General features: G+C 40.5%; 10 protein-coding genes across 26 annotated transcripts; 5 read left to right on the top strand and 5 right to left on the bottom strand.

The window, feature by feature from the left end:
• Positions 1-20,048: 20,048 nt before the first annotated feature.
• On the bottom strand, positions 20,049-34,415 carry ttc14 (tetratricopeptide repeat domain 14). 2 transcript variants are annotated; one of them, XM_071486380.1, is made up of 12 exons: positions 33,812-34,415; positions 32,265-32,395; positions 30,981-31,180; positions 29,784-29,868; positions 28,653-28,782; positions 28,055-28,210; positions 27,337-27,408; positions 27,022-27,141; positions 26,122-26,244; positions 25,042-25,159; positions 22,373-22,479; positions 20,049-22,261 (listed from the first exon to the last, which is right to left on the bottom strand). In XM_071486380.1, exons 1-12 carry the CDS (start codon positions 33,943-33,945, stop codon positions 21,244-21,246), a joined length of 2,394 nt encoding a protein of 797 aa, XP_071342481.1. In that variant the 5' UTR covers positions 33,946-34,415; the 3' UTR covers positions 20,049-21,243. The 2 variants fall into 2 exon arrangements, with proteins under 2 accessions (XP_071342481.1, XP_071342482.1); XM_071486381.1 differs by lacking the exons at positions 20,049-22,261; positions 22,373-22,479 and adding an exon at positions 24,732-24,991 and having other exon boundaries at positions 25,028-25,159; positions 33,812-34,079.
• A 2,112-nt stretch (positions 34,416-36,527) lies between these two features.
• LOC139626142 (homeobox protein 2-like) lies at positions 36,528-44,008 on the top strand. Its single transcript, XM_071486378.1, has 4 exons — positions 36,528-36,846; positions 37,877-42,139; positions 42,362-42,447; positions 42,563-44,008. Exons 1-3 carry the CDS (start codon positions 36,800-36,802, stop codon positions 42,432-42,434), a joined length of 4,383 nt encoding a protein of 1,460 aa, XP_071342479.1. The 5' UTR covers positions 36,528-36,799; the 3' UTR covers positions 42,435-42,447; positions 42,563-44,008.
• Positions 44,009-44,159: 151 nt separating this feature from the next.
• Positions 44,160-53,489, bottom strand: LOC139626143 (uncharacterized). Its single transcript, XM_071486379.1, has 15 exons — positions 53,025-53,489; positions 51,826-51,996; positions 51,621-51,695; positions 51,090-51,208; positions 50,682-50,856; positions 49,787-49,912; positions 49,402-49,448; positions 49,200-49,299; positions 48,887-49,101; positions 48,216-48,396; positions 46,992-47,075; positions 46,615-46,760; positions 46,103-46,344; positions 45,831-45,940; positions 44,160-44,955 (listed from the first exon to the last, which is right to left on the bottom strand). Exons 1-15 carry the CDS (start codon positions 53,154-53,156, stop codon positions 44,740-44,742), a joined length of 2,139 nt encoding a protein of 712 aa, XP_071342480.1. The 5' UTR covers positions 53,157-53,489; the 3' UTR covers positions 44,160-44,739.
• A 1,158-nt stretch (positions 53,490-54,647) lies between these two features.
• hps3 (HPS3 biogenesis of lysosomal organelles complex 2 subunit 1) lies at positions 54,648-71,974 on the bottom strand. Of its 3 annotated transcripts, none has more exons than XM_071486377.1 (24): positions 71,865-71,974; positions 70,662-70,875; positions 70,499-70,570; positions 69,792-69,885; positions 69,586-69,659; positions 68,725-68,937; positions 68,308-68,374; positions 67,783-67,871; positions 67,231-67,348; positions 66,725-66,878; positions 66,562-66,644; positions 65,926-66,100; positions 65,469-65,550; positions 64,970-65,127; positions 62,448-62,556; positions 61,973-62,235; positions 61,281-61,458; positions 60,710-60,943; positions 59,896-60,090; positions 59,509-59,712; positions 59,096-59,200; positions 57,680-57,886; positions 57,438-57,525; positions 54,648-55,951 (listed from the first exon to the last, which is right to left on the bottom strand). In XM_071486377.1, the coding sequence occupies exons 2-24, from the start codon at positions 70,710-70,712 to the stop codon at positions 55,824-55,826; spliced, it is 3,141 nt and encodes a 1,046-aa protein (XP_071342478.1). In that variant the 5' UTR covers positions 70,713-70,875; positions 71,865-71,974; the 3' UTR covers positions 54,648-55,823. The 3 variants fall into 3 exon arrangements, with proteins under 3 accessions (XP_071342478.1, XP_071342476.1, XP_071342477.1); XM_071486375.1 differs by lacking the exon at positions 71,865-71,974 and adding an exon at positions 64,627-64,728 and having other exon boundaries at positions 55,681-55,951; positions 70,662-70,849; XM_071486376.1 differs by lacking the exon at positions 71,865-71,974 and adding an exon at positions 64,627-64,728 and having other exon boundaries at positions 55,681-55,951; positions 66,725-66,875; positions 70,662-70,849.
• Positions 71,975-75,705: 3,731 nt separating this feature from the next.
• LOC139626139 (leukocyte elastase inhibitor-like) lies at positions 75,706-81,034 on the top strand. 2 transcript variants are annotated; one of them, XM_071486373.1, is made up of 7 exons: positions 75,706-75,925; positions 76,723-76,910; positions 78,830-78,967; positions 79,058-79,175; positions 79,298-79,440; positions 79,573-79,740; positions 80,328-81,034. In XM_071486373.1, the coding sequence occupies exons 2-7, from the start codon at positions 76,743-76,745 to the stop codon at positions 80,733-80,735; spliced, it is 1,143 nt and encodes a 380-aa protein (XP_071342474.1). In that variant the 5' UTR covers positions 75,706-75,925; positions 76,723-76,742; the 3' UTR covers positions 80,736-81,034. The 2 variants fall into 2 exon arrangements, with proteins under 2 accessions (XP_071342474.1, XP_071342475.1); XM_071486374.1 differs by lacking the exon at positions 75,706-75,925 and adding an exon at positions 76,091-76,197.
• A 3,298-nt stretch (positions 81,035-84,332) lies between these two features.
• LOC139626138 (GDP-L-fucose synthase-like) lies at positions 84,333-88,614 on the top strand. 2 transcript variants are annotated; one of them, XM_071486371.1, is made up of 10 exons: positions 84,333-84,491; positions 85,558-85,715; positions 85,829-85,943; positions 86,066-86,194; positions 86,282-86,355; positions 86,468-86,601; positions 87,046-87,177; positions 87,268-87,347; positions 87,818-87,917; positions 88,029-88,614. In XM_071486371.1, exons 2-10 carry the CDS (start codon positions 85,558-85,560, stop codon positions 88,082-88,084), a joined length of 978 nt encoding a protein of 325 aa, XP_071342472.1. In that variant the 5' UTR covers positions 84,333-84,491; the 3' UTR covers positions 88,085-88,614. The 2 variants fall into 2 exon arrangements, with proteins under 2 accessions (XP_071342472.1, XP_071342473.1); XM_071486372.1 differs by lacking the exon at positions 84,333-84,491 and adding an exon at positions 84,676-84,774.
• Positions 88,615-88,721: 107 nt separating this feature from the next.
• Positions 88,722-93,745, bottom strand: bmb (brambleberry). 5 transcript variants are annotated; one of them, XM_071486362.1, is made up of 13 exons: positions 93,585-93,745; positions 92,327-92,589; positions 91,981-92,109; positions 91,693-91,878; positions 91,366-91,588; positions 91,148-91,264; positions 90,870-91,049; positions 90,440-90,646; positions 90,202-90,352; positions 89,613-89,674; positions 89,377-89,507; positions 89,156-89,277; positions 88,722-89,076 (listed from the first exon to the last, which is right to left on the bottom strand). In XM_071486362.1, exons 2-13 carry the CDS (start codon positions 92,585-92,587, stop codon positions 88,947-88,949), a joined length of 1,899 nt encoding a protein of 632 aa, XP_071342463.1. In that variant the 5' UTR covers positions 92,588-92,589; positions 93,585-93,745; the 3' UTR covers positions 88,722-88,946. The 5 variants fall into 5 exon arrangements, with proteins under 5 accessions (XP_071342463.1, XP_071342465.1, XP_071342461.1 ...); XM_071486364.1 differs by having other exon boundaries at positions 89,377-89,504; XM_071486360.1 differs by having other exon boundaries at positions 93,508-93,667.
• A 97-nt stretch (positions 93,746-93,842) lies between these two features.
• On the top strand, positions 93,843-103,483 carry pycr3 (pyrroline-5-carboxylate reductase 3). 2 transcript variants are annotated; one of them, XM_071486370.1, is made up of 7 exons: positions 93,843-93,976; positions 97,785-97,878; positions 97,961-98,025; positions 100,467-100,646; positions 100,747-100,959; positions 101,957-102,049; positions 102,409-103,483. In XM_071486370.1, the coding sequence occupies exons 2-7, from the start codon at positions 97,791-97,793 to the stop codon at positions 102,610-102,612; spliced, it is 843 nt and encodes a 280-aa protein (XP_071342471.1). In that variant the 5' UTR covers positions 93,843-93,976; positions 97,785-97,790; the 3' UTR covers positions 102,613-103,483. The 2 variants fall into 2 exon arrangements, with proteins under 2 accessions (XP_071342471.1, XP_071342470.1); XM_071486369.1 differs by having other exon boundaries at positions 93,861-94,810.
• Positions 103,484-104,185: 702 nt separating this feature from the next.
• Positions 104,186-114,310, top strand: eef1db (eukaryotic translation elongation factor 1 delta b (guanine nucleotide exchange protein)). 4 transcript variants are annotated; one of them, XM_071486358.1, is made up of 9 exons: positions 106,303-106,355; positions 107,699-108,987; positions 109,494-109,611; positions 110,062-110,133; positions 111,442-111,529; positions 112,168-112,280; positions 112,377-112,589; positions 112,725-112,919; positions 114,171-114,310. In XM_071486358.1, exons 2-9 carry the CDS (start codon positions 107,699-107,701, stop codon positions 114,207-114,209), a joined length of 2,127 nt encoding a protein of 708 aa, XP_071342459.1. In that variant the 5' UTR covers positions 106,303-106,355; the 3' UTR covers positions 114,210-114,310. The 4 variants fall into 4 exon arrangements, with proteins under 4 accessions (XP_071342460.1, XP_071342459.1, XP_071342457.1 ...); XM_071486357.1 differs by lacking the exon at positions 106,303-106,355 and adding an exon at positions 111,031-111,093; XM_071486359.1 differs by lacking the exons at positions 106,303-106,355; positions 107,699-108,987 and adding an exon at positions 104,186-104,370.
• On the bottom strand, positions 113,258-121,579 carry LOC139626135 (tripartite motif-containing protein 16-like protein). Of its 4 annotated transcripts, none has more exons than XM_071486368.1 (9): positions 120,755-121,579; positions 119,733-120,110; positions 119,509-119,604; positions 118,241-118,474; positions 117,966-118,125; positions 117,811-117,852; positions 117,169-117,231; positions 116,843-117,081; positions 113,258-115,830 (listed from the first exon to the last, which is right to left on the bottom strand). In XM_071486368.1, the coding sequence occupies exons 2-9, from the start codon at positions 120,093-120,095 to the stop codon at positions 115,531-115,533; spliced, it is 1,497 nt and encodes a 498-aa protein (XP_071342469.1). In that variant the 5' UTR covers positions 120,096-120,110; positions 120,755-121,579; the 3' UTR covers positions 113,258-115,530. The 4 variants fall into 4 exon arrangements, with proteins under 4 accessions (XP_071342469.1, XP_071342467.1, XP_071342468.1 ...); XM_071486366.1 differs by lacking the exon at positions 120,755-121,579 and adding an exon at positions 120,461-120,748; XM_071486367.1 differs by lacking the exon at positions 120,755-121,579 and adding an exon at positions 120,613-120,736.
• Positions 121,580-122,655: the final 1,076 nt, after the last annotated feature.

Genomic DNA, 122,655 nt, shown 5'->3' with positions numbered 1-122,655 from the left:
ATCAAATGGAAACACTTAAGTACAAGTCCATCAAATTCATGCTTGAGTAAAGTACTTGAGTAAAAGTACTGAGTTACTTTTAACCACTACTTTGCAGCACACATTCTGCACCCGATTCAGACCCTTGTAGCATTTAGACTGGGACTCAGTGGAGTTGTGGAAAAACCCTTAGTGAGGCCCTTAATTTTGATATTTCTCTTATTATGTGGCTGACATGGGCTGTGGATCTGGATGCACTAAAGCAATATAAAGAAGATCACCATCTTTGTTAGCTGGTGCCCTGAAACCAGTAAAATCTGGTTTCAAAATCAGAGAGAGGTAAAAAAAGGTCTTCTGAAGTTCACAGTTGCTGTGTTTTTATAGTTTTTTGATGTGGAAGAGTAACAAACAAACATTTCAGCTAATGCTCTGGATAAGACATTTAGATTTCTAAAATCAGACTTTTCATAACTGACTTATTTCACATAATTTCAGCAAACCGTCACTCACCCTGCAGGAGGAATGGAAGAAATAATGTGATGCAGTGTTATAGCTATAAAATACGAGACAGCCATTTTAAAATCTCAAATTTGACACAATGCGACATTTTCAATCCCAAAAGTACTTGACTGAAAATTCCCTTATGTCTCATGTGCAGGTGATGCTGATGGCCTGTGGTTCCAACATTACTTCCTTCATCCTGTGATACAGCTCGTGCACAGTTGGAGATTGGTGTTTGTTTGTTTGGCCTGGTATGCTGTTCATACACATTCACAAATTCTTGGACAAAGCTGCTTTTTAACTGTTAAGCCTTTGTAGACAAATACTGATTAGACTCTACACTGAGTGTCACAGTCAGTCAAACAGAGAGCAGCCTCTGGCTTGTCTTTTAGAAACAGCCACTGTGACACCTAGTGGCCAACAGTCACACTCCTGGGGACTGTTCTCTGCTTTACTCAAGATATTCGTTCTGATCTGGCACCACCACGAGACAGCACCAGAGACACACTACAACAAAGCCTCATGTTAAAATAAACCTCAGTAGGATATCTCTCTGTAAAGTCAAGCTGGATATAAGACTTGTGTCTGAGGTTCCAGATTTGGAAGTAAAGACAATATAACGTTATTAACAATTTATCACAAATAATAACTGAAGCAATTTTGGATTTGGTCAATGTTGGGCTCAAAAAATGCTACATGTCAAGCTGGGATAGGTCAGGTTGAGCTGAAATCACACATCAGTTTATTGTCAGTAAAGAAAAAGTTTCTTTTCGTCCTTCACAGTCAGGACATCAAAAATAATAAGCAGCAACTAAAATAAATAAATTCTGAGGATGCTTCCCATGGTAAATAAAGAATAGCCCCAACTCCAAAACTCAGAACAAATGAGCATAAACAGTTACATATCACTCTAAAATGAATTTGATTTGTCCCTAGATACACAGATTATTACATGACAATTACTAAATCTATTATGTATAATTCATATTATCGTTATTATAATGCTTTCAGCAGTAACTCATCTAAAACCATACAACTTATTTTCCATTTGTAAGTCAAACTCTATTTAATTATGTGTGTGAATATACCTGGAATTTATAGGAAGAAAAATTACTTCCTGGACCTTTAAGGTAGTTTACTCAGTAGCTTGTAGGTGTTCTTTAACAGATCAACAGGTAAAGAGCAAATATTTTGTCTTACTTTTACATTTTTTTTTACATTAATAGGAGGGTGGCAATAATAATGTAGTATAGAAAATATGAGCGATATATGACATCCACTTCAGAGGTCAATATTTACCATGATATCATTTACTAAAAAAATCCATTATCATATCAATGAGGAAATAAAGACAACATGGACACAGTTACACATGTAAGAAAATAAAAGCGACTGAAATAAAGTAAGCTGACAGTGACACCTATTGCCTCTCAGATGAAATCTAACTGTGGGTAAATATAATTAATTCAAGAGAAAAAGATAAGTAAATAAATGAATGTGCAAATAAGCAAACAAGCACACTAAGAAGAAGCTATTCTACTTTAATGCATAATGCAAAATAAATAAATTGTTAATATATAAGGGCATGTGAAACAATTTCAGGTTTTGCCACTTTTTTGATCCATCAGATTTACTGCAGTGGCTACAAGTCATAAAAGCATTGAAAAAAATTAAGCAAGTATACAGTTCAGTATCCAAGACAATGCTTGTAAAAAAGCTTAAAAAACAGGCTTAGAAAACATCTGCACAATTAAATAAAGATGGATTTTTGTACAACAAAAAATACTTAAAATGTATCTCAGAGGATGTTTTGCGGCGTCTTTTGATGTATTCTGACACTGTGATGAGGCAGAGATGCAGACAGCGTGTTCCTGCAGTGTATGTGTGTGTGTGTGTGTGTGTGTGTGTGTGTGTGTGTGTGTGTGTGTCGCTCTGTGGTGAAAATATTCCGCTTGGTCTGAAGACATTACCACAGACCCTCACAGTCTGCCTGATAGTCTGTCCTCACGTTCTGATTTAAACCAGTTTACCAATTCCATTATGCTAAGCCCGAACACTGGTTGGGAAATGATGAACGATTATGTGAAACACATAATCTCCCTGCTGCACCATCATTGCAATATGACAGCCAAATTTCATTCATCCTATCCAATTTCTTCCTTATTTAAGGAAAGAAAATTACTGGTCCCAGTAATCAGATATGTAGCGAGGCTGTGTGCAGGAGTTAAGCCCACTCCCATTAGGCTTTCTGCCTTGCTCCTGCTGTAGTCAAATACATGCACCCACACAGGAAGACAGATACACATGTTCCACATGTCTGACCCTCCTCAGTTCTCACATCCCCTTTCACCCGTTTCAAGGACTATTATTTGGCCTTGATATATTCTCTACAACATCATGCGTTAGCGATGCCAGTTTGAAACACAGTGTCCCTTAAGTGGTTTAGAGAGCTGCAGACAGGCAGTTCTCTCTCTCTCTCTCCCTCTCCCTCTCTCTCTCTCTCACACACATACACACTTCAGACTCTCCCCTCCTCTTCTCTCTCTTCTGAAAAAGGCCTGCACAAATGTTCTTTCTGCAAACAACAACATCATTTTTAAAATTAGGCTAAATTAGATAAGAATGCAATTTTGTCTTTCTGCCCGTGATTATCCTCTAACAAAAATCAAACCCTAATGACGAGACATTATTTGGCACCAATATTCTCTCTGTATCTCTGTGGAGCAAAATCACCAGCGAGCTGCTATATTAAACACCATGTAATTTATTGCTAATACACTCTGGATATCATAGGCTCTCAGAGGCTCTGGTGTCACAAACAGAGAGAGGTGTATTGAGCCTATGAATGTTTGTTCTCCTCCACACATGTCCCATTTCTCTCTCCAATCGGGAATGCATTATAGGTGTAATTGAAAATTAGTAGTGCATCTTTCTTTTTTTTTTTTTTTTTTTTTTTAGGGGGTAATTTATGAGGCCTCATTGTTCCTGTGTGACACCTCCAGGGCCTGTTTCTAACAAGGAGCCTGGAGCACCGAGAGGCTTTCTGCTTGTCCAGGCCCTGCAGCACTCTTTCTGCTTTGTCACTAATTGTGGCCTCCTCTCCACTGAATTGTGATTTGGGTAAAAGAGCTTGTTGGCTCGATGCAATGAAGCTGCCGGTGACGCTCTTGCCATTATCAAAGATACTCTTGATCTTTTCAAAAGCAGGAAATAGATTTTTTTTCCCAAGCCCCTGTTCAATCACACGGGGGGTTGGTGGGTGGGGGTGTGGGTTGGGGGGGAGAGTAATTTGCAATGCGTCCATTAGTTCTTCATTAAAGCAAGATTAAATTGCACCTCAAATCACATCTGCCTTTTCTAGAGTAAAGGGTGACAGTTTTAGGGCCAAAACTAATTACTAGTGCCAATGAATGAGAGAGGAAAACAGGGCTGTTTTTACATGAGATAGTGTGGCCTGTCATTATATTCAGACTAATTCCACTCTGCCTGCTCTCTTAATGAGACCAGAACGTCCTCACATCTCTCTCTCTCTCTCTTTCTCTGTATCTGCGTGTGCTCCAAATGTATAATTTTGATAGCACTTGGAGTTTGCATTAATGAATTTTTCTGCGAAACCTGCTACAAGTGCCAAATCTGTGATGTTCTGCATTATCATTTAGAGAGAAAGAAAAGACAGACAGACAGGGAGCAGACAGACCGTGAGGGGCAAAGAGAGAGACAGTTAGGAGAATAAAAGTGAGACAGGCTGCAAATACCAACTTTATATATGATCCAAGTCTGTATCTTCTTTTACTATAAGACCTCATGTTAAGTTACTGTAAATCCTCATATGTAAAAGTGAGTTCAATATTAATATAATGTGTCTTGAATAAAAACAATCTTTGTGGCAGAGGCAGAGAATAAAAAGTAAACTGATGCAGGAAACAAACACAATCATCATTTTGCCTTAATTCAACATAAGATTTAAACTGTGGTAAACTGTAAATGTAGGTTTTAATATATTCAACAAAATTTTTAGATTCAACTGATTTTTAGATACATTCTGTGTTTAAGTGATAATTAGTGACTGTTTGATAATGGTTGTTCTATAATGTTATGACTTGAGTTGTGATGCTTTGATAAACTTGGAGATTGTCACAGCAAATTAGGGCTGTATCATTCTGTGCTGAGCATTTTGCACATTGAATCTGTCTGTTGAAAACTGAGCAGCGGCAATCATAAAATACTATAAGTCAAACAGAACTTGACACAGAAAATTAATTGGCAACAAATTTAATAATCAATGTTTTGGATTCTCAGATGTGAGGAAATATTCTTTGTTTTATAATATTGTGAATTAAATAATTTGGGTTTTGAACTGTTGTTTAGTCCTAACAAGACATTTGCAGATGTTACCTTGAGCTTTAGGAAACTGTAATTTTTCACATTTTTAATTTTTTCTTTCATTTTATAGATAAAATGATTGATTGCTTATTTGTTTAAATGAAAAATAATCTGAATATCAAGTAATAATGAAAATAATCACTGATTGAAAAGTTGACATAAGGTTGTCATACAATGGTAATGATATATGTTACACCAAGTCATTTGAGCCTCAAACATCAACAGCTACATTCATGTCATGTGATGTGAGCAGGATACAGAAAATGTGGTTTTGACAGAGCAGCAAAGACGTTAATCCACCACAGTCTCAGATGTGTGGCAACAACAACCCTCCCAACTCTATTTACACAACATGTCAAGACTTCGCAGCATCTTGGCTGCAGGACTTTCTCACTTCAAAGCAACTCTTGTGTGTCGGTGACACATTAATAGTGGAAAGGACCTGAGGATTCTTACACTTGGATGATCTGAACTGGAGAATTTGAAAACAGTGTTGCTGTCCTCGTGCAGCTAACACCGATGCCACCAGTAATGTTTTGTTTTGCTACAGAATCAGTCACGTCATTGGTTATCTTTTCATGTGGAGTAAATTCACTCTCTACTTTTAGTTGATATTCTGCAGGACACACCTGAGGTAACATCTACAGTGGTGTAGATCTGTTGTAAACGTCCTGCAGCTCCATAAGAACTTGAAAGTTTCCATTCATAGTTGCAGTTTGTGTCGTAAAGCAGCTGTATTTCAACTTTTGCTGCAGCCTCAGTTATTCGTCCATCAGATGCTTGCTGAGAAGCCAGTGCACCTTTCATTTGCAAACCATCCCGTTTTCCTCAACGGATGGCTAAAGTTTGAATGTCAATGGCTCCTTTTCCTTTCCTCTCCACCCTCTTCTTCCCCCTCTCTTCCCCACTTTCCTCCTCTCCTCTCTAACTTCTTCTTCCTCCTCCTCCCTTCTCCTCTCCGGTCGACAGGCGCTCTTCTCCTGCGCTCAGAGGTTGAGGGTGGTTAGATTAGTCTAAGAGCTGAGAGCAGCCGAGTCTCACAAACAGGATTTAGCATGTTGTCTCACAGTGGCAGCACTGCCTGGGATCACATGGTACTGATGAGCCCTGGGGCATAACATGCTTATGGCAGATACACTGTGATTTGGAGAGACTGGAGAAGTGCAGAGTACACCAACTTAACATGTGTGCATTTGTTAACAGTGCACAAAGTTGAGATGTTGGCATCTTTAAATGAGTCAACAATGTTGCGAGGCTTTACCTCTGCGCTGTGTATAAATCTCTTAATGCACATTACAGGCTTTTCAGAGTTGCCAGCTGATTAGCCCTCTCAAGACGATTTTTGCCATCCTTAAAATATTTTTTTTCTTACATACAGTGCATTTTTTTCCCCCTCACAAGGTACCAAACCTCCTTTCCTTGCAAAAAAATATATATGCACTAGCACTAATTTTTTAAGCAGAGGAATCACCCCACTGGTTTCTGCTGAAGTGAGATTTGGCAGCAGAGACCGCGTTGGTTCCAGAAATTCAAACCTCATACCATTCCAGGCTGGGCTTATCCTAAGCTTGTTAGTATGTGTGATGCCGGGACCGATAGGGACCTCTACATTACCATAACGCTGCTGAATTAACTATGATCTTCCACTGCACCGGGAGAAAAACTGGCCCACAGAAGTTTTGCAATATGCTGTGCAGGATATTATGATAACATGCTATAATAAATGTTTATAATCTACTTAGTGGAGGACCAGGGTTCAAATATGTTTCTATATTAGGCTTATTAATGCTCCCACAGATTTTCTGTTCCACCGTCAGAATGGGCGAAGTGAAATATGCACACTTAACCAGAAATGGAGAAATAAAAGGTCTCAGAGTGATGATTAATTAAAGTGGAGATTGTGCAGCGAAGCATCACACAACAGGGGAGAAATGCTGCAGTTTTAAAGCGTAGTCAGTGGGACACCGGGAACATTTGTGTTGCTGTGAGGAGTTTACATTTGCAATTTTACATGAATTACACTTGCTTTACTGCGAATTTCAGTATTTAAAATCAATATCCCTATTTGTGGCTTTGTTTCAGTTTGTTTTTCTTTCAGAGTTATTATTTGCAGACCAGAATTATATCCAGTCAGTGAAGACAGTATTTTAACCGTCACGCAGGGGAAGAAACCATAAGAAAAACAGATGTGTGTAAAGTAACTAAACAAACAGGATGGAGTTGCACTGGATTATTCAGGACATCAGTATTTCTCATGGCTTCAGGAAACGAGTAAGTTCTTCTGTTCTTGTTTTAGTATTATTTCATGGTTTATTCTTTAACATAAAGTCATTTCCCTTTCAAGCAGCATTAAGGTTTGAAAAAAAAAAGATCTTATTCCACATTTGTAGTATCATCAACTCTGATGTTTACACAAAGCGAAATTCTCTTATGGTTGTGCCATTACATCCAGTGGAAATATTCTCAATGTCTTAGGCATCACTTCTTTTGTAAATTTCCCCAAATTTCAGCCGGTCACTCTTGATGTTTTTGGAAAGTCTTGGATCTCAAGAATTTCAAATAAAGTTCTGTGCAGTGTCGACAATGTTCAGCTGCACAGTATGAGTTTGTGACATCTGATCCATTAGTGGGTCAGTGATTTTTAAATGAATAGGTTCCGTTTTGGGGAATTTATTATATGAGATGATTGATGCCACTCTCATGTCTGTGTGCTAAACATGAAGACACACTGTGCCACCTTTGGACAGAACCAGCTAGCTGTTTCCCTGTATTTCCATTCTTTGTGCTAAGCTAACTGACTGCTGGGGATATTCACTGTACAGACATGAGAGTGGTCACAATCTTCTCATCTGAAGAAGGATTTTTTCCCGAAATCTCAAACTATGGCCCTGTTCTGTTGCCTTATTTAAACATACTGTACATATCACTCTGCAGAGAGTGTCACTTCACCTTGTGATGATTATTTTGGCTGTAAATAAATTATTAATCAATCACCGCAGCAGTCCTCCTCTGACCTGCTTTGTTAATCTGACTGCTGTGTGAATGTTTCTGTGGAAATACCAAACGGCTTCAACCTCATTCGAGACACATTAGACGATACACTCCTAAAGTATCCTTATTATACTGCTCGTCTTATTTTGATAAACAGTAATTTGGTGTCATGGAGGACAGGAAGGAGTGAATGGGACTTGTCTGTCTATCTGCCTCTCTGCCAGTCACGCCATTTCTCTGTTGGGTTAAGACTCTCCCCTCTCTCTCACTCTCCCTCTCTCTTTCTCTGTGTTGACACATATACATATCACACACCAGGATTAGCATGACGGTGACTGTAACAAACCTCTTTTTTGAGGAAAAAAAAAAAAAAGAAAGAAAGAAAGGGGGAAAAAAGCACCCTATTCTATAGTGGAGGTGCCCAGCCAGAAAATAGCATACTTAGACAACAATGGCGTGGTAAGTACCTTAGCAAGGATCAGCGCTGGCAGAGTGAAACACATTACAAAACAATGGCTGACTGCCTGCCTGCTTGGCTGCTTGGCTGGCTGTCAGGAGCCGTGGAGCTGCCATGAGCTGCCATGCTGTTATTTGTCAGGGGAGAGAAAAGGAGACAGAGACACACATCATCATCTTGCTCCGCATCGCCGTAAACACTGGTGTGAATGACTGGTCACAGCGAGTCTAATCCCGCCTGCAGACATATCTCCCATGATCCCCTTCTGCAAAGTGTGGCGTGTGATGTTGTTCCACTACATGACAACAACATGGATGTGGATGTAGAGGTAACAAGAAGGGATATCAATGTGTGGCTCACTTGGATGTGGTTTGATCTTGAGCTCAATGTCCTGTTTGGGTTTTTTTTTTTTTTTGTATATATGTTAATGATGATTACCTTGACGCCAGAATTGCACTTTAAGCTTAAAAAGGGCTTTATAGGTATGAGAATATTCACACAATTATATAACAAAGACTAAAATAGATTATAAATATTAAAGTTGCAGATATTAGTCAATTAATTAGCAACTATTTTGATAACTAAACAGTCATTTTCTAAGCAAAAATGCCAAAATGTCACTTGTTTTATATCATTTTAAACTTAATATTTTTGGGTTCTGGACTGTTGGTTGGAGAAAACAACACATCTAAGGACATCAGCTGAGACATTTTTCTCAGTTTTCTTTCATTTTATTGATCAAAAACTCAAATAATTGAGAATTGAATCAGAAAATCATGAGAATAATTATTGACTGCTGCCCTTATAAATATATAAAACAAGAATAATGGATATGTATTTCACAAAATGACAGAAACTGCTCAACTAATAGCACATTTTAGAGGGTTTGAGGCCAAAATTGGAAGTAGAAACAGCTCTGAAAATGCTGTGACAATAAAAGATTAATAATCCAAAACAAATTAAAAGCACAGTCCTGATTTTTTTTAAATGACAAATAATCCTGCTGTTGAATTATGCTAAAATAACACAAAGAATATCCTGCAATTATTAACCTCCATATCATGCGTTCAGAATGACACATTTACATTCCAATATTTTGATAGGATCTAAATCAGGAAGTCAAATATATTCCAGTTTTATTATTGGGCCAGTAATGAGTAGAGATTGTTTAATGCCAGTTAAAAGAGGAAAAGGGCTTCTGTAAGTAGAGGAGGGGGGAGGGGCGTTACTAATGATATAAGAGCGAATGTTGGAGCATCTCCTGGAAATCTGGCAGAAATCCTAATGTCGCTCCTGTCCCCCTTTTAATGCAAACCAAATGAGCCTGCACTGTAATAAGAAGCTTCCCAGAATTAGTTTCCGTTTGCAGAAAATTGCGAGAAAAAAAAACCCTAGTACTTTTATCTATGAATTTCACTCCAGCATAAGCAAAAAAAAAAAAAAAGCAGACCCTCCTCCGACATTATTTGGATGACGTTCCATCAGTAGCAGCAGCAAGAAATAACATTGTGCAAATTCTATGCATGTTAATGATAAATAGGAATCCACCTGCTCACAGATAAAATGAGTTTAATTTCCCCCCCACACACACACACCCGTGCCCATGTGCCTGCCTGGCCTTTTAGAAATTACTTATGCACAGCTATTATTAAAATAGGGCCAGAGCAAATGAGAAAGAAGTGCTATCTCTGGAGAGAGTGGCTGGGTTTAGACTGCTGCTGCTGCCGCTGCTGCCAGGACTCTCAGCTTCACACAGTCAGCATTTCCTCCTCTCTCTCAACACACACACACACACACACACACACACACACAACCATGCACGTGCACATATGCAAACACACACCCAGGCTGAAGCTTGTGCACACACACCTCACCTCCTCGCAGTTCTTGTGGCAGCTCTGACCTTGTGTTTACTAAATTAATCCAAATCCTTTTTTGGTGGGAGTTTTACAGTGTAATGGAATTTGCAAGCTTTGTGAGAACATCTATTTGCATGAGTGTGTATCTGCGTGCATGCGTATGCTAATATGCAAGTGTGCGTGTGTTCCTGCATGCGTTTGCACACTTCAGTGTGTAATTTTGTTGTTGGAAGGAAATTTCCTTTGGGTGTACAATGTGCTTGTCCCTGCATCTTCAGAGTCGCTGAGGATGTAACAATTGAATACTGAAGGCTCGGAAAGTATCAGTCATAAGTGGTGACTAGAATATTTAAATATGCATGGACAAAAATGAAAACTGGGAAAGGAGCGAGAGAGTGTAGGCCCGGTGTTTAAAAAAAAAAAAAAAAAAAGAGGTCAGAGCAGGAGTGTTTTTGTACACAGGACACTGTGTACTGCCACCTCTGCTCCATTAGCAAATCAACAGATTCCCTCTCATCTCTCACTTTGGCCATGAACACTTCCAGAACATTCATCCTTTTCATCCACACAAGCTGAAGGATGTTCTGATGTGCTGGCTGTGCAGCCTCTCTCCAAACCTGAACTCCTGCCTCTCCACTGCTCCAATTCAATAATGAGTATAGGAAAAAAATAAATAAATAAAAATACAACATCCAAAACTAGAACTCATCCAGTGGAAAAAAAAAATCTGAATTAGAACTGAATTGAACACTCAAAGGTGGCATCCTGACATTGTGCGAAATTAAAAGCCGCCGAGCTGCTCGGGAAAGACAGAAGACAGGGTTCACACACTGATAATAGAGCTGTCAAAACCATATGGTGAAAACAATGTTTTAAGCTTTGTGCATTTTAGATTTAAAAAAAAAAAAAAAACATCAGTGCAGTACATAAAAAGTAAGGAATGCTGAACACTCAGTGCCCCTTGTGAAATGAATAGAATTACAAGAAACATGATGCCATTAGGCGGCGAGGAATAACTCAGAGGACACGCAGAACAATGATGTGCAGACTTGTTTGCATTTTGTCTTGGGGCGCCCTGCTGTGTGTGTGCTTTCTAATGACTGCTCGCTGGGAGGAAAAAGGCCCCTGGGGGATGTTAAGACTCTAATAAATGAGGTTCGCTCTCCACTTCACACACTCTAAGAGCAGCAATTATGTCAAAACAGTGTTTATAGTTGTAACTGTAAAGAATATTTCTGTCCTGTGAAAACGGGCCCTCCTGTGCTTGACAGGTTCTCTGAGGTTAAAATTGCTATGGCGCTTTGTGATGATGTCACTACATTACTTTTCTAAATGATATACTCTAGTTTACAAATACTGTGCTTATTATTATTATTACAGAGTGTGAAGACCGAACAAAAACCCTGGGGACATACTAATGTGTTGACACACTTCATTTGATGTCTGCAGCAGATAGTTTAAGAGTGAATAATGTGTATATACAATGTAGTGATATACAATGATCTGCAACATGCCACAGTAAACTTTAGCCCTGAAACTGTTTAATCCATTAGTCAATCAACAAAAAATTAATTAGCAACTATTTTGGTAATAAATTAATAATCTCAGTAAAATCTCGAGCAAAAATATGAAACATTCTCTGGTTCCAGCTTCTCAAATGTGGTGATTTTCTCTTGTTTGACAGACTTCTGATTATTGGTCAGACAGAACAAGTAATATAATACGTCACAAATGGACCTGGGAAGTTGTGATGAGCATGTTTCATCATTACTATACTGACAAAACCAGATTACTCTGGAAAATAACTGGCACATTAATAATCATTAGTTAGGTGCAGCCCCACTGGCTTCACTGCATAAAGGTTGGAGGAATTTAATTCAAATTCAGAGGGGATATATGAAACAAACAAAAGTCTATGAAATCAGTTGGATTATGTCTTTTATAGCTCTGGAGGTGCTTTCCAAATTTTGAAAAAATGACCCTGATTTGCACGGCGGTTTCATCTGCAGGAGGAAAAAAAATCACATTTATGAATCTGCTTCATGAGCACACAGAGATGAGAAGGGAAAGCAGAGAGACTGGAGGGAAATAGTTTCAGCTGCGTTCAGTCAGAGGCTGAGCTGAATTGTGTGGACTGATTCAGGTTGTCAACTCACACACAGAGTAACATGAATGAAGACAGTTCACATTAAAAGTCGCTGGTAGTTGCTGTTAACATGATCTGATCTGAGACACCACAGCTGTATTTGTGAACTGTTTGCTCAATGCTGCAAATTTACTGGAAACTTTAGTTTGGGAAGTGTTGATAGTCACTGCATACATATTTATAGATAAAGGTGTTATGGTACTACTTTTTTTAAATAGCTTTTTTTTGTACTTTCCCCAGCGGTGATACACCCAAGTACACCAGTCACCATGTGCCGAGCCTTTGGTTTCGTCTGTGTTCCCGCTCTTTCGCACTCTTTGTTCCTGCTCTTCGTTCTCACTCCAGATGACTGCATCTATATGGATTTAAATCAGAATCAAAATGATTTTGACCTTGTAAACTGATGTTCACAAATAATTCGAATGCACGCAGCTGTAAATGAACCTTTGTAAACCTGTAAAATAAATCTGCATGAGGAATTCAAGTCTGTGTATTTGCATTTGTTAAAAAACAGAGACTGTCTGGATAGAAACTGAACAAATTATATTGTTGGTGAAGTTACACAAAGACCCAGGGCTACCTGAGACTTCGATGAAAAACATCAACATCACCAGTTAATATAAAATGCAAATCGCTGTCAACATCACCTACAGACAATAACAGAAAACATGCTAGCTCATATACAGCACAGTGGGACGCTCCCCTCAACTACACAAATCTATAACATCTCAACAGTATGTTCAGAATACACATCCATACGTTACACATTTGGATACTGCTGTGTATGTGTGTTTACTACATGTATGACAAAACTTTATTGCAAACTGCTCTGAAAAAGCCACAAGTGTTTTACATTTACAAATATCAGTGCGTGGTTGGTGCCTCGTGTGCTTATTCACGTCACTGTTTGTGTGTACTGTATTGAAAACACATTTTTTCATAAGAGTTTGACGTTTTACAAGAATTGCTTGCTTCTGCAAGAGCTGTAAAACTGTTATGCTGATTTTGATGTAAGGTTTTGGAGTTAGTGTGTTTTCCAAAAATACAGTTTCAAGGATCAGGAAAAACTGTAATACAGACAGATGCTGCATACTTACAGTTTCTTTTTCATTGCCAATGAAACATTTCTTGATATTTTTTCTTTATTTCCCAAACCTCTAAGCACAAACTCAAAACTAAACTCTCCACTCAAAACCGTGCAACCTTACATCTAAACCAAACTTTGCCTTTAGACATCACACAAAAGCCATCAAATACACATTCACCCAAAAATAGCCATAACACGCTGATGTGATCAAATCAAAACTCTACCAACACTCTCTATTGTATGATGGTGTTTATGGGTTTCCCCCAGAACAACATCATGTATACATTTTCTAAATGTTTCATCCCTCCACACTTTAAGACCTTAATGACTGTCTTTACTGTGTGTGCCTTCACACTTTCTACCATGTACATTGTGATGCTGGCGTCACAGTAATGACAAAATATCATGCTCTTAATCCACTTTGGTCTACATACAATTGTCATGACAACAAGACTGTTAAATGTTCAACACCAGGAATATCAGTGGCAAAATAATGTTCATTGTAATTCCCATCAGTTAACCAGTACTCATAGCTCAACATGTAGGGGTTCAAATCCCATGTCTGTCCCACAATCCCATTACTGTATTATTTTTAATTCATGCAAATGGTTTCATTGTCTATAATGTTCTCTTTGTAAGTAAATGAGTTGTAACATGATGACTGTATGAAATGTATGAAAATATAAGCATCACAGGTTCATACTTAAACAAATAGCACTATACCCCTGACGGTGTGGTATCAATACTATCCTCTGCCACTGGTGGTAAGTGCTAGCCAGGTTACAGCTAACACCTGTGCAGTTGGTACATTGGCTGCTCAGTGTAAATGTGAATAAAACACACAGTCCAGCACAAATTCCCTTCACTTTCTGTCTGAAAAGTCAGGATATCTCAGCCTCTTCTGCCTCTGTTCTGAAGAATCTTTTTTAAAATCTGCCCACGAGGTGCAATGCTAAATGCTCAAGTTCCCCTTTAGACTAAACCCGTGGTCATATAATAAAATAAAACGCGGCCTTGATGGTTTGAGGCCCCCGGGGGACTGGCCCACTCGGCCTGGTTGGTAATCAAGTCCTGGCTACCGCAGTGTACAAGTCAAAACCACCTAAATAAAGACTTTAAGTTAGCAGGAGAGAAACATGGAGCATTGTGCTGGATTAGCTGATACCCAAAAGTGCTCAAGACCAGTTTTGGATGACTACAGAAATTATTCTAGGAAGTTTGAGTCTCTGTGGAGTATTGTGACGGCGCTGAGACGAGGGCCGGTGACAGCGGCAGAGTGAGGGTCTGATTGAATGGCAGCAGAGGACCGTACATCTTTAAATTCCTCATTATCCACTAACACACAGACACCACGTCTGCTCCTATTCCATTACTTACTCCTCCGTATTGTCATGCTCCGAGAATTCAATGTAGTACCTTTTATTGTAGAAAATGAAAAATGTCATTTTCCCCTTCTCTCTCTCTCTCTCCCCCTCTCCTAACACTAATTTAAAATGTCTCATCTCCCTCCGCGTGTTCAACAGTCTGATTGCCTCAGTGCTGAAGAAAGAGGCCTAAGAGGAGGAATCCCCTCTCTTTGTGAAAAGGAGTCCAGGTGGGAGCAGAGGAGGAGGAGGAGGAAAATGGAGTGGGATGATTCATGAAGGCGAGAATCTGCAGCTTCATCAGAGTCGGTCAAGCAGGACAGCTGCTGCCGCTGACCTCCCGAACTAGCGGAGAGACCCACACCTTCAAGGACTGAAGGTCTTCTTATTCTTTTCCCTCCAGCAGTCACACCTCTCACCTTCCTTCTGTCATTCTTTCTTTTCTCTCTCTGCCACTTTTTCACTCTCAGCTTATTGCAACAGTGCAGGGTCAGGACTTCAACTCCCAGAGAAATGAAGTCCTTCAGGTCTGCAGAAAAAAAGGACTGTGATGAGGTGTCTCTGTGGCTCGGATACAGCCTACACGAGCCTGTGTTTATGCGCGTCCTTGAGTGAGTTGTGAATGCATTATTTGTATGATGGTGTGGTAAACAGAAAGATAACTGTGGCGTCCTTCGTGAGGAAAAAAGCAGCAAAAGAAACTAAATATAGCTTTGTCTCTTTTCAGAAAAGCCTTTTTAAGAGGCCATAGCCTCATAGACTACACTGATAACTCTTTACTATGATCTATAGGAGACACATTTTTCATTTACTCATGTCTAAAAAGTGGATAGATTGAATTTATGCTGGTTTACTCACCATTATATTCATATATAAGATGCTTTCTAAAGCCACATCTGTTTTAATTGTTTAAAATCTTCCTATAAATATGTATAAATGTCCTGTTAAAGCAAATATAACAAACAGCCCTCTGGTTCCAGCTTCTGAAATGTGAAGATTTTCTGCTTTTTTATATTTATATAGACAGTGTATCTTATGTGATAGTTAACATTGCATCGTTTGGACAAAGGAATTGAATGTCACCTTTGGCCACTTTGACAAACTTTGATATTTTTACTGACAATACAATAACTTCACTAATCAAGGATTTAATTATTGGTTGCAAGACTTTCTGTCTTTGCCTATCATTATGTTTGTACCTGATGTTGTTTGGCACATTGTTTGCCACAGACGTTGGTTTTTTTTTGTACATATTTGTTATTTCATGTTTAATTCTGGTTATCATTTTTAATTTTTTAAAACTAAATAAATAATTAAATGCATTTTCAGATTTTTACTGTGATGTTTGTATAGTGCCTTTCAAGATGTACTTCAAGACCATGACAGTTCTTGTGTTATAGTTTTCACAATAAGATCAAATCAACGATCAGCACAATTCCCTTCAATTTTCCCATTTTGTTGCACCCACAAGTTTCCAAAACAACCCTCATGAAGCAGGGTGTTGAATGGAGAGAAAACCTTTAAATGAATCAGGAGGCCAAACCTGGAGAGGGGTCTGGAGTTATAGGTATTATATTGTCATTAGATAATATATTCAGTTGGCAGTTTATTAGGTACTCCTCGCTAAAAGTAATGCAATAATGCATATTATTGCATTCACTCCATTTATATCAAAGAGAGTAGATTTAATAACAGGAATAACCCTGTAACGCTAACACTAACCCACCCTCCAAAAAAGTTTATCCAAAACCTCTCTAAACATTTTCAATAAACACTGAACATTAAAACCACCATGAATGTACGATATATTGCAGGACTGCTGTATTAGACTGCAGTAGTTTTATCAAGGTACGCCTAGTAAACTCCCAACTGAGTGTATATTGTATTAATGATTCAGGGTCCCAAGTGAGATATGTTTCAGGGACCCAGGATTTCTAGCAGCGGCCCTGCTTATGAGACCACAAAGAACAATGTTGTTGTTGAAGTGCATCAGTCTGTTTCAGGGTCACTCACTATATAAATCCTATATAAATGCAATTCCCTTGCTCCAACAAAGGCAGACAGCTGCAGCAGGACAAGGCTGTTCTTACCCTAAAACCTGCTACTAGTGTCCACAGACAGTGTTCCACTGCCCTCCAGTGGAGAGCTGCAGAACTGCAGCTCCGAGACCACTGGATGAAGTCTTGTCCTATCCAAAGTTTTGCCTTTGTCCTCTGCTGTAATGTGTAGAGTGAGTGCCAGGTTTTGTAGGTTCACTTAAGTCACTTCACTCCAATACAAAAGTGACATTCATGATTCTTGATGACGAGAAAAATTTGGGGACTCTTTTTCCAGGTGTGCACTACAAATGATTAAAACCAGACTTTCTCTTCCAGTGGTTACTAAACCAGTTATTTTATGCAGGGTCAAATGTAAATTTCTTGGTTTTTGTATCGACATATTCAATATTTTATTGGACCTGGTTTACAGGCTAAAAATATTTGAATTAATGGATAAAAAAATCTGACAACTCTAATTGAAAGTGTGGCGCCGAACCACACTGCAATCCTTATACCAGTAATTTGTAGGATGCACAGCTGTGGCAGAATAATCCATGTGCTCAGTGATGCGTCTTGCTGAGGACCAAAAACTCCTCCAGTGCTTCTTTATAGGCCTAATGACGACCCACAGAGCGAGCACTCAGTGACACCAGCTGAACGACTGCAGCCTCTCCTGGAGTCAGAATTTATAAAGATTAAGATGTCAGGCGCCTGAGACAGAAAGGACAGGATCAGAGTCTGTGTGTACAGTATTAGATGAAGAGGCTTCTTTGCTGCCTCTATATTAGTGGTTAATCTGCCCTAACAAGATAGACTGCGACATGTAGCCTCTCTGCTGCATCACTGATGATGGGACCAGTAATGATTGAGGAGGAAGGCGAGTGGTTGTCAGCTAAGCCGAAAGTAAGCTACTTTGGCACGGGGAGACGTACGGCTGGCCGCACTGCTGCGGGTGTATGTGTGTGTGTCCAGTTATTAAATCAAATATGTGACACCAAGTAGCTTAAAGCACCAATAAGCCACAAGGCCACTTTTGGTTTCATTTGCTAAGTTGAAGGATGAGAGACAACCAGATGTGTTAGACCGCTGCATTTTTAGAGCAATATTGCCTTTGTTTGAACATCAAAAATTTTAATATACACCTGGGACCAAAACTTTACAATTTACATTTAGCAAAAAAAAGATATATTAAGTCAGAAAGGTCTTATTAACAAAACATCGAAATTTCCTCATATTTGGGTCTACAGTTTGCCTTCTTCATAGCTTTTATAGCATAGCAACAACATTTTCCCAGCCCTTCAATACTCACTTGGGTCTCCTCACCCAAATCAGATATAAAGATATTGTCTCACTTAAAACTATCTCCTTTCAGGGACCACTTACTACATTTTTTCCACAGCTCTCCTAAAAGACATTTTTTGACCATCTTCACTTTTCAGGCAACAGAGCAAAGTTCATCTGCTGATAGAGATCATGTGTTGTTACCAAGGTCAAGAATGAATTTCATGACAATATATCCATGACCTGTCAAGATGTTTCGGTCTGGACCAAAGAGGTGGACTGACAAACTGACAGACCGACACTGCATTCCCTAGAGCTACCAGCAAGACTAAAAACTGAACAGTGATTTATCTTTTCAGAGAAGCTATTCTCAATAATACACACAACACACTGTCTTTTTTTTCCAGTGGAAATACTTCCTACCAAAGAAATACTGCTCCACAAACAAAATCCCATTCCCCACTATTGTATTTGGTAGAGTGACAAATCAGAGATGATCATCTTCAACAACAGAAAATGAAAAACGACTACCTGCATGGCTGGATAACACAAGAGACACTACGTGACAATATGTTGAATTGTCATTTGTGCAAACTAGTACTTTCATGATCCAAGATTAGTGCTCTGATGTTTCTGTGTTTCCCCTTTTCACTTTTGGGCTTTTCCTAATTTTGTTTCAGTAAAGTTTAGGCCAAGTAAGTGTGGAGGGAGAACGGCACCGGCCAGCAGTGCTTGCTCTTCCTTAGACTTCAAACAGGCTGGTTACAGTAGCTTCCATGCATGTTCAGGGTCAATATCCTGCTGGAAAACGAATCCTCTCCCATACATATTACTGAGCCAGAAGGGATGGCGCCTCTCTAAAATTTAGTAGTATTTCTATCTGGCTGGTGTGTAGCTGATCCTGTGCAAGTCAGTTGAAACAGCCCCACAGCTGAATATTTCTACCACCACATTTGACTGAAGGTTTTCTGCACTGTTGCATTTACAATATCATGGGCTGTCTCCTCACATATGTAAGCTCTTTGCAAATGTTAACTTTGACTCTTTCAATGGTATGGTGTTTATTTGACCTTGGATGCCGATGCTATCATGAAGATGTTAGTTTGACATACAAGTCTTTACAGCAGGCGTCATTTTGGTTTAGATTTGGATATAAAATGTGTGCACTGTGCATTTACCTCTAAATGCACTTTGTATTTTAACTCAAATTTAGTGGCGTCATGCTGAGAGTACTTTTTCATCACGAAAAACAACTCTGAAGCAGCCTCCTGCACTGTTATGTTCAGCTGGAAGATGTACATTTACAAAACAGTGCAACTGCTGCACAAAAGCCACAACTTCTCAAAATTTGAATTTTACATTTAGGCTGTGAAACATTTTCCAACTTTTTTAATGACATAAACCATTTTAAAACCCATAGGTCTATATAAAACCTGAATTGTCACAAGCTTGAAAGCAAGATGTTTTCTCTTAGCGCACATGGATAACAAGAGAGAACTATTAACTCATTGATTGAATCAACTATGTGAATTTACTTAACTTCTGGTATTAGTCATTGAAAGAACAAAACAGTCCAGACCAGAAAGTGAGTGAGCTTCATTCACTTCATCAAAAAAAAAAAAAAAGGGAGGGGGGGCTTCTATGTTGCTTTAAAGCTTTGGGATTACTGCTAATTATATTTTATGTAATATAAATATTGCTAGAGCCTAGTAAAGGATGCTGTATTCCTGCTAAATTAATTAGTAAAATATTAATAGGCTATTATTAGTATAGGGGAAACAGTTTATAGTCGATTTCTGTTCCAATAGTTATAATATATTATTGTATTAAACCCCTCAAACTTTTTACCAATCGCATCTTTTCACAAAACCAAAAGTAGAAGGTTGGAAAAACAAAAGGCAACAAGGGAAAAAAACTGATGCTGTGTTAAAAAAAGAATTGCCTTAAAAACTTGACACAACTTGACATTTTAAATGCTTTATTGATTCAACGGAGGTTATTTTACAACAAGAGAAAATGATCTTGAATACAGCTGGAACATCTGTTTTTTATAAAGCTGGAAAAAGTACCAAGGGACTAACAGTCAGGTTGTCCGGGAAGACACTAAACAAGCCACAAAAAGAAACTGGCACAAACTGGCACAAGGCAGTAAACATAAGGCATTTTCTTAAAGGGGCTATATGCAAGTTTTCTCTGTGGCAGAACATGGTTTCTGTCTGGGAGCAGGTGGTGGTGATGATGATGGGTCTGAGCAGCGCTACTTTTTGCAGGCAGACTGGACGCTACAGTGACTGGTTATTAGAAAGTGCCAACATGGTCAGACCAGGGTTGGCTGCTCAACATGCTAACATCAGCAGAAGAAAACAAGTGATAGAGACAGAGGCAAACCAAGAGTCAACACTGGTGTGACTTTCCTCTGCTGGAGACAGCTCCTGACAAATAAAGGAGTCAAGTTTGATACTGAACTCCTGATGTTTCTTCTAGACTGGTAAGTATACAGCTGTTAATGCTAACGTTGACTATATAGATATAGCTAAAACTTACATATAGCTCCTTCAACAGAAAAAGGTCTCAACTTAAAATGAACAAAAAACAAGATATTAAAGCCTGTAGCAACTGATGTGACACCAAAGAGCCAAATAATGTAATGACAAAAAAGTCAAAGTATGTATATAATAATTACACAGCTAATTTAATAATATTGACTAAAGATGTTTTATTTATTGTCAATGATGCTCTTATGTTTAAATATTATTTTGTAATAAGCAGAAATGAATTACACTAATGATCACTAGTAACAACAGTAACATGTTATCACATTTTGGGAAAGTATTTTCATAATATTATTTATAGTTTCAATCCATTCAGTTGAAAATGTTTATTACATTTTGACCAGCTCTTATACAGTGATCATTGCAGCTGATTACAGGCCTTAAACCTACCAAAAAGAGTTAGACATTTCAAAGTAAAATGACTCATTTACTGCAACACTCACGGTAACGGAAAAGATTCAGCCAGCAACACATTTGGCCGTGTCTCAGGTGGTAATATCTTGATGCACGGTCCAAAGAAATGAATCAATGGTACAATCATCCACTTAAAGATCTCTTTTCTTCAACACTTGTATTTGGCATATTCTGGGCTTTTATTTTGGAGTTATTTTTTTGGCCTGACTCCTTTCTCCTTCTCAAACTGGGCAATCTGATTGAAAATGTCCAGCAGGTTAGCAGGAAGGTCTTTTTTACCTCTTTCCCCTGCCACTGAGATCGCACCACTTTGCTCGTTATGATTTCCAGCACTATCTGATCTTCTACTGCTTTTACTCCTCTCTTCCTCCTCTCTGCCCTTTCTAGTTTCCTTCTCGCTTATCACATTTTCTATCTTACTTATTTCCTCCCTCCCCCTGTTCTCATACCTACCGCCATCGAAGGAGTTCCTCTTTGATAAGTCATGTCTCACCCTGTTCTCCAAGTGTTTAGAAGCAGAACCAGAGTTTCCTGAATATTCAGATCGAACACTAGATTTCCGTGAGTACTCGGAGTCAGCTGACGAGCAGGATACTTTTCGCTTTCTGTACTCGTCTAAGCTCCTTCTCCTCTTAGAGTCACTGTTTCTCCTGTTATCCTCATTCCCTCTTTCCCTGTTTTTATCCTTCCTTTCTCTGCTCCTCCTCTCCTCTCTTTCTGGGCTTCTGCTCCGACTGCTTTTCCTTCTCCTCGCCTTGCTCTCCTCTCTGTCCCCACTCTTTCTTTCTTTACGCGAGGAGTCAGACTCCTCGTTCTCTGAGGCCGCCGACAAAGAATAAAGCTGACAGATCCTTCTTTCTTCAGCATCCTTCTCCTCTACCTCCTCCTCATCCCTCTCTCCAAACCCTGGACCTCCCTTCTGGTTGAGAAAGGTGGCAGAGGTGTTGGGAGGCGCGGGATACCACTCCACCTCGTCCTCATCCTTCTCCGTCCTGTCTTTCTCGCTCTTACCCTCCTCACTCCTCCTGCTCTCCCTTGAGGAGATCCTGCGATGGCGTTTACTTCCACGCTCAGACCTCCGGCGCTTCTTTTTCTTCTTTTTGGACCTCCTGCGAGAGGAGGAGGACGAGGAAGAAGTAGAAGAACTCCTGGAGGAAGTGGAGGACGATGACAAGGAAGATGTTGATCTCTTCTGTTTTTTCTTCATCCTGAGGGAAAGAGACATCCACTGATAATCTAATTCTGACCACACAGTTGGTTTTTGTTATGAGATGCTTATGTACCTCTGCCATACCTTTAAAAGATCAGAGCCAACTCACCTCTTCTCCTCTTTTAAGATCTTACGCAATTTCTCAGCACTGGTCTGGCCGCTCTTAGTTTTCACCTGCTCCTTAGCCAGCGCTTCTTCTCGCAGGCGAATTGATTTCTTCACGGTCGCCGAGCGAGGCAAGGCAAGGCATGACAATGGCAGGCAAAAGCCCACGGAGACAAATTCAAACAAATACACACCAGGACCCCAAACCATGCAACCAAGACCCCAAAAAATGGCAGTCAGTCATTCATTCATTTATTTATTCAGCCATTCATGTCAGAGTAAGAGGGTATAAGGAGGAATAGGAAAGTAAAGAAGCACAGAGGAAGGTCACAATCAACAACCACAGGTGACAGAGTGGTAGAGGAAAATACAGAGATTCGCATATTTACCATAGAAAAAGTGGTGTGATCCAAGAGCGAGGTAGTTGGGATGGATGAACAGACAGAGGTGTGCGGAGAAAACAAACAGCATTTGTTCCCCATTGAGACAGAGAAGGTGTCAACGTTACCGTATTGGACCAGAGACGCGGCACCACACCCAGTGACCAGAGGAGGAGTCGTTGTCATTGTGCAGTTTGTTTTTGTTTGTTTTTTTCGCCCCCCGAAAGGCAGGTGACAAGGCCGTGGCAGTCAGAGGGTCAAAGGGCAGAGTCCCAGGGTTGGAGACACACACACACACCAAAACACTTCATCAGTATTACAAACCACAGCGTCAGGAGCGTGTTTGTGTTTTTGCACAAAAATCACATTGACAGTGTAAGAGGATGTTGTTCATATTAAAAAATAAAAGCGACTTCTTCTCAGTATGTACAGTATCTGTGCATATGCAAATGTTCTCAGACATGATTCAGCACCATGGACAGCACTTTAAGATGGTTGCCAAGGTGTTTGCACTAATTTGCATAATTAGACCTCTTCATTTATCACCTCTCCCACTCTCCATGTAGTTTTGTTGCAGCTTTTAGGGAAGGACATATTACTGCTTCATCGTTAGATATGTCCCACATGCATACTTCTAAAACAGTCGGAACGCAGACTGAAAATGTTTCGTGTCCTGTTGATGTGGGAAATAGATGAGCTGCTCATAACTGGAAGAATTTAAAATAAAATAAAAAAATTTATTTAAATTTCTCTGCCCTATTTTGCAGTGACATTTTAAATTTGATTGAAATAAACTGCAAGTTTTTTATTTTCATTTGGAAACACAAAACATGTTAGGAAATTAAATATCTTTGATTCTTAATATCCTTTATTTCTTGTACACTTACTGCAAAAACAGTACACTTAAAGGATTAGTATATTCTGTAATAGAATTAGTTTGTTGTACGGAGGTGGGACAAAGCACTTCCTTACAGTGCAGGCAGCTTCGACCTGAGTCACCCTCATGAATCAAAATACCTGTGGCATACTTGGTGAGTGGTTAAGGCTACTACACAGTAAAACATAAAACATTTTATATTTATATATTTATATATTATATTTGTTCTGCATTACATGAAATTCGACTTCTCTTCAGTGAAATGTTGCAAATCAACCATTTTACAGTTGAAACACATTGTATATCCACACAAAATGCTGATGTTAGAATGATTCATGTTTTGATATAAATCTTTAACCAACATCAACTAGTTAACCATTAGCAGACACGCTAAAGTGTCAATGCAAACTGTTTAACTGAAGATTATGGTTGGTTAATGATCAGAGAGTGTAGACTGACAACAGAGAACCAGTTCAAAAGGCTACGTCTATATAAAATTAAAATTAACTTCTAATCTTAGAAAAATGTTAATCTGTCTCATAAAACAAATGACAGCCATTAGAGGAGATTTTTATTGACTAAGCTGCCACCGATGTTACACCCACACTGCCTCTATGGCCTACCTGTAAGACTATTTGAACTCCTTGAGTGAACAGGTTTGGTCACATTTAAAAAGCTTTGATGTGGTGCTTGGTTGGCATAAAAAGTGCACCTTCATTGTTATGTCATTTTATAATCAAAACAGTCTTTAGACTTGTAAGATTCATCCACGTCTCTGTGGTATTTGGATAAAAGTATTTACACTGAGCCAGACTGAACCATGATGATTCTCTTCGGGTTCAACGCTATGAGTGACATCTTTCACGCACAAGTCGTTGCTTGCTCTATCGTTTATGTAAAAATATTGATTATAGCCACTTTAAAGAAAAACTGGACCACACATGCACAGATATTCTCACATCCATCTTAGATACCTGACACAAATACCAATCTGGGTCATCTCAGCTGTTTTTATGACAAATTTATCTGTCATTACAAAAGTCACACACAGTCACACCCTGCCTAGCCTGTTGTTTTTACAGTTCAAACTGGACAATGTGCTCTGCAGCAACAAGCAGCTGCTCTGGTGTTAACCACAGACCAAACTGTGAAACAGACCCAGGCAACAAAAACACTGAGTGATGTTCTTTTGCTGCTTCGCCTGCTTTATTTGTTTTTCTGAAGTCATACGTGACCCTGCATTCAAATATAGGTGTAACAAAGCCTGGATGTGCTCATTATTGTAAGCATGTGATTAATAGTTAAGCCGAAATACAAAGGGTGCATACTGGCCAACTTGTGTGTGTGTGTGTGTGTGTGTGTGTGTGTGTGTGTGTGTGTGTGTGTGTGTGTGTGTGTGTGTTGTGGCCCGCTCACCTGTATAGTTTCCGTGATCTTGTGCAGGGCCTCTTGTGCCTCAGGGTTTGAGTCATCGAGAGATAAAGCCCTCCTGTACAATCCCTCAGCTGTCACTAGTTTCTCTTGCTCTTCAAGCCTACACACACGCACGCACGCACGCACGCACGCACGCACGCACGCACGCACGCACGCACACACACACACACACACACAATAGACTTCTGATTAAATAAGATCAGGAATTTTAATCAGTAACAAAGAACTAATAACAAAATTCCTGTCACCACTCCCATCTCTGCAATCTCTGCCTTTTTCTTCTGTAAACAAACCATCCAAGTTGATGCTCACTCATCTGATCCAAAAAAGCATTTCTGTTTGCTTTGTTTGCTCACTCCTTGTTGTTTTTGTATTGCTCTCACCTGTCTCTCTCTGCCTCAGTATCGCCGGCACCCGCGCTGCTGAAGCTTTGTCTCCGTTCCCCTCTCATGCTCACCTGCCTTCTGCACACTGCTTATCCCCCTGGTCCACTATTACTCCACCTCTGGACACTGTCTAACCATCACTGGATTCATCTCTCCCCAAATCCTCCAAACCCCAGAAGGACTCGCACTCTCTCAGACTCCCTGTGGCGTGCTAATAAATGCATTTTATTGTATACACCATGTGCTTGTGTTTGTGTCTGAATCCAATCTGGGGTCCAAAGCCACTGATCCTCAGATCGTAACACTTCTTCTGTAATATCTATTCAGTGTCGCAGCCACGGAATCTCCAAACTCGACGGTCTCCTAAATATAATTTTAAGTGTAGACTAGTGCGAGACATTTTAAACGGGAAGTACTGACAGGAAAAGAAATGATGCTCAGGTTTAAAAAAAATGTTTTTAGAGGCAGCAGAGGAGGCGTTAACACAGACATAATGATGATTACTTTGGTACATGTGTTCATTTATAGACACACATGTAACAAAGAACATAAATGAGGCTGTGATGCAATCAGAGAAAAATAATCACAGTATTTAAGGAACTGGTTTGACTAAAACAAACAGAACTTTCCTCCTTTGTGCTGTCGTGTACACAGAATAAAGCGCTAAACTGCTTACTGTTTTCCTCTCTCCACCAGTGTCTGGCAGAGGTACTTCTTGGCGTTGCGGTGATCTGGACAGCTCTCCAGAGCCAGCTCAAAGTCTGATATCGCCTTTACCATGCTGCCTTTGTTAGCATACCTGAGCCATGAAGGAAACAACAAGTGAGAACAAAAAACTATACAGAGAGAGAATCCAATCATGTTATTATTTGCAGTCAGTTTGAACTATCACAACTGACAGAAAATTATTAAACCAGCTCGAATGGTATAACTAGATATTTAACATATTATGTTATATATGTCCACAGAAGGAATACAAAGTCTAAACTGCATTAGTAAAACAGGCAATAATGCAAATATTTACAATAAATGTGTGCACTATGATGTGTTACACGTCTACTATGTTATTTATGAGTGAGTTCCCTTTCTGTTCTCTCATAGTAACAGCACCTCACTTGGGTTCAAAGGCATAAAAGATGTGTGATTTGGCTCTCAGACAGATCAGGCAGCGAGCCAAAGAAAAGTTTTTGTTGCAACAACAATGAAAGACAATGAAACACTTTCAGGAACTGATGTGGTATTTGAAATATTGGTCCTCATATTTCTCTCTAAAATACCTGATGCATACTCTATTCTTTGTCATTGCTGCCCAGTTTTTGTTTCAGCTTTACAAATGGTGTAGGAAACATTTTCATCAACCATGTTTAATTAAACAAGACTGCAACATTTTTAACAATTACCAAAATAAAAATACATAAGTCAATGCCTTTTGGGTATGAGTATTCAATGCATGCATGTGTAATAATTCAAATATCTGAAGATGATGCAGAGCTTAGTGAGATAAATATTAACTAATATAAACCCAATCCAGAATTATACCATCAAATGTAGAGACTTAAAGTAAGAATTGACTCACAGAGCTCCCCGTGCCACCAGTGCTTCTACATTATTAGTGTCGATCTCCAAGGCCTTGTTGTACTCATTCATGGCTTCCACATGACGACCATGTTTGAAGTGGTCCACACCTGCTCGGACACTGAGCAGACACACACACAAAAAAAAAAAACAGACATGAAAACTGAAAATGAAGATTACATTCAAATTAATGTCAAGAGACAAGAAGCCAGAGGAAGAAAGATTAGATGCAAAGTTAAAATGTTCATCAGTGGCACAATTAGCGGCACGCCACCATCTATTTGCTGTGGTCAAAATGAAAAAGGTTTAGAATTACCATTTCAAGGCCCAGGAAGCAGACTGCTTCTTCCTGATTGCAGAGGCAAAATCCTCCTCTTGGAAAAGTTTACTGCAGAGAAAAGAGGCGCAGGTTCAAAACAGTCCTCCCTCAACATTACAGGGACTGTATCCCCGTCTACCTGCCTTCCTACAAGACGAAGGCTGCCTAAGCTATTATATGATTTTACAATTCCCTGTAAACTACACGGTGTGAGCATTTTCTCTTAGAGTAAGGAAAATAACATTTGGCAGCTTCCATGTTTCATAGTATTTACTGAAATTATGCAAAGTTACTGGAGATTTTCTGAAGATACGATTATAGTCACATAAATGATTCAAATATGAACCAAGGACTTGTCAATGTCCTTGTTTTTGTTTGCCAGGCCCTGAAACACATCCTTCACTTGCTAATTTCTACCAATTATGAATCTTGCCTTGACATTTGATAAGTAGTGTGAGAGGTAACTCTAATTAGATCACTGATGTTCTTAAGACCTCCTGTGAGCTACCTGAGTTGTTTACACTGCCCTGCCTGGTAAGCCAACTCACTCCTTCTTTGTTCTGGCTTGTCATTTTAACCAGAGAGACTCGTCAATCAATAGTTTGGTTTAAAATGGGAAGCTTGTTACCAAATATACAACAAAACTCTTATACAATGTTGTGACAGATTAATCAATTTGTTGGAAAACAAGATGTCACCCAGTTGCCATGTTTACCTCTGTAGTCCTCTCATCATGGATGGTGGGTGGGCGTCGCTAATTCCCACCTTCTCCAGCAGGTAGTCCACCACAGAGGGGTTGTGGTAGCCGTGGCAGCTCTGCAGTATACACTCATACGTCTCACTGGAGTCGCTGGCTGCACGAACGCTACGACTGAGAGGGGAGAATTTAACAGTGAAATTTGGTTCATATAACTCAGAGGATGTCAATGTGATTGACAGACTGCCACGCTAGAACTGGATCTATGCAAACCTGCAAAGGATCAAAGGTCATAGTGACTGAGAGTGGTCTGTTTATTTTCTGTGGTCACAAAAATCTCATCAAGCTCACAAAGGTAAAGCACAGCAGTGAAAACAACAAGACAGGGTGAAATAGTTGCTATAATCAACAGGCATCATGTAAATTAGATTTCAAATATTTTAATGTGACAATTCTTCCATCTTGATATTAAATGTTAATGTTTCAATTCAGAGTTCTGCAAAACTAGCAAGATGCTTCTTCACTTTGCGCAGTGTGTTTGATTAAGTGTTCGTTTTTCAAATCTTTCACTGTTGTGTATTATCTTTTGTTTTGTCAGATGATGTTGTGATGTTACCTGTAGTGCACGGGCAGCTCTTCCCGGGTAATGACTCCCAGTTTGATGTGCTTCAAGCTGGGAGTAAGAGAGGTCGGCTGGAGGGACACTGTGATCTTCTCCTGGTAGCGGTCGATGTCTTTCACTCCAGCTACAAAACAAGACAGCACAGAGCTTTGTTTGTCAGCCATGTGGAAGAGCAAAAACAGCAACAACTCACAGAGGAAATCACGTTTCGTTGTTCTGCAGTTGATGCTTAAGGAGCTTTAACTGATGGATGGATTTCAAGTGGGAAATCTGATTAGTAAGTGTCTCTGCTTTTCTTACAACACACAGTCATATGTAAAACAGGGTCTGGTAAAAGCCTACTGAGTCAAAAGTGCAACAGAATCTCCAAAACCATTCAAGCATTCATATTACATCTTACACTGGTGCTAATCAAGCGCTCATAGCGAAAACAGCCCGTCATTAAGAACTCAAACACAGCACGAGGTGCCGCGTTGGTGGGGGCGTGTTGTTTCAGGCACTGGTGAGATGATGAAAGGTCGACTTGAGTAACAGATACGAGCTTCAGAGATGATCAGATGCAGAGCGGTTAATATTACTAGGAGGGAGGATTTTACACTGAAAAGATGGTGGTCATCATCCTTCATCATAATGATCATGAGGTAAACAGGAGAATTTGATTAGACAATGCAGGGCTGCGTCAGATTATCTCACACTGCATTGTAGTGAAAGATACAATGCATCCTGACAACAGCATTGTTTTGTTTTTAATTGTTTCCTTTATTGCCGGAGCCCTTTGCAGTGGCATCCTCCACTGTGCCAACACTGTGGTCTAATTGAAATGAATGAGGGAGCTGCACTACCACTGTGCTAATGTTGGTCTGAACAAGGCTTTGGGCACAAACAACTTAATACCTGCTGAAAAGAGCTGTAGTAAATGATCACGATGAAGTTGACTGATGGCAACTACCTGGTTGTCTTGGTGATAAAACCCCGCCTGAAAACTGCATGATACAAAATGGTCAACCTGTATTAATTTGAGTGAGCTCACAAGCCAACCTTATCTTTATGTAGACCACAAGGTCTACATAAAGCTATTGTCTAACCCAGCTGGTTGTTTAAGACAAAGCCAAAGAAGACACTAACCTCTGATGAAGTCCCCGACCTGGTAGTAGGACAGAGGGTCATCGTGGTTTCCAGTGGAGGGAATTTCTCTGATGTGACATAGAGCCTGAAAGCAGAAAGGAAAACACATTACAGATAAATTTTGGTGGGTCTGGAAGAGTCTGGAAAGGTTTGGGGAGCAGAAGGAGGATGTCAGTAGTTGGACTAGTTTGGAAGAAGAAACAGGCTGATTACATAGCATTTTCACCAGTGTGAGAAAGAGTCAGAGGAATTGTTTTTTTCAGGGAAATGTGCTGTGTTTTCTGTTTATCCAAAACGAGACAAACTGGTGGATGTACATTTTTTAAATGTCACATGCAGCCATTTGAGTGTATGATGGATGAGGAGATCTGCATAGTTTAGATGGGCCTCCAGGTGTCTGTCATTCCACCAGATGCATGGTTGGACAGGACAGTGGCTCTGTGAATTCCCGTCACTCACACTCTGAACCTCTGGGTCAGAAGATTCCCAGAAAACAAATGTAGGTCACATTACAGTTACAGCATGGTATTTACAGCTGGGTTACACACACTGTACATCAGTCCACATATAACATCCACATCAGTCATGATGCTTTGCTTACAGATCTCAACCTGTGAAGTACAGACAGGTGACAAATTGAAGGGAAAAACCTGAAAAATGAGGAGAAACAGGGTGACAACGCCCCCATCTCCCATCCACAGGGCACAAAATGTCACTTAAAGGTTTGAGTATGAAAATGATGTGAATCATATGCTATGGTCTTCACAGTCACCAGGTCTCAAACCAACTGAACAGCTATAGGAGATTTTGGACCGGTGTGTCAGACCACCACCATCATCAAAACACCGAATGAGGGAATATCTTTAGGAAGAATATTAATCCATTACTCCAGTAGAGTTCAGAGGCTTGGAGCACTGAAGCTGTTTTGGCAGCTCATGGTGGCCCAACACCTTACTAAAACAATTTATGTTGGTTTTTCCTTTAAATTGTCACCTGTCTGGACATTAAAAGACAAACCCACGGCCAGTGATTCAGGAACTCACAGAACCACACAGTTGGCATTTCCACTGTTTTTGCCAACTGTCAATCCAAGACTTCTTCCTCTCCAAAGATAGACAATTTTTTTTTTTTTTGGATCTGTGACAAGATTCATGACATGGCTCACATGCCTTCACTTATTTTAGCTTGTTAACCTACTGACAACTCCAGGTCTTCTATGTCTCTCCTCAGGCCTCCTGCCATGCACAGCAGAGTGAGAAAGAAGCCATATTCTCTTATGTTGTTGATCCTCCCCACTACGATGTCTCCTCTCTCCAAGTCCCTGTACAGCATGGATTTTCTCTCCTCGTACGACACCTCCATGAACAACTCCGCTGGTGGCATGATGGCGTAGGGCTCTGAGGAGAGCAAAGGCAGAAAACTGAGTCAAACACATCCCGTACATGGACACATTTCTTCACGTCAGACAATCCCTAAACATCCTCAGAGAACATCCACATTAAGCAGCCTAAATTTAAAGGCTCATCTTTTTCTCTTTATTTACACTAAGCTTCCATTTTCCTCACCTGAGAGTGGAGCTTTTCCAAAGCAGTCTCCGGAGTGAATAAATCTTAAAACTGCTGTTATGTGTGAGTGAGGATGAGGAAAACTGAGCTCTGGCTTGTTGGAGACATAAGCCTGCACACCCATGACTGAGGGCTGTGTGACTTAGGAAGGCAACCTCTTCTTGCTTGTAACTTCCTCTGTTATCACTCATTATAGATGTCAGTAAAGCTGATGACAGCTGGTGTCATTAACATGTAATTTAAGGCCCGTGTTTAATCAGAAAAGCCAGCCACCATAAAATAGTGATCTGACAAGTATGGGCTACAATCAAATCACTATTGTACACGTATTCTTTTGTCTGGCACAGGAACAAAAAATATGTAAATAAGCCCGACAGCTGCAGCAGATAGTCAATTAACAAACAGTAAATCGAAAGGAAATTCACTGGCAACTACTTTGATAAGTGAGTAATCATTTTTCTCATTTGTTGAAAAAAATTAGCATATGACGATTTGGCCCTGTTCTTTGTCGTGCACGTTTGGGTGTCTTGAAAACACAGAACATTTGAAGACGTCACCCAGGGCTGAGGAAACTTACAACAGGCATTTTTCATTATTTTCTGACCTATTATAGACAAAACAATTAACAGAGTAATCGATAAGCTGTAGATCTAATGAACACAACTGTTAAATTTGGCTGTATTAAAAACACAGAAGAGGTGAACAAAGAGAGCAGGTGATTGAACTCTGGTTTATTAAGCTAAAGCTTCAGCACTATAGTCAAGCTAGCGTTTCACACTGGACTGAGATCTTTAAAAAAATGACCTGGAAACATTAATGTGGATACACAGTATTATCTTCAAACAAAAATCATATTCAAAAAATGTGACACTTCAGTGTGAATGGAGCCTGAGATATGTGGTCAAACCAACACCACCTGCAGCCTCCTCCCCCTCCTCGTGCTCCTCTTCTTGAAGAGTGGCAGTCTTCCATGCTGGACAGAACAGGATGTCAGCCTTCCTGGCAATGAACTGCTCCACAAGGGGGCTGCCCGGCTCTTCACCCTTGCTGCACAGAAAACATAAACATTCACCAGTGGCTCTTCAAATAACCCTTTGACAGACCAATAGTGGTCTCATTCACACCTGGTAGACAAGTGCATAGGAAAATAAAATAATACAATAGAAAAAGTTGAATGAAGGCAATGACATTCATCAGGCAGCAAAGTTATAACATGAAAGAATCTTTATTTTAGGGCCAAATGCTGCAGCAAGCAGTCGGGATGGGAAGCAAATTGTGAACACATGAGTAATAATTATTACACTATCAGCAATTGAATCAAACATCCTTAAAATGATTCATACAGTAAACAGGGATTCTAAAGGGTTCAAAGTTAAATTTTACACCAATTTAATAGCACACGCAGCCCAACATACGATGGTAAAACCAATCGGAGAATGAATGGACCCTATGACCTAGAATTATCTGTTATTACATTATTTTTTTCAGTTCTTCCTGGAAATATATAACAATAATTGTAATAATAAAAAGAATCAATTCATGCAACCTCCACCCGCATAAACAACATAAGATGAATGGATGCACCAACCAATTAAAAATTATGAATTCATATGACTTGCAAAGTCAAAACCATTACTGATTAAGGCCAGCAAGAAAAAATATTCAAGAACTTCATAAATGAAATCTATGACTTCTATGGCCTTTTTTTTTATTTTATTTTTTTTATATAGTGGTGACTGAATTAAATGCTTTTTAAGACTTTTCAAGAGCCACAGATACTGTCTGAAATATTTGCTAGCTACAGTCCAATATCTAAATGTCAAGAGCCACAGAATATAGACCAAACAAAAGAGCTGATGAGCGAAGCAAGAATAAGAATCAGAACTAAATTTCATTTAGGTGTGTTTGTGCATGCAAGGAATGTGACTCCAGTATCTAGTGGCTCTCTGTGCTGACACGCAGTACCAGTAACAATGTCCAGGTCAACCAGTTGCTGAAGTACTATACAAGGAAACAAGTGGCAAAGGTATGCAAGAGTGCAAGGACTGCTAAAATAAATATGGATAATGAAAAAGGTTACTTTAAATGCATACAGCAGGTGGTTGTATTTAATATGTGCTTGTATACATGTGTAGAGAATACAAAGAATGCTTGTATTTGTGTTTGATGGATGATATGTACATGTTACTGCACAATGTGAGTTTTAAACTAATATAAAGTTGATTTGTAGGTACAGAGGATGTTTTAGTATTGCAGGGCTATTGCACAAGGATTGTTTCTGATGAGTCAAAGCTCATATACTAATTGTAAACATCTTCATCACCTTAAAGTGAAACAAAATCACACATCATCTAAAAAGTATAAGAGTATTTTCTAGATACTTGTGACAAAGGGGGAGCTTTAGAGGATTTCTGTGGAAGCCACATGTGGAGGTGCAGGTACCGGTATAAGCTTCTGCCTTACCTCTCACTCGTAGTCTTGGACAAGTCAGACACCACAGCTTGGAAGTCTGGGTTTTCTGTTTGTTCACATTTCAGTTTATTGAACAAGGATTCTCCATGATACGTGAGACACTGCCTCAGCAGATCTCTGTCCATTCTGTTTTTTTGTTTTTTTTTTTTACACGACTGCAGTCACATTATTGAACAAGCCAAACACACGATTTAGCCGTTAGCAACAATTAGCGAATTTGGTTTTTTATCTTGCGATAGAGACACATTTTTTTAAAGCACTAGGCACAACTGTTCAGATCTGTGTTCAAAGTCGCGAAATGCTCTATTATTAAGTTAGCACTCTGAGAAATGCAGCTTAATGGTTTAATTTAAATGACAACGTTGCTCGGTATCGTTTAGCTAGCTGTCTCGCAAAACAAACGCTAGTTAGCCATGCTAACGCTCCGTTTTTTTTTTGTTTTTTAGTGTGTTATCTTTACAAAATCTCACAATAGTTTCACAAAGTCCCTCCGTTTCTCATAACATAAAACACAACTATATTTTTTACACAGATTAGCTACAGCTGCAGAGTTAACAGCCATGGACGAATGAGCCTGCGTGGAGTGTGTTACACTGAAACTTTCCGGAGAAACAAGCTTCATCTAGGAACCATAGTGACCTTTGATTTGATTGATCAATTTTGTGCTTATTTTTCTAATATATTTTGAATAATTCATTTAGCAATATACTTCAGTCGTAATTCTCATGCAATCCTGTTTATGATGCCAGTTTGTGATAGCAGTCTGGGGAGCTGCTGGAAGAAGTTTCAGGACACCCAGATGTCGTTAGTATTTTTTTGAACATGGAGAATAAGAGAGATAACACCAGCACTGTTCTTCACCCAGAGTGTATTTAAAGTCAAGGCCCTTCCTGTAAATAACCTGTGGAAACATTTTCTTAGACATCCTGATGCCTTCACAGCAATTATATTTAAAGTAAATTATACCATTACAATAAGCCCAAAAACAACCTCAACCAGGGAACTATGCTTTCATGGGCACAATAATTTGATTTCTGATGTCAGTGACTGTCAGTCAACTTAGAAAACCATCAATATTATATTGGTGTATAAATTGCTAAGTTAGGCTTCAGCACAGGTTAGTAAACTGACAAGTGCCAAATGAATGATATGATTTAAGGTTTAAATATATAATTCATGTTTCAGCTATGGTGTTACATGCTGTATGTTGAAACTAATTTGCACAATTTAAAAGAAAAGTCGAGTTCAGAGTTCACTGTGTTCACTGTGTGAACTCTAAACAATAGGAGAGTTTGAACTCATGTGCCAAAAAAGCAATGAGAGCAAAGGAAGAGAGGAGTTGCATTACATAAATAAGAAACCTGTTCGACAACCTTGTTGAGGGTTTCCTGTAATGGTTTTGCTTTGACAAGAGCCCATTAAGTGCGAAGGCATTTGTACAGGGAAAAATTGCCCATGGTGATGTTAGGAAATTCCAGTCATGTGATACCAGCTAATAAAAATGGTTCTAAAACCAACAAGATCCTCTTTGACAGACGTTCCAGCACCATCATTTAGCATTTTTATGCAAAGATGAAATGTTAGAAAATAACTCTGGCAGGCTCAAATTGGACCCCTCGGAGTCAGTGACCTTGTGGATCATTGTGCAGTTTTAGTGTTTAACCTCCAGCCATCAGCCTTTACCTCTTTCCTTTACTTCTTGCCCACTTTCTGATCAATCAGACACAGGAATGGTTAATTCATATCTACATTATTTAATTCTAATCAATTTAAGTTCAAAAGGAAAGGTCATATCAAAGTCTTTCTACAAACATTACAGAGCTAATTGCTGTCATAATTGATTCATCATTTAAATATATTTTTTTTCTATTTTGCAAAAATGCAAAAAAAATGCAAAAAAAAAAAAAAAAGTGAATATTTGCTAATTTCCCAATTTTCTATTATAGCAAATGCAACATTTTGGGGTGAAAAAACTATTATATATATATATATATATATATATATATATAATATGTTAACTTGGGCTTCAGGAAATAATGGCAACAATAAAGGCAAGTTAAACAATACACTCAAATAAAAAATATTTTCTGAATGTTTAGTTGTGTGCACAGAATATTATTTTCATTTGGCAATTCTTGCGGAAAACATTTTAAATAACTTCACCTTCACTGCACAAATCTTTTAATTTGATTCATATTCATTTGCACTATGAGCAGTATATATGTTCAGTTTGATGTAGTCACCCTCTTCAATCAGGCATTAGAGCCTAACATTACTGTCATAATCTCTATTCCCTTCCATGTTGCATCACCATTTAGAAAACCACATCAAGATTGTGACCTGTTTAAAAATTTGAATACAATTTGAATGTAAAATCTTAATAAGGTTGTAGTACCTTATGTGCTCCTAGTGCCACATTGTGCCACTGTTCTAGAAATCTGTGTCATCTGTCTTGAAATCAAACACATCCGGTCCTCAAACACTTGTTAATGAACTCTAAACGATATACTTTAAGTGTTTCCCGTCTTGGCTACAGCTTATACAATATGAAATGTCATCCTCTGAGAATAGAAAAATTTCGCTGATGAAAAACATTCAAACAAAGACCCAAATGTGTTAAGACTATCTGATTTCACCAGTCATGATTCACTATAAGCAATTGTACTAATCGTCAATTATTTTTGAAGAACAGGGTTGTCAACCTATTGCTGAATGGTATAAGGTCACTGCAGATCTTTTCAGCTGTATGATGTGTTCTATGATTTTGTTTGTAGTACCCTATATTTTGTAAACATGTGATCTCACCTGGTTTTTCAGGTTATATGTAAGTAGTCTGTATCACCCGTACCCTGTCACGCCTTCTATAGCTGAGGGAGGAGCAATTCACCAACTAAGCAAAACGTGCAGTCGCAGAAGAAACACCTGCCTGTCCCTGGAGTAGTGAGAAGCAACAGCACTCATCATGGAAAGAAAAATCCTATGTTGGATCTTTTTGCTTGGATATTTTCACACTTCCTCCGGACAAGGTTAAAAATCATTACAAGTTTCTTTACAAATGATAATTTTATGGCTTTGATTGTTTGTATCTTATGATATGTAATACTAACAGTGGCAGTAGCCAGGGGTATTTCCAAAGCTGCTAATATTCAAACCATAACAATATCTGAAAGTATTAAGGTTTTAATTTTAATTATATGTTTTGACTGCTGTAGATGTTTCTTTCAAAAACTATTAATTCTTGTCTAATAGGATAAACTTGAGAAATTTCCACAGTGTATATTGCTGTTAAACAAGATCAGACTACAACATTACACAATTAGAAAATGTGTTTGTCATTAGAAGTTACAATACATTGACTAATTATAAGCAGGAATACATGTACGATGACTGACTAAACCATCTTAAAATTCAAGTTATAGTTAACAAAACTTGAATGATATACAGACATGCAGTACACATAGTACACAAACTCAGCACACACTTGTGTCCAAACATTTGGCTGGTACTGTAAATTACCTGATTAAAATAAGGTAATATAAAGCTGATTCATTATCTTAGTTTCCTTGACTGCTTGACTGTCTCTCTGTCAAGGACGCTGGAGAATCATGAACAAGAGCACAAACATAAATCCTGGCTGGCATACAGCATCAGGTGCCACTCTCTCACCTTGAGCTGAAAAGGTTATCATTTGTACTTTGTAGCAGTGTTGGTTTAAAAGTATTCTTAGACACTGTAAAGTTAATATCACAAAACATTTTATCTGATTATCATTAATACTAAATCCAAAAAATATTCATTCCATATTGAAGATGCACAAAAAACAACAGATCACATGTAAAACAGTGAAACACTCATCAGTCTCAGCCAAGATCAGATTATCAGTAGCCCATTGTATTATGTCAGTCGTTAGTAGTGTACTGTGCAAGTGGGAGAAGATGACAGTATGAGGTGGGAAAAATTAGACCCAATGTCCAGGACTCAAGGTGGCTGGGTCAGCTGAATCACTGAAGTATTACATGTGACTGCTTCTCTGATATTCCAAAAAAATATTTCCAGCTACAACTCTAGCACCAACTACCACAACTGGAGTCTTAACAACAACTGCAGCACCAACCACTACAACTACAGCCCCAACAACAACTGCAGCACCAACCACTACAACTACAGCCCCAACAGCAACTGCAGCTCCAACAACAACAACTACAGCCCCAACAACAACTGCAGCACCAACCACTACAACTACAGCCCCAACAACAACTGCAGCACCAACCACTACAACTACAGCTCCAACAACAACTGCAGCACCAACCACTACAACTACAGCTCCAACAACCACTGCAGCACCAACCACTACAACTGCAGCCCCAACAACAACTGCAGCACCAACCACTACAACTACAGCCCCAACAACAACTGCAGCACCAACCACGACAACTACAACTCCAACAACAACTGCAGCACCAACCACTACAACTACAGCCCCAACAACAACTGCAGCTCCAACAACAACAACAACTACAGCCCCAACAACAACTGCAGCTCCAACAACAACTGCAGCACCAACCACTACAACTACAGCCCCAACAACAACTGCAGCACCAACCACTACAACTACAGCCCCAACAACAACTGCAGCACCAACCACTACAACTACAGCCCCAACAACAACTACAGCCCCAACAACAACTGCAGCTCCAACAACAACAACTACAGCCCCAACAACAACTGTAGCACCAACTACCACAACTGGAGTCTTAACAACAACCGTAGCACCAACCACTACAACTACAGCCCCAACAACAACTGCAGCACCAACCACTACAACTACAGCTCCAACAACCACTGCAGCACCAACCACTACAACTACAGCCCCAACAACCACTGCAGCACCAACCACTACAACTACAGCCCCAACAACAACTGCAGCACCAACCACTACAACTACAGCCCCAACAACAACTGCAGCTCCAACAACAACAACTACAGCCCCAACAACAACTGTAGCACCAACTACCACAACTGGAGTCTTAACAACAACCGTAGCACCAACCACTACAACTACAGCCCCAACAACAACTGCAGCACCAACCACTACAACTACAGCTCCAACAACCACTGCAGCACCAACCACTACAACTACAGCCCCAACAACCACTGCAGCACCAACCACTACAACTACAGCCCCAACAACAACTGCAGCACCAACCACTACAACTACAGCCCCAACAACAACTGCAGCTCCAACAACAACAACTACAGCCCCAACAACAACTGTAGCACCAACTACCACAACTGGAGTCTTAACAACAACCGTAGCACCAACCACTACAACTACAGCCCCAACAACAACTGCAGCACCAACCACAACAACTACAGCTCCAACAACCACTGCAGCACCAACCACTACAACTACAGCCCCAACAACAACTGCAGCTCCAACAACTGCAGCACTAACTACCACAACTGGAGCCTCAACAACAACTGCAGCACCAACCACTACAACTACAACCCCAACAACAACAACTACAGCCCCAACAACAACTGCAGCACCAACCACTACAACTACAGCCCCAACAACAACTGCAGCACCAACTACTACAACTGGAGCCTCAACAACAACTGCAGCACCAACCACTACAACTACAGCCCCAACAACAACTGCAGCACCAACCACAACAACTACAGCCCCAACAACAACTGCAGCACCAACCACTACAACTACAGCCCCAACAACAACTCCAGCACCAACTACCACAACTGGAGCCTCAACAACAACTGCAGCATCAACCACTACAACTACAGCCCCAACAACTGCAGCACCAACTACCACAACTGCAGCACCAATTACCACAACAACTGCAGCACCAACCACTACAACTACAGCCCCAACAACAACTGCAGCACCAACCACTACAACTACAGCCTCAACAACATCTTCAGCACCAACTACCACAACTGCAGCACCAACTACCACAACTGGAGCATCAACAACAACTGCAGCACCAACTACCACAACTGCAGCCCCAACTACCACATCTGCAGCCTCAACAACATCTTCAGCACCAACTACCACAACTGCAGCACCAACTACCACAACTGGAGCCTCAACAACAACAACTGCAGCACCAACTACCACAACTGTAGCACCAACTACTACAACTGCAGCACCAACTACAACAACTGCAGCACCAACTACCACAACTGCAGCACCAACTACAACAACTGCAGAACCAACTACCACAACTCCAGCACCAACTACCACAACTGCAGCCCCAACAGCAACTCCAACACCAACCACCACAACTGCAGCCTCAACAACAACAACTGCAGCACCAACTACAACAACTGCAGCACCAACTACCACAACTCCAGCACCAACTACCACAACTGCAGCACCAACTACCACAACTGCAGCCCCAACAACAACTCCAGCACCAACAACAACAACTGCAGCACCAACTACCACAACTGCAGTACCAACTACCACAACTGCAGCCCCAACAACAACTCCAACACCAACTACCACAACTCCAGCACCAACTACCACAACTGTAGCCTCAACAACAACTGCAGCACCAACTACCACAACTGCAGCACCAACTACAACAACTGCAGCACCAACTACCACAACTCCAGCACCAACTACCACAACTGCAGCCCCAACAGCAACTCCAACACCAACCACCACAACTGCAGCCTCAACAACAACAACTGCAGCACCAACTACAACAACTGCAGCACCAACTACCACAACTCCAGCACCAACTACCACAACTGCAGCACCAACTACCACAACTGCAGCCCCAACAACAACTCCAACACCAACTACCACAGCTGCAGACCCAACAACAACTCCAACACCAACTACCACAACTCCAGCCCCAACAACAACTCCAGCACCAACAACAACAACTGCAGCACCAACTACCACAACTGCAGCACCAACTACCACAACTGCAGCCCCAACAACAACTCCAACACCAACTACCACAACTCCAGCACCAACTACCACAACTGTAGCCTTGACAACAACTGCAGCACCAACTACCACAACTCAAGCACCAACTACCACAACTCAAGCACCAACTACCACAACTGCAGCCTCAACCACAACTCCAACACCAACTACCACAACTCCAGCACCAACTACCACAACTCAAGCACCAACTACCACAACTGCAGTCCCAACTACCACAACTGCAGCCTCAACAACAACAACGTCAGCACCAACTACCACAACAACTCCAGCACCAACTACCACAACTCAAGCACCAACTACCACAACTGCAGTCCCAACTACCACAACTGCAGCCTCAACAACAACAACGTCAGCACCAACTACCACAACAACTGCAGCACCAACTACAACAACTGCAGCATTAATCACAACTGCATCCTCGCCAACAACTGCAGTACCAACTACCACAACCGTAGCCTCGACAACAACTGCAGCACCAACTACCACAACTCCAGCACCAACTACCACAACTGCAGCCCCAACAACAACTCCAGCACCACCAACAACAACAACTGCAGCACCAACTACCACAACTGCAGCACCAACAACAACTCCAGCACCAACTACCACAACTCAAGCACTAACTTCCACAACTGCAGCCTTGACAACAACTGCAGCACCAACTACCACAACTGTAGCACCAACAACAACTCCAGCACCAACTACCACAACTGTAGCACCCACTACCACAACTGCAGCACCAACTACCACAACTGCAGCACCAACTACCACAACTGCAGTCCCAACTACCACAACTGCAGCCCCAACAACAACTCCAGCACCAACTACCACAACTGTAGCATCAACTACCACAACTCCAGCACCAACTACCACAACTGCAGCACCAACTACCACAACTCCAGCACCAACTACCACAACTGCAGCCCCAACAACAACTCCAGCACCAACTACCACAACTGCAGCACCAACTACCACAACTCCAGCACCAACTACCACAACTGCAGCCCCAACAACAATTCCAACACCAACTACCACAACTGTAGCACCAACTACCACAACTCCTGCACCAACTACCACAACTGCAGCACCAACTACCACAACTCCAGCACCAACTACCACAACTGCAGCACCAACTACCACAACTGCAGCCCCAACAACTCCAGCACCAACTACCACAACTGTAGCACCAACTACCACAACTCCTGCACCAACTACCACAACTGCAGCACCAACTACCACAACTCCAGCACCAACTACCACAACTGCAGCCCCAACAACAATTCCAACACCAACTACCACAACTGCAGCCTCAACGATAACTCCAGCACCAACTTTCGAAGGTAAGTGATTCCTATTGATTTTGACTCCAATAAAAATATATTATCCCAGCCATGAACTACAATTGTAGAGGTCCAAATGCAAAGTGCAAGGTGGTTAAACAAATCATAAAATGTCCTTTAATTTGTTTAAGTGTTTTTAAACTTGTTACAATTAGTGATGGGACCACAGTTAGTTTTTCTTTAAATCTTTTTCCACATGTAATGTATTATTAATCCTTGCAGGCCCTGCAGCACTGTTACATGTACAGATGAGGCTAACCTCTTCTGGAGAGCTCAGCAATGGAACCCTCATTGAGCTTGTCAAAGAGGTATGTAAAACAGAATGTGTAAAATAACTTTGGCTTGTGAATTATTTTAAGCCAACATTATCAATGCCAATATCGATCCACTGATGTTTATTCTCTGTGTTTTCTCTCCATGTAGTTTTTTAGAGACAAGATCCTGAATGGAACAGCCCACATGATCACCGTGACAAACATTCAAAGAGTCAGAGTCCGATAGAAACTTAATGTGGATGGAAAGAGTTAAAATGAATACCGCAAAACTAGGGTTGTGCTGGTGGTATAGTTTTAACACACTGTGAAGGGGCACAATGGTTCACCCCAACTATTCCCCCCATAACTGGAAAGAGAAGTTTCTTTTCAGTTTTTCCACAGTTTTAGCACAACACATCAAATGTTAATGTGCTGCAATGACTACAACAACTATTTCCAAACCCCCAGAAGTATCTGGATTACACTCCAGGTATAAGAACTTTTTTTACTAAACAAGTCCCTTCCTATACCTCTTTATTATTACTTTGTCAGATTACATCTAAAATATTTGCAGCACAGGGCACCTTGGAGGCTCACCTGGTAGAGCACATACCAATACCAAGGATTAGTCCTGACTGCAGCGTCCTGGGGTTCGAATCTGACCTGTGGCCCTTTGCTGCATGTCATCCCCTCTTTCTCTCTCCCCAACTTTCCTGTCACTCTCTCACTGTCCTGTATAATAAAGGCAATAAGAAGCCCAAAAAGTAATTTCAAAATTTCAATTTCAAAACAAATACTCGTTACTGTATTTCCCAGGAATGTGAATAGTAGAGATGTACATTTGACTAAAGGGTCAAATTATTTGTACAGTACAATGGGAAGCTCAAACAGAGAAATCTGATCTGTCTAAGAGATGGTGTTTAAGAGGAGACAGTAATTGCCTGCTTTGTAACCGGTGAAGTGGCTCCCACGCTGACAGGCCTAGTAACCAGGAAACTTTTAAACTATGTTTCTTGCTCAGTCCTCCCTTTCCTTTTAAATAAACACCTCACACAAAATGCTGGCAACGATAACCTTGGTGAGTGTGTTATGTCAAGTGCATGTCACGTGTAATCCCGAATCAGGGAAATGAAGGTTATGTCAGAGTATTACTGACAAAATGTTTTGTCTTGTGACATTAAGAATTGCTCGACAAAGTTTATATAAAATCAGAATATTAAAAGGGTGGACAGTGTGGTATAGAACAACACCTAAATGCTTTATGAAGGGGAGGAGGCATTCTGTATGCAGGTTCACCTTTTAAACGTTTAGACACATTAGATCTTTCTCCTCTATATTACTGGTTTAAATAATTTTTTCAAATGATTATTTTTGTACTAAAATTCTTATTTATTGTTCTGACATGCGTTAGACAATTATTTAGTGTGACATTTTGTTTGCAGCGACAATCATTTTCACTTAAGGCTATATGTCCATTTCTGCGCTGTCATAGCAAGACCTTCAGACTTCCTGGTTTAGACCAGAAACTAGATTTTTAACAAAATTAGCTTCTTCTTTTTCTTTCTGTTGTGTTATATCCTTTTGAAAGATAAATAAAGAGACATATCTGTGCCTATTTGCAGCGTTCTGTGTTCTTTAATAAATCTTTTTCAAAGAAACTTTATTCAACAATTGATTTTAAAGCATATCATGTATATATATACACATCAGTTATAAAACAATATTTGAAAACACAAAACAGAATAATATCAAGTGAAAAATTTTCTTTTGAATGTGTAACAAGGCTCAATGTATCAAATTGCACAATGACACAATGCAAGATGTGAAATTATAAATATGTAATCAGACTAGCTACTCTGTTAGATGTCAAAAAGACAGTCTGAAAGTATGTGTATGTTGGAAGTTCATAACTTAGGATTTGGGATCTACAGTTTGTTTTTGTTTTTTTTTTTGAATCATTTTTAAAAGATTAAAACAAAACATGACAGAGAAACTTATTTTGAAGAATTAATTTGAGGGACATTTCCTGTAGCTGCATATGTCAAGTACAGGGTGTCAACAAAATAAAAAAAAACATATGATCTGCTATCTTCAGCAGCCACAAGTCCCATTACTTGTGAAGGTCACAAACACAATTATCTTACGCTCCTTCTTTTCTAAAAGACATTATTGTCTCCATGACACAAAAGCATGTGCACAGCTACTATTATAAACCTGACATAGGATGAATAATGCCTTAAACAAACACTGGGTGAGGCTTTCATTTACACCTGACTGACACGCGACTTTCTTCTCGGTCACATTGTTAATATCGTATAGAAACCTCCGAGCTCCACAAAGTCAGCTTCAGCACGACATGAGGTTTCCAGAAGGGCTTCCGCTTCCTAAACTTGTCATCACTTCTGTGCAGTTGTCCTCTCCATCTCCCTCCGTCTTGAAACGTGTAAAGCCCAGGGCCTCGTGCACAGCTCTGCTCAGCAGCGCCGACAGATCTTCAGCCCCCGCCACCGACCTCGGCAGGAAGAGCTCCAGAGCACAGGTTGAGGCATGGGGCAGACCATCCTGGAAAATGAATTAAAGCAAATGAAATGTGCCATGAACACAGAAAAAAACATTTTCTATTAGGAAACTGTGTCCTCAGCCTTCTGCCTCTAAAAGACACATTAGTAATAAATGTACTGAGGAGGACATTATTATCTTTTTTTTTTTTTTTTTTTTTAAATCTGTCTTCTTTAGCTAATGTGGAAAGCAACATTTTCAACTGCTGATGCAATATTATAGGAATAAGAGTCAGAAAAAGATTTCCCTCAGCTGAACGAAACATTTTACCATCTTTCAGCTTATTATTTCGGTTTTACAGCCACAATTTTATTGCTTTAATTCACCCTGCGACAGTGACAAAGCTTTGAGAGCTGGTGAACACAGTGGATCATTTTAGAGCTAATGAGACAGATGTTTTTCTCAGGTGTTGGTGGAGACCAAAATCAGAACTTAAAGGAAAGTGAATATTGGACATGCATGACACAAACAACTTAAAATACATGCTAATGCACTGTGTCTGCTGGATGTGTAAAAAGCCACTACTGTGTCAAGGTGATAATATGTCAATGTTGTATTTACAGCATGCTGTGTTTTGCCCCCAAGGAGCTAAAATATCATTTAATGCAGGTTTAAGTACAATATTTGAGTAAACGTACTTAGTTATTGATACCATTGTATCTGACTGAACTGGGTATTGTAACAAGCAGCCCTCAAAGTTGCTAGAGTGCCTGTCTCAAGGGGACCTGTTGAGATGTCTCACCCTATAAAAGCCACATAGCCTCAGTGAATCACATTGTCACTTCTTACAGCTGAGATTTCAGTTTCACATGAAGTGGGCAACATTTTAAGGACAGTGACTTATCACCGAGTCTAATGCTGATCTGAGAGATACCAACCTGGGAGTAAAAACGCAGGGAGATCAACCTGGGGAACCCAAGAGGAGGCAGATGATCAGCTCCTGTGGTGAAGGCGAGGATGTCTTCAAAGGAAAAATCTGCCTCACCCTCTGATAGTGCACAGGGAAATATTTTAATTAAAACAGCCTCTCAGTACAACCTGAAACACTTGCAGCATTTTAATGACACTTCCTTCTGCCAGTGTCTGATACAAGAGCCACAAGACACTTTGTTTTCGGCTTCCATCCTTCCATCCTTCCCTCCATGCTTACTGCTGATGAAGCTGAGGACCGTTTCCCAATGCCCAGCTGTTGCCTCCTCAGCTGCCCTCAGCTGACTGTCTATATGGCTGTAGCAGACAGTGAAGAGCTGTTTGAACTCTTCCAGGGTCAGAGGCTCTTGCCGTGCGCTCGTCATCAGAGGCACAAACGCCTCCCAGTGGGACTGTACCATATCCCACAATCCACCACAGCTGTTCAGCCCCTCGGTGAACTGGGAGATCATACTGGCCACCCTGAAGCACAGTGGAGGGACTTAGTGATTGAAGATGACCTTTCTTCACATCAGGTGCAATTTGGAGAGTTTGTGTGCAAGATGTTAAATCACAAAACAAAAGGCTGAAGAATGAGGCGGCACTGATTGTTACTGTCTTGCTGAGTCTCTTGAACTTTTTAAAAACATTTTTTTAAGTTAGAAACACTCGGCAAATCAGTTTATGGGATATAAACTACAAGTGAATGAATGTGTGTTGTTCTGCCTGTGTGTACACGTATGTGTGTTGTACCTGTGATAGATGTAGTGTTTGACCAGGCGGATATAGATGGCTGCTATTTCATCAGAACGGGCTGAATAGATTCCAGGGATCCCACAGCTGGACACCCAGTTACACAGACTGGGAGGCAGCAGCTTCACATTGGTACAACTCTGCAGCTAGAAGAGGAGCATTACTTTCTTTATTTGCATGCGTAAGGGTGTGTCAGTATAAACCATTAACTGATTGTGTTTGTCTCTCCTCACTTTGGTGGAACAGTGTACACAAATCTATCTGCAAAAAAGATTACAGCACTTTTAGTGTTTTTTACAGCAACCCTTCATCCTTCACACTGCCTCCACATGCAAATACCTGTGTGTGTGTGTGTGTGTGTGTGTGTGTGTGTGTACCTGTTGCAGTCGGATCTGTACATCAGCATCGTCAATGTCTGTCCAGCTGAAGTCTTCCAAAGATGGATTGTGGCCACACATCAACTGAATAAATAGTATAAAATACATCACAGTGAGCACAGTTATCTTACTTTGACATTATTACAACTGTGAATGTATAAATTGTTTTAAACAGAGAGCTACAGAGCTAATCCATGATAATGCAATCCTGCAAAAATAAACTCGAAAGGTCAGACCTGCTAAGTTATAAGGTATTGATTAATTACCCACACTTATAAAAATGAACCAAGGAAATGCTGCCATATGTCAAAAAGTCTAAAGAAATTTCAAGCAGAATACTGTAAAAAAAAAAAAATCTTTCTGGGTGCGCAGTGGCCATTTATCTCAAACCATTAGGAGGCCAGTACGTATTTTTAAAACAATTCCTTTGAAACTAGGCAATTAGAGTCCATTACATTTTCCATAGTTACATAAATTGCCTTTTAGCAACAGTTGTTGATAGGTGAGTAATTAGTGCAGATTAAATAACAAGACGAGTGTGTACAGTCTTGTCGCTTGTGGCATTGCTAGCAGCTCTGTGTGGCTTTATTGTGCTTTGATCTGAATGCTTACATCAGCATACTAACAGGTAATGTTTACCATGTTGAGCATTTTAGTTTGGTGTGTTAACATGCTAAGATTTGCCGACTTACACTAAACTCAAAGTAGGCTGATGGTAACATTAGTTTTGTTATAAACCAAAGTGACATTTCGACTACATGATGGTGTGAGATGAAAAGTCAGGGGATCAGCAAAGTTATTGGCTGCGCTTGTTCCTGAGTGAAACCTGAATGTGTGTGCTAAGCTTCATGGCAAATGCCACTGCCACTCAGACAGAAAATGCCAGCTAAAGGAGCTTGGCCATTTGATATGGTGTTTTATAGAATGTTTCTTCTACGCTACTCTGCCTGCAGCACGAATACAATTTGTTAGAAAGAGATTTCAAAACTGCATCGACATCATGCGCGGTGGCGACTGAAAAGACAAAAGACAGCCCTACCTGCAGTATAGAGACTTAATTAGTAGACACCCTGACATCAATAGACATACACAGTTTGAGAAAGGAGAATGTGGGAGGGGCAGTGAACAAACATCCAAGCAATGAGCACTTGGTGTGAACAACGAGCACAGGAATCTCCCCCAGTACCAGCTACAATTACAGAGAGAGAAACACATGCACGCAACCTGGTAGAGTGAAGGGTGAAGACAACGAGGTCCAGGCCCCCCCTGAGCCAGAGACCAGCCAATCAGAACACCTGCTTCGTAATACTTCCTGTTTTCAAGAGCTGCGAGGTCATAAGTCAGAAACAGACGCCCCGGGGGACCCTCGAAGACAGAACATTGCTGCAGCTCGAGAAGAGTCAACCTGGGTGAGAAGTGATCAGTTAGTCATTTATCAAGCAAAAATGCCAAACACTTACTGCTTCACAGTCGCCATTTGGCTTTACTGTGTATATCACTGCACACTGAATATTTTAGGTTATGGACTGTTGGTGGAATAAGTCACCTGACAAGCATTTTTCACAATTTTGTTGCATTTTATGGGCTAAATTATTGATTAATTGAAAAAATAATTCTTAAGAACAAAATGTTATTGAGAGGTCAGTGTTTTTTGGATCGTCATCATTTTGCAACACCAAGCATCCTGTATCCCTCATATTACGAAAAGATCAGTTTAAATACATTTATTCGTGTTGGATCTCAGACTGAAACCTGAAAAACTACCAGATATATGGAAAACCAGCAAATCACGATGGTGCTGTTAATGTTTTACAGTCCAGTTAAGCTGTACGGTTGAACTCACCATAAAAAAAAAACACAGCACATATGTAAAATATGAGGTAAATAATCACAACCTGAAGAACTCTCTGAGAGGCCCCTCGTGGCCATCGGTCTCCTCTCCACTGAAGGAGATGACGGGCGTCGTCCTGAAACAGAACCCCGGCCTCCTCACCACCTTCAGAGCGCTGCGGAGCAGGTCTCTCCTCCTCACCTGGATGTGGGTTTCTACGTCTCGATCCATGTTCTGCTGTCTGAACAGTCTCAGAACGGTGTCCAGGTCGAGTGTGAACTGCACACCAGAGACAGGTTTAACAGGAGACACAGCTCCTGTCCTCCAACTACTGCATTCATACTTTTTATCTCTTGACAAGAGTGAGATAAACTCACCTCCTCTGTGGTCCTGCGAACACGAGGCTGCATCTGTCTTCCCAGCTGGGCGTCTTCCTCCTGGCAGCTCTCTGTGCTGGCCTCAAGAAAAAACTCCTTCCTGACAAGAGACAACACACATACACTCATGTAATTCAGTAATATGGTCCACTGTTCACCATTTTGAAATGTCTGTCCCCAGCAAGTGTTGATGGTTTCTTACCTGTTCACCACAGGCGTCTCGGGTGTTGCTGACCTCCCAGACTCTGCCTGTTGAGAGAAGAGTATTTTAACTTCATGCACTGTGGAGGAAATGTGGAAAAGTTGAATTCGGTGTGTTAATGAAAACAAAGGGAATCTATTATTTTTAAGCTCCAAACCCACAGTGCTGAATCGAATTCTGTCAGAGCACTCACATCACATCGCAAAGGCAACACAACTGGATTTGCGATGAAGTTACAGAAGAAGCTTTCAACGGGAATAAAAAACTGATAACATGAAAATGAGCCATAAAGTTAGTTTTAATAATCACACTTGCTGAGAGGTGTATTGTGGAGACAAACGACTCTACCGCCAACACGTCGACAATGAAATCAGCTGTGGTTTACCTGTGTGTGGTCCTGGTGGCTGAAGATATACAAGGGGCCATGTCCAGAGATCCTGAGTACCTGCTCCCCTGTCCAGCCCTCAGCAGGGGTGTCAGGGACAAACAGCACCCTGGAGCCCTGCACACACTGGAAACAACACATACTATCAACTCATCAACTTAGGGCTGATTTCATTACACGGTTATCATGGCCAAAAAAAACCACGAAATCTATAGAAAATTAGAAAATAATAAAAAATAAAATAACCATAATGCCAATAATGTTTTTTTTCCTCTTTTTTGGCAGATGAATTTGACTCAAATACAAGTGCAGGGAAGTGAGCAGAGAGTCTGTAAAAGCATACAAAAAGAACAATTGTACTCAATGGATAGTGAAATGACAACCAGATGAAATAATAAACAAAAGATCCACAAGGCCTAACAACTTTCATCATGATATTATCATGAGTATAATTAACACCATATCAATATTTCATTTTTTAAATATCACTGTTGTTGTCAATACAAGTATATTGCAACAATCCTACTTTAAATTTAAATTGACTAAACTGAAGATTAATTCTAATAAACTAACTCCCTTGAAGAAAAGCAACATGTCCTTCAGGTTTTATTCCATAATGCATTTGATGTAGGAATACTGCACTCATTCACACTCACATGGACATATAGTATGTGCTATGCTTGTTTTCAGGATATCACGTTTGCTTGCACAAATATCATAGATTCCTGTTGAAATCTTAACAAAAAACTTCAAATCCTAATCAGGATCTTTAAATTAATCAGCCAATCATACTCCTAAATTCAATCTGAGATGATTAACCAAGTCTTAATTTCTCTCTAGAACCTTAGAACAACTACAAAACAAATATAAAAATCCACCTTAAACACACACACACCTGTAGATATGTGAAGGAAAACCTTTGTCCTGCCCATCTCACAAACTGCCCCCTGAAGAGCATCGCCAGCCGGCTCTCCATCTGATTGGCTGACCAGCCGTAGTCAATGGTGATGCGAGCGGTCATTCCCATCGCAGCTAGAGCTGCTCGTTCTTTGCCACGTGGAACAATATGTCTGTGGAGACAGAGAGAAATATTTACCTTCGTATATTTTCACCAGATTCATCAGTTACTCGAGAGGAAGTCCTGACCGATAATGGTGCTTAAGAAAAAGGTCATAGTGATGACAAAACACTCAGAAAGATCAACAGGGGACAATGAATATCCAAACCAAATTTCATTCCAGTCCGGTGAGAAGTTTAGATATTTGTTTTGAAGAAAACCCTGGAAAACAGCCCACACACACACCTCTCTAGCTGTGCCAGGTAGTGTCCTCGGGTCAGACAGACCACATCTTTGACCACCAGTCCTGTCCTCTGTGGAGTCAGTCTCTTCCACTTGACACGACTGCTTTTGTTTGGCGACGGCTGCAACACACAGCACAATGTCACACAAACTTACACAGTTTCTCATATTGTACAGAAATCTCAACTTCAGACAGAAAAATTTAAATTAAGGACAGTAAGTCTTCAAATGTAGCTGCAAATTGAACAAAAGTTAATATTATCATTGAAATAAGTGGTTGATTAATTAGTCAATCAACAGAAAATGAATCAAGAACAAGTAGAATTGTAGGGAATAATTAAATTAAACTGAATCTCTTCACATAAGTGTCCGTTTATAAAAATAAATCAATAAAAGAAAAAAGTTTTAAATACATCTGTACTTTTAGTTTATTTTTACACTCAACTTTGGCCTTTTATTAATCGAGAAATCTGTGATTGTGTTATCTTTGTTGATTAGCAAATGACAAACACAACAAAACCCGAGGAGTCCTACCATTGTCATGATGGAAGAATCATCTGACTTTAGCTCCACTAGCTCGCTTTCAGACACTTTGAGGGGAGGAAACACCTGCAGAGAGGGAAGGAAAGCAAGAAGAAGAGAGACAAAGAAAATGAGGTTTCAAAAAAAGGAATTGTGTGATCTTTAAAAATCAATTACATACTCAGCAGACAATTGTGCCTGTGTGGGCGTCACTAACCTCCATTTCTATCTCTATGTCCTCCATGAAGCTTGGCATAGAGGTGTGGTGCTCTGTCTCCCCCCCTGCAGGGGGCTCTGGTTTGGGCTTGGGCTGCTGCCTGGGTTGGGTCTGGACCTCAGGCTCTGGTTCCTCTTCACAGTCAGGGACCAGAGGATGCTCCAGGTGTCTCTGAGGAGGAAGAGGAGGTAGTTCATTGTGCACCAAACAAAACATACAGAGCTGCATGAGGAGGGGGCATACTGAAATAATGGGTTGGTATTTTAGGTGATTGCACTACGGTTTTGATTATGTAAAACAAACAAACAAAAATAAAAAATTCATTGCAAAACCATAAAGTTTCCATCAATGTCAGCTGTCTTGTTTGGGACCGTTTCAGTCTTTGTATAGTGCTTTGTAATTTTGTTCTAAAATGTGGTATTTAAGTTGTTACAATGAGTATTTCTTATGTTTTAATGGGTCAGTTCACCCAAATCACAAACACACACAATAAAGCCTTTTCACCCTTACAGCAGTAGTTTCCAGCCTTTTTGACCTTTGACCCCTTAAAACAGAACAATGTCTGCTCAAGATCCTCTACCACATCTACCAGTTGTAATCAGTTGAACCAAACAGTAAATTATCAAGTATGTCACAAGGACAAAAAAATCAAAGATTAGAGGAAAAAATCCTTAAAAATAAGCAAATTGTTGGAACAGGAATTTGTTTTTTTCTGCTTCCTGAATCAACTCAGGACTTTGCATATTTTTCTTGCATAACTCAAGTTTGGATGCATTGTTCTTTCCAGAAATAATAGCCCAGGTGGATAATCATCACCCCCAGATGTTTGTGGACAGTTTTCAAAACTTTGAATTGTTCCTGTGAAAAACTGACGACAGTGTGGTCGATAGATTCTCCGGTGACAATTTGTTTCTGAGACGACAGACTTGTGTTTATTTCCTCTGTACTGGCCTGGCAGCAGAGGTTCCAGAAGGACCTGTCACATTAACCTGGCAGTGAAGGAATCAATGGTACAAACTGTGACACATTTATCACCCCTCCTATTGAATGGATCTCACATGACCCTAACTCTCCTGATCTGGAGTCTCACCAGCAGAACATGTTATTGACTTTCTGTGTATTAGTCACAGCTTTAACTTAACACAAACACGTCAAACACGTCATGTTGTATTAGATGTGCAGTGTTACAGGAGACACACCTGGTGGAAGCTGTGTTCTTCCTCCTTCTCCTGTGTTGATGTCACCACGCAGGGCTCCTCAGAGGAGAACAGCTCCATCTCGATGTTTTCCCTGATGGCCAGGAGGGCTGCCTTCTTCTCACCCAACTTCATCTTTTCAGGCACAACTAAAACCTTAGAGCTCCTTTAAATCTTACTCTTTTTTCCCTTTACTGGTCCTGCTTTGTTAGAACAATCTCCTCTACACTTCTCCTTTCCTTAAGTCCTCCTCTGTTCTTTCTGTGTTCAGTCCTTGATTTAACCTAACCCACTCGTTTTATTTTCTTTTTAACTCCTTGCTTCAGTCAACTTGTCGCTTATCATTTTAATGCCATGTTCAACTTTTCATTCCCTCTCTAGTTTCTCCCCAAACAGTTTCACCTCCAACTATTCCTTGGGTGAAGGTGGCCTTCCAAACATCTGAACAGCTGAGCTCTCATTACCTCAAGCTGAGATCCATCAGAGTCTAGAGCTCTGATTGGCTCAGAATTGTCCCTTCAGGCTGTGATTGGCTCTGCGAACACTTGTGAAGGTGTCACTGGTTTAGAGGTTTGTCACAAAGCTCTGGTTGGTTCAGAGTTCACAGAGGGTCAGTAAAGAAGACTGATAAGACAAATAGACCATCAATCAACTCCTCTTCACGCATCCTTCTGCTTTCATCATTGACCGCATGATTGAGTCATTTTCAATTGATTACTTAACCATAATTAAATATTTGTCCCTAAAGTCATCCCATGGTTTCAAAATGCATGCATTTAAATCCCCTGTGAACCCATTATTCTAGAATTATTAAATAATACTTGTATTTTTTTATTGTTTTATTTTGTGGTTTTATTGCACTTGTTCATTGAAATTTTAATTTAAACTATTTGTATTTGAATCAGTTGATTTTTATATCTTTTAAAAAGCACTTTCTAACTTGCTTTTGACAAGTAAATAACAATAAAGTTATTATGATCCTGATGATTATTATTACCATTTTTAAAGTGATCTACTTAAGTGTCTTTGTTTCTTGACCTTTGCATTTAAATAGCAACAGATACACTTATATATAACTGATAAATTACTTAGTTTGATGACAGTGATCTATTAACTGCACAGTGTTTTTTTAATGTTTCACATGTTCGAAATAAAACCTTCACTCATTCATTCATTCATTCAGTGTCTCTGGTGAAACTGTGGTGACCTAAAACGCACACACTAAAAAGAAAAATCTGTAATCAATATATATCAGTAAACTGAAGCAACAATGCGAGATACCTTTGTCCTGCACGTGATTGTTTGTATTATCTGCAACTTGATGCTTACATGAGTTGCATGATCTTGATGAGATGTTATAAAAGCATGAATGACAGTTTTCTCACCTGTCTTGTGAGTAGGAAAGTTAAAGGAAGAAGGAATGAGAGTTTAATAGCTACAAAACATGAGTGCTGTTTGGATGAAATCCAAAATACGTGACAAATGAGAACATTTTTGTGCCTTCTAGAAAAAACACACGTCTCAGAGAGAAAAGCTTTTCACTCAGCTGTGACAATGGCAATGAAACAGAAAGAAAGGCTGACTGATATCCTGGCGAGACATTTAGTGTTGATCTAATCACAAGTCTTCCTCTTTAAAACAGTTTATTACACAATATAAAACATTTCAGGGTTCATTGTCTTGCAATCAAAACACAAAGCTCTAAGGGATTTTATTTTTCACCGCAGACCTCTGCAAATAATGCTTTAAAGACTAAGTGGAGGACAAAAGTGATCAAAACTCACTTCCTGGTCTTGGGACAACAGGACTATAAACTCTAAGTAGTATTAGCTGACACTGAAAAAGTAAAGCAGAACCAACACCTATGAATCATATTTAGAAATGTTTCTCTGTAGACAGCAGGAGATAAACCTGTTTTAAAATGTTCAATGCCATCGGGGGCAATGCACACAAAATTTTCAAATAAAAGAAAAAAAATAGACTGATCAACAATTAGTGTGTCCGCTGTAATGTGCGAGAAGCCTGTGGGAATAACGAAGGACATTTTCACTGACAGCTGTGGTTGATGTATGTCTGCGTTACACCACATTCTCCTGATGCCTGTCACCCACAATGACCCCATCCTTCCTTATATTAGGTAACCAGGTGGTTTCCTGTATTCTGTGTAGTGTCCTGTAGTCATTTATCTGTAGCCCGCTGACCTGTTTTGTCAAAAGCTTTGGTGGTTGTGTTTTTGTCATCAGTGACGACTCTGATATCAGTGTAGTTACCTTGATTTCTTTCTAACCATGTCATTTATATACTGTCATATTGTTTCACTGATAAAACGTCATGATATGATTTATTTATTTACGTTTTTTGCATGAAAATGTAACCAAGTGTAACTGTAATGCTGTGGTTTTATTGGCTAAATGGTAATTAAACTGTGCGCATTGGTTTAGCATGAAAATCCAAATGAAAAAATATTGCAAATCTTATAAGACCAACAACAGCAACAGACTCTGGGTTCAAATATTGTTGAAATGAAATGGAAACAGACAAAGTTTCAATTTTTTCTTTAAATATATATATATATTTTTTAAACGGACTTCTCATGAATACATTGTGATTGTCAACGCATAGAAATGATAGAGCCCGGATTATGTTTTGAGTGTTGCCAAGTTGAATCATCCTCGTCAAGGACTGTCAAGGGGCCACTGAAACTCAACAGTCAACAAGCATGTCATCCAGGAAGCACTGACACATTAGTCCGTGTGTATACGGGGGTGTGTGTGTGTGTGTGTGTGTGTGTGTGTGTGTGTCTCAGGCCAGCAGGTGTTTCTGGCTACATGTCAACAGGTGAGGCAAGAAGTATGCAGCCGTGCCATCGTCAGGTATAAGCTCCAGGAACTCCGTCGGGCTCGTCTCCATGGCGACCACCACCAGCGTCTCTGTTAGCACGGAAACCAGCCGCATTAAACCCAACACCAAAACATCAAAACAGAGTTGATCTCTTTTACTGCTTCTACTGACTCTCACAGTGTTTTTACTTTCATTCTCTCATGAGACGTAATACAAAGCAGACGGTTGAATAGTCAAATGAGACGCTCAGTACAGCCACATCAAAGTTAGTCAAAGAATTGTAACTACTGTGTCTAGTTTTTAGCCTCTAGTTTTGCTTATTTACCTACTTATGACTATTTGATATTACAAATTCATTAAGTTTCAAACTATTTCTTTCAACAATTTATAATGATTTATATTATTGATCATGTTTTTATCTATGCGTGCAAAATGTGGTTATAAATAGTTTTGCTCATTTGCGCTCTGCTGCTTTATATTCTGCATTTCTCCCTGTAATTAACAGATTCTTTAAGATTTTTTTTTTTAAAGATATTCTTTAAGCTTTTTGTCCTGATTTGATTGAGTTAGAAGAGATACAGACAGGAAATGCAGGGAAAGAGAGGAGGACGACATGCAGTCTCCAGCTGGAGTTGAACCAAGGAACACTGCAGCTGAATGGTACGAGTCCTAAGTAATTGCCTCCCAGACTCTCAGTTTAAGTCTACATATTGCTTCAAACCTTCCCTGTATTCCAGGGTTAAAATTCAGGAGGGAAGATAGTGAACCTTTTTCCATTTATTTATTTTTTTTGGCTTAAAGGTCCCAAATTTTTTTATTTTATTTTATTTTATATTAAGTGTTGATATCCATAAAAAGATACATTAGTGGTTTTAAGTACCAAAAGCAATCACAATGTAGTTTTACATCTCCTCTCAGGCTTCTCTCTGGAGCTCTAGCAACAACAGGCTGTCTGTTTTCTGCGTGATTAAATAAAAATATAGCAGATTTCAGGTAAACCGAATCCTGCAATGTTGGATGGTGGGTCAAAGTGGGCTGGAACTCGGGCGTGGCCGAGAGCGGTGACTGCTTCGTTGTGACATCGTGTTACAGAAGTCCTGATGACTCATTTTAAGGCTCAGTTTCTGAATACAGGCTGTGCGCATTTCTCTGTGGACTGAGGCTTTGATACTGAACCTAGACCTGCTTTATAATCAAACAACACATGGACATCTCACCTCATACAATACAAAACCTTAAAAAGTGGCCAAATTAAATCTACAGATTTAATATTTAAAGATATTAGAATTAAACAATAAAATTCCTTTATGTGTAATATTTAAACACCTCCTGGACAGAGCATCAGTGTCATCAAGAGTAACTACAGCCCTGATTTCATTTTTTGGCAGTTAATAAATGTTAGTAAATGTTAAAAGGGGCCAAATTGTCAAATTGTTGGCCAACGTCAAGTCAAAAGCGACTCAGGTAAATATGAAAGAGCCTTTCACCAAACTACAGCAAGAGAACATGTGGCCTTAGATCAATAAGAAAGTGTCAGGTACATTTGACTGACTGTACTGTGAGAAAAGCTTCTACCTTTGAGAGCGGCCAGTAGGATGCTGTTGTCTGCGGCAGCTCTCGTCCGATTACAAAGCTCGGGGAGCAGCTTCTGCCACCATAATACCTGTAAGGGTCAGACATGGCAGTCAGACAGGATGATACTCTGACAGAAGCTGGGTACACATTTGAAAATAAACCACAATACAGTCACGACACAGAGTGAGGCCAGTTTCAAAAGAGAGTGCTCTTCGCAGATCAGGCCACTGCTCAGTACAGACCATGTTTTTGTCTTGTAGCTGGTGATTGGCGTAGGCTATGATGGCCTGAGGACATCTGTCCAGCAATTTCTCAATGCTGCTGTCGTACTGCCCCCTTCTGGTGGCGCAGAGGAGGTGCAGGCTGAAGCCCCATAACGTTTCCTCTGACAGTCGCTCCAGCAGAGGCAGCACAGAACCCACAGACAGGGAAGGACCACACAGAAGAGACTGCAGAGACACAGAGATACAGGAGATGATTAGGATTAAACGAAGATGAAAGGGAGATGATTTAATTTTTAAAATCTAAAATAACACAATCTTTCTCTTACAATTTAAAAAGTTGACTTTATAAGCAATTAAAAACACATCCATCCAATTCCTCCACTCTTCCACCTCACTTTGAAGGAAGCGGAAGGATTCTGTAAAATGTTTTATTGATTTGTTTTTTTTTTTTTGTTTAATTTTTTTTAACTTCTCTATTACTCTCTTTGTAGAAGCTGCCATGACTTCCCCTACCTTCAGCTTAAAGTTGTTTTCAAAGAGTTTTCTCTTTTCTGTCAGGAGTAAAATCTGGTGCAAAAACCTGTTGTTGTATTGATTCATTCATGTGTATCTTCAGATTTCTTGGCCTGATAATTGTGAAATTTAAAGATAATAAGTCTAAAAAAGTAGAGTTATCTACTACTTAAAATGAACTTTGTGTAACTTAATACTAAAATTTTTAAAACGAGTCCCTAAATCCCTGAAAATGAGAGACCATCGAGAGATCAGCTCACACCAGCCAATGAGTACTCAGCAGTTATTACTGCATTATTACATGACTACTTTGTCTATGAACTCTGTGTTGTAACACAGATTGTATCTCTCAGCTTTCATGCTGCAAAAATCTGTACACAGTCAGACATATAAACTCATATAAACTCAAAATATCACCAGTCCTGCTGCTGCAGCTGGTAAAAAAGCTGAGGACATGACGTCTTTGTCCTCAACAGCAGCTACAAACCTGCCTGTTGTTACCCTGCGCTTTAGCAGCTACCATTATGTTGTCACAGTGTCTTCTGGTCACAGTGGTCATTGTTGAGCAAAACTTGGCTGACTTAGAAAAACAGCCTGTTTGGTTGTCATGCCAACAGCTCTCATTGCCAGTCAGCACAATTAAACAGCCATATATTTTTCATACTTACATGAAGTGATGTTTATTTTGTACATATATGCAGTTTTAGTTATTTAGTTCTACATTTTCATACAGATTGTATTGTTGTGTTGTATTAAGGTTCAGTCATACATTTCCTTTTTTACTCTTATTTCACTACAACACCTTGAAGGTAGATGGTCTCCATGTCCCCCTCTCTATGAATGTCCCTTGATTATAGATACTCACGATGCAGCCTAATTAGTAGCAAGAACAAGCACCTACTTTGTTCATAGACAAATTACCTGCAGTTTGTGTAACGACTCCTGGTGTTGGAAGCTGATCGTGTGAGCTGGACTGAGAACAGTGAGCCACGGGTACAGAGCGCCGTAATGGGGGCACGAGTTGATCTGAAACACACACAAAGATGCAGCGGATGAGAGCGATATATCTACATGAGCTGATTTCTGAATCTTATGCCATGCAAAAAGAATGCGGAGAATTTTGCCTAATCAATTATTTGAGGTTAAATATCAACGAGTTTTTTTTTTATATCAGCAAAAAGTCAGCTAGAGAAAGTAGCCAATGTAAATACCTTCAATTTGAATTGAGTTTGTTTTGGTTTTCAAACGAGATCACATACTTATAAATGTGGGGAGATATGTCAGTTGTTAACAAAGCACAGATTTCTGCCAGACAAAGAAAACACAGATTGTACCAGATCGTCAGCGCTCTTCAGAGACCTGCGTCTTGGGGATGTGTGTGTGAAGCTGGAGTGTGTGTCTGAGGTTGTGCAGGTCAGTCGATCGATGTAAACAGAGGCCAGTCTGAACAGAAGCTCCTGGATGACAGCTTCCTGTGAAGAGGCCATGAGCGTCGCCTCCCAGAAATCAACCTGCAAGCAGTTCTCACAGCCCAGCTCCTAGACAGACAGACACACACACACACACACACACACACGTTCATGGGATATTTTCATGTACAATTCATTAAAATGGACCAAAAAAGATCTTGCAATCTATTATTTTGCCGCTTCACTTTCCAAGTCACGACAGGTTCAATGTGACACATCAGTGGGCTGATTTTACGAATGACAGACACACACCTTGAATATGTGATCAGCCTGTTCCAGCTGAATTTTGTTGTTCTCATGAAGAGCCACCATGCCAGCAACCAGCAGCCCTGCGTGGGACTTTGTCAGCTGGTGACTCAACGCTGTGGGACGGATGTGTGTGTGCTGGCCTCCACATCCGTGAAGCAGCAGCCTCGGCTCCTGGATGAAACTGTACACCAGCAGCATCTGAACACACACACACGCACGCACACACACGCACAAACGCACCCCTTTTTTAACAGGATAACAGGAGGACAGACTCGTTCTTCACTTGCTCTGTATCTCAATAATCCTGTTCACCATATATCAGAATCTTTTAAATCACTTTGTGGTTTCAAAGAAGGTCTGGCCAATGATGAGACATTTTCTAGACGGGACTGTGTTATATCCAAGCACTTAAATCATCCCACTGATTTAAATATTATATTCAGTAATTATTTAATGCAAACATCAGTAACATTTTTACACAAAAAAACATGAATAAATATACAGCTGTCACGCACCTTCCATCTATTTGCATTTAAAAAAAAAACCTTTGACTTCTATATAATTTATTCATATCTGCTCATTAAATGTCTCTAAGAAACCTTATGCAATAAAAAAGTAGTTGTCAGTACCTTCTGACAGGTAGAATAATGCACTGTACTTGTAGCTAGAATTCACTGAATGTTAATAGGCTCTAATAACCACTATATATTATGGGATTGCTGATAACTGAAAGAGACCTTTGTGCAAATTTTTGTTTCTTCTTCACTCGGTAGTAGCTTTTAACAAACACACTCCACGTCCCCTGGTCTCCACTAACCTCAGCATGTCTGTCCAGCAGCTGTGTGAACTGTGGCAGGTCGTCCAAACGCAGCATCATGGTTGCCATGGTGATCGTCAGTGGAACCGACACGCCAGATGTGTCCTCCAGACGTTGTAAAATTTGCAGCGTTCGGGCAGGACTGATGTTTATCATGGATGGGCTCGCACACACGCTGATGAGCTCTGAGGGATCTGATTGGCTGAAAATGTCTATGACCTCATCGGCTGACTCCTGTGGAGAGGGAATGACGTTGGGGTTTCATTTATTTCAGTAATTATTACATTTCACAGCTGTTACAAAAAGAAAACAACACATAAAGAAATAGTTATATAATTCATAATCATTTCTACATTTATTGAGAATGATGAAATGATGCAGTTTACATTGAATCGTACACTTTAACCATTTATCAATTACTTGACTTTTTATTCCAAGTTAAGATGAGAACATTTTAAAGTTGTTAGCGTCTACAGTCTACAGAATATTCAACTGTCTTCTGAAAGACGACAGTGAAAGACCTCAGAATGACACAAGTGCAGCGTAACACCTGTATTTATCTATCATCTACCTGACCGAGGATCTGCTCCGTTTCCTCTAACAGGTGATGTTTCAGGTAAAACAGGAAGCCGGGGCCATAGGAGTAAGGGCTGTCAGGAAGTGGGCGGTTCCTGACTATGACCTCTGGGACTGACAGACCTGACATCCTGTAGTATGGTAAAGCCAGGTGGCAGTCCTTCTGGCTAGCCCTTATAGAAAGGATGTGAAAAGAGTTAGTGCTGAAACAATTACTAGTTTGCAGTTTTAATTTAGTATAAAAGTTGATACAAAAGGCACAATAATAAATGAGAAGTGAAAGCAAATCTTAAAACTGTACCAAAATGTAAAAGTTCCAAGGAATGAGGAACTTTAAAGGACAAAGTAACTGAAACCGAAATTAACCTGTTGTAGACTAAATTTGTTTTCAATATGCTCATGAGTCTGCTCTTACATTTATGAGAAAGGAGGAGAACCAGGCTGATTTAAGGTACATCTGGGTGATGTGTCACTTAACGGTGCATAGTTAAAATTGAGGCATCAATTTCAGGGGTTTTACGGAACCTAAATTCATATTAAAAGTGAAAAGATTTAAGATTTCTGTGTTTTTCAGAAAAGAGTAAATCAGTGAAGACTTCACTCCTGGTTTTTCTGCTCAATTATAACTCAGAACACTTTCCAAAAAAGACAATTTCATTCAATTGAAACAAAACTCAAATGAAGCACCTGCTGAAACAGTCTCCCAGCTGTGCACAGTTCTGCCTGAGTGCCTCCTCCAGCTCCCGTCTGTCTGTCTGTGCAGCTGTCTGTCTCTCGGGCTGTGTGTCTGCCTCTCTCTGCAGAGGCATTGTGGGGTCGCCCTCACTCTTCTGTTGCTGCTCTGATGTTTGGAGCAAAGAGGCGCGGAGGAGGAGGTGAGCTTCACTGAGGAGGTGTCGAAGGCTTTGGGCCTGTGGGTTGTTCTCAGCGTATTGGCGACTGTATTCGACCTGTCACACGTACAGACACACAGATGATTGTACAGAATCATAAACGCCTACAGACTGATGTTCAATGTAGTGTTTGCTCTGGTTTTATTTCATGATGATCAATATTAACTGTGCAAAGAAATATAAGAAGTACAGAAGTGCACAAACACAAAAACAGACTAAGTTGATTTTTTTTTGTACAGCAGTAAATACAGTGATCATGTCTGTGTTACCATCTCTTCGTAGAGGGTGAGGGGGGGGACGGTGTCGACCACATACAGGTTCCATCCATGTCCTGCTGAACTGGTTTCCTTGGGAGAGGAGATTGTCCACTTCCTGGTCCTGAGGTCGGTTAACACAGAGAGGTAACAGGAAATACATTCAAACTGAGAGAGTGTCTCATCTCACAGTGATGTTTAGCCAGTCTGAAAAAGGTGCAGACTTCAAAGTGAATGTGGCATCACTGACGTCAACACAAAAAGGACAACGAGTAAAAAATGTATTAGGAGCAATGCAGCACTGATATTGTCCCAGTCTGGAGTCTAGAAACTTTGGTTCAGCCTAAATATCTTCTATTTAAAGTTACTTCAAAGATACAGGAAAATAATGGCCTCCCTGCTTCTCCTCTCTTACCTTAAATTTTCCATTTTTGCTGCTGTTGTAAAAAGGTTTTTAAATCAGTTTATACATAACAGATTGTCCATGAACTGAGCTGAGGAATGATCCTTGTTAAGTGTCAGTATATTCTACATGTGAAAGAACTACACCAGAGAGGAGGCTGTGATACTGTGATCATCATCATCATCATCATCATCTGTATAACACTACATGTCGTGCTACATTTTACATGACCAAACAAACAGTTAGTGAGCTGTTAGTGAACAGGTTAACATAGATAATGTGATGGCCGCTGGACAATAACTGGCCTGTGTAGTGTGTATCTGTGTGTATCTGTGTGTTTGCGTCATGACAGCTATTCACATGCAACATGTGGCCTCAAACCTGTGCTTTTGTTTTTGCTTTTTTTTAATATAAACAGCATATTTTGCAATATACCACACACACACACACACACACACGTCAAGTCATAGACCCTGCAAAGGGGGAAGCTTGACACCAGAGCTGAACTTTTTGTTCATACATCACCTGTCAGAGACATGTGCTCATGTTTGGCAGCGTCGGTCCGTAAGTCCATAATTGAGGTGAGGGGTTCACGGAAGACAGCAACACCCTGCGCTAAAATAGGTGCTGCTGCTGTGTCCCTATTGACAGTAGTCATACTTAGAGAAGGTGCTACTATTTAAATCCCAAGATGCAATCATATGCCATTTATATTCATTTTCATTTTTAATAAGAATATTAAAAATTCAAAATACATATGTGTGTGTATATATGGTTCACAAGAAACCAGGAACCTGTCATGTAAAGCTGGATTATTAAGTTAACTTGGTGAAATTCAAAACAGCTCTTTTTTGATTTCAGTGATTAGTTCGTGAGCAAAACGTCACACACACTGAGGGCAGTTAGGTTGGTTATGGTTTAGGGCTAAGTTTAGGGACTAAAACAGGAAGTGTTGTCACTTTTAGACCAAGCTGCAAAATAGCACAGAAATTTCGATCAACGATAAACTCAAACAGAAAAAAAGATCACTGGCTGCTTTAGGGCTCCAGTATGTTGCCATATGGTTTATTAGCTTCTGAGGAGGTTAAGTCTTAACTGCTATGGGTGTGTCCGCATTTGCTTTTTGATTTCATGCAGAAATTAGCATTTATTGCAGCTGTCAAATTGAATGAAAAAGTAAAGACTTTTCTCAGTAGGCTGTAAAGTTTATTTGGTTTATCAGTCCTTATATGATGCAGTTACTGCACACTGCAGTTCATATGCACAGAATAAATGCAAATCCACGATTAACCTCCAGAATTAAAGTGTGAAAAACTTGAATTTCTTTTTGGTGGAATTTAATATATATTCTAGTAGTCATGCAGCTCCCATGGCAGATACCTAGTGCCCTCTACTTCCTCTTTAAAAAAAAACCAACAAAACAGAGTACTCCAAGTCCTGAAAAACAAGGGTTAGGCAAAAAGGTAGAAAGAAAAACTTTGGACTTTTTCTCCAGAAGGAATTTCTTATAAGGGAAAGACAGATTTTCCAGTTCAGACCAATTCCCACTGTTGCCGCCTTCAATACTGGTTTCACTGGAAAATGCAAAAAAAAAAGAAAAACAGCTGCTTCACTGTATTCTGAGAGAAAAAGCTTTTTGTTCTGTGACGTCAAAGGTGGAACCTGATCTAAGGATTTGGTTAATAATCATCGTCTTTTGTGAGCATTGTGAGGGTTTCCTGGCATTTGCAGCTTGACCTCCAAGTGGCAACAACAGACACTGAGGGGGGGCGGGGTTTGGGATTGTCTTACAGGAAGGGGCGTGATAGAAAGCTCTCCAGAGCCGGCGTGGTTGCGGGATCGATTCCCACCGCCAGGAAAATACCAGTCAGCATGGTGTGTTCTTTCAACTCACTAAAATACACACACACACACACACAGTAAAGAGGTTTATAAATGGCCTGTGCACACACACATCACCAGTGCTGATAAATCCCTCTTGAAATTCTTCTGGTGTCCACAGGGAGGTATCTGAAGATGAAGCTGATGGAGCTGAAAGGTTTCTGACAGATATCTCAGTCACATGTATAGTGTGTAGGTTGTATATAGTTTATATGTGTGTGTGTGTGTGTGTGTGTGTGTGTGTGAGACTTACAGGCCCCTGCGCTGTGTGCTGCGTTCGGTCTCCGCTGGTGTCTCTGTGTCGGCGGTGGAGAGCAGGACAACGTGGCGGCCGTAGACGCACACCGAGCGCAGGCCGATAAACAGCTGCATCCTGAGCGCACACACCTCGAGGCTGCTGGGCGGACAGGCCTGCAAACACGGAGAGAATGCACACACATACACAACATGATTATTTTAGGAACACACATTATACGACTGATTTTCTGGCCACTGGAGTGAAGAGCATCTTCATAACAAACTGACAAATCCACAGGACATATGATCACCTTCAGTGTCAGCAAACAATTATCTACTTTGACACTGAGCATCCATGCAGCTACTTTCCTGCTGGGAATCAAACTGATGGGAGCAAAGAGACTGAACCACACAGTAAATGTGATTTGAAAAAAAAAAGAAAAGAAATCAGCTAAAAGAGGCTACAGAGCAGGTTTCTAGGGTGAGGAAATACTTGTGAAGGATTAGGCTCATACCTTCATGGTGGTATCGATGTAGGGGTCTTCAATCCTGGCTGCTACTGCTGCAATGCGCACTGTGAAACACTGCAACGCATTCCTACCAGGCAGGCACAGAAATCACAATACACTTACTCAATTTCCACACATAAATCTTCACACTGTGGCGATAAAGAACAAGGATCATTAAAGACTGACAGACAGATCAGATCAAATGGTAACAACTCATGTAAATGTTTAATTAGTTAGTGTTTCATTGAAAAAAGTAATGCGTTCCTTTTTTTGTAGATAAGGTAAGTATAGACGGGTAAGGTGTCATTTATTTATTTATACTTTTTATTTTAATTGCTAAAATTTTTGATTTGGTTTTTGATTTGGCTTCACTCGTTGCCCTTCCCTTTGCCCCCCCTGTGTTTTGGGTTGCAACATTCAGTAAAGATGAACTAACTTCCATATCAAAAACCTGAAGCCATACTTTGTTATGACGTGCAACAGGTGGTCTGTTAGCACCGCCTCCAGGACCTTCTCTGGATACTGATAGGCTGAGAGCAGCTCCACTCCACCTTTCAGACTGTACAGGTAGCCGGCGGTGGGGAGGGAGAAGAAGCAGAACACACACGCTGGTTCGTCCATAGACGCTGACTGGTTACCTGGAGAGAGACACAAGACGTGCACGCTCACACAAAACACATACATCTACTAACATTTACTGGCATAGCTACCAGGAGTGAATGTGTGGAGCTGCAGGAACACAGCAGAGAGAAAAGTCCATCTTAACAAGTAACTGTGTCTCTTACAGAGTCTTCAAACTGTAAATCTTCTATAAAATTTTACCTGATTTCAATACAAATCAACTTGAACTAAGAGCTTAGTTTTCTGACTTGTTTAAAGATGCTGAAACTTATCTTACGATGAAATTATCTATTACTGCTTTTAAAATCCTTCCTTTGGTTTATTTTAAATCATACTTGTAAATATTTTACTTCTATTTGATTTGATTAATTAGTCAAATTAGTCATTCTTCTTTGTTTTCTTGTCTTGTGTTTTGTTTGCCCCCCCCCCTTCTCAGCACTGATAAATTTCCATCAGCCTGTGCCTCACATGTACTCACTGATGAAAAGTGGGTAGAGCTGCAGGGAGTGGAGTTGTGTCTCCTCCACACTGCAGCCCTGGAAGAACTCCGGTGTGAAACGCCTGCAGGAGGGAAATGAATCAGGTTAAATATACTGTGCCTCAACTGGCAAAGGATTTAAAGGTCAAACACACACACACACCTGAAAAGAACATACGACAGCGTGTACTGTCCTTTGTCCTCCAGCCCGGTCTTTTCAATGCTGACAGGGATGTCGCAGTCTCTGGCTCGATCACCGAGCAACTCCTGGTGCTTTGGGATGAGCATAAAGTCAGTCTGGTCTTCTAGATGATCTGCTGTACAAACAAATACAAACACACACACACACACACACACACACACACAGAAATCACAAAGGATTCTCTGAATTTGTCCACCAAGCCAAAATTACATTGTCTAATCCTTGGCTGACTGACCTCAACTTACATCTTGGCAAGCAAATACAGCTAAAATGTATTTTTGTTGTATGGTGGTTTTTTTTTTACATCATATTAAAAGAAATAAAACAAACGGTGCTTCTGAAACCTATAGGAATCCCTTCTCAAGAACTGCAGCTCAAATCCAAGCCTCAAAACGGAAACCTATAACTGAAGAAATGACATCAAGCATTAAAGGGGGGAGCAAACACTGATGAAGTTGTGTTATTACCACTTTTACTTGTATCTAATGAGTCGTCCAGGGTTTTGGGGTCAGAAGGTGTCTCCAGTTTCAGCACTAGCACCTCCAGCTCGGCCTGCACTGCCACATATCCCCCACACAGCGCCACCTTCAGGGGAGGTGTTAAAGTAAGACAGACTGAAACAAACTGTTCATTTAAAAATGATTTAGGATGTCCATGTTTTGTTCCAGGCAGACGTCAGACTACCAACTTAGAAGAGTTTTGCAAATCAGTAAGATACTTCAGTTGATCAGAGAAATTAGAGCAAAAAAAAAATGTAACCTGGAAACACAGTGTGGGTATAAGAGCAATATTATATGTATTCAAATGTAAACCTCAGTTATTATGGATTATAATTATGGTTAGGTGTGTGAATCGTGGGATTAAACATTTACTCAGCAACAGAAATCAAACACCTAAACAGCTTGTGTACATGTTATTTACTGCTATGTCTGTGTAGCAGGCAAGTAATCTAAAAAAATATACCACAAAAAAATAATAAAGATTAAAAAAAAGAAAACTGAAGAATAAATTGAAAGTACCTGTTTAGGTGTAATTTTTGGAACATGCACGATGACTGAGCGTTCAAAATCCAGGGCGGAAAAATTCTGGGTTGAACTTGAAGTTTGACCTACGAGTAGAAAACAAGGAGAGGTCAGATCAGTCAGAGGAGGAAACTGGACAGGAGTCAGAAATGTTTCCATCTTTTATTTTTATTTTATTTTATTTTTTAGTTTTATTTTTCCATTTCCTCTAGAAAAGCTCTACTCCAGGTAGCAAAGACTGCGCTCAAGTTTTAAAGTAAATGTACTTTTCTAGTCTCAGAGACCACTCAAAGTGTTTTACATTACTTGCCACATTCACCCATTCACTCACACATACAAACTTCACATCTATACACACTCATGCAGGATGGACCAGCCATCAGAGGCAAGTTGGGGTTCAGTGTCTTGCATGTGGACTGGATAAGCCACATGCAAGACACCACCAACCTTCTGATTAGCCGCTGAACGTCCTGAGCCACAGCCACCCAGAAAAAGACTTGACTGTTACTCTTCTTGAGTTACCTTGACTCTGACTGGAGGTCTGCTGAGCGTTCGGTGAGGGGCTCTGCAGGTTCTGTTGACTCTGATTCTGAGAAAAAACAATGATGCCACGAATACATTTATTGTACCAGAGTCAAGAGTCTACTTATGTTGATTAGAATAGGTAACATACAATGACAAAAACATGCTTAAATGATGAAAAAATAAAACCAGTGATATTTTAACAGTTTTTGAGGCCTGAAAGATGCAATAATATTGACACTTTAATGTCCTGGAAAAGGTCACCTGATCAGAAACTCTGAATCTGTAATTGTGACCTCAACCTGCACTAGAAGTCAAAGAAGTAAATACACTGTTTCATTGCGTCTTTAAGTGAAGATCATTTTCAATAACACCCACAAAGGAGGTAAACTCCTACATTAGCATTGTGATTCTTACCAGGTTCTGCTGGTTCTGTCTCCTCAAAGTGAACAGAACCAGAGTGTTCTCACAGCCGACCAGTAGGTCTCCTGTTACTGAGCAACACGCCACGGCAACAGGGCGCTCTGACAGAGGGATCTCAATGATCTCCATCTGCACTCCGCCCCGCACAGATGCCCCACGCAGCAGGTGGCCCAACAAACGCACCCCAACGCGGGCTTTCTCTTCGGCCTGAAAGGAGAGCAGGAAATAAATACATGAAAACACATGGAATAAAGATGACAGGAGGGAACTTTATATTGATAGACATATGAAAAATGAACTATAAAAGCTTCACATACAGTTATATTCTCTTGATGAGGAGAAGTTTTTGCTCCATGATCTCAATGTAATTCATATCTGTGCTGTTTTCAGTAGTAGTTTGACATTAACATGGGTAGGTGCTGCCCGTACACCCATCAACGGACAGTCTGGCCTTGATTGGACGTAAATTATCTTTAAGATGCTGGAAGAAATAAATCAAACTGCTTTTAAAAGGGCTTGAAATTCATCTCAGACTGGACTTGTAAGCCTTAAACATCTTTTTAAGAGCTCATTTGTCTGCACCAAGACCAGCCCAAAGCAGGTTTAATGTCAATGCCACAACAGACTGTCTGTGTCTCCAGGTATTTTCCTCAGGGAGAAATTGTTTATTAGTTTACTGTTTCATTAAATAAAGGGCTGCTATATGTTTTGTTCTAATCCCTAGTTATAATATGGCTTAAATCAAGATCAACTATCTTTATCTAAAATCATTAAAAAACAAAGCTCAATAGGGGTGTGCCTTTTTTTCGTAGCACTGTAAGTATTTGTGAGAAGGCTCAGGTGGTGAGCGTTTACCTGGTATCGCCAGTTGGTGTAGGCTCGCAGGTAGGTGGCGCTGTTCTTCTCCTCAATGGTCACCAGGTAGTCTCCTGCAAAGGAAAAGCCAGGATGTTAAAATCTTCAGCTCACCCTGGAATCACTACAGCTGTTAGCTGCCTCATTTACATAGAAAAGATAGAAAACAAATAAGCTGTCAAAGGTAGAGCGGAGCAGTTTTATACCTATCTTGCTGTGCTGGATGCTCCTCACAGTGCCCATGGTGGCAAAGCGGCAGATGAGAGGGCAGCCCTCCTGCTCCAGACTGTACGCTTCCACCTTGGTTCAGTTCAACACAGTCAATGTCCTGCAGAAGCTTTTCATTTCCAAATGCTCACCTCTTTAGATTTCAGATGAATATTCCCACAGTGTGCAGACAATTACACTGATATATTAGGGCCTGCCACCTCTTCTCTGATTATTAAATACTAGATATGCATTTGTTGGTCTGAGGTACTGCGTCATGATTTCTACCCCAGTGTTTCTACCTCAGAGGCTTTTTTCACTTTGACAAGAATGGAATTAAAGTGGAAATACACTGTTTTGAAAAAAACAAAATTTGAATGTACTTCATATAAACACACTGTCACTGATTTTAGTCTCAAAGCGTAGATATTAGCCTTCAAACACTTGCACCAGTCACTTCCTCATAGGCCACTGGTTTCTGTTTAGTCTGTATGCATTTCACAAGGTACAGAATCTAGTGAGACAACAATAACAGTATATTTGTAACCCACGATTAGTTGGAGTTATTACTGCAGGTTCAAAAGATGTCACAAACAAGTCATTACCGGAATAATGTGAATGCAGACATCTGGAAACACATTATTTTCAGACAAATACATAAAGAACATAGATATCTGCATAAAAAATCTGCACAGTTTAAGGTCACCTTGCATCCTCCAGTAGCCACCACGAACAGAGCTCCACCTCCACAACAGACCAGTCCAGGCTCCTGCTCCACCTGAGCCACAGAGAGGGACAGTAGATAATGCTACTGCAAAACTATAGTATATAGGTATGATTTGAACCAGTATTTATAAGGCTCCACTGACCTGCACGATCTGTTGTGAGGCGAATGGATGGCAGTTGTACACGTGCACCATGTTCGATCTGTTTCTCAGAGCTCATTCAATTCAGTTGAGGGCGGAAATGTTTATTAGCCTCTGAATGCGGCTTTCTCTTCTTCTGATGGTGCTATGATACAGACAAATCCATCAGCTTCTCCTCTGTTTAATGTGGGCTTCCTGGAGGCTTCATCCATCAATGCTAGAAAAAAAAAAATTTAAAGGCACTTTAATTTAGTCCATCTCAAAATTAGACTCGTACTAGAGCTGGACATTTCATCATTAGAGATATCACATTCTGATTTGAGGCTAGAAATGACCTAGGATTTTGGACAATAGACAAACTACAATACAGGATTTTCTCACCTGTGGTATGTAACTGTGCAGATGCACTTGCTTTTTTAATTTGATGTGTAAAAAATATACAATACCTTCTGTTTATCTTGTGAAAAATTCAGATTTAAGCATGTGCGATTTCAGGATATTTCACATTTGAAATGTAAGACATCTCTTTTGAAAATATCCATTTAACATGTGATGTCATCTGCAAACCACTATTTACATGTAATAAATTCCTAATTTATAGATATTTGCATGAATTTCACATTCCCAGTACAATAGAGGTAAATGGAATTTAGATTGTGGTGTTTAAAGCTTTAAAAAAAAATCATCTCTAAAAACAATGCCCCTCTTATTGCTAAACCACAGTTTGTATTTCATTGACAGAAAGTAGGTCAAATGAAAACTCTTCACAGCTCTATTAACTCAACCATCACTGAAAACCTTCTTGTGCACAGCTCAGTCTCTTCTGAAAGCATCCTAACCTGTCATTACATTGTTGACATCACATTATTCAGTCAAAATTTAACATAGCTTGATTTTATCTTTACCTGAATCCTGCTCTGACTCTTTAAAACCGACCTAAGTGTCAGAATAAGATGCTCGGGAGCCAGGAGAGCAAGGTCAGAGGTTGAGCTCAGTTTCCTCTGTGTTTCCAGCAGATCACCAGGAGCTCAAACAGGGTGACTTTCTCTAATCGATATCACATGCCCCGGTCTTGTGAGCAGCAGCAGCAGCAGCAGCTCACACAACTCACACTAACATCATTAATCGTCGTTTTATTTTTATGACTTACGACCCTTCATGGTCTTCACACAAAACGAAGGAGGGTTTTTTTTTTTAGTGGATTACCTTCTTTACTGTCTGCTGCTCCTCTCTTCCTGCTTCTGTTTTCTCTGCTGCAGTTTATTGATTTCACGCTGCAACGCAGGAAGTCAACCACCACAGCAAACCAAAGCTGCCCCGCCCCCACTCGATTCTCATTGGCTGCCGTACCTGCTTGTATTGCGTCTGACGTTGCCATTGGCTGTCGAGCTGTCATGGACTTTTAGGGAGGATCTGCCTCTGTTATGATTTTCATAATTCAGTAATCTGCTTCAGATGCCACTGAAACGATTATCAATCTAAATTATGCTTTCAAACAAGCTTCATACTGTTGATCACTTGATACTAAAATTAACCAGGATTGTTCCTGTTGAATATTATGCAACTGATGTTGAATTTTTTCAGACCTATCTCATCAAACACATAATTATATATTAGTAACAGAAAAATCAACAATGGCCATGTGTACATATCAAGGGGCCCCATAAGAAATCCTGATCCCACAGTTGAGGAACAAAAACAACTTGCTATCTGAAGAACAGGTAAGTGTAGCTTGACCCTATAATGCCAAATGCATCAAATTTGATACAAGCATTTCTGAGACCTATTGCATCACCTTATGGTAAAAACACTCAAAACCCTCTTGTATCCAATCTGGTACTTGTCTTCCAGCCCCTGGTGGATACCTTTATCACTACAACAACTCAAACACAGTACATGGGACAATCCAAGTTGGCCACCTTCAGATAGTTCCCAACTCACTGGATCAAGGTCAAGAAAACTGAGATTTTTACGATTTTCCAGTGACATTTTCTTTGAAATTTTTAGTAATATTCTAACATGAACACTTAATCTGTTGAAGCAAGTTATAATTACATTTTTTTTTTGCATTTTAGTATGTAGTAAAATCGTGTATAAAATTTGGAAAAACCTATATGCAAATAATTTTTTGTATTTTTTTTTTTTTTTCAAATTTTGTGAAAGGGCCAAATAAAGGTTCCAGATTCAAGAAATCTGAATTTTCTGTCCATTATTTCTGGGGTCAGGCATTACAGGGTTAAGTAACCTTCATGCTACCACTGCATTAGCTGCACTTTTTTTTTTCCTCTCATGTGAGGACAGACATTGCCTTCAGCTGGGTCGACCCTAACCCTGTTTCCATGTTCATGAGTTAAGGGGACGACTGCAGTGGACATTTCTTTGCCACAGCCATTCTCAGCTTCATGCTAATAAAGGAGAACAAGTGGCAAGATCATAGTAAGGTTGTTTACTTCATTGAAAAATAAAATACCTTCCACAGTCAGGTGCGGTTATTTGCAATAGAATATAAAGACAAAAGCATTTCAAAAATTTTAAAAAACATGCACATCCTGAGATAAAAATGTAAAAAGAACGACATACAAATAATAATTTACTTAATCTGACTTTATATCCAAAATAGTGAATGACGATATCTGTGTTCACTTCACTGCAACCTGCAATTAATTAATGTCCCTTTCTGAGTAGAAACTAAAGTTTAAAGTTAAAAAAGACATCAGTGAGGGCAGTAATTATACTGACTATCTTTTCACTCAACCCCCAAATTCACAATTCACATGGACACACATTGCATACATAGAGATATTGCAGTGATCAGTAGGGCAAGCTTATGAGAAGAACTATTTCTGATCTGTTTGATGCATTTTGTGGTAGTTTATTGTGGCGACATTAATAAAGACAGACTCAAACTCGAGTCACAACAAGAGAAGACGCTCTGGCTCCCTCTAGCAGAAGCTTCATGGTGCAGTGACAGGGTTTTTTCATGCTGACGTCAACAATTGCTTTGAAGTGGGTTTTTTTTTTTTGCTCATCTGTGCATATTTTTCTAAAACTCCAGTGTTATTTGAACAACAAATTAAAAACGAAAGTTTCTTGCAGTTCCTCTTTTCATTTATAAATTAAGCCCGTGTGTACTATTCCCTTTGCACTTAAAAGTGCATAGAAAAAAACAATTCAAGTAGTATGTTATAGCCTAATCAAACCTCAGTGTGTATGTGTGAGGTACTGATTATCAACTGGGTGTTAAGTGTTCAAAATAGACACTGGATGTTTGGTGATATCCTTAAATTTATTCCCATATTATTTGATTTAAAAAATTTAGATGTATTTATGTAGGCAACATAATTTGATGATTAATATTTAAAAATGAAAAGTATGTACATTCCCCAAAAAAGTGGTACTGAAAAAAGTGTTGCCTTGGAATTGTTACTGAAACTCATTGTCACATGATTCATGTTGGGTGTAAGAGAGACAGGAGAGGGGAAGGAGGGTTTCTATAGTGGGATAGGCTATATGATGGTGGTTGTGTAACAGAGAGGACTTGGAGTCCAAAGGTTGCTGTGAATCAGAATTTTTTATCATGTTTCGAATGGTTGCCAGGTTGGACTTCAACGGTCTGTGACGGGTGGAGACAAGACATAATCTCAGCTCAGTAAATCATATGGACACACCTCTCTACACATGAGGTGTTTCAAAAGAATAACCTCCTCTCACTCTTTACCTTACAAGCCTACAGTATGATCCTATTTGCTAAAGTTCATTCACTGTGTAAGACCTTAGTTAAGTCATTTCCATTGAGTCGTCGCTTATGAAATCTGAGGACCACAAAGTAAACCTCATCTTCTCCCGTTCTGATTCCGTCATAAACTATGAAATACACTAATATCTTTATCTGGTGTCTGTAACAGAGCTTTAAAACTTGAAGCTATGAGATCTGAGCAGGAACATGAACTTTTGACAGAATAACTCCTGCACACTGTCAGTGCTGCATATACTATTACTGTGTAGATGTGGTGCTGCTGGAGCAAGTGAGGAAGTAGGATATTCTCAGTTCACGTAATCCGGTTGAAGTTCATCCACATTTTTCTTAATGGTGAAACCATTTTCTCTTACATGCACCGTGGTGTCCCTGCTTCTGTTTGTGTGCTCCCAGATGGCCGGGCACCTTCTTCTCCCTCTTGTTTTTTGAAGTACACATAGAGTCAGTCTCATATTTGATGATGTGGTCAGTTATCGTTGACTAATGTATGTAAACCTGCCACCGCAGGAACAGTAGAAACTCAGGCCTCATAGGTGCCCTCCGGTACTTACAGCACTACACCAGTGTATAACTTCACAGGCCTTCCTCACATTGAGACGTTGCATTTATTCAGTTCTGAATTTGCATTTTTATTTTGCATGATTTGATTTGCCGCCAGGTGTGCAATGAACAGCACTTAAGTCCTTGAATAATCACGACTTCAGGGTGATGGGCATGCAGTGCATCACATTTTCTGGCATAACATTGATATATGAAATGTTTTTATTTATGCTGTTCTTGCCTTTTTATTATGCTCAGGTTCTTTGGCCTTTTCTTTTATCTGATTTTACTTTTTATGTAAAACACTTTGTAACTTTAAAGAAAACTGCTACATATGTATAAATTATTATTATTATTGTTACTGTCGTTGCTATTTGTGTTAGTGTTATTATTATTATTATCATTTATTATGCATTGTAGAGAAATCCTTTATCAGACATTTACACTATAATTCAGGGAGATAAGATGATTATCAAACAGTTCAACACGTACATTAGATGTGACATTTTGTGATTTTTAAATACTGTGACATTTCTTCAGAGTTTGGTCTGTGGTTGCACACGAGTCAATGAGGTGGGTTGGGGGTCTGTGGGGAGAATATGGACCAGACTTTGGCAAAAGTCTAAATCATGCAACAGCAGCACCAAGTCCTAAAAGTGGACCGTGTTGAAGGTTGTGTAAACCTTTTCACGGGGGGGAGAGGCTGCATTTTGTTCTCAGTATAATGGGCTGGCGCGTCGCCTTATCGCGCAGTCATGCGTCCCACCCACCGGCTGCAGCCTGTGTGGTATAAAACAGAGAACTTCTACCTTCAAACACGACCACAGCCCCTGAGTTTCTCCGCTGTTGGGTCTGCGAAGGGATTTTCACTTTCGTGTTCCTGCCTGTCCGACACTTCCGTTTTCTTTTCGCTCACACATTCAACGTGTGTGAGGAGAGCGCACGCTTCAGTCGCCGCGGACCTGAGCAGGTAAATAACAATATGCCTGTAACACACACACACACACACACACACACACACACACACACACACACACACACACTGCGTCATGGAGCCTATTCCCATATGACCTGAAATCACTTCACACCACCAAGCGCGTTACTGGAGGCTGAAGGCGTGCCGGGCGACTTCCTGGTGTCAGGGCCGAGCACCGTGAATGCAGAGCCGCAGTCAAAACGCTTTGGGCTGGTTTTGCTTTGAACACGCGTTGAACAGCGGGTTAAACCTGTATCATCACAAATGTAAGGGATTCCCTGGTTTCTCCTTGAACCAGGTGGTGAACAGTGAAATCAGACTGTCACCAGACAAAAGTTATCTTCATGTTTTTCTTTATGGCAGAATTATGCAATAAGGAGCTTTTCAAACATTAGGCTACTTTTTTTTGCATTTTGCCTTCTTGATAGTGAACAGATAGACAGGAATCATGGGGATGACACCCAGTCAAACAGGGGTTAATGAATGTCAGATCTGGACCACTGGGGCACTCCCAGGATATGAAGATTTTATTTAAGCTGTGGTTTAAACCTCCCTTCAAAGGAGCGTATGCCTCGAGTTGGACTTGTTTTTGTCCTTGAAGATTTACATTCAGTTCCACCTTAAATTCCCTTCACATTTCAACCTATGACGAGGTTTAAGTGTGTATTGAGATAGGACATACTGGGTGTTGTTCGCTTTGCGCACTAGGGTGGAAAATGTGTCCAGCTTACATTTTCGTTCCTATAAACACTGTCAACTGTGAAATACAAACTATGTGCATTTCTGTTTAGATTAAAGTACGTCTTCAGCCATGGCCGCCATCAGCAGCTCAAACACAGTGTTTGCCTTGGACCTGTTCCGTACTCTGAGCCAAGCAAACACGGCCGGGAACATCTTCGTCTCTCCGCTGAGCATCAGCTCAGCCCTGGCCATGGTTTACCTGGGGGCTAGAGGAGACACTGCTGCTCAGATGGCACAGGTAAATCACACTGTCTCTCTATCACATGCACCTCTGTCATGACACCATGTCATCTCAGTGTAAGTTCTTGCCCAGTTGTAAAAAAAAATAAGTATTACACATTACTAGATTCAGTCTCCTGGGCCTGTTTCCATAAAACAAGTTCAAGGTTTCTGGTCCAGGTGTGTATCCAGGCACAGACTGAAAGGTGTGTCATGAGGCAGGTGAAGTCGTCTGACAACTGTACTTTGACCTCAATAAACACCCAGCTCTGAGACAACATGTCTACTGTTCTCTGTAGGGCAGAACACTCAGGCAGCTCCACACTCAGCTGCAGTTTCAGTTCATGAAACCTGTTCGTAAGCCTTAGGGTTGTTTTTTACTTTGATTAATGACTTCTGTGTTGTAAATGTGCCAAATTTATTCATGTGGCAAATTTTCATCTGCAGTGCCACAGTATGATAACAATTCATGAATGAATACATAAAACACATCAACATACAGATTTATACATATACTATATACAGTGTATACATTACACCTTCCTGTGATCGTTCAACACTGACGTTGTGGTGATGAGGTCTGGCTTCCGTTTGGCGTTCCAGTTCATCCCAAAGATGGGCTTGAGATCTGGGACCGTAATAAGTTAAGATTGGAAGAGTACAAGATAAGATTTTTCTCAATTTGGTATTACAGAAACATATCCTTAACTAACTTGAGGAATACTATCTTATTTTTTGTTCATCCTAACTTATCTCAGGTGAGGAAATCCTACAACTTTATACCCAATCCAACAACTTTTATGTCCGTTACCTAGCAACAGATGATACTTTTCACATCTCATCTCACTGAGATATTTTTGTAACCCATTAGATTTCTCATTGAAGGTAAAAAAAAAAAAAAAAAAGAACTACTGCAATAATGGATACTTAGCTTCAAGATATTTGAGTCAGAAGTGTTGGTAACATCTGTAAAAAAAAAAAAAAAGCTTTTATCTCCTAAACAAGCAATTTGTATTCAAATTGCAAAACATTGTTCGGGTCTGTCATGAGCCTCTCAATGAATAAGTTCTGCCTCTTGACATTTTGTTAGTTGTGTAAAAACAATAAAAGAGCAGCCATATGGATGAGGTTAAATTAGCAAGGTGGTGGAAAAGTGAAAGTTAGGGCAGATTAACAGTTATCCCAAAGTTATAAGACTTTATTTAAGATTTTGGGAAGTTAGGAAGGTTGTGTAAGATACTTTTCCTGTCTTAGGTTAGGACAGGAACTATTCATCTCTGATGGCTTTCTTCCTAAATTAGGTCAAGATAGGATCTGCAAGTCAGGAGGTTTCTGTAATATGGCTCCAGGTCTCTGTGCAGGCCAGTCAGGTTCTTCCACACTTTCGTTTTGTAGTCATGTTAAAACAGGAAAGCTTTCCCCAAACTGCTGCCACAAATTGGAAGCACACTATTGTTGGAACTATCACTGTATTCTGCAGCGTTACGATTTCACCTCGCTGGAACAGAAAAGCAGAGGTCAAACCATGAAAAACAGCCCCAAACCAAAGTATGTGGACTTGCCTGTCTGTATACTTTTGGCAGTAAATCAATGAAAGGCACATAACGCATACTGTATAAAACAGATATGTAAATGTAAATCAGTCAAATATTAACCTCCTATAAAGTATAGGAACCAACATACAGTACAATAATGAGAGAAAGGAGCACGCAGGACTGAGGTTTAACAATAATTTGCATGGCAAGTAGCCTGAATATGTCATAAGACGGGTTGACAGACAATTGACAGTACAAGGCTATTATGAAATATGACACCACTGTTATTTGTCCAATAACTATAAAAAGGTCAAACTTAGAGTATCAGTCATTTCCACTATTTGCAACACTTTTTTATTATAATTTTTTTTAATGTTGTGTGTCACTCCAAACTTCCACACAGGCCCTGTCATTCGGCTCAGGTGAAGGCGTCCACGCAGACTTCCAGACACTTACCGCTGACATCAACTCACCATCTGCATCCTACATCCTGAAAACAGCCAACCGTCTTTATGGAGAGACAACCTCCAACTTCCTCTCGGTGAGTGTTTGCTTATCACAGACGACGCTGATACTTTGAATCAATAGCTTCATCAGACTGAGTTGACAAGATGTCGTCTGCTCCGTGCAGCAATTCCTCGCAGACACACAGAAGTTCTACCAGGCAGACCTGAGGGCTGTGGATTTCATCGGGGCTCCAGAGATGTGCCGAGAGGAGATCAACAGCTGGGTCGAGCAGCAGACAGAGAGTGAGAATTTACATCTTAATGGATCCATAAAATTCACTGCTACAGCTTGTGCAGCAGTAAATCATTCTATACTGCGTTCTGTGAGTCAGCGTTCAGTGGTTGCATTGTCTGTTTCATTTCAGATAAGATTAAAGACCTTCTGAAGCCAGGGACAGTCAGCACAATGACACGACTGGCTCTGGTCAATGCCATCTACTTCAAGGGAAACTGGATGAATCGCTTTGATAAGGCAAACACCAAAGAGATGCCCTTTAAAGTCAGCCAGGTGAAAACTGAGCTCACATTTAAACACAGAAAACATAGTTTGACTTGTGCTGGAGCTAATCAGAACAATATTAATAAACTAAAGAGAGACTTTCTTTTAACTTGATCTGCCTGCCTTGATTGTCTGTGTCAGAATGAGACCAAGCCAGTCCAGATGATGTACCAGATGAAGAAGCTGCCTTACAACTACATCCCAGAACACGGTCTGCAGATCCTGGAGCTGCCGTACATGGAGGAGGAGCTCAGCATGTTCATCCTGTTGCCTGACGAGTCCGCAAAAGGCTCTGACCCCCTACTGAAGGTACATGACCTAGAAATAAACCAAACCTTATCGTGCTTCTTCATACAGAAGAGGATCCGGCCACATATGATTTTTTTTTTTTCTCATATGGACGTAATCCTCTTCCATATCTTTAAGCCCCAAGTTGGCAAAAAAAAGTAATGCAGCTTTAACAAAAAACAAGTTGTAGGTTGCATGGAATATAATAGAGCTCTATTGCAGAGATTATGAACTATTTTCTCTCTTTAAAAAAATCCAACATATATATATATATATATATATATATATATATATATATATATATATAAGTAATAACATGCAGAATAACACCTTTTTTTATAATTCTTAAATTCTATTTTATTAATCTGGCAGCAGCCAGGGCCGGAGGCATTATATTTTTGGTTTGTCTGTCCCACTTTCATGAATGAGATATATCAGCAACGCCCAGAGGGAATTTAATTGCATTTGGCGCAAACTGTCACTTGCACTCAAGGATGAACTGATTAGAAATGAATCATTAGAAAATTACAAAGTGATGACATTTTAACATAATCTGAACATAAACATGAGTTTGAGAGATGCAATAGAATGTATTTGTACTGTTGCAGCTGGAGAAACAGCTCACACAGGAGAGGCTGGATGAATGGACCAACAGGGAAAGCATGGACGTCAGCTCAGATGTCATCGTTCATCTGCCAAAGTTCAAGCTGGAGGAAGACTACCAGCTGAATGACCCTCTGGCTAAACTGGGCATGACAGACGTGTTCTCCTCGGCGAAGGCAGACCTGTCCGGCATGACCGGTGAAGGAGGACTCTTCCTGTCTACGGTGGCCCACAAAGCCTTCGTGGAGGTGAACGAGGAGGGTACGGAGGCGGCTGCAGCCACGGCTGGGATTGTATCATTCTGTATGTTGAGGGAGGAACACTTCACAGCGGACCACCCCTTCCTCTTCTTCATCAGGCACAACAAGACCAAGTCCATCCTCTTCTTCGGCAGGTTCTCGTCTCCTCAGTAGACGGAACCGGCAGAGGAAGATGATGGGCCGCTTCAAATAAAAAAGCAAAAAGAAAATTCTTTAAAGGAGAGCTTTGTTTTCTTTGATGTTTTGGTAATTAAAGAACTGTATTTTTATTTGCTTCTGCACTTACATTACAGATGTTGCTATTAATTAATGAAGGGGTTTGATTATTTTTTAGTCAATTAATGGTTTTGTAACTGTGGCTTTAATATTGGAATGAGTCTAAGGGATCCACCACTTACATAATATTTTGCATGTGTAAGTAAGAAATAAAGTTACTACACTGTTAAAACGGAGGTTTCATGAGGACTGTTTCTTCAGTAGGCAGTCATTCAAATGAAATGTGTTCAGTTATTGTTGAATTTTTAAATTCCATTTTCAGTGTGTAAAACACTACAAACAAAATCCCATTCATTCAAGGGGACAGGAAGGAGAGGGAGAGCAGGGAGAGGCACACAGTCTGGGTGTCATGTGCTGGAGGGGATAAACAAACAGTTAAAATGACACAGCGGTTTTCAGAAAGTTTACAGTAATATCGTCAGCAGGACAACATGACCTGTACTGTATATACTGCACTTAACTTTTTTTATTGAGACTGAGGCCGAACTTCTGGTGGGAAGTCAGCAGGGAGGTTGTTCCAGAGCAGGGGGCCCAGTATGAAAAGGCCCTGCAGTCAGCAGACATCTTTTTAACTCTGGGACCAACAGGAGCCCAAACTCTGGGAATGGCGAGCATGAGGTGGAATGTGAAAAACTGAATTTGCTAAATTGATCCTTTTAAGTAAAATGTAGACCTGCAGCTTATTTCATGTTTTGACTTTTGACCAACAGTGATTACTTTTTATAGATTTAAATAATTTTCTTTCAATAAAAAAGAAAATATATAAATATAGAACCTAAGAAAAATTAATGGTGATAACAAGTGATCATGTATCTGTTATTGCTTTAATGATGAACCTACAAGACTGTTTTTTATCTCACATAACTCCACCAGGCTGTGAAAAACAACTTTGAAACATGAAAGTAAAACATTCAACCAAAACCAACACTAGAAGTACAGGAAAAACAAATGATTAGTGAACAGGAAGCCAAGTATAAACTATGGTGGTTCTGTAAATGCTGTTCCCTCTCAGTCAAGCCTCTGGCTGCAACTCTCTCTCTGTCCACTCAGGGGCAGTGAGGAATAAAGAATAATGTACCTATCATACAGTAGGAGGGCCTAATACAAATACAGCTCCTCCACCTAATCAGAAGCTGTCAAAAACTACATATCAGTTCCTATTGGATAACTAAAGACAAGATCAACACATTCTTCGAACACCAGAAATTCTGTAGTGAAAGTTAGAACTTGTATCAATTAAAAATAATTATTAAATGCATCTTTAAGTTTAAATACATATTTATATTAACTTGTGTCAACAACATTGTCAATAAACGTTTAATTTGAAGGTTATAATTTGAAGTGGAATTTTATATAAACAATTTAAGTATTGGGGGTAAAAGAGCATTATTAGAGCTATATAATACGATTTGAGGAGTGGGGTGTTTACCAAACCAGCGATCAGTTATTGTCCTTATATCTAAGCCAGGAAAGGATCCACAGTTAGCAGAAAGTTATAGACCGATGGCTCTGACTTCTCATGTAGGAAAAGATATGAAAAAAAAAAGGTAAACGAGACTAAAATGCCATGTAGAGATAAATGAATTATTAAAGAATTATCAAAATGGATTTAGTAAAGGAAGATGCACACCTGATCCAGCTCTTTGTTAGGAAAATGAAATTAGAAAAGCTCAAGTGAATAAAGAAAGCGTAGTATCTGTACTGTTTGATGTTGAGAAGGCATATGATATGATGTGGAAGGAAGGGTTCAGGATCAAATTATATCAAATGGAAATAAAAGGTAGAATGAATAGATGGATAAAAAAACGTTTTAACAAATAGATTGATATCAGTAAGAATAGGGAAACAGTACAGTACCAAGCATTTAGTGAACAATGGAACTGCGCAGGGGAGTATAGTTAGTCCAGTTCTGTTTTCAGTTATGATAAATGAAGTATTTAGTAGGATTGATAAATCTGTTGGCGTGGCATTATTTGCAGCTGATGGGGTTATGTGGAAAAGGGGAAGAAATATAGATTTTACAGTTTATAAAAAAAAAAAATACAAGAGGCAATTAAGGGAAGGAGAAACGTGGATACAGGAGTGGGGTTTTAGGTTTTTAGTGTCAAAAACAAAGGCAGTCTTTTTCACTGAAAGGAAAATACAGGACCAGGATAACATTCAACTTTATGGGAAGAGAGAGTTGAGTGTTTCAGATATCTGTATTTGACAAAAATCTAACTTGGGCAGCTCATATTGGGAAGATTGGGAAGGCACTGAGGCTCTGCTGTGGTGCAATAAAAACAACACCAGCATCTGCTTTACAAGGAGAAATGAATGAAATGCCAGTAGAAATCAGAAGAGCCCAGATATCATTGATATATTCGGCAAACTTAAAAGGCCATCAAGACAACCATTGTACTCAGAAGGTGTTACAGCCTTCCCAAGAGAAAGAGAAACAAGAGTGCAACAGCTTTGGTTGGACAATAGGAAATAGTAATGACAGGGGAGATAATGTTAAGCCCCACTGTGTTGCTTTCTGTCGTGTGCACCTTAGTTATTAGAGGCGGCCGTGGTTGACTTGCACCTTTTGGAACAGAGTAAAGAGAAAAATATAGATAAGATCCAAATTAGTAGATACTGAGAATGATGCCTAAATAGAGTAGGGATTGCATTAATCATTCCAGCTCTAGATGTAATGCCAAACAAAAGAATCAACAATAACTTGTCAGTATTTGCAGGGGAACTTTTAGCCATTCTTTCAGCACTCAGCTGGGTAGAAAACATCAAACCAAGTAAAGTTAGACAGGACATTGTTTTAGAAATATGTCAAGCAATCTTTAGAGTCACAAAAAACAGGAACTACTGTAAAGGACATTTGGGTTCCAGCTCACATAGGGCTGGAGGGAAATGAACTGACAGACAAATATGCAAAAGATGCAACAAAAAAATCATAGAAGTCATGGCAGTAAATTATAGTAAGACTGAAGTTAAAAGTATAATTAAATCAACAATGGTGGAGAAATGGCAAGAAGAATGGAACAGGAAACTAAAGGCAGACATTTTACAATATCCAAAGGAAAGTTGGAAAATGAGAGAAACCAGCAGGACTAAAAAAGAAGAAGACATCATCTCAAGGAGGTGAAGATTTGGACATACTAATCTTAACAGTACACTTGCAATTGGGCAAACATACAACCAGGATGTGTGAATCTTGCAATTTACAGGAAACAGTGGAGCGTGTAATTATGTATTGTCCTCAATACCGGCAAGAAAAACAGATCCTCAAGCACAAATTGGGAAAAAGAGCATATCAAGTCTGAGCTAAAAAATATTGTTGCAATTTAACTCTGGGCACCTAAAAGTTGTTTGCCAACCGCCATAAAAAGGAAGAAGAAGAAGAAGCAGCCGCAGCAGCAGCAGCAGAAGAAGAAGAAGAAGAAGAAGCAGCAGCAGCAGCAGCAGCAGCAGCAGCAGCAGCAGCAGCAGCAGCAGAAGAAGAAGAAGAAGAAGAAGAAGAAGAAGAACCGGCAGAACCGGCAGAACCGGCAGGAAACCTCCGTGTAATTTTAAGGGCACAACCGGAAGCGGGACTTTATATTAGTCTAACTTGACAGCGGCCCCTCTCCTGCCTGTGCAGTTTACAGCAAACGGGTAAGAAACAACCACTTTACAAATGTCGTTAGCTCAGATTTAGCATTACTTTACTGCACTGGCGCTTAGTTAGCTTAGTTAGCCACCTTAACATAACACTCGCCGAAAGGAATGACTGTGACGGCGGTTACCTGCTAGCTAAAACCAACTTTGGCTAATAACGTCAGCGTCTGTGGTTAACATTGCACAGCACAACACAGGTTAACTACATATCAAGACAAGCAGACGACAAGTAGCATGTTGACCCGTGGATATCGTCATTACACATTACCCAGAAACAGAGGTAAGCTATAGCTAGTTAGCTATACTATGCTGTGGCTAGTTAGCTGTAGTACGTTAGTTATGGTTAGTCAGGCTTGATATAGTTAGACGTCCAATTTCCTTGACTTGTTTAATTCTCCCTTGTTTGATTTGCTTCGTAATAATACAATGTTTTGTAATGGCTTGTTAAAAAAAATCATATCTGTATGTATGAATAGATATGTATTGATATTTGTGTGTGTGTGTGTGTGTGTGTGTGTGTGTGTGTGTGTGTGTGTGTGTGTGTGAGAGAGAGAGAGAGAGACAGAGACAGACATACATACAGACAGCAGGTAAATGCCACGTCATTTAGTGAGTGTGGCTGATGCTGACGTGCTTACCCAGACAATGAAAAATTAAACAAACAAAAAAAGGGTTGTTTACATAGCTTTACTATAAGGTGTGGCTGTCAGGAGAAAGTTGATTGGAAGTGAATTCTGTCAAGGCTTTGGCTGGATGTCAATTTGTGTCTCTTTGTGGTCATTTGGCATCTTTTCATGGTCATTTTGTGTCTTTCTTGCATAGTTTTGTAGTCTTCTAACTGAGCTGTGTGACTTTCAAACAAGAAATATTTAACAGTCTAGGGGTCAGGGGCTCCTGGACGTGTGTCTCATAGGTTGATCATATTACAAATGTGGGTCCAGGTTACATTAATTGATTCATTATTTTGCTAGGAATTACATAAGTATTATTATTATTGTATCCTGTTTATTTATGTACAATTCTTATGCCACAATAAGCATTTTGTATGCCTTGCTTTTTCTAGATGAACTGTCAGGGCGATCACACCACTCCAATGAAGGTGCTTGTGACAGGAGGGTCCGGTTTGGTGGGCAGGGCCATACACCGTATAGTCATAGAGGAGAAGGGAGCTAAAGAGGGAGAAGAATGGATTTTCCTCTCCTCCAAAGATGCCAACCTCATGTGAGAGCCACACCTCTTCTGAATACTACCAATATGTAAACACATGTTTTGAAACTTACATACTCAAAAACATTTCAGAGACTGTTCTCATGCTGTGTGTGACCTCTGTTCAGGAACATGGAGGAGACACGGGCGGTGTTTGAGAAACATCGGCCAACCCACGTCATCCACCTGGCTGCTATGGTTGGAGGGCTTTTCAAGAACATGAAATACAATCTGGACTTTTGGGTATGAGGAAGTTGCTCTTCTGTTATCACTGCTAATAAATTGGAAGGCATTTGCAGCATTCTGTTATGTTTATCCAGTATTCAGTTGTTTTCAGATTTTGATGATATGTCATTGTCCTCCAGAGGAACAATGTCTACATCAATGATAACGTGCTGCAGGCAGCACATGAAGTGGGTGTTGTCAAGGTGGTGTCATGCCTATCCACCTGCATCTTTCCAGATAAGACCACTTATCCTATCGATGAAACCATGGTGAGAGTCTCTTCACTTCAGACCTTTGCCACCGTGTGTGTTGTTTAGTGAATGCCAACCAACTTTCCTTTATTATCTTTGCACCAGATCCATAATGGTCCGCCTCATGAGTCGAACTTTGGCTATGCCTATGCAAAGAGGATGATTGATGTTCACAACAGGTATGTGAACTGTAGCAGTTGTTCTTTTTACTGTAAATCAAATAAATCAATCTAATTGTCTAGTCACATGAATTAGAAGTGTTTGCTGAATTATGTTGTGTATGTTTCACAGGGCGTATTTCCAGCAGCATGGGCAGTACTACACTGCTGTGATTCCCACCAATGTGTTTGGTCCTCATGACAACTTCAGCATTGAGGATGGTCATGTACTGCCAGGCCTCATCCACAAAGCCTACATTGCTCAAAGTAAGTCACATTCTTGTACATGGTGGGTAAGTAGGAACGGGCCAAACAACTGCAATTCAAGACAATGATCTCAAACCACTTCACCTCAGTGTGCAAATGCTTTCACTAAGTACTGTCCTCCTGTGTATTTTTCTGCGTATCTCGCCATCATTGCAAGGGAAACCTTAATGATTTTCGAGGCTTGAATAAATAAATGAAATCAAATTTATTTTCTCAGGGGAAATGTAATTATTATTTTAAATGTGTTACAAGTTGCATTTTTGCCATTTTATAAATGCCATTGACTGAAGACGTTGTATGCAGTGTTGATCTGGCCAGTGTGGGCACCAGTTTGATGAGTATTGAGCTGATGCATCCCTGTGAGTAGACATAAATAACAGTAGGACTTCATGGATTCATTTAAATGATGAACTTCTTGGGGCACCTGCCTGTTGTTTTGTTTAGAGGAGGGGAAGCCCTTGGTGGTCTGGGGCTCTGGCACTCCCAGAAGACAGTTCATTTACTCTTTGGACTTGGCTCGTCTCTTCCTCTGGGTCTTGAGAGACTACCCAGAGGTCGATCCAATCATTCTCTCAGGTGAGTCGTCATACTCAGCACAGTGATGATACTGATACTGAAGCTGAATTTTTCTGAAGCGTAATTATGTGTTGTATGTGTTGGTTGCAGTCGGAGAGGAAGATGAAGTGTCCATCAAGGAAGCGGCAGATGCAGTTGTTGAAGCATTAGGCTTCAAAGGAGAAGTTATTGTATCCTTTCAATCATGCAAGTTCACTGGTGAAGTGTTTCAAATAATTCTGTAAACTTACTCTGTGGACACAAAAAACTGACACACATGGTGTGAATTTTAATGATTTACTGGCTTCTAGGCAGCCAGTAGTTTTAGCCAATTTCAGTCTTCTATAAAACTAAATCTGCTGAGACTTGAGTAATAAATGTATCAAATATGTGACATGAACTTGTCGTAATCAAACAGATGCATAAATTGTGGAATTTTTACATAAGCTGCAAAGGTGTGTTGTGTTGTGATTTTCAGACACGACTGAAATAAATGATAATAACTGCCCTTAAAGGTAGGAAATCACTTGTTTTTTGTTTTTTTTTTAAATTAGTTCAATTATGCACTTTGTAGTAAATGGGCTTCGATATGCAAAAACAAGATATTATCATTGTTATTAGTTCCATGTGTTTTCCTTTTTCCTTCACCTCGGACCTGTAGTATGACACCAGTAAAGCAGATGGCCAATTCAAAAAGACAGCCAGCAATGCAAAGCTGTGCCGCTACCTGCCAGACTTCACCTTCACGCCCTTCAAACAAGGTGAGACTGGCTTCTCAAATTACAGCATGGCTGTTAGGATGGAGTTTTTACATTTAAATGTAATTGAATCTGCTGTTTGTCTTCACTGATATCTCATGTTTTCACTTGCAGCTTTAAAGGAAACCTGCGATTGGTTTGTCGCCAATTATGACACTGCCCGCAAGTGAAAAACTCAGCTTCACAAGTTGGCACAAAGTCTCATTCCGCCACCTGTTCTGATGGAGGAGAAGATGATGGTGATGGCCGAGAGAGCGAGCTGGAAGAAAATTGAGGCTGTGTGACTCCTGTCTTTGCAGTCAGTGAGCTGGACTTTATGTCTCACCTTCAACTAATGTCTGCAGCACCATAATGTATTATGGTGCTGCAGACTTGTTTCTCTTTGGGTATAATAAGCAACCTCTTGTACTTGTAGGCAGTGTTAATCATTTTAATTGACTGCTTCAATCTTGGAATCCAGGTGCTGGCACAAATTTTAATTTCAGTAACTGTCTTACTTAGTATAGGCCTTTTTCAGCAATACAAAGTTGTATGACTGAATTACTGTTAGTATTGAAAGGGTTGGCATTTTGGAAATTGAATGACTCTGCCTTGATTCACTTTAATGACCAGAAGGGAGGTTAAGGTGTGTGGTTTACTGGTGACTTGATTTTTACTCGGTATGATGGCACTGAGCAAAATAAAAAATATTTTATACCTATGTTCCCTGTACCAAGCTGAGTTTTCTGATCTTTTTTTTGAAGGTTTTCATATTTCACGAGAAAATCTAAAATCAACTCACTAAATTTGGCTTTGTTTAAATACAGATTCACAGGTAAAGAAATAATTTATTAACTTAAAATGAACATAAAAAACATGGCACTGAAAATGTAAAAAATACATTTAAAAAAATCTGCAAGCACGGCACCTGTTTAGCAAAGCAGACAGAACCTAACTATACAGACACAGTAACACTTCATTAGAGTTTTTTTGCAGAGAAGTCTCTCTGCCAAAGAAAACAGTTAAATGAACTGAGAAGAGAAGTCTAGCATTTCAGGAGTGAACGTAGGAGGTGTGCCCCCCTTCATGGACTCTGCAGTACTCATGTCCCGGCATGGCTCTCTTCTTACAGGCCTTCCCTGTTTTTGTGATTCCGTTGCACAGCTGACGTCCTGTCAGGGAGCTGGCACAGGAAAAAAACTGAAATTCAGGATGAGCTTCTTAAGACTGTTGAGACTAAGACTGAAGTGTAAAACACTGACCTGTTGCTAATTACTGACGGGGTTGGACTCGCACTTCGCGAGTCATTCATTAAATCACGCGAGTCGTTCACTGCATCAAAAACTCCTCCCAGGTTCCTTAGTGGTATATCGTCAATCAGAGCCTAAAAACAAAATAAAACCACAAGGTTTGTTTGCATGTATGAGTGACTCATTAAGACTTATATATACACACACCAGGACATTGAGTTTTTTTTCCTCACCGCTGAGAGGACTGGCTGTTTAATCAGCCTTGGAGTGGAGTGAGTGGTTGTGCTGGTCACTGGCATAAACCTGGACTCTGGCAACAGCTTCCTGTGAGGGGGAGAAACTGCTAATACACCAAGGTCACCTGCTTACAGAGAGATAAATGAGAGCAATCATGCAGTTAAACTCCAATGGAGTTATTTCTAAAACATTTCTCTGTTGAGGTACAGTATATGATGTATATAATGCACACCTGATATGAAGCTGTCCTCATTCAGCATGTCATCTTGCTCCATGTAGCCGTCCTTTTCATCTCTGAGGATAAAAGAGTAACACTGCATCAAATACACCAAGTACAAAGGATTAAGAGCATTTATCTCCTGCACTGCTAATAATGCAACATATACTTTTTAGAATAATAATTTTAAAAAAATCTAATATGTTTAAAGGAATAATAATTAATTGAATCAGAGCTTTGCCATAATTTATCTTTTGTTCATTCGCTTTACACAACTACACCAAATTTTCAGTTGCTACAAGTTCTTATCAGCCCTGCTGAGGTGTCAGTTGTATAGTTGCTCAATAGAAAATTATTATTATTATTTTGATTGACGTGATTAATGGTCTGAGTCAATTTTAATAATACAAAGCTAGTACCTGCATCTTAAATGTAATTTTCTGTTTATAATCCATTGTAAATCAAACATTTTTGGGTTCTAGACTGAAATGATACCAGGCATTTTAAACAATTTTCAGACATTTCATAGACAAAATCAACCAGAAGAAGAATCGTCAGGTGAAATGAGAATGGTCATCAGTTGCAGCCTCGTCTGCAGACTCACTTCTGCGGTGTAGAGGACGGTGGATAAGAGTGGCAGGATGAAAGTGGCTGCTTCTGTGGCTTCACGATGTCACATGGGGCCAGTGCCAGCGGGACAGTTGGCTTTCCTCTGATCTGGAGGCACGCCCACAACCGGTTCACAAACCAGTGACCTGCACACATGGAAGAAAACACCGTGACCAGTGCCTGAGAATAATGGAGGCATTGTATTTGCCTTGTGAGTAGCTTTGGGTCCATACCCAGAGACAGAGTGAGCAGCAGCAGGCTGAGGCTGGTGAGATCCAGCGCTGGCTGCTGGTTGATCTCGGCCACTGCGTTGAGAGGCACAGTGAGCAGCAGCATCGCTCGAGAGAAACCTGGACAGCGCAGGAACGTCAGCAGCACCGCGCACAGCACGAAGTAGCCCGTATGAGAAACACATGTCCACATGGCCGTCAGGCTCAAACCTGGTAGCACAAGAAGCACAAAGGAAAGAGCCACTGATCCATGAAAATCTCTCATATTTACTTCCCACAATATTTTCACCTCTGCTGCGTTTCTGAGGAAAGAAACATAACATTTCTGACATTTTTAAATCCATTTTTAGCAAAGTTTAAAAAAAAAAAAAAAAGGTATAAACTATAGATAGGTGAACAAACTTTGCTGTTGCACTGTTGGTGTGAGTCTCACCTGCCCAGCCGAGGTAGCCCTGGATCATGTGAAGCCTCTCCTCCATCCGGCTCTGCATGTTGTCGATGTAGTGCAGCATGAATCCCAGTGTGCTGTTCATGCGCTCCAGTTTGTTCATCAGGTCGGTGTAGTACTGGGAGGTCTGGTCCTGGTACTGCAGAAACTCGATCATACTGTGGTCTGATCAGCCACAGGTGCAGGGGAAGACAGCGCTGATATTAGCTACAAATTTAGAAATGATGTGATGGCTGTAGATTGTGATGCTCTGGTTTTAGTACCAATTTTTTGGTAGATGTCTTGAGCTTGGTGTCTGACATCTGCGAGGTCCCTCACAATGGCCTTGTGGTTGTCCTGCACCTCAGAGCCTTGTACCTGCAGGTGCTCACTCACGTTCTCTAAAAGGACAGGAAGATAAATATGATTTCAGACTGGACGACTGAGACATCAGCTCAGTTCACACGGCGCGCCTCTAGTCCAATAGCATGACAGCGCTCACCCATTCTCTTTGTGATGCCCTGAATGAGCTGGGCTACCAGCTCCTGTCCAGAGGCAATGAGGGCCTTCTCCTGACCCAGACGCTCCAGGTTGTCTTTCAGTGAATTCTCCATTTGCCCCTGGCCTTCATACAGTTTACCCTGCTGGGCCTGCAGAGCACTGTGGCCCTCCAGCAGCTTGTCCAAAGAGGCTGCCGTCATTTCCCGCAGCTCCAGCTGGCCCTCCTGTTTTTTTTTGTTTTTTTTAAAAACACAACACAATTAAAAGCCAAATAATCAGATGACAAACTGTGCATCTGAGGCTGAAAAGATGTATAATCCAACTGCACCTTCAGGTCCTTCATGGCATCCAGCTGGCTGGTGGCTGTGGAGATGAGAGCGTTGACTGTGTGCTCTGCTCTGCGCCGGAAGAGCTGCTGGCGTGTTGCGTAGCAGACGGAGCGAGCTCGGTTGCTCACTATGTGGTAAGCATTCCACGTGTCTGAGTCCATGTCTGCTGTGCACTCTTTAAGAGACTGAAACATCAAATTTTAATTAAAGAGACATCATCTGGGGAAAATAACATGAATATTATTAAAATTAAAAAAAAACATTTTGCAGTGTAAATTTTTGCTTACCATCTCGTCTGTACATGTGTAGGTCCGCCGCCCCTCGATCTCCGCCTGGCAGTTAAACAGTACCACTCCGAGCTTTGCAAGCTGCTCCTCTGAGAGGCTTTCACAGCTCGCCTTCAGCCGGGCGACCACCTAGCACAGGACAACACCGTTTTCACATGTGACAGACGAACCAATGGACGTGTACCAGCACTTGATATCAAAGACGGGAAAAGCTTTACAGCAGTTTGTTGATTAATTAACTGGCAAGACATTTGGTGAAATTGATGGATATATTTTTTTTACTTCCTGATTCTTGCCAGTCACAAAAACGATTGGCAGATCAATGAGCGTAAGGTGCAATTGTTACCCTGTGATGACAGCTGTCCAGCGGGCTGAGCTCCATCTGCTTTGCCTCGGCCAAAAACTTCTCATCCGCAGTAGTCATTTCAAACTGAGCATCCTTTGTAAGAAGTGCCGGAGCCACAGCTGCTGGCGGTGGAGCTGCTGCAGCTGGAGGAGCCTCCGCCTGCCTCAGCCACTCAAACAGCCCGCTGACTGCAGGACACTGACAGGCCAGAGTGATGATCAGCAGGAGATACTGGTGGCGATGCATCAGGACACGGCCCATGTCTGGAGGAGGAAAAGATGAGAAAACATGTTGAAATCAAAGGTGAGCTTAACAACAATAAATTGCAAAGAAATATGGTAATTGATTTTATATATTTTTCTGTCGTTCATTCAGTCCTGTTGATGGATTCATTGTTAAATGGTTAGCAATTGGACCTTATATTCTAGTAGTTGTTGTAGCACTTTACAATTTCTCCAAACAGTTACTGTATTTTCTGACTTTTCCTAAAATATGTGAGTGATCTACATCAAATAATCCACATTTGCAACAACATATCTCCTGTTTCCAGGCTGTAAATACTTTTACCTTGAGTGTAACACAGAACTTGTGTACATGTTAAACTCAGATTCAAGGTGAGCACAGGTGAATGAAAAGAACTGGAGGGGAACTGTGAAATGACCAAAGGAGATCACTAGATGGCGACATCATCAGAGTCTATGTGTTTTGATTATTATTTTTAAAAGTATGTGTTGCATTTTAGATATTGCTTATCTGAAGTTTGTGCTGTCTTCTAAGCTGGGGAGAGCTGGGCATAGCCGTTCATCCATCCATTCAGTTTTTCATTCATTTGAACGAGCACCACACTGGGGCTTGCCCAGGCATGTCTGCACTGCTGCACAAGCCCTCCTGAGGCTGCATCCAATTTAAAAAGCATAAAGGCAGCGTTCACGCACCATCGGAATTTCCCATTTAATAATGAAAATGAAAAATGTAACGAAATTAGTTAAAAAAAAACAAAAAAAAAACTGGCATCAGGCAAGTGCGCATGTGTCGGAAGATCTTAAGATTTTTGTTTCCATATTAATTTAAGCAGAAGAAAGCGAACTGCACAGTGCCCAAAGGGAGAATGGGAAACAAGAAAAAACACATTCAAAACACTCAGCGCCAACTTTTTACAGACATATATGCGAGTAAAATACCTGAAGATGAATTAACTCGCCTTTCTCCGCAGGCTGGATTAGATTCAGAAAAAAATAAATATTCCTGAAACATGTACCTGTCGTTTAATGTTGCAGGATGGTCGTTTGCACGGCGGCAAGAGAACTTCTCCCTCACACAGCTGATTGAAATGACAGCTAAATTTTTTTTCGTCCACCTTCTCTCCGCCCTGAACGACGCGGAGGCAGCCAATGGAATCACACGTAGCGGTCGGTGTGTTCGATTTATATCCCCGCTGAAAAGGGAACGGCGCGGGTTATGATTCTGAAGGCTCCGCCCACCTGACGCACCGTTGGACACGTTAAAAAAAAACAAAACAAACCCACCGATAGTTCCTTCGCACTCAGCCGGTTGGTTTGTGGATGCTGTGGGTGAACCCGACGGTTAATATTAAAACTGCCCTTTGAGATTTACAAAGCGTCGGACATCTGCATATCTGAAACACATCAGGTGAATAAATATCCTACCAACCGCCAACGTTAGTCGGTGTTGTTTCGCGGCGTCGGACCGTGTTTATGTCACTCCGTGTTACTTTATGGTTGTCCAGTCAACAAGAAACACGTGCATTGTATTTCTAATCTAATCTGTCCTGGATTATTTTCTCGCTGTCGCTAGCTAGATACCAGCAGCGGGGCTAGTTTTCGGCTATCGTGGTTTATGACGAGAGGATTTGAACATTACACGGGCACGGTTTTCACGACCCGTGGGTTAATTACAGCTAAGATCTTTTAGCTAGCAGCTGCACGGCTCCGGCCCTGCCAAATCAGACATGCTAATTAGCCACCTAGCCGTGTGAGGAATCTACCGTTGGGCTAGCCGGGCAGCTTTGCCACAACAATGGACGACTCTGGTATCAAAAAGCAGAATTGGGACGTGAAGGAGACAGAGTTATTTCTCGAAATCCTGAAGGAGCTGGACATGAAGAAATGCTTAGACGGGAGGAAAGTGCGGAATAACAAACTCTTCAAGGTGGCGCACAGGAGAATGACAGCGGCTGGCTATCACAGATCCGTGGACCAGCTAAAGTTTCGCTGGAAACTTCTGAAAAGTGCGTACTACAAGTGCAAGAGGGAGCCCCACTCCCCGGCCCCGACCAAGATACAGGGCTGGTGGCGGTACGAAAAGACAATGATCGCTATTATGGAGTCCAGACACCCTCTTGTCGGAGCTGGGGTGAACTCTGACAGAAATGATGAAGTGACTGAAGACTCGGACGGAGAAGCATCGATGCTGCACTGGCCGCAGCCCTGCCCGGACAATACCACTCAGAACCTGGATTTAATTGTAGGGGTGACGAAGTGGATGCGGTGTCGTCTGTCATTAGACCCTAGTTGTGATTTCATTTCTTTCCTGTGTTGTCTAGATGCATGCATTCGTTCGCCAGCTGTGTGTCCTAGTGTGAATGGACAGTTTATCAGTCAAAGCTAATGCAATCTAACAGAGCAGCCCTGCATTGTGTTTGGGTGGAAAAGGAGCCAATTCAACTTTGTGTTCATCTTGGAGGCTGCAGGTTGTGGTGCAGTTGAATGTTATTTGTTGTCATTCCAAATGAATCAATAGTGGAAAAATGCCCATCACTGTTTCATAGAGTCCAGTTCGACATATTCAGATGTCTGACCAACAGCCAAAGATAACACGTGCCATCATAGTAGGGCTGCAACATAAAACATTTTTTTTTAAATTAAAATTATTATTATTATTATTTTTGGATAAATTCAGTTCACTAATGCAAGATCTTTGTTTACTATAGATACATTTCAGGAATCTGATCACTCACAGCTCAAACCTGAGAATATTTGTACAGTGTGTATGACTGAAACATTAATCGATTATCAAAATAGTTGATTGATCAACTGATTGTTGCAGCTCTACATCATAAATTGCTACAAAAAACGGCTCATAATCAGATTTGAGAAGCTGAAAGCAGTGAATGCCTGGCATTTCTACAAAATGATTACATCAAAATAGATGCCTATTACTGTTGATAGACTAATCCATTAATCAACTATTTGTTGCTGGAGATTTTGTGTCTGTTACTTTACATAACATCAATTCAACTGTATCACACGCTACAGCCTCCAGAATAACCATAAAGTTGAATGAGCACCTCTCTAAAACAGTTCAACAGTACAATCTTCATAAAGGAAGAATTTATTGCAAGACTTGTATGATAAGTTTGAATGTAATTGGTCTCAAGAGGGAGTTCGGCAAGTAATTGCTACAGCAACATATAACCACATACTACTCTGGTACTAATATCTAAATACATTTTATTGCCATATCTTTAGGTGTGCGTCTCATGAGTATTTTTTTCGCTGTTGTTTCTCAGTCAGTTTGTATAAAAGAAAAATGCCCATCGCAGGGGCTCCAGAGTGGCATCTTTAAGTTGCTTTGACGACCAACAGCTGAAAACTCAAAGGCCCTGTTCAGACCTGCATTAACATGCGAGTCCACACCTCTTAAGTACGTCAGTTCACACCTGGCATATATATATGAGATATGGTCACTCGAGACTAACGTGTCTCGTGCGTCACTTGGGATCATATCTCACTTCCTCGCTCTATATGCAAATAAACATGTAAGCGTTGTTTCTAGCTGGTGACAGATGAGTCTGTTGCTTTGTGTGAGATGGGGGGGCAAGGAGGGGCTGAGCTCCACAATGAAATAAGGTTTTAGCCATTTCAAACTGTGGTTGAGGACGTCAGTTGAGTAGGCAGTCCTTCAATGTGGCCCAGGGCACATTTGTGTTACCACTGCTGCAAAAATGTGGCCCAGACCACCTGTGGTTCCAACCTGTCATTAACTTGCATCTGATTCGATCACAAGTTAAAATGCGTCTCCACAAGCTTCTCAAGTGACCACTTGTGATCAGGTCTCACCTCCTCGCTTCAAATGCAAAATATGTTTCTTGCCAGTCAGTGACAGACCAGCCTATTGTCATTATGTTGTGTGTGTGTGAGAGAGAGAGGGAGGAGGGGGCCCTCAGGGGGCCCCCAATGGGTCCCAGGACACATTCGTGTTCACACTGTTGAATGTGGCCACAGGTCATCCAGACCACCTCTGCGTGTGCTTTGAGCGATCGGATCTCAAATGCGTCCTGGATGCGTCCTGGATGCGTTCACACCTGTGCTTAGACCTGTCCGCTTGTATTTGGATTCCCTGAGATACCAGGTCTGACCAGGGCCTACAACTATGTTCAGTTTGGAATCAGCAGCAAATCCTCACATTTGAAAAACTGGAACCGGCAAATGTTTTTGGATTTTTAATTGAATTCTCTTGTCAGCTGACTGATATCGATTTCATGATGCGTTCTCTTCGTATACAGCAGATGCAGTTCAGAAGTCTGATTACAATCAGCTTTTACTAGTGTCCTGCTTTCTGAAACATCAGGTTATGAGAATGAGGGAGAAATCTGATTCAGAGTCAGACTGACTGGTCTCTGTGCTGCTTCTGTAAACTCTCTAACTGGGTTAAGGTTAAAAAAACAAAAACAACAGACACTCGGCTGTGGCAGCAGTTATGGGGGGAGGGGGAGAAATCTGATTACTGGCCAACTGTCAACCAGGATTTAACATTATCTGATTTCTTGCCGTAACCTGATTTCTCACAGTGATCAGGTTTCATGTGTGCATGCAAACAAAGTGGACAGTCACAATGCATCTCTCTGTTGCCATATGTTGATGCATTGGCACCAGTGGTTTCTTGTCACGTGGAGTTCCAAAACTGTATATTTTCATGTGTTTTTTTTTTTTTTTTTTTTTGAAAACAAAAACAAAAAGTGCCTTTTTGCTTCTGTTAAAAATGTCTTGGTAATAGATGGTTGATCATCTGAAGGGATGGATATTTTTTCCGTCATGCCAAAATTATGTATTCAAATTGCTTCATTTATTCAACCAGTGATCCAAAACCTAAAGATATTCAGTTTATTTTAATATATATAAAGCAAAAGCATCAAATCCTCACATTTCAGAAGATTTTGTCATCTTTGCCGGAAAAATTACTAAAAAGTTTGCTTCATCATCAAGATGAATGTCGACTAAGTAATCGATTAACTGACTAATCGTTACAGCTCTAACTGCTTTGCAGTTTTATTGCGTATAACAGACTCTTGATATATATGCATGAGATTGGGTCATTCTGTTACTGTGGGAAACATTGTTCTGTGGGTTCACAACTTTAGTTTTTAGTTAATTGTGAAACTGTCATATTTTGTTGATGTTCTCGCTCTAATTTCTCCTCTGCCTTTATTTGTTTCCAGATCAAAATGGACCCTGAGATGGAGACACAGCTGAAAATCGGCTTCATCGGTGCAGGGAACATGGCCTTCGGCATAGCAAAGGGCATCCTGTCAGGTTAGTCAGAAAAACTATGGGTAATGCAGGCAGAGAGATCTGAAGTAATAGGTTCAGGATCTAACTCCAGTTTCCTCTACAGGAAATGTTCTTCCTGTAAATGTCAGAGTGAGCGCGCCATCCTCCAGGAACCTGGGACGCTTTCAGGTGCGTTTTCTTCTTATTATACTTGCAGGTCAGTGAGCAGTTTTGGTTAGGATCATGGTTACTGAGGCCCTGTTCGGACCTGGTGTTAACACCTGTCTCAGGTGATCTGATCACAAGTGGACAGCTCTAAGTTCAGGTGTGAACACGCCCAAGACACATTCAGGACGCATTTGAGATCCGATCACTCAGACCACATTCAGAGGTGGTGTGGGCCACATGGGGACACATTATTTTAGCAGTGTGAACACAAATCCTGGCCACACTGAAGCACGCTGCTGACGTCCCCTGCCACAGTCTAATGAGTACCACGGTTTCACAATGAACTGAAATTATTTCACTATTTCAAATGGCTAAATTTCAGTGTAGAGCTGTGAGCAGAGCATTGATTCACATTTTAAATCCAGGTGTGAACAGACGTACTGTCCACTTGTGACTGGATCAGTGAAGATGCATGTTAATGCCAGGTCTGATCAGGTGCCTTGTGAATGGATGGTTGTTGTGCTGACCATCTCGTTGTAATGTAAAGCTGATCTGTCTCTGATTCTCTGTCTTTCTCAGAGTCTTGCAGGTGTCATGTTTTTTTTTTAAATTCATTTAAATGTGTGCACATAATATGGCAATTATAATGTATGAATTACTAACCCCTGCACAGGCAGTTGCAAGTAATGTTCTCACCATTAAACAGTCTATCCAGTAAAATATATTTAAGAGATGTCAAAGTTAACACAACAAAGCTAAATTATATCCAGCTGTTTAAACAGAAATTAGGGCAGCAGCTAATTGTCATCTTCACTGATTAAACTTCAAATTATTTTCTTGATTGTTTTGTCTATGAAATGTCAGAAAACAGTGAAAACCATCTTGACATTGTTTGTTTTACCCGACATACAGTCCAAATTCCACAGATAATCAGTTTACAATAATATAAAACAGAGAAAAACTGCAAATCCTCACACTGGTGAAACTGGAACCAGAGAGTGACCCTGTTCAGACCTGGTGTTAACGCATGTCTTCAGTGATCTGATCACACTGGACTGCTCTGAGTACGTCTGCTCACACCTGGATTTAAAATGTGTCTCCAGTGACCGCTTGTGATTGGATCTCACTTCCCCACTTCATATGCAAATAAACAGGTGGACAGATGGGTCCGTTGTCAATGTGCTTCTGTGTGTGTGTGTTTGAGTGAGTCAGTGAGAGAGAGCAAGTGAGAGAGAGAGCAGTTCGGAGGTGTTGAGCAAATCAATGCTCTGTTCACAGCTCTACAGTGAAATAAGTGTTTAGCCATCTGAAATGTTGAAATAGTTTTGGTTCATTATGAAACTGACAGGACTAATCAGACTGCGGCAGAGGATGTCAGTAGAGGAGGCAGGTCTTCAATAGGGCCAGGACACATTTGTGTTCACACTGCTTAAAGAATGTGGCCCCATGTGGCCTAGACCACCTCCGACTGTGGTCTGAGTGATCGGATCTCAAATGCATCCTGAATGTATCTTGGGAGTTTTCACACATAAACTTAGAGCTGTCCACTTGTGATCAGATCACCTGAGACAGATGTTAACACCAGGTCTCGGCTGAAACAGCAACAACCTACAGCTTTTGTTTCTATTGGTTGTAACTTGACACAATTTCTGAGTGATGTGTGGAAGAAGCTTTGGGCCTTTCTGTCTGTCTGTGCTGGAAAAAGACTTGCAGCTTAATTCCAGAAAGCACGGTGACCTCTGGTGGTTTGAAAAGGGAACAGTAGCTCTTCAAAGAGGAGCCACGGCACCACAACATCTTTTATGCGTGCCATAAGAATCCAAGAAGCTTCTGTGTTATTTATTAAATCTGTAGCACTCTTGTTCAGAAGTGTAGCAGTTACTAAACTCATTCTAAAAAAGGCTTATATATCTCATATCATATGTTCTCATTGGCACATTCAAGTGTACATCACCATGTTTCTCAGTTACTCTCCTGTTTTACCACCAGTGTAACATCACTGTGTTGTTCAGCTGTGAATGTTTGAAATCTTTCACAGTGAATGAAGCACGTTTTGAAGCACTGGCGTTGTTTGATGCTTCGTCTGTCATCTTTCACATGGTTTTCCAAACAACAGTACTGAATGAGTACACTTGAGTGAAACAAGTTTCTTACACCCATCACTACTATTTCAAGATTTAAACAATTACTGATTAGGACATGAGGGAATTAACTAATTTGTGCACACATATTAACATATTTACTGTCAAAATTTACTTATTCTAATGTACAAAGTGTCTGCAAAATGACCACCGACACCTGCTGGGCTCATAGTTGTCCTGTACTTGGATACTGTGTTTCCTTTATTTCTTAAGAAATAATAATGCAAGGTGATCTGTTGGTTTATCTTACCTGTGTGTGGGTTCATTGTGTGAGAATGTGTCTACATGTGGGTCAGTAACATCTCCTCCACTTGCTTTCAGGAGCTGGGGATTGCTGTCACTCACTCCAACATAGAGGTGGTGTGTGGTTCAGATGTGGTCTTTGTGGCAGTCAAACCTCACCTGGTTCCACTGGTTCTCAATGAGATCTCACCGCACATCACTGACAGACACACAGTTGTGTCTGTTGCGGCAGGAGTGACGCTGGCAACGTTAGAGGAGGTGAGCGCCAAAGCCGAAATGCAACAGTGTTCAAACAGGAGGCCAGTTCTGTGATGATGAGTGGTCTTCTCACCTTCCTCTCTGTCTTTGGGGTTCGAAGCTCCTTCCAGAGAATTCAGTCGTCATCCGGCTGATGCCAAATCTGCCGTGTATGGTACAGGAAGGGGCTCTGCTGTTTGCACGGGGAACCCATGCAAAACAGGAGGATGGAGCTCTGCTTCGCTCCTTGTTGCATCGTTGTGGTTTGGTGGAGGAGGGACCTGAGACCTGGATTGACATCCATACTGGACTCAGCGGGAGTGGAGTCGCTTTTGTGAGTGAGCTTTTGTTTTATTTTGCAGGAACTGACTTCAGTACAGTCGATTTATAATTCAGCTCAATAGTTTAATTCTCAAGTTAGAGTGACAGAAATTTTTTTTATTGATTTTAATAAATAATTAATACATGCTGTAGCCCAGACATTACTACAAATCACAGATCATTGACATTCCAGCTATTTCTTAAAGCAAGCTGTAGTCAATTAGATTTTTGCAGATGGCTTCTGGTTTGAACTCCTTTCACTGTTGTACAGAAATCAACTTGCAGAGACTTGAATGCTGCCTGTGTTACGTAATCACAGTGAACCGCAGATCTGATCTTATTATTACCAAATGGATGTTATTGTTTGGTGGCCGTGCTTTGTTGAGCAGAACGATATGAAAAACCTGCATTATATTAGGATACCACAAAATATGAATGGAGCTTTGACAGGAACATTTTTGTGTATGTGTATTTAATATATGTTTCAATGAAATTCTATAAACTAGGGCCTTCATTTATACATTTTACAGAGACTTGTACAGAATACAAATATAAACTTTATAAATGTGATACAGAGAATATACATGGTCAAAGACAAAGTTACAAAGACATATATTAACCTTAAAACTAACCAAGAGCTCATTGTACTGGCTATTGTGCCACAGTGGAAATACAGACCCAGTCAGCACCAACTAACCAAAAAAATACAAATATTAACCATTTAATATATCACATGGATTATGTTTTGGGACATTTTGTGCTTTTTATTTTAAAACTGCCAGTAGGAAATAATGGGAAGAGAGGTTTAGAATGACACACTACAAAGGCTCAAGGACCTAAAATATAAAAAATTAAAAAGGAAATCAAAGAAAACCGTTGGCCGTCTGCAACTTACCAATGACAATGCATGTCAACCTCTGCAGATATATTGCTTGTTTTTGTTATGCAGCAGAAAAACTGGACCGTGCTCACCTTTTTAATATTCTGATGCATGTGACTCTTCTGTGCAGGTGTATCTGTTTGCTGAGGCGCTGGCAGAAGGAGCTGTGAAAATGGGCATGCCGAGTGCTCTGGCCCAAAGCATCGCATCGCAGACTGTTCTGGTCAGTTTTACAGTGTTTGTGTGTGTTTTGTTGTTTGTCAACATGTATTTTTTTTTTTTAAATTATTATTATTTTAATAGATTTTTTTTTTTGGCATGAGGCAGATAAAAAGGAGAATGAATAAAATGGATAGTGGTGGAAGGGGTAACACTACCTCGAAATCAGTCTTTGTGCTTTCTCAGGGGCCACATTTTATAAGCTGAAGTTGAACAGAAAGCCTCAAACAGTTTGCAGTCACTGATTTAACGCAGGTGCTTTATCATAATCCAGAGACTGAAAATACATGTATTTGCTGTGGTAACTCATCACTGATGCCATCACCACCCTCGTTCATTTAATTTTGCTGCCATGTGCTGCAGGGTGCTGGGAGATTGTTACGTGACTCTGGGAAGCATCCGGCTCAGCTTCGCTCCGAGGTCTGCACGCCAGGCGGGACGACCATTTACGGGCTTCACGCCCTGGAACAAGGCGGCATGAGGGCAACGACCATGAGTGCCGTGGAATCTGCCACCGAGCGAGCCAGGGAGCTCGGCCGAAAGTCAGCAGCGGGAGGCAGAAAGTGACGGCTGCTGGTTGCCTTTTTAATAGCTGCTCGTCAGACTTCAGTGAAGCCTAACAACGAACTGACTTTTTGGCTCAACCTCATCATGGAACACAAAGACAAAACAGGAGTTTTTATTTCTGTTTCTCCCTCATTCTCCCTCTAAACAAGTGCATTTCTTACTTCTCTTCTTTTTTTGCCTCTCTGACCAGAAGGATTTGTTGTGAGCAAAAAGTGAATTTTGGCTTAATCCTAACATTGACACTGACAAGTAAATTATTTACTCATGACCCTGTGATCTTCATTTTTTTGAGAGGATGGCTACTTTTGCATGCACAGCAATAATTCATATTTTGGATTGTGGCAGTAATGCAAGTAAGTTGGAACCCGATGTGATTATCACCATAGTTCTGGATATTATATTCACAATAAATTCCCATGTAGTCAAGTTCATTGAAGGCCATGTTAGACTGTGAGTTCTACTACAGAAGAAAACAACTGATGTCCTAATGTAATGTGTAGAGAGAGGCTTACGGAGCATCGATCAGTCCAACTAAACAACTTGTGTAAACTTTGAATTTGGAGTAATGCCTTATGAGCTGTGATTGGGTTATTCTGTGCATGTAATGTGTGGTGCAGAATGGAGGTTAATGTGTAGATGTATTTGGTTACATCGGTATTTAACATTTGGCCAAATGAAGCAAAAAAAATTAAATCTGGGATCATTTAAGAGTGATTGTGGTTGTGCAGCTGCATTCCAGTGATTGTATCTGTCCGAGGTGTCGCTTCCATCTAGTTGCTGGGGTTTTGTGGCACAATGTGTAGAGAAATATTTATGATCTACAATTCCAAGTGTGTAGAATTGACTTTCATAAAGTGTAATGTGAACTGGATCACTTTGTGCATTGCCTTGTTATTTATCTATTTATTTACTTATTTTTAGTTAAGTTGAGGTTTTGAAATCAGGCATCAGCTGATCTTTGGAAGCTCAATTTTTTTGAATGAGTTGGAGCTAAACAAAGATACACAGATAGAAAAATAAAAAAGTGGAGGGTGGAAACCTTAAACAGTAGTAAGAGTAAATTGAATACATTTTCAAGCATAGGTATTTTCTGCTTCTATTGTTTGATCAATCAGAAATAATCAACAGATTAATCAATATTATAACTGTTAGTTAGAGCTACACATTGCATTCAACCTATGCAGTGGGCCCAGCTGTCAGTCCTGAACTTCTGCCAATGAATGTCATGTTGTGTGAGTGAAAGCTCCAGAACAGTTGTGATTGTGAATATTTCTTTTAGTTAAACTTTCTTCAAAAACCTCGGTCTTGTAAGTTGTTATACAGCCATGAGCAGTAACAACAAAGGTGTCAAAGGTTTCAAAATGAACATTTTAAGAGAATAAATTAGGGCAAAAGTCTTTCTAGTATATGACTAGTATAACTTGTCATAAACTGTAAAACCTTGTCCCATAAGCACAAAGGTTGACGAGGCAGAAATAGTCATTTAAATTAAAATTTGACCCAGTTGGGTTAATACACACTGTAAGAAATGGCAGTGAAGGTCACATATTTATCTACATTTTACCACATCACTGAGTGTCAGCGATGCATGAGGTGGAGCAACCCCCACCCTCTAAGATCACACCGTCACCACTGCTCTTTGCTTCCTCCTCCTCCTCCTCCTCCTCCTCCTCCTTCCCGTTGCCACTCACGGCTGGAGAAACACGCGTCTCATCCACTGGCCTGGTCCCACTCCGACAAGAGAAAAAAATCACAGCAGTAAGTAACGTCCACCCTGTCTGACAGTCTTGGTTTTAGCCCGGGGATTAGAGTCGGTGTCCTGTTAGGAGAGATTTGGGGAAATTAATGGACGCTCGGTGGTTTTTTAGGGACAGCGGGGACTCGGCGTGTGTTAGCCGAGGCTAGCGAGCGGCTAGCTGAAGGCGGGGGCAGCTAGCTAGTGCTAACGCTGCCCTGAGCGGCAGTCACGCCGGGCGGACGCCGGGTTCAGTCGCCGGCTGTGTCATTTTACATAAACATTAAAATTAAAAAAAAAAAAATGAAAGATTTAGTGCCACATTTTAAAACCACCATGGTTATTCTGGCGTCCCCGTGAAATGCTAACCACCAAGTGAAGGTATTTCATCCTAGCTAGCACCTACGTGGTGATAATGACAGACGGCTAATGTTAAGGTTAGCAGGGCAGACCTGATGATGATGATGATGATGATGATGACGACGGGGCTGTGGAGGGTCCGAGCTGCAGCAGCCGACACGACAGGCTTTTCCTAATGTGATCACACATTTGTGAGCTTTTTAGTGAAAGAGCTACGTTGTTTTGGGACCTGTTATCCCAGTAAACCTTATTTTTCTTCCATTGGTTTCATTTTCATTTAAGGTAGCAATTTGATTTTCAGTGGTGTCATATTTTTATGACTCTAGACAGTCACTTAAAAATATGTTTTCTTTGTGCTTTTAGCAAAAAAAACTGGCTGAACAATCTGAACAATAAAAAGCATTGAATTGAGCTTAGTAAGTAAATATTGTGTGTGCATCCACAGCCTGAAATAGCTTATTTCTCTGCAGCATAGAGCTCCATTGTTATCCAAAGACTATTAAAAATACATCAATGAACCACTCTGTTGCACTGGCTGACATGTTCTGTGGTTTATTTTGAGTTGATCCCACATTCACTGTCCTGCTGCCAGAAATACTTACAAGTGGACCAAATCTGTGCCTAAAAATAGTACCAACAAATACACTATCAACATATGTTTAACTAAAAACTACAGTGAGTCTATATCCTTGATCTATTTAAGAAAATTATACCATCAGAAGGAACAAAGTGCTTGGGACTAACAAATATAGAATATTGCTAGTGTTGTCCTTCAAATATATTGTTTTTGAGTTAGTACACTGTTAATAGAGCTGCTCCAAAATGAGTGCACCCTAAGAGCTCTTGTAAAACACTCATCCTTTCCTCCACACATCGTTGTCCTCTGTGACCTGGAAATAAATGCTCATGATTTCATAAACCTGTCGTCCTAGTAGTGTAAATAAGAGAAGCTGCAGCGATCTAGCCGAGCAAGGAACTGTAGGAGGAAAAGAAAATCTTAAAATGTGGCCAAGTAATCCAGCAAGTAATTGCATATCCAGCTGCCAGCATGGCTCAAAGTTAGTATTTCAGAGTGCATTTTTTGAAAAGTTGTAACATTGCTACTAATTTGCTTGATTGCACCATTGGACTAAGCAGTTTTGAAGAAACTGCTTTAACAGCAAATGTCCATGTTTGTGGAGAGAAAAATGAATGATGGGTGAATGGATGTGGGGAAGAAAGGGAGGTTTTGGGATGCATCCAAGCTGTTGCTTGATGTTCTTGTTGGATTTGAGCAAATGATACTAAAAGCATTTCGTATATTTATCATCACCCAAGACTAAAAGGAGACATGTTAAGTCTGTAACTAGGCTGTCTTTGATGTTGAGGAATTGTTTTAGAGACATCTTTAACATGTCACCTCTTTCCTCTCCATGTTGCATTCAGAATTTGACAAGTGAGTATTCCTTAAAACTTCAACATGTACCTTGTGTGAGTCTTGTGTTGCTTTTTTTGTACATAGTCGTATCCCCTTATATTAGTTTCATTGTTTTGCAAGGTGGTGATTGTTAAATTTATTTTTCAATGGCTTGCGGCAAACTGGATGAAAAGAACGTGTTGAGCATTTTAAATTGTTGCTAGTTTGAGCTCAGCAACTTCACAGCAGAAGGTGAGCTAAGAGCTTGAATAGATTTTTTTAAATAAACATTAAGTAGGAAATGACTTCCCAAAACTGTTTCCAATTCAAATTCTTTTCATTGGGGTGTTGGATCAAAATTACTAACGTTCACATGATTAAACGTTAAGGGAATGCATTTCCTGTATTGCAACACAATACTGCAACCTCATAAAAACTGCATGGCTTGCTCTTTGTGATTTGTTAACAGAGAATCTTGGTCCCTATTGAATCAGATGGTTTGCATGCATGTGCATGTCAGTTATCCATCGATGTCAACTTGTAATTTTTGTATTCCATTGTCCTAAATATTTTGCCATAGACTCGTCACACCTTTTCCTTTCTTTGCTCTTTGCATGCTTTCATGTCACTGTGTCACGATTGGTGCAGTCTTGTGACTCATCTTTAATGTTAAAATAAGCTGTTTTGACAGAAGAATTTATTATACAGTTTTGGCAAAATAGTTCTAGGTTAGCCGAGCAATTTCCTTTATTTGTTTATGTTGGAAAGCCATTGGTGATACTGTGCCTGCAGCAGGATGTCATGAATAATCAAGGGTCTCCTGGGTCCTGTTCAGTGCTGGCATCAACATGCATCTTGGGTGATCTTACCACAAGTGGAAAGCTCTAAGTATGTCAGTCCACACCTGGCATTAGAGTGCATCTCCACATGTGTCTCGAGTGACCACTCGTGATCGGATCTCACTTTCTTGCTCTATATGTAAATAAACATATGACTCACGTTAATGCCAGGTCTGAACAGGGCCTTGATGACTTACCATGATGTTAAGGATCTTCTCCTCTGTAAATGCATGTTAGGGAAACACATAATACTGAAACAGAGCAGATAATGCTAACTGCAGTACGATACACAGATATCCACTTAATATACTGATTCATATTGATATTTATCTCCCAGGATAAGCATAATAACAATGGGAAAGCTTGAATGCTCTTTTTTTAAAGTATGAAAAAGAAGATAAATGTATTTTCTTGTCTGGCTAAACTTGTAGAAACAAATGATGAACAAGGACAAAGGACAAATAACAATCCAATAAGTAGATTCCATACACCAAACATTGTAGTTCATCTGCATGGACTTCTTTTATTTTTTTCTCCTGCATGCTTTTTGTGTTTCTCTGGGACTGATTTGTAGACTCTATTTTGTATTATATGTACAGCTCTGTAATAAAGCAAATGTTAGTGTCTGTAGTGCTGACTGTAATAGATCAATCCCTTTGTGTCTCTAAACCTTCCTGCGTCTCTCTAAATAATCCAAAAGCCTGTACTTGTTATTCTCTTTTTTTTTTCTTTTTTTTTTCCTGCAACGGATCAAAGATGATGTCTAAGAAGATCCCCCAGTGCTCTGCAGGGGATCAATCGGAGCATGATCAGCCTCCCAACCATTGTCAGGTGGACCGGTCCACAAACGCAGCACTTGGCTGTAGGAACAAGACTGAATCGGGTCAGAGAAATGGCGAGACGACCTCATCCTCCCCAGAAAGCGGCAGCTTGAATGGAGATGGAAAGCGCAGCGGCAAGAGCCGCCGCCGCAAGAAACGTTCATCTAATCCCGAGAGCCGCCCTGAAGAGAAAGTCGACAATAAGACTAAGACCGAAGAGAAGCCAGGCAAAAAGGCCAGCCAGCCATCTGACCCCCGTGCTGGTCTGATGGGCCTGCGGTCCGAATGTGCTAATGTGTGGTTTGAACGCAGCAGCTATGAGCGAGCAGAGAGCCTCTATCAGTGCTGGTTGGCGAGCTCTGCCAATGGGACCACTCGGTCAAACGGGTCACCTCCGGCCCCAGGGAAACACTCAAACTCCCCATCTGCTGTGGCGCCATCTCTCTCAGGACTGGCGTGCCACCATGGCAATCAGGTGGCTTGCCACCATGTAGTCCAGTCAGTGTGGGTAAACAAGACAACCTTTGACCAAGCAGAACGCCGCTTTGTTGAAGCATCCATGCAGCCGTCCATTCCAAACTCCCTGAACCTCCCATCCCCACCTAACCGCTCCATCGCACCCACAACGCCCGACGAAGGATATCAGTCTCTAGCCCCGACTCCTGCGACCCCTGTGACCCAGCAGGCGGCCGTCACACCGACTAATCGACAGTCCATTAACGGATTGCCTCGCATCCCAGTGGAGTTGCTGAGAGATGTGTGGCTGGAGAAACCGCTGTACGACCGCGCTGAAGCAGCTTTTTATCAGAATCTATACGGCAACAATTCCTCCAAGCGCTCCAGCAGCACTGCCACATCCAGAGGTAGTGACCACCCTCAAAGCCTTGTGGAAGAGGAGGAGGAAGAAGAGAATGAGGAGGTGGTGGTGGTGGAGGAAAAACGAGCGGTCCAGCAGGGAAAAACCGAAGTCTTTCACGCTCTGCACCCGATCCAAGAGGAGGAGGAGCCTGGTGAGGTCCCCGAGAAGGAAATCGTGACAGGCGCAGGAATCTGTTACTTCCTTCACCCTGACAGCGAGCGTGTGTGGCTGGACAAGTGGCGGTATGATGCTGCGGAGAGCCGTTTCCATGGATACAGTGGGAATAAAGCCGTGGTGGTGAAGAAGGGTCGGAGGCCAGAAGCTGAGGCCTCATCAGTTGCCTCCACCGCCCCACTGAGGGACAAGTATGACCAAACTGGGAGAATGGAGCCGCTCCAGATGTTTCAGTTCATCTTTCATTGTTTTTCTCTTTATGCCATCATGTGTTTCCCTTTTTATTGAATGCGTGAGGGTTTTTTTTTTTGTTTTTTTTGTTTTCACCTTGTTCATCTTGTGTTTTTTCATTTGTCTTGGTACATTTATTCCTTGTGGTATGTTTTTAATTTTCTTGAGTGACTGTTTGTATGAACCATTGTTGTGTTTTACCAGCTTTGCTTCATTTAAGGTTTCTTTTGTATGGTTGTGTTGGGATCATCTGTTTGCGGGGAGTGTAGATAAAATTACAATACATTAAGCATTTTACAGCTCATAGATGTCATATTCTGAATATAGATCACACGTCACATGATTTTTAAGTATAGATTTTCTAATTATTAGTAGTAACGTACATTTTTCTTTTTCTCTTTTCCCTAACCTGCTGTGTCCTGTTCATACATCCCTCTCTTGTCCTTCCTCACTCTTTCCTTCGTAGCAACATGAGTGCAGTCAACTTTCTGGCCCAGGAGAAGATCTGGTTCGACAAACCTCGCTATGATGAGGCAGAGAGACGCTTCTACGAGCGAATGAACGGCCCCTCACAACCAACACAGGTACCCACGTTAGCTCAGAGCTTGAGTTTATTTTCATTTGTCGACATTGCACACAAAGGTGATGTGATGAGAGGAGGAGGTAGAGGGAAAACTTAGAAGATCGAAATAATATAAACTACCACACAAAAGTTAGAAAATCTTCATTTCCACTTTTTTAATTGAAACGTAAGCCTTGAAGTCCAGTGAATAACCTCGATGGTTGTGTGTTTGGCTGTTGAATGGGTCAGATATCGAGATAAGACTCTCTCCTCTCCTGTTATTTGTTCTCTGCTTTAATTTCATAGGACACTAAGACATTAAACTGTAAAAAAAAAAAAAAAAAAAAAAAAAAACTTTTGACATGCAGTGTAGCTACAAAGACACATTGCACATTGAACCTGTAGATATTATCACTCAAACTTTACAAAGTAAAGGCTGACTTGACATAGCCTTCTGTTGATTTTCTTGAAGGATGTTGGAGCTAACACCATCCTGCAAGACATTGCACGGGCCCGGGAAAACATCCAGAAATCTCTTGCAGGAGTAAGTATAATTGTTTGTGTTGTATCTGAGCTGTTTTCCACTCATACTCAGTTGAGTTCTCACTCATTTCATGTAGGTTCTTAAAACATAAATATATGTGAAGCAACAGAATTTACTTTAGTTTAGTGTAGTTTCTTAAATGTTGATTACATTTTCATTAGATTCTCTTGAATTCAGTTATTCTGTGAAGGTCCCACAGCCACTCTGTCATAGTGGGAAGATGAATTTCAGCCCACAACCAGGGAAACACCTGTTACAAAAGTTAATCTGAATCTGGGAGTCAGTGCCTGTACTTTTCTACTGTGGAAGATATTTATTATTTATATAACGTGTCAAACCACTGCACACATCCAGGGTCATGTGGAAATATATACACATTAATGCTTACACACTGTTAACAGTACTTTTTCTTGTGACCAGGATGTGGTCATTAGTGCTGTTAGGTTCTGCAGTTTCACTGTGGGGTCTGTGTCATTTTGACATTGTTCTGTGTCTTTGTGTAGGTGATGTTAACATAGTAAAACCTTTGGTACAATAAAACATGTGATCTGAATATGCTTAGACATGCGTGACAGAGTTGGTCTTGTTTTATTACATTATTTATTAATGATATCACCTAGAGTTCATTAGTGCAGTTTTTTTGTCAGTGGTGTATCGCTTGTTGCTGATTGGTTACAATACAGATTGGTTCCTGCTTGGAGACACATTACTGATGTGAAAACTTGAAAACTTTTAGTCTGATCTTTTTTCATGAGTTCCCAGCTCAATGTTGTTTCCTTGGTTGCTCTGTGTGATCTTCAGTTCTCCTTCAGTAGCTCTCCCTCAATTTTTTTCCTGGATTTTTCCTTCCTTTCTTCATACCTGAAATCCCCTCCTCCTCCGCCTCCCCTCCCCCAGCTGAAGACCACACTGTGTAAGCGAGAGTCAGGTCAACCTCCCATGAGCCAACACTCCCAGCTTGTAAGTGCCACTGAGCCTCGTGGCTGCTGCCTTCTGCTTTGTCAGTGGACCTCGCTGTTATCCAGGCTCCAGTTTGAGTTCAGTAGAGTTCAGACTTTAGTCGAGGATGATTTCTGTGTGGAGTGCTGCAGACTGAGTAGCTGCTTATCGCCCTTATATTTGTATCTGCTGCCGCTGTCTATTTATAGATGCTGCTGAGATGGACACTGGCTGTGTGTTGTGTGCCGTGGTCACTTGTGGGGGTCTGTGTAACACTCCTGGGTTTGACAAAGGTGCTAACGTTCTGGTTCGTCCAGTAGATGTTGCTCTCACTAAACTATTGTTCCTCTCTGTGTCTTTCTTGTGCAGAGCACCAGCAGCAGCAGCACAGCTGATCAAGGAGAAATCATCTCTCGCATCAAGAGCCTGGAGCTGGAGAACCAGAGCTTACACAAAGGTCAGTTTGTTTGACAACTTTGATCAAATATTCATGCATTTTGTTTCTTTATCTGTGTGAGGACTGTTACAGTGTCCATAGGCACCGTGTGGGTTATTATTATTATTATTATTATTATTATTATTAGATCTGCTACAAGATATTTGCAAGCATCAAATACAGTGATGACTTGAGTACAGTTATAAAAAACTGAAAGTTGTCAAATAAAATCACCAAACCTTTGTGGATTCCAGCTGCTCCAGTATGAGGCTCTGCAGCTTTTCTTCATTGAGACAAACAAAGATTTTTTTTTTTTCTCAACTGTTGTTGAGACAAAATAAGTAGTTGCATGATGTGATTTTCATTTGTCCCTATTCTCTGAAAAAGGTAGATAAATGAAAACATTTGTTGCATAATTACTCAAGAACCTGATCAATTGGTGTATTCGTCTGTCCTTGTAAAAGACTGATACATGTCTAGAAAACTGCTTATTTTATACGATCAGAATTCATTTAATTCAGTTTTACCAGCTTGAATTATTTCATCACCGTGTCTCCTGGTCATAAGAAGATGTGATTATTTATTTATTTTTTTAGTCATTTCCATATAATTTTTTAAAATATAAATAAGACTCATTAACTCTGGGGCTGTTTGTTTAGTGGTGGAAGACTTGAGGGCAGCACTTTCCAAACTGGAATGTCGGGTAGCGGTTCTGGAGAAATCTCCTGCAGCTGTGACCCCAGCTCCTGCTCCTTCAGTCCCGTACACTAATGTAAGTTTCTACAGAAAGTTTCTATCAGTTCAGTAAATCATTCGCTTCGCTTTTATTTTAGCAGCATGTATGAGTAACTGAGATTTCTCCTCTCAGGGCACTACCACTACCGTCCAGCAGAAGACCAGCGCTCCAGTTAAAGAGGAGGAGGAGGAGGAGGAGGACGACGATGATATCGACCTGTTCGGCAGTGATGAAGATGATGAGGCAGATAAACTGAAAGAGCAGAGATTGAAAGAGTACGCAGAAAAGAAGGCCAAGAAGCCCGCCCTCATCGCCAAGTCCTCGATCTTATTGGATGTCAAACCCGTAAGTCTGTCCCACAGGAGCTTCAAACTCGAAAGAAAAAAAAAACCTGCACAATAAAATCGCTTAAACTGACTGACACACTGCCCGATATTAATCTGGTCTTTTATCACCGCCCCCCTGCTGCGTTTCTTCCAGTGGGATGATGAGACAGACATGGCGAAGCTGGAGGAGTGTGTGCGCTCAGTGCAGGCTGACGGCCTGTTATGGGGCACGTCCAAGCTGGTTCCTGTGGGTTACGGCATCAAGAAGCTCCAGATCGCATGTGTGGTGGAGGACGACAAGGTGGGAACAGACATGCTGGAGGAGGAGATCACCAAGTTTGAAGACTTTGTAAGTACTGCTCAGTGTTTCTGTAAAGGTCACACACAGTTACAGACCGACAGAAACCCCCTCTGGAATGACTGTGATTTAGATTAACTAGGATTTAAATGGTGTAAGTCTGGTAGATTGAGTTGTGTGAATGTAGATCACAGGCAGCTGTAATGGTCATGTAGTTGATTTCAGGCTGGAATAATTTAAATTTTAAGCTTCAAAAAGACAAAGTTATGCTGTTTATTGCAAACTGATCGATCGATTCAATCAGACAAACCCATGACTTCCCGTCATTGTGACCAGTGTACATGCTGATTTACATTCTCAGAGACTGAAACTCACAAACTCAAAGGGTTTTTGTGAACTTGCTCTTTATTGTTATGGCTTATATTCAAAGACACCAAAAAAACTCAGTTGCCAGTTTAAGGTTCTGTTTAATACAATAAGTAAGATACATAAGTAAATTCTACCTTTTTATAAAGGTTATGTTTTTGTTCTTGAGTTTATTAAACTTTGAGGATGATGTTGTTTGTGGTGCTGTTGAATTGTTGTATACTACACAATTTAGCACCACAACAAACAGCCTCCAAAATAACCACGAGGTCTAATTGAAAATAGTTCAGGTTTATTAACTTTGTTATCTATGCTTTATCTATAGTCAGTGTGTTACCTGCAGCTCCCACTTTAGAGAAGCAGCAGGAGCTCCAGCTGAGTGACGTTCTGCTGTGGACGGGTTCATCTGCAGAAAATGTTTTAGCCACTTGAAAAAAAGCTGCTATCAATTGAAGTGTACACTTTATTTTGAATATTTCTACAGCTTTATCTTGCACGTCTCAAACGGATGATTGCGGTGTAATACAGTCGTTCAGCGGTTGAGCAAATTTACTTCCAAAGGAGAACTCTGTTTTATGGCAAGATAAAGTGGTGAAAATATTCAAAATAAAGTGTACGCTCAAATTGACACTGGCTTTTTTTCAGTAACACGTTTTTGCAGATGACTCCATCCACAGCAGAACATCACTCAGCTTCTGTGCTGGTGCTCCTGCTGCTTCTCTAAACTGGAAGTGCGCTGATCCAAATCTACTGCAACTAACACACCGACTATAGATAATTACCACACGTTAGGTGAACCTATTACATCAGTCAGTGAATCTGACATACAATGCAGCAACAGTTTTGCAAGAGGTATCTGATTTCACATTGTGCACCATAATAACTGTTGCATTTGAAATATTGTAAACTCATTTAAGTCTCTTTGGTCCGTTTTAGGTTCAGAGCGTCGATGTAGCAGCTTTCAACAAAATCTGATTCCAGTCTGTCTTTTCCTGTCTTTCTCCACGCCTTGTTTCTCTGCTGATTGTGTCAACGGTTAATAATGAGAAGAATTAAAAACCAATTCTAGCACTGAAGCTAATGTCTCTAGTGTTCTTATCCCAGGTTAGAAACAAAGTCAGTTCACCCAAGTTACAAAAACATTTCCTGATCTACCTCTGTTGACGTCCAGCCGTGCAGACAGTTCTGCTTTTCTGCTTCCCACCCAGTCAAACGAAGGTGAAAGGAATTTTGTTTCTAGTGCTAAAACTTAAGTAACATTTCTTTCCAAAACCAATGACCTGATTACACTGGATAATCCACCTATTTCTACCAACGCAAAATGAATGATGAATAAACTGTTAGTGAGGCCTGTGGACTGTTCGGAGGAGCAGGGACACTGTGTCTGCAAAGAGGTGTTGCTGCTGATTTTGTTATGTTGTCAGCACCAAAAGCCAAATTCCATTTACCTCCTTTGTAACAGGTGGTAAACTGTCTGCAGGGTGAGAGACAACTGGAGGTAAATGTTTGTTTGTTTTTTAAATTTGGGTGAAATGACTTCTTGATATTTACAATACAATGAATAACACAGGGATCAGACTACATGTTGTACTTTGGACAGCATGATGTTAACTCACTCATGACTGACGTGAGTTGGTCAGAGAGTTGTCAGACTAGTTGAGGGCACACAGGTGTGGCCTCGTGACTCATAGACAAACTCAGCTGTTTGTTTTGTGTCTATATATAATCACCTGACAGGATATCATGTAGTCTGGTCCCGGGTTAAAGGCAAATCAGTCAAAGAGGTGTTCAGTGTTATACAGTGACAGTGTTACCAGCCTGTACTTATAATATACAGTATATCCAACTAATATTCAATCCTAGAGCCTGACTGAAACCAACAACTTAAACATATACTACAACCAAAATGTATTTAAGTAAAAATAATTAAAGTCTTAAAATGGTTAAAAATCAGACCTATGATAAACAACTTTGAAATATATTATGGATTAAATGTAGTGTGAACATTAAATGAATTTGATAATTGAAATTGCTCCAATTAAATTTCATCTTCATGCATTAATTTATACTTTTACCCGTTATCTTTCTGTACGGTGCAAGCTACAAGACAGATATTAAAATGATTGAAATTGCCATTTCAGAACATGCATCTGTGCAGAAATGTATTATTTGGTTGTCATTTTACCAATAATGATGTATCAGTTAGGCTCTAGTCAGTACCTGAGTCACTTTTTCTAAATAACATTAAAAACTGACTGACCAGCCAGCGCCTGGACGTCTCGATGCCCGTGCTCCATCAGTCCACGGGGCAGAAGGTGATGGTGGCATTCGCTCCGAGCCACACTGCCGGGTAGAGAGGCTGGGTGAAGCTGTTCTTCACCCTGTGCAGGAGGTGGACTCCTCCCGGTGTCACTGTGTAGAAGCAGAGCAGTCCCGCGCTATGGTCCAGATACACCCCAAGCCTACGGGATGCCCAGCTGGAGGGAACCACCACCGCCTGCTCCTCGTTTCCATGGCAGAAGGTGAAGGAGGAGGAGCTGCAGCGGAGACTCCATGACAGGGAGTTGTGTCCCAGCCTGCAGCTGTTGGACGATCCCTGATGGAAGCAAAGCAAAGCTCAAGCAGACACATCCAGGAGCAGCTGGCTCAACAATAAAAGAGTTGATTTTAAAATGAGGCTAAAAGCTCTGGAGGAGTATAACTTGTAAGTGTTTTTGTTTCACCAAACCAGGAATAATTTGAACATATAAGTTTTAGTCCTAACATCATGTTTTATAATTTTAGACACAGTAAATGAAGAGTTCAAGCTTGAGATAAAAAATGATGACTGTTTTGTCTCAACCAAACATTCAAAGTCCTGTTTGACTCTACGCTTAACACAGAAGAAGAGTGGTGATGAATGTTTGCTGACAGAAATGTTGGATTTACATGTCAAAATGAGTGAAAGTGTACAACTGTGCAGGAGGCCTCGTTTCTTCTCACTCTGCTTAGAGGAAAATTCCCATATTTGTCAGCCTCAGCCTTACTCTCACTCTTTTGTCCATTTTGACTATGGGTCACGCTAACGGTGCTCTTCCCACATCCACAGTAGAGATTTGGGGATTGCAGACTGGTGAAAACAATGTGACAGGTCTCACTTTAAACACTACCCACATTTACCCAGGGCTGGTAAAGATTTTCTGAGTCTGAGTTAAGGTTTCCTTAAAATTAAAACAGTTGCACAAAAAACCCTTTAAGTCTTCTCTGCAAGGATTTCTTCTTAGTTTTATACTTTAGGAATCACTTAAAGTCAGTAAAACTGTTGCACAAAAGATCTTAGGAAAAAGCTACTTTCTTAGCTACTTTCAGCAGCTTTATGACTGCTCTATGGTCTACGGTTTCCATGGAAACTGTAGAATTTTACTGCTGTAAAGGCTCTTTCACTGCTGCAAATGTCTTAACTTTTTTCCTTACCGAAGGACACCTTTTAATTAAACCCTTAAGTAACTCAGCTAAGGAGATATTAAAGCTGAAGTATCATACTTAAGTAGAAAACTTAACTAATACTAATACTTTTGCAATACCAGAATTTCCCTTTAAGGCACTGACTGACCTGGGGACATTCCTACCTTTCTTCCGATGCTCTCGTAGGTGAGCCCCAGTGCCACCTGCTCTCCGTCCCACTTGGCCTCCCAGTAGCTGCGGCCCTGTAGCCCCTCACGGCACAACACCTGACCCCAGGTGTCAAAGCGATCAGGGTGGTCTGGGTAGGACTGATGTTGTCCGGTTCGACTGACCACACGGTTCCCCTCAGTCAGGGAAAGCTCCCTGTGCGCCGTGAACGGGTCCAAAGACAGCGGACTGAAGTCTGCAAGGAGAAGAACAGATATAGGGATTCAAGAGGACCGGCTACTTAAAGTGGTTTAGACTGTTAGACCAGAGTGGTGCTACTCACACTGGAGGAGATCACTCCTATTGTCCAGAGCAGGGGTGTGTGCAGAATCACCAGACTCCAGTGCTGCATGAGTGAGAACAAAGCGAGGACTGTGCTCAGAACTACGTCTCGGAGGCACAACATCTTCTCTCAGCTATAAATAAAAATGAAACATGGCTGAATATACAGGCAGTGACCAGAAAAACAGAAACTGAAAAAGGGGGTCCTGGTCATCTGTGTTGTGTTGTTCATGCAACAACAACCTTTCTGCATTTGCAGAATGAGCTGAAAGCCTAAAGTAGGTACCAATTCATTCACTGTGTATCACCATGGGAACGGCTTCTTTCAACCACGTTATTCTCGCTGTCAGGAATCATCCAGGGATGATTTGAGAGGACATCGATGAGTCTGAAGCATTCGCCCGTCGACAGTGAGAGTTCAGTTGAGGTTTGAGTTTCCAGGATGTAATTTCAGTATTCAATCAAACTCAAGTCTTAACAAGACACATGACATGTTTGCGGATTAAATTTCTCCCTGAATAATTGGCTGAGATGTGAAGTCGACTGTGGCAGACGTTACGAGAGTTTCTTTTTTCTGGTAACTGACTGTACTTCAGGTATTTTACATAATACTGACACAACTGGTGACGAAAGACACACTCACCTTTGTTGGCCTTTTCCATCTGCAGGATGTTCACATTTTTCACTGAGAAAACAGCACATCAATTGTCACAAGTTAAACAGCAACAGCCTGGAAGCGAATGTTCATCTTAATATAATAAATGAATGTGAAATTGATATTTTGATAAATGAGCAGACCTGCAGAGCTGACAGCTGGGAATTCTCTGTGATACAGAGTCTGCAGCTGCTCTTTCAGGTCTGAGACGGCTTTCCTCACAGGCCCAAAGGAAACGTGTGGACTGACGGTTAGAGAGCTGGTTGATCCTGCAGGGCCTGGACTGTGGTAAGACCGACACATCTACCGACGCAGAAACAGCATCAGCAATCAGCACTGAGCTCGAATACAAGACAGTGAGACACTTGACCCCAGATGTTCAGAAGGGGAAATGTCTTAGATATTAAATACTGCTCACCTGTATGATCAGGTGTTGGTCCTGGCTGTGCGACAGCTTCCCCAGCTCGGCGTCTCTCCTCCGCAGCTCTGAGATCTGCTGCTCCAGACGCTGCAGCTGGTTCTCAGCTCGCGTCACCTCAGCCTTCTCCTGAGCTCTGATCAGCTCCTTCATCTCAACACGCCGCCGCTCCAGAAACTCCTGCAGCTGTGAGAAGATCCTGCTGCTGTCCTTCACCGCCGCTTTGGCCAGACTCTGAGGAAACACACACCAACACACTCATGGATGATATGAGTGTAAAAGCTATTTTCATCATGGCTTTTATATTGTGATTCAAATGTTTCACCCCTAGTTAAGCAATGTGTAATTTGCGTAGATATAATAATAATAATAATAATAATTGTAACATGAGTCAATCATTTGACTGTTAAGTGTGAAAAAATAAGATGTCACATTAAGATGAGAAATTACTTAAATGATTAATCTACAAAAAAACTGTAAAATATCAAAGATGTGATGACTGTCGGGATTTATTTGTTTTTCCATTAACTTTTTGTTTTGTTTTTCCGACCTGATGCCAGCTGAGTGTCGATTTCAGTTTTAAAGAAATCACGCTAATTAACTTGGTGGGAATAGGTCATTATTTTTGACTACAAAATAAAACGATTGAAAAAAATTGCATAAAATCAGTTGTGTAGAACTTGTATTTAATTACAAAATCTCTGATGGTGTCAACTTTAAATCAAAGTAACAGTTTTTACCAAGAGGTGCTTCAGCATCCTGATAACATTATCACATCCACATTACGAAGATAAATGCTGCATTAATCAGCAATTATCTCTGTCAATATCCTCCTCTTCATAAAAACCTGGGTGGTATTTAGGATTAAGATTTACTTTTATTATCAATGAATCTGATCATTAAATCTATCGCAATTTCCCAGCGCATTAAAGATTGTGATGAATAATTATTATTTATTTTTATTTTTTACTATTAATATTTTTTTTTTTTTTAATCTGGCTATGTGAATTCTGTATTTTGAACTATTTTTTTGTACTGTGAACTCTGTAAGTCTGGTATTTGTGGGGGGTGGATGGGATTTGTGGTCATTTTTTTTGTTCCTATGTTAAATTTGTAAAACTAAATAAAAATACCTTGATCAAAAAAAAAAAAAAAAAGATTGTGATGAATAAACATGACGATAATCAGTGCCGCGCTGAGGTTTGACGTGTGAAAGCAGCTCAGGTGTAGTTGGATGCAGAGTGACAGATGGTGTTTCCTCCACTCACAGAGAACGACCGCAGGGTTTGCTTCAGCTGCTGATGCTCCACCTCCCTGTCTTGGATTTGCTGAGCGAGACGCCTCCGTGTTTCCCCCAAAAGCCTCTGAAACAGCGACACGACGTGGGATTTGAAAGATGTGTCCATGAAAATAGTTAAAAACTTAGTGTGTCAGAACCTGAGGAGAAAGCAACAGTTAAGAATCAGTCGTGAGTTCGTGCACACCCACTCACCTCTCCGTCAGTCCTCTCCGGACCAACTGAGGACACGTCAAAGGTGGCGTGCACGAAGCCTTGGTCCCCTGCAAAGCCCCTGTCAACATGCAGAGGAGGAGCTGAGGGGCCCTCATTTAGCCTGACAGCACCGAGCCTCTCCAGCATCTCCATCAGCAAGGTGTTCCTGCCCAGTGCGGGTCTGGGACTGAAGGTGGCCCTGCAGGTCGGACAGCCGCAGGCGGGCTGGCGGTCCCAGTAGCCCGTCAGGCAGCTCATGCAGTAGCTGTGGCCGCAGGGGATGGTGACCGGGTCTCTGAGGATCTCCAGACAGATGGAGCAGCTGAACTGGGCTGGGTCCACACTGAGAGGGGCCTGAGCCATCGTAGCAGGAGGAAGCTGGACAAAGAGACAGGCGATAAGAAGAGTGTGCAACGAAGAGCAACACTGCATCATGGCTGACCTCAGAAAAGCTGATGAGGACCACACTGCCACACATTTCCTGTCAAGTTTTTACATCATAACAAACCACTGAACAACTGAAAAACTACATCTTTGTTTATGTATCGCTTCTCTTACACTATTCTTCTTTTCAATTGTAAATGGCAACTATGAAAAGGGAGAAAACTAAAATGTGATGTGCATTTTTTTTGTTTTTAATTCTAAAACAGGTTCTGCAGATGACTGGAGACACAACATGCTGCCTTCAGTGTGCACACAGTGCGTCTGGGGAGAACCTATGAATCTACCTTTTCCATGTCAACAGTGAACTTTCACTCATAAAATGTTCAATTCCACTGAAAAGCTTTGTTTTTCCCCTCCTGTTTTTAAAAAAAAATTTATTTTTTAAAAAAACCCCCAAAAAACTATTAGCATTAAACAACACTGAGCAATAATTCACAGCTTTCTCTCAAGGTTTTCCAGGTAAGGATGTGAGGTGTGTCTGTCGATTCATCTGTGTAGAAATGTAACATCTGAAAGCTCATTCATCGTCTCTGCATCTTCCCACAGCAACAATCAGCTTAATTAATAACACGGAAAACCTGAGGCTCCGCAGGCAGCAGAGGAACAGGGACCAACGATGATCCGGGAAAGACAAGAGAGAAGAAATAAAAAAAGAGTGAAGTTTTAGTTCGACTGCCACCTGCAGGTGAAACACTGAATCACTGAAATATTAAACAAACAGCAGCCTGATTCTGTCAGATGAAAAAAGTAAAGACAGGAGAAAATCAATCCTGTCATGACCTCCTGCAGGAGCCCGGACCCTAGGTTGGAAACCAGTGGACAAAAGTAGTTGTTACAAAGAAGTGACAACTGGTTTCACCCTGACCAGCTATAACAAAACTCTGTTAACACATCGATGCTTCACTATTAAAACTTTACTAAAGCTAGATATAGTAAGATACATTTGACTGGTACTTTTATTTTGAAATCCTACATGCATTTTGCAAATATTTCTGTGCTCTTACTTTAGAAGGACTTCAAACTCTCATTGCTGTATCCTTTGTTTTTCCATCAGACAGTTAGTGATCAGGAAGAAATGCAAACCCATGTTCACTGTAATACAATCAATAAAACAGCCTGCATTCAGCTGAATGTTAGCTCATAATGTCAGCACCGTGTTCCCGACAACAGCATCTTGTCTTCATAAGGTCAGTTTAGTAACTGGAGCTTTCAGTCACATCACATGGTCTTCAGCAGCAGACTCTAAGGACTTTGAGTTGCCCATGTTGCTTTACTACAATCTGTTATCTTCTATAATTTACTTTTGCATTGAGATGAATCATGAACCACACTTACTGATAACTCATCAAAAATAGTGTCATGATTGTTAATTTTCAAAATAAAAACTGTATTCTGGGTCATTGGGTCACTTTTCTGGAGGTATAATGATTTCAGTCGCCCACTAGATGGAACTGTTCATCTTAATATGACGCACCAGGCTGGGTATAATGTTGACGGCCTGCCTCTCTGGTGGTGTTTGTGCACGGCTGATACTAAACACAAAGGAAGTTAAACAACTTTTCCCTACAATCCTGGGAAAAAAATGTTTAAATCAAACTGCAGTCGAGATGAAAAGGCACAGTGTGCCGCAGTGTAACTGTTGGAGCCAAGTGAAGGATGTGTCCTCTTCACTTCATTTACCTCACGCTGTTAAGATGTTCAATGTACTGTGAAATGTCGTCTTTGGAACACAAACTCTGAAACAAGACATTTACATAGTTCAGACACAGTAATTAACTTTATATAGAACTTTTAAAAACAGTAGTTACAAAGTGCTTGAGGGAGAAAAAAGGGACAGTAAAAGAGAGATGCTACAACACTACAACACAAGCAGCTCTGCAAGGCCGTGGGCTACTCAGGCCGACTGAGGTCATGCTAACAGGGCTATAATGACAGTTTTCACCATGTTCACAGTCTGAGTTTAGCCTGTTAGCATGCTAATATTTGCTAAGCAGCAAGAAACACAAAGTACAGCTGAAGCTGATGGGGTTTCATTATTCTTGCAGCTATCGAGTCATAAACCACGTGCTGGGAAATCTGAAATTTTGATCTGATGAAGGTGCCAAATAAAAAGACGGAGGATCATCACAGTTGTCACAATTCGTCCTGAGAGGAACAGGAATGTCTGAGCAAAAGTTCAGTGATCCAGCCAATATTTATGGGGAAAACTTCGCCAAATTCAGTCGTTTTTGTGACAGTTAATGGAGTAGTTAGTGGTGGCACTGGATGAAATGTTGGGAGAACACTAAAGTCAGCAGATTAATCCTCTGTACAACAAGAATGTCTGTGTCAAATGTCATGGAAATCCATCCAGTAGTTGCTGAGATATTTCAGTTATAACTTATTTAAGTTTTAACATGCTTTTAAAAAAAACAAAACAAAACTTATTTTACTTCTCTCCTGCTCCAAGGTCAATGAGCGACATGGTTCAGTAGATGAG

The sequence above is a fragment of the Trachinotus anak genome, unplaced genomic scaffold (genome assembly GCF_046630095.1).
Source record: "Trachinotus anak isolate AG129_WGS33_773 ecotype Australia unplaced genomic scaffold, CSIRO_AGI_Tana_v1 ptg000010l, whole genome shotgun sequence".
In the NCBI taxonomy this organism is placed as follows: domain Eukaryota; kingdom Metazoa; phylum Chordata; class Actinopteri; order Carangiformes; family Carangidae; genus Trachinotus; species Trachinotus anak.
The sequence above is the reverse complement of the archived record's forward strand: the minus strand, read 5'-3'. Positions and strand labels throughout refer to the sequence as shown.

What these genes read in the sequence shown, in the direction of transcription:
- ttc14 (XM_071486380.1), bottom strand. Translation starts at nt 33,945, where the DNA reads ATGGACAGAGATCTGCTGAGGCAGTGTCTCACGTATCATGGAGAATCC. An exon ending in TAGAAGACCTGGAGTTGTCA is followed by an intron (nt 29,869 to 30,980) that starts GTAGGTTAACAA and finishes TTCTGCTTTCAG; the next exon opens with GCTCTATGTCACATCAGAGA. An exon ending in ATCTTAAAAGAGGAGAAGAG is followed by an intron (nt 22,262 to 22,372) that starts GTGAGTTGGCTC and finishes TCTTTCCCTCAG; the next exon opens with GATGAAGAAAAAACAGAAGA.
- LOC139626142 (XM_071486378.1), top strand. Translation starts at nt 36,800, where the DNA reads ATGTTGGATCTTTTTGCTTGGATATTTTCACACTTCCTCCGGACAAG. An exon ending in TCACACTTCCTCCGGACAAG is followed by an intron (nt 36,847 to 37,876) that starts GTTAAAAATCAT and finishes AAATATTTCCAG; the next exon opens with CTACAACTCTAGCACCAACT. An exon ending in TCCAGCACCAACTTTCGAAG is followed by an intron (nt 42,140 to 42,361) that starts GTAAGTGATTCC and finishes TAATCCTTGCAG; the next exon opens with GCCCTGCAGCACTGTTACAT.
- LOC139626143 (XM_071486379.1), bottom strand. Translation starts at nt 53,156, where the DNA reads ATGAAGTTGGGTGAGAAGAAGGCAGCCCTCCTGGCCATCAGGGAAAAC. An exon ending in TACCTGGCACAGCTAGAGAG is followed by an intron (nt 50,857 to 51,089) that starts GTGTGTGTGTGG and finishes CTGTCTCCACAG; the next exon opens with ACATATTGTTCCACGTGGCA. An exon ending in TTTCCTTCACATATCTACAG is followed by an intron (nt 49,913 to 50,681) that starts GTGTGTGTGTGT and finishes TGTTGTTTCCAG; the next exon opens with TGTGTGCAGGGCTCCAGGGT.
- hps3 (XM_071486375.1), bottom strand. Translation starts at nt 70,712, where the DNA reads ATGGTGCACGTGTACAACTGCCATCCATTCGCCTCACAACAGATCGTG. An exon ending in TGCTGGACAGACATGCTGAG is followed by an intron (nt 60,091 to 60,709) that starts GTTAGTGGAGAC and finishes GTGTGTGTTCAG; the next exon opens with ATGCTGCTGGTGTACAGTTT. An exon ending in CCTACTGGCCGCTCTCAAAG is followed by an intron (nt 55,952 to 57,437) that starts GTAGAAGCTTTT and finishes CCGTGCTAACAG; the next exon opens with AGACGCTGGTGGTGGTCGCC.
- LOC139626139 (XM_071486373.1), top strand. Translation starts at nt 76,743, where the DNA reads ATGGCCGCCATCAGCAGCTCAAACACAGTGTTTGCCTTGGACCTGTTC. An exon ending in GGTCGAGCAGCAGACAGAGA is followed by an intron (nt 79,176 to 79,297) that starts GTGAGAATTTAC and finishes GTTTCATTTCAG; the next exon opens with ATAAGATTAAAGACCTTCTG. An exon ending in TGCCCTTTAAAGTCAGCCAG is followed by an intron (nt 79,441 to 79,572) that starts GTGAAAACTGAG and finishes TGTCTGTGTCAG; the next exon opens with AATGAGACCAAGCCAGTCCA.
- LOC139626138 (XM_071486371.1), top strand. Translation starts at nt 85,558, where the DNA reads ATGAACTGTCAGGGCGATCACACCACTCCAATGAAGGTGCTTGTGACA. An exon ending in AATACAATCTGGACTTTTGG is followed by an intron (nt 85,944 to 86,065) that starts GTATGAGGAAGT and finishes ATTGTCCTCCAG; the next exon opens with AGGAACAATGTCTACATCAA. An exon ending in ATCCTATCGATGAAACCATG is followed by an intron (nt 86,195 to 86,281) that starts GTGAGAGTCTCT and finishes TCTTTGCACCAG; the next exon opens with ATCCATAATGGTCCGCCTCA.
- bmb (XM_071486360.1), bottom strand. Translation starts at nt 93,580, where the DNA reads ATGTTTCAGGAATATTTATTTTTTTCTGAATCTAATCCAGCCTGCGGA. An exon ending in AGACATCTACCAAAAAATTG is followed by an intron (nt 91,050 to 91,147) that starts GTACTAAAACCA and finishes GTGGCTGATCAG; the next exon opens with ACCACAGTATGATCGAGTTT. An exon ending in TGAGGACAGCTTCATATCAG is followed by an intron (nt 89,508 to 89,612) that starts GTGTGCATTATA and finishes TCTCTCTGTAAG; the next exon opens with CAGGTGACCTTGGTGTATTA.
- pycr3 (XM_071486369.1), top strand. Translation starts at nt 94,364, where the DNA reads ATGGACGACTCTGGTATCAAAAAGCAGAATTGGGACGTGAAGGAGACA. An exon ending in CTCAGAACCTGGATTTAATT is followed by an intron (nt 94,811 to 97,784) that starts GTAGGGGTGACG and finishes ATTTGTTTCCAG; the next exon opens with ATCAAAATGGACCCTGAGAT. An exon ending in GGAACCTGGGACGCTTTCAG is followed by an intron (nt 98,026 to 100,466) that starts GTGCGTTTTCTT and finishes ACTTGCTTTCAG; the next exon opens with GAGCTGGGGATTGCTGTCAC.
- eef1db (XM_071486357.1), top strand. Translation starts at nt 107,699, where the DNA reads ATGATGTCTAAGAAGATCCCCCAGTGCTCTGCAGGGGATCAATCGGAG. An exon ending in TGAGCCAACACTCCCAGCTT is followed by an intron (nt 111,094 to 111,441) that starts GTAAGTGCCACT and finishes TTTCTTGTGCAG; the next exon opens with AGCACCAGCAGCAGCAGCAC. An exon ending in TCACCAAGTTTGAAGACTTT is followed by an intron (nt 112,920 to 114,170) that starts GTAAGTACTGCT and finishes GGTCCGTTTTAG; the next exon opens with GTTCAGAGCGTCGATGTAGC.
- LOC139626135 (XM_071486365.1), bottom strand. Translation starts at nt 120,167, where the DNA reads ATGATGCAGTGTTGCTCTTCGTTGCACACTCTTCTTATCGCCTGTCTC. An exon ending in AAACCCTGCGGTCGTTCTCT is followed by an intron (nt 118,475 to 119,508) that starts GTGAGTGGAGGA and finishes GTGTTTCCTCAG; the next exon opens with AGTCTGGCCAAAGCGGCGGT. An exon ending in ACGAGAGCATCGGAAGAAAG is followed by an intron (nt 115,831 to 116,842) that starts GTAGGAATGTCC and finishes TGCTTCCATCAG; the next exon opens with GGATCGTCCAACAGCTGCAG.